Raw genomic sequence first — 125,862 nt, forward strand, 5'->3', positions numbered from 1 at the left:
GATACTCCTGTGTTGCACCTCTGTGCTGATCAGGAGTGGGAAGGGAACTAGGGGTCTTTGGTTTTTTGTTTTGTTTTGGGTTTTGTTTGTTTGTTTGGTTGGTTGGTTGTTGTTGTTTTGGGGGGGGTGTGCGATGTTACTACTCTCCTCTCTATGTTTGGACTTCTGCTTAGAGCAGGGGAAAAAGTGTGATGCCAAGTCTGTGGGCTGTCTTCTTGAAGCTTGGGGGGGTGTTGACCATGCTGATGCTGATGCTGTGAAGAGGAGTTGGGTGTGGGAAGGAAGGCTGGGGTTTGTGTTGAGGTGAGCTGACTGCCATTTCTTAGGGCGAGCAAGCAAGAAAACTACTGAACTACTGCCAGGAGAGAGGAAGTTTTAGCCTGGGCATAAATGAGAAGGAAGAGGGAACATTTACCAAGAGAGGAGACTGGCACAGGGAGCCCTTGGCATAGAAACAATATTTGTGATCACTGATCAATCATAGCACCTTGGAGTAAGGGAGCAAAAAGTTCTCTGTTGACAAAGAGCTGGATTGGAAAAATGTGTGCAGGCTCCACAGTCAGGTGGTTTGTGCTTACAGGCATGGTGGGGCTCAGGGGAAAGCCAGACTATTTCTCTGCTGCTATCTTACCATTGGCCAAACTACATATTTAGAACAAATAATTTTTAAGTCAGCAGCAAGTTTTATAGCCTAGATTTATGCAAGGGTCAAGTACTACCCTATCTCCCAGATTCCGAATTTCTGCATCGAGTGTTATTTCTGTTCCTGTTTCAAAACAACGATCAATACTTTAAGAGTCTGTGCAATTGTTTTTCAGATGTGTTCAAACTTTTCTGACCTTACTGTAGCACACAGGTGTCTTTTGCTTCTTTGTTCGTCCTTTCTTGATGGTACTGGAAGCTTTCTCCCTTCCTCCCTCACTCATGTAAATTAGCTGGGCTTATCAGAGTGCTTGAAGCATAGGCTGGGTGGTTTGGGCTCAGGATTGCAGTAGCACCACTTAATCCAGTCACTCTGATTCCCCACACCTTGCACCACAAGAGCTCTCTGAAGCAAAAGCAGTTCCTCCTTAAAGGCAGCTGCAGTATTAGGATAGCCTTGTGTCAACAGAGGACAGCTCAGGACTTCTTGTTTCTTTAGCACATCCTTGGACAAATATGCCAGTGCATGTATAAACCTGGATAAACACTATTTTTCTTAGGCTTTCATAGGGAGCATGGATGAATGTGTGGCTCAATCACTCTCACTGTATCAGACTGTTCTGTCATAAAGTGCTTCCCAGCAGCATGGCCATAAAGCAGCAAAGCTATAAAACATCACTGCAGTGAGAGGTGATGAGTTCATAACTCAGCTGCTCCATCCTTTCTGAAGAAGTGTCAGTGCTATAACTGAACCTTCCAGTGCTAAATTCCTCTCTCCAGGAAAAGCAGGGAATAGCCCACCTGGAAACAAATTAACCCTAAGGACTTTTCCCTTCCTGTTTCTTTTTCTTCTGGGGTGCCAGAAATTTCTGCGCACTCAGGGACGCCATTTGTCGGGGGCTCCTTTTTAGGAGCTTAAATTCTTCGGCATTCCGGTGGTCTTAGAGTTCTGGCCCTCTGCAAAGCTCTGTGCCAAACGCAGGAAAAGACGGAGTCTTCAAGGTTACATGCTTCGTTTATTAGTTCTTATCTTACAATTTTCTCAGTGTCCAAAAGATGTTTGCCGCGGCTCGGACATCTGGTGACTCCCCCCGTCTCTGGGCTGTCCTTATCTTTTATACTAATTGCTACGTATTCTTTATTTACTATTTATTACCAATGTCTATCACTATTACTAAAAAGGTCATCTTTACTCTGACCCAATCCTCACTAACTACTTTGTGCCAACGTCACTGCAGAAATGGAGTGAGGGAACAAGAAGGAAGAAGAAGGTGACAACACCCCAAATTCTCCATCTTGCCCCATTCACTTCAATGCCAAGAATCCCAAACCCACTGTTTTTTCACCCTGTAATATACTAAACTGCTATTTTTCACACTCTTGTGGCCTGCAATGCTTCCTGCAGTGCAAGAAGCCTCTCCCATGGACTGAAATCAAATCCAGTGTCTCTCTGAGCCCTGGGCTCTGGGCTGGGGTCCCAGACCCCCCTGTCCAGGTCCCTCACCCTCCAGGGCAACAAAAGGAATGCCCTGGACTCCAACACCTTCCCAACTAATTAACATATGAAATCCTTGAACTGACTCTAGGATAGATTTTAACTCAGAAGTGAGGGCAGGTACCAGGGGGTTAATGGACTTTTACCACTATTGTTGGATTAATGTGGAAATGATCCGGTTTTGATGGCAGTGATGTATAGTACAGAAATGGGAGAGAGCTGTCTTTGCATACAGTGGTGTGGAGTCGTGGGCTGGTGGAGCTCCTACTACCATGTGCACCTGTGTTGAGGAGAAAGGAAGCAAGAAGTATGTACTTATCAGAGAGTTTGCAGTTAGAAAAGGAAAACAATTTCCAGCCCATCCATCATCTTTAAATTATTTTGCAAGCTTCCCAAGTTCCCAATTCTGCTGTCTGTAGACACTGCACCTGTGCAGTGTGGATGTGAGTGGGTAATCATACTAATGGAGAATAAGAAATCCACACTGAATAAGAGGATAAAGTTAATCCAGGGGAGCAGGAGCTATTTGAATACCTTCTTTCAAGATATTACTGTAGCTAACATTTTGTTTTGGTAGTCAAGGAGTATTTGCTCCTAGCTGAGCTAGTTAGAAGGTAAGAGACAGACTACTATGTACTATATGAGAAGGTAAGTCAGAGTTGTGCTACTGCCTGTGGGGACCAATGGTTTGTTTAGACATGTAGTTACGACTGTCTTCACTGCTGTGCTCCTCTCAGTTATAGCCAGCTGTGTGTGGTGGGCTATGTCACAGACCTTAAAACATTTCCTTCCATCTCTTTGTGGGTATTCTCTCTGTTTTTATGTGTTTGCAGTGCTGTGTCCCCCAAGGGGTAATGATCAAGCACTCTGCCACTGTTGAAGTGCCACAACTGGCTGGAAAATCAGTCTTGCTTTTTATTTTATCCATCTCACCCAAGCCTCAAGTGCCCTTCTTCCTGTGCACTGGAGATTTTTGGCTTGTTTTGTTTAAAGTGATAAAGCCTTCATAACAAAATCCAGGGTTCCATTTTGACCTACTATGGAAAGGAGGTTCTAAATAACTGTTAAGATTGTTAATGGTTTGCTTAAATATAACACTACCAGATCAGCCCTTCTTATCGGTCACAAGTTCCTGGGACCATCTGTGTTCAGGTCCAGCCTAGCACTGTATTGCTCACTCCTGTCTTGTTGAGGGCTTATTACTGATGCTTGTAAATAGCTCTGATGGTAAAGGACCATAGATGTTTGAGATATGCATATCAATCTTGTACTCAGAATTCATCAATCAACCTATCTGTAGATGCTTTGTACTAGTTATCTCCTAATGAAAATGGAAGAGCAACTCTTGGAAAATGATAGGGGACTTTAAAAGAAGTAAAGAATCTTGCCAGCAATCCTCCTAAGTCCGGGGTTGTTAAGCCTTGCACTGTGTAATAGAAGTTGATGCTGGTTTTGGATGTGCCAATGAACATGACGTTTCACTGGAGATGTGAGGAACACAAGGCAGCAAAATAAAAATATTCAGGTAAATTACTATTACAGCACTTCCACCAAAAGAACACTCAGATGCTTGGTCTTTTAACAGGTGAAGAGTGCAAGCAGCACAGTGCACTTGTGCATGTATGAGGTTTCAAAATTCCTGTGTAAGTGAAGCTTGGTAGGGGGCTGGAGAAGAGTAGCCTGTTACAGCAAAGGCTCAGTGTGATTTCATATGTCTTTGGAAGCCTGGAGGTGATTAAGCTTTGCTTTGGGCTCAGCTCATTACACAGAAGAGAGGATTGCTAGAAAGAACAATTATTTATCTTAATTTCTTCTAGAATTTAAAGGTTAAAGGAGAAGTTTAGTCTGTCATCACAAAAATGAAGGTTGCAAGCTTTTTAAGGAGAAAACAGTGTGTGTTCTTGAATGAATTGTGGAGGAGTCAAATGCATTGATACACAGTATCTGACATTTGACTACTCCAGAACTCACGGCAGTGTGGGATGCTGCAGGGGGCAGGCAGAATTGGAAAAAATCCCTGGAATTAGAAACGCTTCTGCTTTTCCCTTCCTGCAGGGCAGTGGGGTAACCAACTTCTCATCTTCTAATGGCTGTGAAAGATAATGAACAGCCCTCTTATGGCTGTGCAGTGACACTGGCTTGAAACTCAAAGAGTTCCTTTTGTTGCTGCCATTGTTCCCTTGAAAATGTTCCCCACGAGTTTAGTGCAGCCTGCTATGAGGAATCTTGGATCTTCTGTAATGGAAGAAAGTTAAAGCACAGACTGGGGCACAGGGACTGTATGAAGGGCTGCACTGCACTGTTTTCTGCTGTAACAATGAGATGAATGTCCACTGAAGGCTGAGCCTCTCTTAACTCCTAGTGACTGCAGAGAGGGAGCTGCATTTGTTACGCTTCTCAGGTGCTGTTTGCTCTATGCAACCATGATGGCTAATGAGCTATTCAAAGCCATTTGGACCCATTTGTCTAAGTAGAGTGTCAGCTCCAGGCTAATCCTGTGAATTATTTAATCATCTTGTACCCCTGAGAGCACAAGTGTGGAGATGTCTCTTAATCATTTGGGTGGTGTTTATTCAGTTTACACCTATGCTTTCATTATTTTGCCGTACTGTATGAAGATGCATATGAGCTGCCTGCAGGGCCTGGGTGAACTGGAGGGAAACGTTTGGAAAGCCTTCACTGCACTGGGGTTTTGCACCCAAGGCATAGGTTGGAGGCTTCATCATGAGAATGATAATTTTCCTTAGCTTGAGGAAAGGTTCTTGGTTTACTTTCCTTGTAACTATGTTTTTAACCCATCAGCTGCTTATGAAGGTTTTAATTCCTGATTTATCTGTCTCACAGTTGTGCTCCTAAAAGCCAAACTGGGGCTGATTCCCAGTCCAGATGTGATAGTAGCTTTCTGCAGAGAGAGAAGCAGAGTGTATGGATGGTTGTAAGTAACCCAGTGATGTTGGTTTCACAAGTTCTTGCTGGCTTGCTCTTTTTGTGTAGCCTGGGATTTTGATTACCTAACAGAGTATGTGTCAGCTCAACCCTGTTACTCGTTACATACCAGGGTCCCGACAGGAACCTCAGATAAAAGTTGCTTTAAACACTGCATATTTCAACTTGGTCCGCAATCTACCAATGTGATACACAGCCTTTGTAAAACTGTTCATTTCTAATCCTTTAAAATAATTTTTGATGCCTAGAGTGACCTGGTCCTGGTGTGGGAACTGTGCTGGAGTGGCAGTGTAGTGGAGGAAAGGAAAAATGAGATCATGGTGTGACAACAGCATGCAGACTGTCAATCCAGAGATTTGCAACGGAACAAAACAGGAAATAATGATTAAGGTATTAAAACAAACTTTCATCAAGTAACAGGCTTATTCTGATGATTTCTTCTTTCTAACCACAGTCCAAAGATTTTGCTGTTGCTGTTGATTTTACCTGGAAAGCACTGTCAGTATTATGAGGACAATTAGCCTCCTGAAATTTAAGATGCATATACCATTCTATGCCTGGTGCTTTAGTTAGTGGATACTTACTACATCCTGTACTTATTTGCAAGCCCATTCACTCAAGGTAAGATGCCAATTGCATGCTTCTCTATTGGGCAGAGGTCTTTTAATTAGTCATCTCCCCATAATCTTTTTGAACTTCATTCGCACTAGGTATTTTCAGATGCTGTACATATAAATGAGAATACTTTCCACTTTGTTGGTCCCTTGACAAATGTAAATATTGGCTGAAGAATTCTTTTTCTTTCCAATTAACCCAAGTATTCTCGTAGCTTGTGAAATCTGTAGCAAGTCTAATATCACTATATACATCTAGTTTTCTGAATAAGTCTACTTCAACTGTATGCACACAAACTGTGTATGAATAAAACAGATAAAGGAAACTGAAAGTCTACAAGATCACATCATGTTGAAAATGAATATTTCATAACCATCCTGAAACAAAGTGTATGAATTCTGGACTTTTCGTGATATTTGCAAACAGGAAAGAGAATAACTTATCCTGATTAATGTCCCCAGGCAAGTGCTTTTCTGTGACCTAAAGGACTGATTTTTTTTTTTTTTTCTTCTTTTTTTTTTCTTGCTTGTTTTGGAAAAGAATCAGTTTTTCTGCACGGAAGAAAGCAGGACAGAAATCATGCTCCTGGGGGAGAAAGGGGAATTTATCAGAGGTGAGATCCCTTTGGTTCTTCCCACTGATCACATATTCTCACTCTTGATCCTCTTCCTGCTTAGCAAGCAAAAAAACCCCACCAGGTCCTAATACAAGTTGTTTTTTTAAAAGAACCCTCACATTTTTCCTAACTGAGAAGCTGAAACGCTTTCACGCCAGAAGGTTAATGAAAAAGCAAGTGTACACTGAGCTGAGCAAGAACAAACTCTTTTTACGCTTCTTTTATTAGGGATTTAGGTCTGAATTTGGAGTTGCTGATTTAAAGAGGAAACATTAGGCAAATTGATGATGACCTTATTTTTACCAGACCATACCATGTGAAAAGCCAGGGGAATCTTGTCCTAGATTTCAGTGGAAGTAAGGCTGAGAGAGTCCTTCAGCATCAATGGTAACTTGTTTCTGTTGGACTGGGAGAAATTTGCAAGAATTTTGATGCACAAATATAATCACATAAATCTTGAAACTGGAGGATTATCTGAAAGACACTAGTAGCTTCTTATTAATGAAAACAGTATTTTTGACCTTCCACTTTGAATTTGTTTAATTTTTTTATTTCTTAAGGATAATGAATGAATTACTTTTACAGTTGGTGCCTCAAAAGACTAAAAAACAAAAAAGACATTGCCTCCAAAAAAAGATAACTTGAGTTCTGCTTCTGCAAATTTAGACTGCTCTTTTTCAAACCAGAATCTGTGGTTGTGCATCTACACAACTGCAGTTTGGTGAGGAGGCCCATCCATATTTTCATGTCCTGCAGAAAAGGCCCTGCTTAGTGGGAGGGTGCTGCTGCTCTGTCAACATGCCACATGTCCTATCAATGGAAAAGCTCAGTAAAGGTTCTTTCTTCAGAAATACTTTTGATACCATGAAGAGTTTATATACTTAAAGTTTTTAAATTTTCAGAGACACTTTGGTCAAAGCCATTTGCATTCCCATCAACTCTTTGGGAATCCTTTGTGGATGCTCAAGGGAATTTTCTACTTGCTGGAGAACTTGCACTGAAAGACATACAAATTCTTAAATTATATGTGCATTTAAAATCTGACTGTACCAAGGGTAAGTAAAACTGTGGAAAACCAGTGCCAGTTTACTATAGATAAAAGCTTGCTAAGCAGCAATAGATCTTCTAGGCAGTACACCGTGTATAATTAATATCCTAATCTAGATTCCGCTGAAGCTAGAGGAAAGATTTTCATTAACTCCAGAAGAAGTTAAATAAGCTTATTAGCTGACCACAGTGTTCATGTGTGCATGAAATCATGCTAAAGAACTTTAAAAAATTCAGTGCTGCCTTATTAGTTACTATAGTGATAAGGAAGAGCCCATTACTGTATGTGGCCTATTTGGACTGGTTGAAAAAAGGTTGAAGATGATCTCTGCATTCCTTCTGCTCCCTTTGTATTTCTGTTTCACAATTCTTACTGAATTAACCTGTCCCTGTGATTCGCCACCCTATTAGGTGATAACAGATGTCAGGAAACATCTGTGGATGTGCTTCAGTTGGGTAGCTTTTCCTGAAGTTTAGAATTATGTAGCTTTCACTCTGCATTCTGAAGGATTGCACCACCCAGCTGGATGCTGACATGCCATCATGGCATTCCAGGCAAGCTCAGACCTCCTTCTCATGGGAAGAATAACTCCTGCATGGGGCAAAGCCATGCCCTCCACTGCTTTCTTGGAATATGATGGAGGTCCTTTCATCCCTGTAAAAGCAAGATCTCTGATAACTCAGCATAGTTTGGGACAGTGGCTGCTCTAGGGTTTACAGCGTGAGCTTTGAAAGTTTTTTTCCTGTGCTTAGTGGGGTAGATAACAATTGAGAGGAAGTTGCATTCAACAAGGGTTTGAAGGCAAAAAGAGAATATTGAGTGCATTGAAGGAAACTGAACGAACCTGTATTTTTACAAAGCTAAAAGCTATTTTCAGCTTCATCTCTTACTGGCAACAATCCAAGATTAGTCTGTGCTTGCTAAGAAGGACACTCTACTGGACACAACTGGTGTAATGTTGCTTTCTTTGCTTTCTTTCCAAAGGGGGTACAGACTACGGGGATCATGCACCCTGCAGCCTTGCCTGAGGAGGCCACAGGCCAGCTGCAGGCAGAGCAGTGCCATTATGGATGATGAAGCACTTGCCATGGAGGTGAAAATATTATCCCACTTTCTGGAAAGTTTATTAGCTATTGGAATTTTTTTTTTTTTTTTTTTTTTTTTTTTTTTTTTTTTTTGTTAGCAGTTAATTTTAAAACTCTGTTTTCTCTAATTTGTGAGTAGCTAATTTATAAATTCTTATTGAAAAGTTGCCTCTGCTTTATATTGCCAGTTCAGGTGTGTTGATCAAAGAGAGCAGAGGAAAGTTTGCATTTGCCCTCTTGGAATGAGAAAGAGCCTATGCAAGCTGCACATTTGCAATTCTTTTAATGTAAAGACCTGAACGGGAATTATGGGACATGGAACTTTTTACCACTTTTGAGATTTGCTAAGGAACTCTGGAGTTTGTGGTTTTTACTCTAGGATACCCTGGGCTGTATCTTACCTTGTAGGCATGCAGTTAACAACCTAAGAACAAAAACAAGTAAGCAAAGGCTTCCTCATATGGGGTTGTGAAATAATTTTCAGCTTGTCATTAACTCTGTCAAGCCAAACTGATATCTGTTGCAATCTTCGATGATTTGTGCCAAACCATATGTTTCAACCCTTAGTAATTTTTAGGAGTGTGTTTTAATCTTACTTTGGGTTTTGTTGTTTTCTTTGGTGTTTTTGTTTGGGTTTTTTTGTTTGTTTGTTTTTAAATGTACTCTGTGCTTGAAACTAATATCCCTGGGTCATCATTCTCCATAGTCACATCAGGAAATTAAAAAATAAGAACTGCCCCAAATGTGTGGAGTTTTTAAAGTTCTGTCAGCGACTGCTTATGTAATGGAAACTGCGTGTGTAACTCCAGCAGTACCTGCTGCCATGCAGGTGAACTGCAAATGTGAAGGCAGTTTTCCTTCCTGGGCAGCTGGAAGGCACAGGCTTCTCCATGACCTTAGGATGAGCCTTGCCACCTGTTGCCCTTTTTATCCAAAAGTAGCCTGTGCCAGCCAGCAAGAGCAGGCTGACCTCTCTGGGGAGAAGCAAGCAGAGCTCAGGAGGGCAGTGAAGCAGCTTGGCAGAACAGTCTGGTTTGGAGCACGTGAAATGCTTGTGAGTGGGACAAGAGCCCCATGCCTCACACACTGCCAGCACTGCTCCTGCCTGCTGGCACTGCCAGCATCTGCACCTGGTACTGCCATTACCATGGCTGGACACACCAGGCACTGCTGGCTCCTGCTGCAGGGAGCCTGGGTTAAAATTGCTCTTTCAAAATAATTGAGTGTATGATTTCTCTTTAAGCATCTTTGTCATATTAATTAACTTCATAAAACAAATAATGAATGAAGGATCAAATAGGAAAATAAACTGTAAAATGTTTATATAACTTGAAGTAAAATAATTGTCTTTAATTTAGCTAATCTAAAGTTTGGCTAGATCAACGTAAATAATTTTAATTTAAAATTAATCTTGACGTTTGAACTTAAAATCTTTGCTCTCTTCAGCCATCATATTCATCTATTAATTTCTTAGCTTCTAACTCTATTTACAGCTCTCCTGCATATATATATGCTGTCTTTGCTTTGTTGAGAAAAAGAGTCATTACCTAAATAGTGACCCAGCTGCTGGATTTTCTGCTTATATATCAGCATTCAGGCTGGTAGTGACTCAAGACTCGGAGATACCTAGTCAGATAAAATTTGCATTATCACACAGAGGTTGAACAACCTTGCAGTAGGATCTGTCACTGTTTCATAGAAGACAATACAAGGAAGAAACTTGATGTATTAATTTGTGAGGCAGATAAAGTTTGTGGATTTTCTCTCTAGTAGATTTTTGTTGCTGCTGGATATTTCTAGACAGAGATTTTGAAAACTCAGGTTTCTAAAATACCAATATGTAGGTGTCCACAAATGTTAAATAAAAATAAAGTGAAGCACTTCAAATAATAATTTTTAGTACCATTAGGTGGTTTGTTACAAGAAGTAGTAATGAAATATTCCTACAGGCCCATCTCTGTATAAAGAAATGAGAATTTCTTTACCAGGATGCATAATGAAAGATATATTTCCAAAGATAAATAAATGCCTTCTCATCACTCTAGGAGTTTGGCATCTTAAAATATAAAAAAAAACCAAAATAGAGAACAAACTCTGCTCCAGATGGGTTTTACATGAGGCAGTGGAGGGTACCATGGGTGGCAGGCCATGGCTTGAACAAGGAAAGATCAGGGCTATGATAAAGTGGGATCTCTCCAATAGGTAATTGGAGTGGTAGGTGTTGTAAGTGGGATGTGCTGGGGAAGCAGAAGTGATGGCCTGGGCAGCTCATGCTGTTCAGGAATGGGATAGGGAAGTTTAATTTCCAAGAACTACTTGGTGTCCCAGCTCTAAAACTTTCTTGGGTCTATGCATGAACCTAAAAGTTTCTCAGCGTCCCAGCTCTGAAAGTCTCTTGGGTTCATGCTAGCCAGCACTCACCTGCAGGGAAACAGCGCCGGTACCTGGTTCCCATTTTGTGCAGACAACTGGATACATGCACTACAGATCACTTGATTAATGATGGTTCCTTATAACATAGACATGGCCAAAAAATGCTTATTTTCCTCTTCTAATCAATGTTTTACCAAGGAGAAGCATACTTAACCTGTTTTTCATGTCTATTCCCCATAAAAACAAGTTTGCATAGGCAGGTTTGCTATTCACAAGCCAGACCTTTTTTTTCCTATGCAGCAACTCTGTAAATCACCCCATTGCAGTGGAGGAAGGAGGGTGGAATTGTTTCCACACATTTTCGGAGACAATGCAGGTGATTGATGATGAAGGGCCCTGACAGGTTGTTCAGTTAATCCCTGGATTGGCTTTTATCCCAAATGAAAATGTAGTTTGCTGACGTGCCTTGCTGTGGAATACTTTCATGGGCTGTATGATGATCTTATCCATATCCCTGAAGCCTTTTATTAAAAGTATTCCCAGGACTCTTCTTCACCACAACATTAACTTGTGAGTTGGCTCTATCTCTCTTCCTGTCTAAACACTGCTCTGCACTGGAGCAGGAAGGAAGTGTGCAGCCTCAGTTTTGTAGGTAAGAAGGAGCATTAAGTAATACCTGAGCGACTCCAGATGCCAGCCTGAGCTCCCTGCACGTAGTCCCTTGTTCTCACAGAAGCTAAGCACTGGAACGGGGCTGGCCACACATGGGAACTGTAAGTTTTCTCCAGAAGCCTGTGCTTTGGTATCTGTTTGTGCTTACAGGGGTGGCTCCTGTAGATCGTCTCCATTTGTTTAAGGCAGGTAGCTGATAATGTCCAATGCCTGCTTGTCCATTGTTTTGGTCTGGCATCTGCAAACTTGATTTGTTTGGCATTTGATGGCCTGGGGCAGATGAGATGTGGGGCCAACCTTTCAAAAGCACAGCTCTGTTTACACACATGGTTCAGGTGTTGTGACATAAGTGTTACATGAAAATGCAAGTGACAGGATTAATGTACTTGTTCCAGTCGGCAGATGTGTTTCGTAAGAAATAAAAGGCTTTTTTGAATGCTAGGCACTAATTTAAAATCAGAGCCTCAAAATCACTACGTACAAGCTCTTTGGCTTTGGGAGAAAGCTTGGTGCTCATTAATCCTCTCTCTTTTCCCTTTCTGACTCCTAAGGCAGTAGCATTGAATTGGAGGAGCCCAAATGAACCCTTGCAATGGTGGAACATGCTTTTTAGCTGACAGCTTTGGGAAGGTGAGCACACTCAGACTGAGATATCCTTGAAAAGGAGATATTCCTTGCCATGACATCTGGCCTGCTTCTGGGGCTGAACTTGGCTTGTGCATCAATTCTCATTAGAAATAGTTGCAAGGAGGTGTGGGTATGTGAAGAATGTGAGAACATGCTGTGCATTTAGAAATCATTGCTGGTGAGGGATGTTCAATATACTGTGGTCTTGCTCTATCTGTGGTTCTCCTGTTTGGTTTTGTGTTAAACACGTGCCAGTGAACTGTAAATGGTACTGAATACAACAACTTACTCATTAGTCAGCTAGAAAAGACTGAACAGGATATGTTTCAGCAGAAGAGATGGTATTTTAGTTTTCCATATACTTTGTTTCTTAGTTATAGTCTAAACATAATAAATATTTAACTTCTGAGCTTTCTTGCTCTGATTATTTCTGTGTAATATCTTACTTGAGATTCAGTTAAGCAGATGGAACGTTATTGTTGGTTCATATATTTCAGCAATATAGCTTTATATATTTCAGCGTCTGTTCTCAAGTAGTTGTTAGAAGTAAAGAACATAAACTTTATCTCGTTTTTGTGATGCCTTTAACCCTCAAAAAGATTGATATACAGAGCAATAGTGACTGGGGAAAATTTTTACAACAGAAAAAGTGAACAAGTTGTCTTGTTCATTTTACATTGGCATAAACAATCAGCAGAACGTTCTTGTTATGTTTGTCTTTTCACTTAAATAATTTTAAAACTGGAAAAGCTTTATGTTGATCATTTTGATGAAGTAAGTAGTAAACTTGCACACATGAACAGCTTAGAGGAGGAAAGCGGTGTAAATGTAGCTTGTGAACCAAAATTCAGAGAAAGAAGAAGGAGTGGTAAATGAATTGGCACAATTTAGTCTGTTGCTGTTTTAGGCTGACTTTTCCAGTCCTGTGTCATTACATAGGCACCTTGTCATTTGAGGAAATAACATTTTTGTTAGCCTGACAAAAGCAAGCTGAATCAGCTATGACCAGATTGTCTTGTTTTTACTGGACAGAATACTGTTTCCATAGGACTCCTCTGTCTCCTTTGTATCTTCTGGGATTCAAAAGGACACCTTAATGCTATGCGAAGGGCAGTTCGTGTGTGCTGAGTGTGAACTAAACAAAGACATTTTCCAGATCATTCAGAAGTTCCTCAGAAGATCCCAAACCATAAGATACACATTTATCTTATAGGGGGTAGGGAGCAAGAGAAGGAGAAATATTTGATAAAATTTATCTTATAGGGGGTAGGGAGCAAGAGAAGGAGAAATATTTGATAAACAGAGACTGTAATAGAAAGCAGAAGGAGTAGTAAATGTAGCTGAAAAATCCTTCCTGTGTTTAAAAAAAAACCCACAAAATCCTCAAAACCAAATAAAGTCATTACATGCTTAAAAACATGGAATTGCTGTTTAAATTTGCTTTCTAGGTTTTTTTTTTCCTTTTTTTTTTTCTGAAAAATCTCTCTAGTTACCTTTTTGTATGTGTGTGTTTGTGTGTGTATATATATATCATGTCTGCTTTCTGGTGTGTCATAGAAATGTCACTTTTTTTTTTTTTTTTTTTTTTTTTTTTTTTTAATCTGTGCCTTTATGCAGAGGATTTTGTAAACATTTTATTTTCCTGGTTAGGTATCTCAATCAATTTTCAGAAGACCTGTATTTCATGGAACTCAGTACTCCTATGACTTCCTTACTTCTGTCTTTGTAAGGTGAAGAACTGTTAAAGGCAACATACTGAGGGTGACTGAAGCAAGCTTTAGGCTCCTCTGCACAGACCTTTATCCAGAGCCCTGCCAGTACCGCTCGTTCATTAACTCAGTTTGTCTGATTTTGTTTTCATCCATGTGAAAGGAAGGCAGATGACTGTAGTCTGCAGGAACTTCCCTACAAATATTTTTTATCTCTAACCTAGGACAGAGTTTCTTACTTCTGGGCTTCTCTTACCTTTGGGATGTTTGCTGCAGTGCCCAATATGATGTGTTGTTTCTTAGATGAAAATGCACTTGTATGATGATGACATAGATCAGGGGGGAAAAAAGGCATAGAGATAACTAAATTCATTTGTCCTCAACAGTTCATCTGTTGCAAGCCTACAATATCTTATTCTAGTATCTTCTTCACGCACTACTTTTTTATCCCAGCTCTACTTGTCATAGAATCATGGAATCATTTAGTTTGGAAAAGACCTCTGAGGTTAAATCCAACCATTATGTAGCTGTCACATAACCTCAAACTTAGGTCCCCATGTCACCATTGTCTTTCAATTTGTGGCAGGAATATGTGCACTTGCAGCCCCGAAAGCTGACCATATCCCGGGCTGCACCAAAAGAAGAGTGGCTGGCAGGTCAAGGGAGGTGATGTATGTCCTAGCCTTGTCCTCGTTCCTAGTGCTGGCTCCTGCTGTTCCCCACTGGGCCTCCACATGGACCCCAGATTGACTTCACACCTCAAATTGCCCAAGCCTGTTGGTTAAACCACTTGGAATCACCTATCTGGGTGCCCTGGGGGGCAGCAGAGCTCCTGGGGAAAAGCATTGCTTCTGCTGGACTTGTCCTCAGGTCCTGCTGGTTCCCAACTATGGAGGGATTCCACCCCCCCTTCTGTCTCCCTGGCGTTTCCTGTCAGTACTGACATTCCATTTCTCAAGTGTATCAAATTTACAAATGCAAAATGAACATTATTCCATTTCTCACTGGGAAGAGGGTTGTCAAGACAAAAGTAACTAGTCCTGTTCCATGGACCCAGTAGCTCATGGATTTTAATTGCTCTATGTTACACATTTTGAAGTGCTTATTTACATAATATTTCTCTCTTTTTCTTCTCTTGAGATTGCACACAAGTGTTAGCAGATGCAGATACAGTATGGTAGAAGGCTAAACAGTCTGATTTGTGTAAAAATGATACACTTGGGATAGTTCTGAGTTGATACACTTAGGATTACCCAATTCAGTACAGCGATGTACATACCAGGTAAAGAAAAAAAAAAAAAAAAAAAGGCAATGACAACCAGTACATATATATAAGAACAGTACTCTGATATCAATATTACCAAGAAAATATCAAGAAAAGAAAGTACCAAGCTGAAAATTCTATAATGTTCATATGCTGAGTTGGAAATCCTTTGTTTTCCAACAATCTCTTTATGGGATAATTGCCCTGTTAACATTGTGGTGCTGGAGAGAGGAGAGGTCCAAGAAAAAGGATTGATTTTTTTAAGGATTACCTTGTACAAGCTCAAGAGTGGTCCATCCCCACATGCAGTCAAGCAGAGATGATCATCCCCGTCTACTCATCACTGGGGAGGCACAACTGGAGCACTGTTTCTGCTCTGCTCTCCCTACAAAAGAGACACGGACATACTGGAAAGAGTCCAGTGAAGGGCCACGGATATGGTAAAGGGACTGGAGTTTTTGTCATATGAGGTGAGGCTAAGCCTCAAGAAGGGAAAACTTGGGGAGGATCTTGTTGGTGTGTAAATACCTATTTTGCAGAGAAAGATGGAGGCAGACCCTTCTTGATGAGAGGATGGGTGGCTGTGGACACAGACTGGGATATAGGGAATTCCTATAAACAAGAAAGCCAGAATCTCATTTTGGGTGTCTTTATTTAGTTATTTGGTTCATCTGATGTACTTAATGAGCAGATTTCCTTAATGAAATAGGTTTAGAACCTGTGTGCACTGTACACCAATAAAAAGAGTTGGTGAAACCTCAAATATAGTTAAAATGTGTATGTAGTTGTTAAAGGATCCTAGACCCATCCTCATACAAAGGAACACTGGATTCCTTTGTTCCCCTGTGTAAAACAGTCCAATATTTTCACTGTAGATTTTGTTTATGCTCCTCCTTCTGTTTCCCTGCATAGTTTGGTTGAGACTGGGTTCCTATCTTCTCTGATCAGCTGACAAAAAGCTGATTTCAGAGAGTAATGTAGTCCCTGGATGTATAATGTGGTGAGCATCAAGGAGCGTCAGAGGAGTGATACGTGGCACCACTGAGATACCCTTTTAAATATTGTGCAGCTGAAACTTTTGCAATTTCATGTTGCTGACAGAAATCATGAAAAAGTATGAGACACAGAGAGAGAGATATTCTTTAGAGACTCTCCTTCCAGTCAAAGACAAGAGAAAACCAGTTCATTGAAGTTTCTTGGAGAAATCACCAAAATGTGGTTTATGGCCTTTAGAAAACCAGATGTGGAGAAACATGTGCTAATAAAGCATTAATTAGCATAGTAGATAAAATATTAATAAGCTTTGGTGTTTGGCAGATGGAACATAAATGCATCCAGGACAAAGCGTGAAATCACCAGTGCCTGAGATGGTATATGCAATTCTACCTCACTTGTTTCTTTCATCCAAAATCCTGGACAAAATGCAAAAATCATTTGGTAGAGTCTGGCTGTGTCTACATGAGCACAAAGTGTGGTGCAATAGGAGTGAAGCAGGACAGCCCACCCATGGCAGAGCAGCTGATGTCCATGCTGCTTGTACTCTGGGACTTTACTCAAGAAGCTTTACTGTGGTGCTAGAACCTCCGTGCCCATCAACAGCAGCAGTCAGTGAGATGCACTCCTGGATTATGTGCTTCCACATCCTTTACTGAGAGAGGAATTTATTTTTGCATTTCTGAGCCACTCCATAGTGTGAACCTGAGTGCAGTTACGTGGGGACTATCAGCAGTGTCACAACTGTCCTCATCCTTTGAGCTAAAAAGTGAATATAGACTCCTTCCTTTCTTAAAACACTGTTCTGCAGGAACTCCTTTGCCTGATATACTCTGCTATAAACTGAAGCATTAGGAGACAGTAGTTGCCTTTATATAAAATAAAAGTACCTCCAGTAATTTATAGAATACTATCTATATACGTGTGTGTGTGTGTGTGTGTGTATATATATATATATGAGAAAGTGTACAGCCTTAACACCCCTACACACACTTAAAATAAATAATACCCAGGAAGCATAGGGAAGTTATGGCAATGCAGAATGTGCAACATAGTGGGACTTTGACATGTGACGTGATGATTTATAGGTCTAATGGACTCATGCAGCATACAGACAAACCAAAACCAGTTGAGGTAACTCAACTGCCGTCAACTGAGAGGGGCCTGGAGGGACTTGAGAGGTGGAGCCATGAACCTCATAGAGCTCAACAAAGCCAAGTGCAAGAGGAGAAGGACTTGGGTATGTTGGTGGATGAGAGGCTGGACATGAGCGAGCAAATGTGCACTTGCAGCCCAGAAAGCCAAAGGTGTCCTGGGCTGCATCTGAAGGAGTGTGACCAGCGGGGCGTGGGACAGGATTCTGCTCCTGCACTGCTCTCATGAGACACCATTGAGAATACTACATCCAGCTCTGGTGTCCCCAGCACAAGAAGGACATGGACCTCCTCAGGGAGATCCAGGGGAGGGCTATGGAGATGATCGGGAGCACCTCTCCTGTGAAGACAGGCTGAAGGAGCTGGAGTTGCTTAGCCTAGAGAAGGCTCTGGAGAAACAATACAGCAGCTTTCCAGTATCTGAAGGGAAGGTATGGGCCTGCAGGACAGCTGGAGAGGGACTTTTTACAGGGGTATTTAGTGACAGGAAAAGAGGTTATGCCTTTTAAAATGAAGGAGTGTGGGTTTAGATTAGATCTGAACAAGAAATTCTTTGCTGTGAGAGTTGTGAGACACCAGAACAAGTTGCCTGGTGAAGCCGTGGGTTCCATGTCCCTGGAAATGTTCAAGGCCGGGTTGGATGAGGCTTTGAGCAACCTGGTGTAGTGAAAGGCATCCCTGCCCGTGGCAGAAGCATTGGAACTAAATGATCATTAAGGTTTCTTCTGACTCAAACCATTCTGTGATTCTGTGATAACTGTCAGGGGTCCTGGTAAAAACCCAGCCACCTCAGTAAGCCCTTCAAATTCACAGCATCTCATGAAACAAAGTTTGGCAGAGGTAAGCAACAAATTGCAACAAGGTCGATGTCTTCTTCCAACACTTTCATACTCAACATATGTCCTTTTAGTATATTTATACCGGCTGCAGATGTCCTTTCGGAAGCCGTAAGAAAGCCCTTCCTTTGCAAGCTGTCACCTCAGACCTGTAAGGTGTTAGGTGTCAGTACTGCCAGTGCTTTGCTCAGCTCCCTCTGCATCTGTCATTTGTGCCCGCACAGTACAAAATTTCCACCGCCCTCCCCGCGTGTTTGTGTGAGTTACTGTGGGGAGGGGCAGGGACAAGGAAGAGGGCAGGGACACGGGCAAGGAAAGCGGGAGGGACGGGAGGCAGCGCGCAGAAAGCCGAATCCCAACGCCCGCCGGGCGGCGCGGACGGGCGGAGGCGGAGGCGGAGGCGGAGGAGGGGGCGGAGGCGGGCTCGGCACACGCACACGCCGCTCCCGCCGTGCTCGGCTTAAATAGGGCGGCGCCGGGGAGGCGCGTACAGCCGTACAGCCGTGGTCGCTGCTGCTGCCGGGAGGTGAGCGGGGTTCGGGGGCACTGCTGCCGTCGGGGCCGGGGGCCGTCGGGGCCGCGCCGCCGAGGGAGGTGGCCGGGCCTGCCGGAGCGGCCGCCGCGGGGCTGGGGTGATCTGCGCGGCCGCTGTCACCGCGAGGCCGGGCGGTTCCGTCCCATCTTGCCGCCGATCCCTCCAGAGTGTCTTTGCGGGGCCGCGGGGCTTTCCTTCCCGCTCCGCAGTGGGATCGGCGTCCCCTGGAGCCGGCTCGACTTCCCCTCGCGCAGAAGCCTTCAGGAAAGCGTAGTTGTCTGTGTCCGGCCTCCCCCCGGCGCTGCGGCAGCTCGGGCTGGCCGGGCATTGTTCGGCGCCGGCGCTGCTCTCCAGCCCGGCTCGGCTCGGCCTGGCGCGGGGTGAGCGGCTCGGTCGGGCCGAGCGGCAGGTAGCGGGCTGGGCAGCGCCGTGCTGCCTGCTGATCCCGGGGCTTCACGTTCGTTTGGCTGCCCGGCTTTGCCTTCAAGTCGGTTGTTTTTTCGGGAATGAATGCAGCGTGTACTTGATGCAGCTTTTTTTTTTTTTTTTTTTTTTTTTTTTTTTTTTTCCTAAAGCAGTGTAGAGAGTGTATCGAAATGCAGCGTGAGCCAAACTGGCCTAAAATGGAAGGCGGAGTGGCTTTGACTTTGCAGGCCTCCTCTACTGCTAGGTAGGACATGCAGTGGTTCAGCACAGAGATTTAGCCTGGTTACACGACGCTTTTGTTCTAGGATGCATACATTTCTTGTTCCTGTTGAACAGGAATTGCAACACTTGAGCCCTTCTAAATTTCTAAAGGGCATGTCTGTGAGCTGTCTGGAGTATTACGGACACCCTCTTGGACTATGTAATCTAAACATATGCCTCACTTGGGTTAGCGTCTGAGATATGATGGTCAGGTTCTGTGATAGGAAAGAACAGACCTCATCCATGTGGTGTTAATAGATTTCCTTTTTCATCTGCGTTGCTCTACAAGAATCATGCACTCTCCTGAGCCTGACTGGGAGAGTTTATTATTGCCTTTTTGCTTTGGAACGTGCTCTCTAACTCACAAGCTGAGATTTCTCAGCCCCAGGATTTGGATCAGATTTCTTGGATCAAGAAATTGAGTATAAGAGGGCATTGAGTTTACTGAAAAATACCTTTCTCTTCCTCTTGCAACAATAGCAGTACTAGCAATGCAAAAACTGATACATAGAGTTCCTCATGGACCCTTTCTCTTACTGCCTTTTTAAAGTTTAAGGATATGTAGCTTGCTTGTATTGAGATGGGGAAATGTTTGAAAGATTGCTGATGGGGAAAATCTAAGCTTGTCATTACAAGTAGCTGTTGTGTGTAGTGTTATCAATTCAAGGTCTTGAGCAAACAGCCTTAACCTAGTCTGAGGAGTGAATGATTACAATGAATTTACAAAGGTAGCTTCTAAATTTGGTAGATGTTGTTTTACAACAACTTGACCAACGTGAGGTTGCAAATAAGCCTTAATTTTTGAGAAGGATACCCCCAAGTAGCCTTTTGCTTGAAGGGACAAGTACAAGGTTGATATTGGTAGAAAAACAAAACCAGCAATTTAAAATGGAAGGAAAGAGAACTTTGAAATACTTTTGTGGGTAAGTGACTTACCACAAAGACTTTTTGAGCAAAGTCTTTGCAGCTGATTTCCCTGTCTCATTGCTTCACTAGAAATAGATACTTCATGGGATTTTTTGGGAGGTGGCAGAGGTGGGTTGTACCTTCCCTGTTTTGTGTGTGTTGCTCTCCAGTGAGGCAGAGTAAAAGGTTTCTTTTCTCTTTCTTATCCCTCCAAGAAAGTACACTTTTACTAATGTGATCAATAGAAGACAATAATAGGTTTTTGTGTTTTGTTTTTCTTGATAATATGGTTGATGGAATTGGGTAGACTGAGGAAAACTAATGGCATGAAATTTCTGAATGTACGGCAGAGACAAGAGAGATGTTCTGGCCCAAGGGATACATTACTTAATAAGTAGGGCTTCTGGTGGTCTTGTGATCAGTCTGCCATCTGTATCCTACTTCCCTGCTCTGCTGAATTACAAGCTCAGATATGTTAAATATTTCACTATGGTAAATATAACCAGTGGTAACTCCCTAGAAATCCTCACAAGCTGATGGTTTATTCATTGGTGAATGGTCTTGTGGGGGAGTTTACAATGCTGTGTGGCTCAGGGAAGCTCTGCTATACAGTGCTGACCTTTTACAGGCTGTAGGCTGAACCCTGTCTGTGGATGTGGGGCTGGCATTTCTGTAGATCCCACCTGACTCCTGAAACAAGGACACTCGATAGCATAAGGCTTCTGTTCTCTTGCGTTTCATGTTGAGAGTTACTCTACACAGGGTAAAATATGATTCCCTGCCCCTGGCAGGGAGCTTGGAACTAGATAATCTTTAAGATCTTTTTCAACCCAAACCATTCTATGATAGTAAAATACTTCACTTTTTATTAGGATTTGAATCTTGGTAGTACTGGTAATTTGCTCAAAATTGATTTAAAACAGCTTGCATGATTTTATAGAGAAGTAGAAGAAAAACAGATTTTGCTTTTGTAGTTGAACCATTGAAGTGCTGTAGCAGAAGTGCATTGTGTCCTATTTCCAGAAGAGGATTTTTTTTTTTTTTTTTTTTTTTTTAATGAATTACTGTTCTTGAACCCAGCTTTTTAGTTTGATTGGTTTGATAACTGCATGTGCCATGTTTTGGAAATTTGGCTTTTGCAGTTGGACTGCAATAATAGCCTGGTAAGGTCAAATTAGTTTTCTAGGAAAGCAAGAAGAAAATACTTACTATCGCTGACTTGGAGTAGATGCAGGCATACTTTAATACCTGAGGTCAAAAAGTTGCTCTGTTTGTCATACTATTTTTTTGGGCTTCTGGTGTTGGGAGGTCACTCAGTGAACCAATTGATTCTCATAAGTACTTATTGATCTTCCAATAAGTACTTATTGATCTTCCAGTCTCAGAGTGTTAAGGGTTATGTTTTTTGTAACAACCTGCTGGATGTAAACACTATCTAGTGCGATGCAATGGGGCTTAGTGTGCCTGACCCATATTGCCTTCTGCGAGAGTTCAGGTATCAGAAGTGTGAGTGAGTCCTCATGGAGTCTCAAGTGAGCACTTAAACTGTGTGTTAGCTTGATATTGCGTACTGGCCTTGATCTTCTCAAGCTGAGTAGATCATATCACAAGAAAGCTGTTGGATTTTGTAGGGTGGTTTTCAATTAACTGGTGTTTAGAATAACACGAGATTGACAGAGTAGTGCCATGATGTATTTGCAAATCAGAGTTTCAGGGTTGCAATTCTAATGGATACCAGCGTAGGCTGAAAAATAAATATTTGTAGGCATCTTATCTGGTTTTCGGAGATGAGAAACCGGTAAGACTGCTTAATGCCATGTTGTGTATGCATAGGCATGGATTAAAGGTAACTGAAATCCATCATTCTCAGAAAGGTTGTAATGCTAAGTGTTGGTTTTCCTTTATACATGGGGTTACCAAATGTTGGAGGACTGTAGTTGCACAAAAGGCATTGAGCGGGTTCTTGTCACGTGTTTCAACTCCTGAACTTGAATAAACTCCAGTGACCTCACCAGCATGCACTCAAATTACTTACTGAACATCACTGAGAGGCAAGAATCCAGGTGGAGTTCCACTTGATTGCAAGGGGACTGAGGCCAAATGTGTGAGGACAAGCCTGTGACTTTCCTTGTTGATGTGAGCAGAACCTTGACACAACAGTTTCAGATTTTGTGCTCCTTAAAGGTTGCAGCAAAAGTGTTAACTTTGATTGCATTTTATGAAGTAAGTCACTGTGGCCTAACTGATGGATCTGAATCCAGCTTGTAGGTTGTTTCCCTCCAGTTCTGCCTTGTCACAAATGTAGGAACAGAAACTGAACCAGTACAGGCAACCTACACCCCAGTGCATGATGCCTCATGCTTGCTGAGAGCCTGACTGAGGGAGCTGAAGAGGATGGATGGATGTGAGGTGTGAATATTAGGAACCTGGTGGTTCATGCTGCCTGGGATGTGTTCCTTATTAACAGTTCTCTGGTTCTTTCCTCTTTTCTTTTTCCTCTTGCAGGAAGGTAAATATGTCAGTTACTGCTTTAAAAGCAGGGTTTATAGCTCTCATGCTTGGCTGGGTGAATTAGGTGATTTCTGGTTGTTTTTTTTTTTTTAAGTTGGGGTGAGTTCGAGGTGGTGGAGGAGGAGGAGGTCATAGTAGTGGATTAGACAGTTCAATGTATTTGTGTTGTTCAGACAAATCTTCTCTGACTGAGGAGTCATATATGACTCCTCATATATGATATGACAGGCTGCACCACAGTAGGCATCTTGCTGTTCTGTTTGTTATACAGGGCTTAAACTGGTATTTGAGACTGGAAGGAGAAATCACAACGCTCCTTTGCTGTATCTTGAAGCTGGTTGTACTTACTGATTAGTTTGGCTATGTCTCAGGTGTTTGCAAGACCTCAGTCAGATTCCCCTCTGACTGCAGGACAGGCAGAAAATCCTGGGAGGACCTGCATGCAGTGTTTACAGTTTTGTGCTCAATGTGTAGTATTACAGTAATCCACCCTCTTCCCCAGTTGTGCTGTTGTAGCTAATTGGCTATCTGGTCATTGAGACAAGAGTTGATCTAGCTGAGAACTAGCAGCACAAGTAATAAAGGAAGATGAGTTTGCCAGATCCCCTCCCTTGTGACTGCCTGGCCAGTGTGGAGAGGGTTGTGGGAGCAGATTGGACTGACTCAAATTTAAGGTGATTGTAAATGCACTCAGATTAGGATTATGTATTCTATTCAGATGAAAGGATTTCTCAGGTTAATAGCCAAAGCTATTTGTTCTACCTGTTTTTTATACAGAATAAAGGGGCTAGAACATAATTCTGCACTTCTTTCAAAGGCTGAGTGGAGAAAGGCGTAAGGAAAAAATGAGATCCATGGGAGCAGTGTAATCTGTAAGAGTAAGAAAAAAACAGACTGCAGTGGCAGGTAGCTGTCAGAACAACTCAAAGGTATGTGGGTGGCTGGTTCCCTGTTTCAGCATATCAAAATGAAAACATCTCAGTGCTATATTGCCTATAATAAGAGATAGGCAACTTGTCTTGTGGATTTCTCCTCCCTGCAAGAGGCTGTAGAAATAATACAGCCTGTTCTTATACACCATGTGATGGACCTGCCTTTATGGCAGTGCTAGTGTGTTGTTTATCTAAATATTAGAATAGAGAGAAAGAAAGGCCATTGGCTCTTGGGTTTGTTTTCTTTGCAATACAGAAGCTGACGGCTGCTCTCCTGTTCTCTTCCGTTGCACTCGAACGATGTCTGGCTATGGGTGGACAATAGGCAGGCTGCTGCCCGCTGTAAATAGGCCATTGTATGCCGAGAGTAGGAGCAGCAAAGAACGGCAGAGCCCTGCCAACTTGGGTCTTTGCCTTGAGATACTGGCTGTGCTGTAAAGAATGAGTCTTGGGTGCTGCAGAGGGGATGTGTGTGTGTGAACAGAGAGAGCTGGCTTTGTCTGAAACTTACAGAGCTCCTTAGCCAAACTGATCCGGTGAATTCCTAGGGATGCCTTTTTGGGCTGCACTGGGGGAACTGTTACTCTGGAGGTGGTCAAGACGTATAGTTGTCTCTGAAGCAGTTTTGCCTCACTACCCAAACTGCTTTCCCTCAGGTCTTTTAGAAAAAAGACCAAGGTCTACTGATTGCATTGAGAAAAATGCTTTTGACCTCAAATGTCAATTTTGCTCTTTCCCCCGCTACATGTAGCAATCTGAGTATTAGTCTGGTACTTTTCATTTGGCATTCCTTGCTTTTGGTCTTCAGCTGTGTCTTACCCTGGGGCTTAGTTTGAGTCTGATCTTGTGTTCCCAATCCTGCTTGTCAGAAGGAATTGCAGGACTAGAATTTGTGAAGAGGGCATAGCTTTTTTTCCTTGTCTTGAGTGAGCAATCTTAGCTGGGTCCTTCCTTGAGGAAAATGACTGAAAGCCAGATGTGAGCTCCACCGTGAAAATCTTTGTATCTCAGTGTGAAAGCTCTAAACCATTCTCCTTGGTCATGATATAAACCCAGTATGTCTGATGTTGGAGCATGAGCCAAGTAAGTACTGTGATGACTTGAAGGCTGAAAGGTATTGAAGCCTCTTTTCTTGATGGGGTATATTTGGATGCATATGTTAAGAAGGCAAATTTATTGTCTTGGTTACACCTGCCTTTGCTCTGAATGCAGAAGACGAGAGCTCATATGATTTAACAGATAGTGTTAAAGCTTGGAATGACTTCGTCTTGCAGAAAACTGTCCTCACCTTGTTTTTTGTGTGGATGAGGCAGAAGGCATGATAAGAAGATATTATCTCAATATAAACATAAATGGCAAAATGTATCATTGTATACCTGATAACTTGTGGTATAACTGTTCAAGCAAAGTTTTATGCTGCAGGTTTCCCTAGAAACAAGAGATTTTCATCTTTTCTCTTCACCCAGGCTGAAAATCATTGCCAGTCCTTGACTATAATGGGACTGTTGTGTGAATGAATTAAATGACGATGTTTACTTCAGTTCTTGTTACCTGTAAAGGCATCACAGCCTTTTGAGTAATTCAAATTGCATTGCATTCCTAAATCATAGTGTGTGTGCAGGACGCTTCATGACTAATGCAGACAGGAAAGCAGTTTTAAAAGTCCAAGGTGGTCATTGTAGAGCTTGAGGAAAGAGCTAAGCTTGCCCTTTGCCATTACACACATCAGACCCCCTTATCTAGTTTCGTAACATGGTGTCTATGATAAATGTGAAATTAACTTTTAAGTCCCGACTTCCTTGTTGGTGTATGAGGGTTTTTTATTCTTACTGTTCCAACTGTGTGTAGTAAAACTTAAGAAGTAGTTTTCACACCTGCAATGCTAATTATCATGATTAGGTGCCTAAAAAGCAAACACATGGTGATCTTAACTATTAAGTCAATAACTGATTCCTTTTTAAAAAAATGAGAGATGAAAAGCTTGTTTATATATTCAGTTCACCTCTACCTTCTATTAATACAGCCTGATGTGTTGTGGATTTTGATTATAGTCTGCTGTCTATCACTGTGCAAATAACAAAAAGGCATTTCTGTAGTGGCCCTGCCCTGCCTGTCGAGGTGATGCAGCCCTGATCCCTAAGGTATGCCAGAAAAGAAAAGTGTGGGGGAGAGAGCCGCGCCTGCTGGCTGAGGATTACTCCGTGGGTCCAGGACTGTTCCAGAGATGGAACTTGATTCCCTCCTGACACTGCCTCCGTCCATGACCTTGCTTCAGCCTGTCCTGTTAACATTGTGAAAGCATGGCCCTTTGAACTAATTTTATTACTATTTTGCTGTCTCTAGCAAATCTTGTTCAAATACTGGTTAGACTTTTTGTGAACTAGACCACGGTTCTGTTTTCTGGCTGAATAACTGATTGCAGCAGTAAAGATTTCAAGGTCAGCCTGTAAGCTAGAGATTTTTCTGTAGATATATGAAATATTAACCGGGTATGGTTGGTCTTAAAACTTAACAAATGTAATTCTGCCCGTTTGGGTTTTAGAGTCTCATATGCCACCATCCTGCAGGGGGCGTTCCTTACACAGTATGTTTTAGCTGTTAGCTACCTCCTTTGACATTCTCTAGGACCTTTGCTGAATTCCGCTATCCATAGGAAATGGCTAGGACATAAATTACCGAGTAAATACATTTCTTTGTTCTTGAAGCAAGCGGGACAGCGTTGCCAGCCGTCGCTGGGTGTCGGGCGGCCGTGCCGGTGTCAGGGCCCTTGAGCGGGTGCCCTTGAGCGCGGTGGGGTGAGCGCTGCGGGCCGAGCGCTGCCGGCTGCCATTGGCTCCGCGCGGGCCGGCTGCTCCCGCTCACCTCTCACCTAGTGGGCATCGGCCGGGGGCTTTGGCATGTGACAGACGTCCCGGGAGACCTTGGCTCTAGAGGAGAGCACCAGTTGAGCTGACTGCAATCCCTTTTTTTTTTTTTTTTTCCTTCTCCTGCAGCTGGTTCTTGCTGTGGAATATCCGTGTCAGTGAGTGCTGGCAGGGAGCAGCCTCTTCCAGCTCTTCCTTCTGTGTGAACGTGACAAATCAAATGTGCTTCCTGTGCTTGATTATATTGCTGCACGCTGCTGCCTTGGGCCTCATTTGCCACTGCTTTAGTCTGCCTCATGACTAGAGATAAATCACTGGCATGGTGCTGGGAGAAATAGGAAACTTGCTAACTACCATGGAGGAGCTATGGGAGGATACAGACTTTGAAAGCAGTTTGCTGTACTGACCTTTCTGTGCATGTCTGAAGGGAGAGTAGAAAAGAGTTTATTTTACTGGACTTAGCAGGAGCACAGTTTTTCCGTTCCTATAGGATTGGGATGCTCTCGGTTACATGCAAGTGAGATAACTATGTCCCTGCCCTTCATTTCCCAGACTTCCCTGCTTGATGATTAATCGTTTAAACAATCTTACGGTACATCTACTCTACAAATAACTGTTTCACATTTGTGAAATTCTCTCCTTTAACAAAAGGTCTCCTTTTTTTTAAATTTGAGTGCAGTCTCTGTTGAAAGCAATACTAAAAGCCTGAAGAAATTCCCTCTTCTCAGCCCTACCTATTTTTCTAGAGTATGAACTGATAATGGCTTGCTTACTTATTTGCAGCACGGATATCTAAAGATATTGCTTGCCTAGTGGCAGATCAAGTTATTTTCATAGTGGGAAGCCTGTAGGACAAAGCATACATTGCTGCCCGACAGCAACAGTGAATCAAAAGCAGATTTCAGATTTTTTTGTGCAACTTTTTTTTCATACCAACAGATTCCAGCATTGGAACAACTGCACTGAACTGCAATGCAAGCACATGAGTTGTTTAGATACCTACGAATGCCAGAACTTGGGGATGTCAGACAGTATGTGCGCACCCTTCCGACAAATACTCTGATGGGCTTCGGTGCTTTTGCAGCCCTCACGACCTACTGGTATGCAACAAGACCAAAAGCACTAAAACCACCATGTGATTTAGCAATGCAGTCTGTGGAAGTAGAGGTAAGTGCCACTTCGATGGATGCTGTAGTTCAATGAAATTTGAACCCTAAATGAAGTATTGAGAGAGACTGAACACTTGACTTACATTAGGGTATTTCTAAACTTATAGTGTGGGGAGAATATACTTCTGAAATGTGGCTTGAACTCATTATTTTGGCTTTCTGAATTTGAAAACCAGTTTGAGGGCTGAGGAAATAACTGTCACAGTAGTAAAAGACTCTGCTGAGACAACTGAGCTTCTGATCTCACTAGTGACAAAACTTCTTCATGTTAAAATTGGCACAGTGTAGTTTTCAATTCCTGGCCACATGATGACCTGTTAAATTAGGTCTTGGGGTCAGAGTGTGTATGCTGGTATATACTGATTAGGCTAATACTCTTCTGTTATTTAGTGTATAATAGCTGACACATGAGACTTTATATTGTGTTACAAGCATGAAGAGAGTACTAATTGTCCTCAGATGATCCGTGGAAAGAAATATTAGTCTGCCAAGAAAGCCCAGCCACAGAGCAAGTTGAAATTAAACCAGCCACCTGCTAAACTCTGAATATGTTAGCTTAGCTTTTGTCTTGCGCTTTTTAGAAGCAGAGTTACTTTTAGGTGGTGGCTTTTTAAAAATTAAGTGAAATAGAGAGTCTGACTGGGAGAAGCTGTTGCTTTGTGAGCAAATATAGACAACTGATTGCAAGGCTGGTTTTTTTGGGAGTTGTGGTTGTATTGATTCTCCTGCTCACTACAGAGTCAAATACTTACTCTTTCAAGGGTGTTCTTTCTTCAGGATAGACAAGGTGTTTTCTCCTTTTGAAGGAAGGAGAGTTTTGGAAGGCTGTGATCTTTAAGGGAAATACTTAGAAAATGTAGAATTGGAAAGCTAACAGCTTCTTGCCTTACTCATGATAGTTAGAAACTACCACTATAGGTTTTTATATTTATATACATATATACACACTTGGAACTGAAGTTTCCCTTTTACACTACATTCTTCTTCATGGATAGACTGCATCTAGTCCTGTATCAAATGAATCAACATGATTCTTGGGCTTAAGAGCAGATGTGACTACAAACTGATGTAAACAAATGTGGCAGCATTTGAAATTTACAGTAGGTCAACCCCATGAACTTTAGCAAACTCCTGTAATTAATTCAAATTGGACACTTTTTTCAATGTTAATACTGTTGAGATTGAAGAATGACACATTAGTTGGCCTCTCCATTCACAGTTTATTCCTAATCTTCTCAGTAGAGCATACAGCAAGTTTACTGACACATTATGTTACTGTAGCAAATAGTGGTCTGCTACTAGAAGTACACAAAAGGGAAAAAAAGAGATGCCCTTGCAATGTGATAATTGCAAAAAAACCCCTATGTTCAAGCAACGTGTGTAGAGTAAGGATCTAGAAGTTAGATATCACTTCTGTTGGTGAGCTTTTCCAATTCTGACAGCAGACATGTAGATGATAAGTAGAATAGTCTTGTAAACCAGCACATCTTAAATGCTGGAATGAGCTAGCAGTGCAAGTTTTCCAGCTGTGGAGTGCCTCATTAGACAGTGTAGACTTCAGCAGATTTTTGGGGGGCCACTGCATTTGAAGATGGTAGGACAGTAGCTTTTAGCTGCCCGTAAATCCCACGATGGATGCTTATTTGCTTGAGACTCTTGACAGCAGTCTCAGTTCACCGCCTTTACTTCAAGTTAAATTACTTGTCACTGCTGGATTCTGAGATTGAAATCATTGTTTGGTAGTATGAGACTTCACTAAGCGACTTAAAGTATTGTTGATCCAATTACACTAATTGGCTTTCTGATCAGAGCAAGATAGGTATAACAGCATTATTTTTCAATGCCTTTTTAGCAAATATGTTTTAGTGGGAAGTCTGAATAGCAGTAAGACTTACTTTTCACAGTAAGTGAAAAACACTTGTGCGTGTTAGCATGTTGCAGTGATAAGAGCTCAGATTTAGAGAACGTCTTAACGTTTTTTTCTGCCTAAACAATACGTTATTAAAAGGCCTGAGCAGTTGCTCCAAAAAAGGCATGGCAGAAGGCAGTGCTTTTTTGCTACCATTTTATTATCTAATCTACCTGTTCATTTACAGTAAGAAATTTAAACTAGAAATATGCCTCTACCTAATTCTTACTTGTGGCTTAACTTTGTTAGACATCAAGGAAATGAGAGGTCATTGACTGGAGTAGGGTTTCTACATGTTCTGATGGCATATCTTCATAACTCCATATGGGAGAAAGAAGTCCCATCTCTCAAAAGTTTTGATTTGGTAGGCCAGCACCCAGTGGCCCATTTTAACCATCCTTGGATGACCACAGAGATTGCACATGTAGTTGAAAATGAGTACAAAGAGTTACATAAAGTGGCAGGGATACATTGCACTAGACCAGGTTGCCCAGAGCCCCTATCAGCCTGGCCTTGAGCACTTCTAGAGATGTCATCCCCATCTGGATCTGTCTGCCTGTAGATTGTTCTTTCATTCCACTGGTGGCTAACACCTGAATAACTTTGGCTATTGATTTTGTGTGCAGGTGTATGGTTGTCAAATATATTAAATCTTGCTTTAAAAATTTACTTGTCCCAACTTATGCTATGTAGAAGAACAGGACAGAAATAAATATTAAGATGTCAGGATTTTCTAGGAGTAAGACTGGATTTAACTGTTTTTTTTTGTTGTTTCCTTAAGAAAAAATATTCAAATATGGAAAGAAGTATTCAACTCATGAAAACTTTTAGTCTTCTTACATTCTTATGATACATTACCAGAATTCTAGCATGCCTTGTCTTTCAAGAATCACCTGATTACATATGTGCTTATCGCTCTATGAATGAGCAGTTTGAGGTGCTGTATGCTTATTTAGGGAATAGCATGCTTAAAATTAAATGGCTGGTTTGAAAACTTCAGTTTACACTACTTGCTGCTCAGAGCAAGTATGTTGGTGACCTAAGCACCATTTACTAGTATACTTTCCCTCTCAGGTAAAGGGAAATTTCTCTTGTCTCTGAGGCATGGTGAAGCCTACAGTGTGTTCTGACATTACTGCTAATCCTGAGAAGCTTGTGTCAGCAAGAAGCAGACCCATGGCTTGAACAAAAGCAGTTACTTTATATGACCTGAATAGGCCTTGATAGAGTAATACATGCTCTGTTGTAGAATAAATCTGTTTCCTTCAGCTGCTGCTATTTTTAACCAATGCTGAGGTTTTACTTAATGACTAGCACTTGATGTGCAGTAGGTTAATTTCCTTCAAGTCCCTGAGCTCCTGCAAGGGCTGCTTTACACAAGTAACTAGAATCTGTTCTGAAATGAATCAGTTTTTATTGCCTGGCTACTTTAAGAACACTTATTAAAAGTGACAACCTTTTTAACTGCTTATCCTTTTACTGGACAAATCTATTAGATGCCATTCAACCAACCTGTGTGAAGTCAGGCAAACATGCCAGTCCTGGGATTCAGATACCTGGTGGTAATGACCAGTGATTTTTAAACAAGTCTGCTGCAGACAGAACTTTCCCTGATACTGCATAAACATTCTAAATAAGGACTGTTTGGACTAGGTCTTAAAACAGTAGTTCTTGCTGCTTTCAAGCAAAATGTAGATGAATTCTATTGCTTAGTAGATGAGTTAGTTTAGACCTTGCATTATGCTTCTGTTTTGACCTTCAGCATATCTAGGAGTATTTCACTGCATCAATAACACTGAACTCCTTATGGCCTTCACACAAGGAGCTGGGTGTTTTTCAGAAAAACTTATTCTAAGTCTGTTGAAAATCCAGTTAATTCTACTCTGCTATGGGGAAAAAAAAGAGGAAAGTAAGCAAAACTCTTGTTTGTTTCCCCTGACTGAACATCCATAGGAACTGATGGGAACTTTTCAACAGTAGTCTGTAACAGAGTTTCTCTTTTTTCAGAAGGACAGTGCTATCAGTCTTGTATCTAAGCAGTGTACTGTCTGATAACTCATCTTCAAACTTGGTTAGTGCCTCAGGCCCTGAAAACATTGCTCTTGTGGTGCTGTGTAATAGGGCATGTAAACAAAACAGTAGTGGCCCACATGAGGAGAAACAAATACTTCTTAACTCTTGCTGAGGAAAGGCATAGGCTATTGTATTTCACCTGATGGAGGAATTATAGCACATCAGACATGGTACATGTGATACATTGCACTTGTTGAGGTTACCAGTGGCTATGGTAACAAATTATATTGTGTGATCTTTTAGATTAGCTCCAGAGTGGGAACACTGGGAAAATCTATAAGATGACCTTGATTATCCAAGATCTGAGAAACCAGTGAAATAAAGCAAGCAGTCTTGCTTTTCTTTCCAGGCAGAGACATGTACTAGTGATCTCTTAATTTCCTGTAGAGTAGATGTTGGTCTGAGAGCAAGCATACTCTTGAATTTCTAATGCTACGAATTTTTAGAGGTAAGCCACTCATTAACTTGTTCTGGGTCATGTTCACAGTGTACATTTCTGCTTACTGTCAAAGGAGTGGCAAGCACTGCATTACTCATACTGTTTTGCTAAAACAAGTTAGGCTTGTTTTAGTGTAAAAATATTTTTATCCTCTCTATGCCTTTAATGTGCTAGCTGATTTCTATAGATGTGGGTAATATGACATCTTCTGTACATAAACACATATTTGTGTAGCTTATACATGGAAGAGGTGATGTCTGATCTTCCAGGATACTTTGAAAACAGGAGAAGAATCTATGACTACATATGAACAGATTTTAGTTGAGGATAATTAAATCTGTGACTGAATTGTCTAGGGTTAGATTTTCTGAAAGAGCCAGAAATTGATTATGCTGATAGAGAATCTTATGCAGTGTTTACCCAAGACCCTCTGTTTAACCAGCTGGGATGTTCCTGATAAGAACTTGCTTGTAGGTGTCTGTCATCATAACAGGACTAATTAACAACTGTGGCCTAATAGTAATTGCATAACTGTAGTTTGTGAAACTTGATTGCTCTCTGTAACATGAGACTATTTAATCAGTCACTCTAAAAAGGGCAGTGTTAAAACCGAACTATTAAATTCTTGTGTTGATTTCCAATTGTATCTTACCTAAGTGCTCAACAGCTGAAAAATGGTAATTGTAATTTTCAAGATAGTATTGTCTTGACTTCATTTAAATAAATCAGGAGGAAACCCTTTTTCTGTAAGATGTAGCTTTTAATTGCTCTAAAGGACTCTGTCTTGAACAGAATATTTTGCTTAGGAGAACACTTGTTTAGGGTGTTGGTGACCATGCTTAAAATCATTTAGGGTTTGAATCCACTTACTTAAGTGTGATCATGTTCTGTAATCTTAATTAGACAAATAGATTTGGATTGCACCATTATTATTTTGTCTAGACAGCTCTGAGTCTGGATTTAGAAAGCCTGATGAAATTAAATCTATACTGCACTAATGGAGTAAAATATTTCTTAAGAAAAAGTGTTTTTGACAAAATGCCCTTTGTTAGTCTTTACTATTTTCATTTGTTCTGTGCTATCATAGGTAGCTGAGGAATAAGATTTTGCCTGGCAGGTTTTTGGTAATGTAGGGAGCGGTTTGACTCTTGAAACAATGTCCTGGAAAACCCTGCATAGCTCCCCAGAAGAATATTCCTTCAAGCAATTCCTATTCATGGATAGCCAACAAGGGTGTCTAACCTTTCCATTGCTTTTCTTAGGGTGGTGAGCATGCTCGAAGGTCCTCTCTTCTCAACAGTGATGAACTGTTGTTGTACTACTATGATGATGTGAGAACAGTTTATGATATCTTCCAAAGGGGTTTACAAGTATCAAGTAAGTCCAAAATTAAAGATAATATTTAAAATAAGTCAAGAATTGCATATTTGAACTCTTTTGAAATGCAGCTGGACATAGGGGATCTCTGTCTAGCAATATGATTAATGTATTGGATGTGAATTTTCTTGAGGACAAATTAAACTGATATTTTGTGAAACAGAATTCTGAGAATAAAGTCAATGCTGTATTCCTTGGCCTAAGCCAACTTTGTTGCCTCCGTCCTTTCTCATCTGACTCCCCTGCATTCTTGAAAAAACCCCATTTGTCATGTGAAAGCGTTCCCCTGAGAATCTAGGGGCTTAACACCAAAAGTGATGTCAGGACACAGGAGTTTGGATTAAATTTTGAATAACTTTTATCTTTTTTTAGATAATGGTCCATGTCTAGGTGTTAGAAAACCAAACCAGCCATATGAATGGATCTCCTATAAAGAGGTATGTAATCTCTCTTAGTGCTAGACTTGCTTTTGCTTGCTGAGACCACTGATACGGCATCCAGTAATGTGATATAACAAATTTGAATTATTTATATGTTTTAAAGTAGTAGCAGAATATTGCACAAAGGTTCTAGTTCCTATGAATGTCTTAAAGGAACAGCCTCAAATATGCACAAGGGAGAGAAAAAAGTGCATCTCCTGCGCTTGGTACGTGAACCCCAAAAAAATTTTGAAATAAGACTGTTATCTTGGCATCTCAACGCTGATTTGTTTAAAACTTGGGCACAGTAGCTTTGAAGTAGCATTCAGGGGCTCAGACTGTGCTTGCTTCCAAGAGGCTCACTTTACACTAGGAGAAGTTCCATCTACAGGTGTTGTTTGGGCTTCCTGACACCTTGTCTCTATAGTGCTGAATGATGGTTGTATAGGGTGCTAGCAGATCTGCTTCTAACTAGCAGCATGCTGCTTCTTGATCCCTGAAAATATCTGTATGCAAATCTTCATTAACAGCTGTGCACACTTAGGTTGTTCCTGATTTAATCAGTTGGTCTTCAAATTTGCATAAACCTGGCCCATTGCATACTGTTAAGGTCATTAAACACCTTCTGTGTGTAATAGACCTCACTTTTTCCCCAAGGTGACTTTGTTAGGAATTTGTTAGGTGCAACCTCTTTTATTAAAGCTTTGCTTTTGGGGTCATGTGAGTAACATGTTTTCAAGTCATGTGCTATATAGAAAGAATTTAGAAAATAGCCTTCCCAAGCTTTGTTAATAGAACTAAGTGGGTTTTGCCTCCTTGTTCCCCTACTTTTTGAAGGGAGAAATGCTATTCCCATAGGCACTGAATGATGTAAAAGGATGGTGTATGTAATGCTTGTGATTAAACAGAAATACTATGTTTAATCATTCCAGGGTCACTTCTTGGGTTTAACACAGATCCAACAAACAGCCTTTTCTGTGTATGTGTGCTGAACTTCTAAACTTATATGTAATGCTTTCAAGTCTGACTGGATCAAGTGTTTCTTCTGCTGCATATTGAGTGCGATTATGAACTTGCTCTTTTTTGTTGTTGTTGTTCTCCCTCTTTTTTGCCCCTCCAGGTTTCAGACAGAGCTGAGTGTGTGGGCTCTGCATTACTCCACCGAGGCTTCAAACCCTCTCATGTTCAGTATATAGGAATCTTTTCACAAAACAGGCCTGAGGTAATTTAACTAACACTTTGTGTATTTGTGGTCTGGCCATTACTAAAATGACCTACTCCTTTGTCTCTTGGCAGTGTACTTCCTTACTGAGAGGCCATCTGGTGTCAGGAAAAGCCTACTTTGACATTGTAGACCTGTGAGCCATAAACATGGTACCTTTCAGCTAAGAACCAAAACTGGTCATTGACACAATAGTTAATGTCTTAAATTGTTGTGGGTTTTTTGGTTTTGTTTTTTGTTTGTTTGGTTGTTTTTTGTTTGGTTGATTTTTTTTTTTGTTTTGGTTTGGTTTTGTTTTGTTTTTTGGGGTTTTTTTTGTGTGTGTGTTTTGTTTGGTTGGTTTTTTTGTTGTTGTTTGGTTTGGTTTTTTTGCCTCCAGACCTAAATGTAGAAGGCTGGAGAGCAGAAAAAAAAAATCGGGTAATTCAGAAGAACTGAACTAATTATTTTCTGTTTCCAAGTTACAGTGGTGCCTTTTTAATAGGAAGTGAATTTAGTTCTTAGTGAATATAAAGACTACTTGATTTCTCTTAAAAACCAGCATTGGAGAACCTAGATAGTTGATAGTGACAAGAAGTCACAAGAAGGCATTTAAACTTTTAAAAGACAAAGGAACAGTTAGTGATTTAAATATTTGGACAAAAATGTGTTAAATAATTCTATTTCTGCCAGAGGCCCTGGGCACAAATATTCTGGGAGGGGCATTATTGCTGAAGGTAAAAATGGAAATTAATTTAATAAAAATGGGTAGAAAGACTGAAAGTGACATAATTAAAAATCACCTGAAACAACTATGGGGATATTCAGGTTGATAGTGCCTATCCAGTTTAACCCAGAAGTGGTTCTAGATTGCCCTTTCTAAAAACGTTATGAAATATTCACTAAGTATATGTTCTCTAGACTTGTTTATTAGATGCTTAATAGGACTGAATTTCTCTAACCTAGGTTTGTGTTTAGTAGTTTGAGCTAGTACTTGCTGCATTAAGCTAGTTCAGTGTAAACCTTTATTAAGACAGAGGACTGCTTCTTACCCTTTATCAAAAGAATGCTGTCCCTCTTGATTAAATGCTCCCATTTGTTTGCCATTATCAAAGGACATCCACAGTTCTGACAGGGTTAGAAGTTTTATCAGTGTCTTGGTCTCTTGTCATTAAAAAGCAAGCTGTATGACAAGTGACTTTGGCTTCCTTCTTTCTCTCTCATCCTACAACCTAAGAAACTCCTGAGCTCTAGGGTTTTCCTGATGGAATTCTATTTCTAAGAGCTGTAGATTTATTTCTGTAATAAAGAAGGCTGGAATATATTCAGTTAGGAAGCTGTTACATAACTTGGAGCTACAGACTCTACATTTCAGTTTACTGTGCATATGGCATGATGAACCAGAAGTAAAAAAGGGAGACAGATGTTTTTGTTGTGCCAATTTGCATTGTTTCTCTATAGGTCTTTGCATGCAGGGTCTCTGCTGGGTTAGTGAATTTCTGGAGGAGAGCATGGAATTTTGTTCTTGGATCACAGAGATAAAATGCTTAAATTGCATTGCTTTGAATTGGGTCAGGAATGAGCTGAAAAGATTTGTTTAAACTAGTAATTTTAAATCTGGGGTTTTCCCTGCTCAAAGCTACTTGGATGATGGGTGTTGTGACATCCCAATCATAATCACTAATCCAGACAGGAGAATATGTGAAGGGGTTTTTTGTGTGTGTGAAATCATTCACATTTGTTATTTCAGGGAAAAACTGCTGGGGAAATCCCCTAATGGGGAAAATCCTAGCAAACCCAAAACTTGGATTTGTAAATAAAAGTATTACTTTTCTCTTTGAGTTCCTGGAAAACAGTCACCTCTTCTGGAAGTGGGGAGGTTTTATTTTAGATTGAGAAAAAACACAACAATGAAGTATGAGTTCCCCTAACAGAAGATCAGAGCCATGTAAGAAAAGAAACTGAAAGTCTGACTGTCTATATTTAGTACTAGCTGCTTGCTTAGGCTTTGAGAGAACTCAAGTGTCAGGGTTTGATATTTATATTTACTTGTAATTTTAGAAGCAAAATGGAAACAAGTGTCTTGGTAGCCTAGAAATAAATATCCTGGTTGTACCATGGAGAATGATGATGTGCAAGAGTTGTTGGAGGCTGCAACAGGAAGCTTTTAGCGCTGCGTGCAGCTTCTGAAGCCTTTTTGTGGTAGACCCCCACCCTATTAAAATAACTTCTAAACTTCTGGCTGCTGAACACAGCAGCACAGCTGCCCCCTTGTTACATGTCCTGGAGGAGGCTGTTTAGCAACAACTATTCAGTGGACCTGTTCATGGCTATTATAAATGTGCCTGCTTAGACTTAGCAGCACATGTAATGTCTTCATGAAAGTCTAGTTACCTGTTAGCTGGCCTTGTACTAGTTTTATAAGTCTTTTTGGACAAGAGGTGTACAACTTGCCCATGGCATGAATGCTGTCAGAAAAATTTTCTATGTTTAAGGCTGTCTGAATCTATTAAAAGAATACTTTGGGGAACTGGCCCCTAATAAACAGTTTGTAAAACTGAGATTTGGCAACTTTAACATAGTCTCTATTAGATATTTTATGGAATAATCTGCTGAATCATGTTTAAACTTGTCATGTGGGGGTGAGGTAGCTGGCTAGTCCTGCAAAAACACTGGAAAATATAACAGTTTTGGGGGAGGGGAAAGGAAACTCCCCTGTTAGTGCAAGTCTTGTTGAATTTTAAGTTCTGGTAAGTTTTAAAGAAGCATGCTGTTTTGTTCCTGTCATTGGGACTGACTAAATGTACTGAGAATTTCTGTCAGTCTTTGATGGGAAAACCAGAAATGTTCTAGTGCCACTGGTCTCCTTACACATCTGGAGGCTCCTCTTTGAGCAGTTGCATGCTGTTCTGTATTTTGGTCGAGCTCGTTGGTTACAAACTACACCCAAGAGTTACTATCACAAAAAAGAATTGCATTACTATCTCACCTTGAGGAAAACAGGCTGGCTGTAAAGCATAACTCACATCATACAGCTGCAATGTTCATTATGTTTATTGAGTACTATTGTTGTTAGCAGGTAAATCTTTCTTACTGCAGCTTGCAGGGATGTAATTCGATTTTTTATAGAAGTCTTCGTATTAGATTCCTATAAAGAAGAATGGTTAGTGTTGAGAAGTGCCAAGAGGCTGTCTGGGGCTGACTTTCCAAAGGACTTTTACTTTAATTACAGTGTTACATGTCTGACCATCAAATGAGATTCACATAATGTAGGGGTAAGAATATTATGTGTATATAAATAACATGTGGTCAAGACATAAGTGAGTCCTTCACTGATACATGATAATACGGAACATTGAGAGCTTTGCCTACCTCAATAACATAAAACCAATAAAAAATACTGTACTCTTGCAAACTAAGGAGACAGTTAATGTTAACTGCTTTTTTTTCCAAAGTACTTAATATTACTTTTAGGGATAGGGCTGAATTTTATTGGATTGGATTCTTTCCTATAGCTCCTTATTTGGGGATTTTTTTCTTCCTTCCACAGATAAAAATTGAGTAGGCCTTCAAAGTGAAAAAACAATACAAACTGCTGCCTACTTTTCAGAAAAACTTGGCCACATGAACTGTGTCCTGTTAGCTTCCTTGTTAGTTTTTAAATATGAATCATTCTTGGAGGTCTGTTACAAGAAGCAAAACATAGTGGCTTTCATCTCTTCTCTTTGTGCAGTGGGTCATCATTGAACAGGCCTGCTATGCGTTCTCCATGGTGGTGGTGCCACTCTATGATACCCTGGGAGCTGAAGCTATTACCTACATTGTGAACAAAGGTAGGACACTTTCAGTAGCTCAGCAACTGAATAAATGAGGACAGAGCTGAGTGAGAGCAGAACTGTAGCCTTCTTCAGAAAAGCTTTCCATTGTGACATACTGAAGTATGTATGGATTTAGTTTAAACTGAACTTGTCATGTTGATAATATAGTTCTTTTTCATCAGCTGACTTGTCGTTGGTTTTCTGTGACAAACCTGACAAGGCCAAACTTCTGCTAGCCAGTGTGGAAAAGGGGGAAACTCCAATACTCAACACCATTGTTATCATGGATTCTTTTGGTGCGGATCTTGTGGAACGTGGCAAAAAGTGTGGTGTGGAAGTCTTCAGCATGAGAGAAATAGAGGTAAGAATGCTTAGCCTGCTTAACTGCTTTCATCCCATTTACTTGCCATGAATTAGCTTCAAGTTGAAGTTCACACAAAAATATGAAAAATAATAGGAGGAAAACAACTTGCTAATGGTATTTCACAATGCTCAAAGTATAAAAGTGGATATGCCAAGATGACAGAATGAAAGCTTATTAACATAGCCCAAGACTGAACACTAGATCTGAATGTTAAGGCTTGCCCGTGTGAAGCATAATGTGATAACTATGTACTGTGGCTAGTATTTCAGAAATTCTTATTTCAATAAGAGCCTAGGTAGGTTTTGGTGTTGCAAAAAATGGCACTTTCCCCTGTACACTGAATCTACAAGGAAAATGTCAGTCATCTTCTTACAGGATAAGGTTATGGTGATACAGGCGAATGAGCTTCTGGGTTTTGGAAGTAGAAATCATTTTAATTAAACACCTGATGTCCAGTCTTGGTTTTGCTTGAAGCTTCTGTCTGCATAGATCTCTTATGCAAGTTTATTTCATTGGAGAACCCTCTCTCAGGATCGAATTGCATGAAGTCCATCTTTACTGTGAGATAATGAAACCGGATTTAGCCTGGTTTCAGCTGGAGTTCTGATGAAGGCTTGGCTCACTAGACTTTGAGTATCTCCAGATAAATGTGCTTGGCTTGTGCAGGTGTCAGAAACTGCCGTGAAAGGCCTCATTTTCCTGAGCTAGTTTTCAAAGCAGTTAAGACAGCTATGTTAATAGGGCCACCTTCTGGTAAAGACACAAAAATGTCAGCATGCCTTCTTTTAGAAGGAAGATTGACAAACCGGCCTCAGTAAGAGTGCCAGGTTAAAATGGGGCTAAAAACATGAAATAGGGCTGGAATTAAGTGACTTATAGTTCACTGGCCAAAGGGTGGGGTTAAACTTAGGAAAAGAGTGGCCCAACTGTAAGTTGTTAGACAAAAATTAGCTTCTTTCCTTGAGTTGAACTGCAGTTTTTGACACAGGAAGATTCTTTCCACTGAATCTTCTAGCTGTGGAAGAGCAAAACTGAGGGTAAATGTTGTCTTTACATAAGGTGTTTGGATGCTTAAGTAGTGACATTCAGTAGTACTTTATAGCTCTTATTTGATTAATTCAAATATCAAGTGTTAAGTAATAGGTGTTCCAAGAACCTTTTGTTTAAATCTCTGAAGAGAAGTTAAAAGCAAACTTAAATAATTCTAATAGTCCTTCAGGGAACAGGAAAGTTTTGTCTCTTGTTTTTTTTAAGGGGATAGAGGCTTACAGTGTCTCCTAAAAGGTAACTATGAGCTGTTTAGGAGCTTAGATTAGACTAGAATTAGACTATTTCTATCTTTGAGTAGTTGTTTTCTGAGTTTCTGGCTTGAGCTTATTGATCAGCTCTGCATGGGTTATGTGAACCATTCCTCCGTGTATCCCCTAGAAGCCATCAGTTTAGTTTTTGATGCCCAATATCCACGTGTATCATGTGGTTACTTGTAGCTGAGTAACTGTGAATAAATGGCTCTTGAACAGAAAGAGATGGTGGAGTTTTGTTCTAAGAGATCAAAAGAAGTGTCTGGAGATCTTAGCTGTATATTCAGTAAATCCCAGATATTACTCAAAGCAGGTTGTACAGAGATACTGAGCTTGTGGTTGTACTTGAAAAGGAGGTACTGTTTTGAGCAGACAGCTCTGTTGCCGTAGTGGTAAATCTTTGCATAATGCACACTTTCAAAAAGGCAAGCCTACAGGTATGGGAATGTTAACTCTGTTTCCAGACACTCCCTTTGTCTTAAACCTCCTTGGGTAAATCTAAGAGGTACATGATGCTGAAGAAGTCTAGGGCTCAAAGGAATGCATACACTATTATTGTGTACTTGGAATGTAAAGGCAGTGGTGAAGTTGATGTCTGTCCTCAAAGGGTGCTTCCAAAGCTATGCTTAACAGAAGGTCTCCTTTAACTTGTATAAGCCCTTAAGACAGTATTGTTTCTAGCTTTAAATAGGCATGACAATAGTAAGTCTTGGTTGGAAACTATAAAGCTTGTAGATACTGAACATCAGCTTGCAATTATTTCCTTTTACTCACTATATCCTTGGTGGTAAAAGAATTGTTTTGGTATCCTTTCCCTTCTGCCTAAAAACCCCTAACATTAGTGGTCAGGTCTGAGTAACTAAGGAGGAAGAAGGGTTCTGGATGAGAGTTTCTCCTGTGTAAAAGGAGTTCAAACCAGCAGTGAAATTCAGTCTTCCTTGGAGGTGATTGCTCAGATGACTCTTCCTTCATTTATTCAATAATTTTTGGTGGCACATCTTCTGCACCAGTGAGATTGATTGTCTGTTGTCCTGTCATAACCTTGAGTTTCTCTAGTGAGTGACTTCTAGTTTATTAGCTGGAGAAAAGCCCTGTGAGTTTTAGGTAAGTTATCACTTTTGTATTTGTAGAACATGGTAGTTACTCTGTGTATTTTTGAAATGTGCTTTAAAGCTTTTGTTACTCTTGCATTAGCCAGAGAAGCACAGAATAGTCTGAGTTGAGAGGAACCTTAAAGATCATCTAGCTCCCATCCACTCTCCAGCCTTGGGCAGGGATTGCTGCACTGGGTTTCTAAACAAGTTAAAATGCCTTAACAGAGAGTCTAAATAATGAAGTAATATGTTGTATAGAAATGTTTGATAAATTTAAAGCAAGAAAGCTACATGCTTATGTCTACACTTTCTCCCTTCTCTTTTCTGTAGGACCTAGGAAGAGCACACAGGCAGAAACCTATGGTAAGTATGAAATTGGTTCAAGTGACAATGTGAAGCTGGTTAGCATTCTTTAGTTCAAACTAGCAAATCTCCCCATCTCCCATAGCTCAGAAATAACATTAGGATCCTGATTTTTCATCAAGGGAAAAATTTTTCCTTGCTATCTTAACCATACTAATACTTTCTTCACTCTCATAGCCTCCAAAGCCAGAAGATCTAGCAGTCATCTGTTTCACCAGTGGAACAACAGGTACTCCTCATTACATTATGTAGAATTTATTATTCTGTATGTGCAAAATTAATTCAGAAGCCCTCCTGCTTTTCTTTTCTCCCCAAATTACACCCTGTTGCTGCCCCTTTTTGGCAAGTAGTAGCTGGGGTAGTGTTACGATAGAGTTCCCTTGGACTTTTAATTATTTTTTTCCCATTTATTAATACAGAGTTGCAGTGCTGAGGGGTGGAGGTGTTATGTTTTTCAGCTTGGAAATAATGAATTTGTGTTTACATGATAATAAAGGCTCTGCCTCTGACTTAGACTATCAATTCTTCCATAGTTTTGTTTTTGTGTTTGTTTTTTACTTTATCAGCAAAATTGTATGAGCAACCTTGCTGTAAGACTAAAACAGACTGTCTAGATGTCACTCACTTGATATTTGTGAAGTTCATACCCACTGGCATGGAGCATAAGGAAAGAATACAGCAGCAAGCTACATTTTAAAAATAGATATGAGAACAGAAATTAATCTGGATTTGGTAGCTGCATCTTCATGGACGAGTTGAATTTTGAATGAGAAACATATCTAAAAACATTGAGATTTCTCAAGGCTTTGGGCTCCTTAAAAAGTTCGAAGACTTCATCGCAAACTGATTACTTAACTGTTGCAAGCTGTTCTTGTCAGTGTTCTGTTTAATTGATACACAAAGAAATGTATTAATATCAAATAATGCTATCACATTAATTTTCCACTGCTACCTTAAGGATCTAAATTTCACTGTTGAATCCTGATGTCTTTCTTCCTTAGGAAACCCTAAAGGAGCTATGATCACGCATCAAAATATAGTCAGCAATGCTTCAGCTTTTTTGAAAACTACAGAGGTAAACTGAAAAGATAAACATTGTGGATTTGCTTGAAGGGAAATAATCTCATGAGTAAAACAGACATTGAAATCTCTTAACTTTGGTCTTAAGCTTTAGTAAGATCTAAGTGAAAATGTGCCCACTTGTCAGAGGTCAGTGTTTACTGGTTATTCTGTCAGGGTCAAGAACCCAACAGATTTCCAATCTGTTCTGATGTAAGCAAAGTGATATAATGGTCCTGATGTGAATGTACATTACATTCTGCCATGGGCTTATAGTGTTTCTCATTAGTGCAAGGAGTACTGTTTTTAAATCAAGCAACTGGTCTCACAATTAGCTCATGTAGGGTAGTTTTGATATTAGCCTTAGGGTAAATTGGATAAACAAACTTCCTAATTTAAGATGAAATTGTATTTTTTCAAACCAATAGTATTTTAACCTTTATTGCCCCCCTTACCCTCCCAGTATATGTAATGTAACTCTGTGGTTTCTATCAGAATTTATTTCTCTTCAGAATCCTATGAATGATAAGTTGTAATAATCTGGTCTCTGTACTCAAGTCTAAAAGATTTTCTGCCATGTGTCTTTACTCATGCTAGAAAGTCATTGCTGTAAACTTTTTAATGAAAGAAAGACAATGCAGCTTCATTATACACAAAACTAAAGCAGGGGTGGTACTTTAGAGTTTAGATGCTAGATTTTACTGTGTTTAACTTAGGCAAAATAGAGACGCAATGAGAATTAAACTTCTGCTAACACTTTCAGAAATCATTTATGCCTTCCACTGAGGATGTTCTGATATCATTCCTGCCCCTGGCTCATATGTTTGAGAGAGTTGTTGAGGTAAGCATCTGTTTGTTGTACTAAATTATTGAGAAGCTTGCTTTTCTTACAGAATGCATCCAGGTGAAAAATGCTTTTCCTTCTTGACTCTTGTAAATGTGTATGAAAGCTTGAAATAAGGTTCAGGAAAGCAGGTCCTATAAACAGTACATAGTGAGCACTAGACAATTGATTTTCATACCAAAATACAAACAATAACCTTGGAGCTAGGGTTAATAAGAAACCGGTTTACTAGAACACTAGGCAATCCCTTAGCACATGTACACTATGTAGAAATTCCCTCCAATATAATTAGTGCATTATTAAAAACCCATGCCATTCTTTAGTCTGCAAACTTTAAAAATTTATTTTATAAGGAGGCATCCTGTTTGTTTACACCAAACTAATTTTAAGTTAAACTTACCGTTTCTCTCAAGAAATTTCTACAGAGGAAGAGATTTTGTTTCAGTGGAATTTTCTGCCAGGAAATGGAAGTGGCTTTTAAAGCCATTTCAATAACAAACTTTAAAGTTCTTTTGGATCACTTGTTTTACCATATAGCAAAATCTGAGGCCTAATTTTTGAGAATGAAAGGGGTGCAGTGGTCTTAATGCTGGCAGTCTTGAAGTCCTCTGGGCCCATTTTGGGTGCTATGCATTATTGAATGGATGCAATTCCCTTGTGCCTCTGCAGTATGTAAGATGTTCACGTATTAAGTACTGCACTTCTTGAAGTTGAATTAGCACCTCTTCCTCAGGTGAGATTGCAAATACATACGTTGAAGCTTTACAGAGGGAGTATCCTTGCAAGCATGGAAAGGCATATGCAGCCAGGAATTGTGTGACTTCCACTAGGAATCCTAAGTTTTCTACTGAAAGTCTGTGTGCATATATATACAAAAACATATATATTAATTTGTGTGTGTGTTTGTGTGTATATATCTCTAAAAGATTTGGAATAGTACACAGCTGAGGTCTACAGGTGCCTCTGGGCATTCAGCACTTTTTCTTCCTGGTCACCTTGATATCAGTTATACCTCAGTGTTTGTTTGACTCCCTTGTCTTGCACCAGAAGACCCAAGCTCTGTAGCTAACAGCTCTGCTCTTGATTATGCAGTACAAGCAGGACAGGAACTTGCATTTTAAAAGAAAAAATGGAAGGAGAGTTTGGATTGCAGTATTCCTGTGCTGGTTGAGGCTGTACAAAATAGGTGGTGTAGCTCCATAAGGAAATTATCCAAGACATTACTGGTAGAAAGGAGAAAAGATTTCTTGCTGTTTGGGGTAGATATGACCAGAGTCTCTATGAGAACGAGTCTTTACAGTTCTGTTTTAAAGTTGATGTTTTCTTGGTTTTGGCATCACATGAAAATTAAGAGGGTCAATGAATTAGACTTGACAAATATGTTCCCACCTAGTAAAGGCAGTTGCTGCTCAGTCCATATAGACTGATATAATTGCTGCTTTTAGCAAATGGTGGCAAAATATAGCTGGAGGGGGAAGTGACACTTTAGCATGTCTCATGCAGCAAATAGAGGATAGTAGGGAATGAAGGAGTAGGTGTAACAGAGAAAGTGGAAGAAAAGCAGGTAGGTATAAACACAAGGGGAGGAGAGATGTTAAAAAGTTAAAAAAAAAAAAGGAAAATAAAGGTAGGGGTGTAAGGTAGTGGTAAAGCTTCTAGACAGAAAATATAGAACACAAAAAGATTAAGTCTGCCTACCATTGTTTAGGTCTGAAATGATGCAAAAATAGGCTCTGGCTCTGCTTGAATCTTCTGAAGAGCATTTTGATCACCTAAGAACAAGTCCTCTGCTCACATCAGTCCTGTGAAATGAGAAGGAAAACCAGACTGCAAGGAGTGGAAATGAAGTAGCATAAGGCAGAAATCCTCACTGGCCTAGTAAATACAGACTTTGAGTATAAAGCAGGGGACAAACAAGTCTTAATATTTTAAATAAGCTTGCTAAATATTTCAAATGGAGATGTTCTCCATTTCAGTCTTTTGCTACCTCTTGAGTCACTGGCATTGCCTTATTTGACCAACTGCCCTTCTTGGATAGAAGCTTTTGTGCTTAGCTTGAAAGTCTGGTTTGTGTACACCTGGTGTGTCTTGCTACTTGGTCTTTCTATTGCCATCTTAGAGTGTGAGAATGCTGCAAAACTAATCCAGAAGCTGAGAAGATTTAAGGTTGATCTACACTGCACAGGACTGTCATACATATAGAGCTGGAACACATGGTACTGGCTCATTTTCAGTGTTTACTTTTTTCTCAGTGTGTGGTTCTGTGCCATGGAGCCCGGATAGGATTCTTTCAAGGGGATATCAGACTACTCATGGATGACCTAAAAACACTGCAGCCAACTGTATTTCCTGTAGTACCAAGGCTGTTGAACAGAATGTTTGACAAGGTAAGTCTACAGGCATGAGTGCAGGCTTTTAAGAGACTCCATAAAATTTGTGCTGCCAGAGTAGGAGTAACTGCTGTGCCCTGGGATATTAAAATGACATGCTAACAAATGTGTGTATCTCTTTCTAAAAGAGCTGAAAGTGCAGGGAATAGTACTGGTTGCATTAAAACACTTTAAGGCAGTAAATAGTAGTGTTGAAAAGTCTGACTAGGGGACTTGATTCTCTCTATCTTGATTAATGACTTAGTGTTTTGCTCTGAGCAAGCTATTTAAGTGTAGTCTACAACACAAAAATGAGGCTTGGCATCTGCATGGCACGCTTTTAGCATCTGACTCATGGAGTGGAATTTGCAAAGCAAGGTCAGGTGTTTGCCTGTGTTTGCATGGACACATACAAATTTCCTACATGGCAGCCAGTGTGTCTTAGCTGGGAGAACTAAATCAGCCAGTTGGGAGTGCTGGGAAGAAAGTGTGTCTGTAACCCCACTGTCCTGTGTGTGCTGCTTGCCTGGTCAGGGTCATCTGAGACAGGAATTTGAAAGCAGATTCTTAATTGGCCTTTTGCTTATGAGTGACTGACTCCTTTTAGGATACAGCCAGGGGAGCTAAAGGGTATAATAAACCCTGTGACTGCTAAAGAAATGGCAGAGCTGCCTATGCTGTCTTAGCCAGGACATTTCTCTGATCATGAGGCTAGAGGAACACCAAGTAACACAAAGTCCTGTTTGGCTCAGGAACAAATAGTGCAACTGGAATCCATTTGGAGGGGAAGAAAACCTGAGACCAGCTTTTAGCACTTAAAATGTAGCTCCTTATTCTGTTCACACATTCTCTACTGGAATTTGAGAAGCAAAGTCAAAGCTTGGGACTTTGTTCTCATGATTTCCTCTTGCTTGTTTAGTCTAGTGCCCTGAAGCTTCCACCGCTTCAACCTCACCCACCCTTGCAGTAACCTAGCATGTGAAGCCAGCAAGTTTGGGAATTGGTGTGGCAGGGGGGCGTGCTGCAGTCTGCATGCTTTCAGTCACAATGCTGAGTCTTCCTCTTTCCAAATGAATATGCTAATTTGTGGGTTGCTGTTGAGTCTGCTCTCTGTCTTCCTGAGAACAACTAGAAGGAGCCTTTGAAAAGTGATCGAAAGTGCAAATTTGTATATGCAAGATGGATTCCCTTTGGTGATTCTGAAGTGACCTGCATCTCCTCACAACACCCTGTGTTACATTATGATGGGGTTATTTTCAGAAAATGCTGAGGATTATGTTCAATTTGAATTTTGATGATACTAGAATAGAGAAGAAAACCATCCATTTTCATTCATACATTTTAATGAAGAAATTATGCATTGAAACCACATCACACAGTTTGGATATCAAAAATTAGTTAAGTGCTGAGTTCAGCTCTTGAACTGAGGTCAAAGTAAAAATGCACAAGTATTTCTTACTAGAATTAAGATTCCTATCAATAAAAGTTGGTTTAATTTATTTGGTTTTCACTGTTATCAGTTTCTATGCATGTGTATGTATGAAAAAGGGAATGGTAGTCGATGAGAATTCTAACCATAGTTCATCTTTCTTAACAGATTTTTGGGCAGGCAGATACTTCATTAAAGAGGTGGCTGCTGGATTTTGCTTCCAAGAGGAAAGAAGCAGAACTCAGAAGTGGTATAGTTAGAAATAACAGTTTCTGGGATAAAGTCATCTTCCGTAAAATACAGGTAGGCTTGAAAGCCTCTAAGTTGAACTTTGCAATTGTTGAATTTCACATGAATAGTTATAATCTGGTATGGCTTTTTCACTGAGTTAACATTACTTGGCAGCTCAGAGCAAAAATCAGAGCTATCCTATTTTCAACTCCCTTAGTTCTTGTGGTATCAGCTAACTGTATTAAGGAAGTCACTCTGAAACAGTCTGGTGCTTCTCTCTTACCACTTTGAAAGCAAACATTGTCCTTCTGAAGGAAGAATGCTAAGTATGACACAGTGTCACCTGTAGTCCCCACTGTCTTCTCCCTGTTGCTCACTAGTAAGTCAAGCCTACTATTATATCTGATACTCACTTGCTATGGCCTTAACCTTGGCTGTACAACATGCCCATGTGACTGCTTTTTATAGCATTCAGGATGTATGAGAAACTGATCCAAGGCAGTTTAAAGTAAAGCCATCACTGTAAGGCCATGGCTTAAGCTCTTTTTTGCAGAGCCTGCACTGTGGTTGACACCATGTACAGATACTGTATGTTTGAGCTTCCATATCTACCAGCCATTAGTGAGACTAAAAACACTGCAATAAAGACAGCTTGCAATAGCAGACTAAACTTCTGCTCTCTAACATTTGTGGGTGGCACTGTAGGTGAACACTGGCTAAGGCTGTCATAGAAGATGACTCTGGAAATATTTCTGAAATGCTTTTGGTGTCCACAGTATCTTGTGTCTGTTGTAGGCAAGTTTGGGAGGACGAGTAAAGCTGATGATTACAGGAGCAGCACCTGTGTCTGCAAGTGTACTGACCTTCCTGAGAACAGCACTTGGCTGTCAGGTGAGTTGCCTGGCTTTAGTCCTAAACCCTAAATATTTAACACATGGCTCCAGCTTTGTTAGAGCTTTTCTAGCAGTCTGATTATACGGATAACTCTTTCTAGTATTCTTGGGGACTATACAAATGCACACTCTTTTCCTGAGTTTCTCTCAGTCCCCTGAAATTTCTGTATTCATCCCAAAGTCTCTTAACTGAAATATCCAGCTGACCTGTCTCAGAGGAAAGATTTTATTTGTGGGCTGCAGTAAGCAAACAATTACCCGGTTTAAGTTTCTGGAGTTTGCCTTGCTTACAGTACTTGTATTTGTAACTACTGTAGAAAGTCTGATAAGCAGTGTGGTAATATTGTAGTGTTGCTGTTTTCAAGATGAGGCTGGGGTCAAATTGCACACATTGCATTTATCTTCAAAGCCTCTTCAAAGTATGTTTTTGGAGGTAAAATTTGAAAAACAGTGGCATAGAATAGAATAAATGCATTGCAATTAAAGAAATTTCAAGGATAGAAAACAAAAATACTCTAAAATATCAGGCTTCTGTAATTTCTTGAAGTTTTTCTGTGGTGTGCTGGTGTAACAATGCATTTTGCACAGAAAAGGGAAGCTTTCCTTGTGTATAGCAATCACAGAGCTGTGATGGGGCATAGGGATTCCATTTCTGGCTGTCTCAGACAAGCCTATTCTTAAATTATGTGAAAGAAGTCACTGCTCATGCTATGGTTCGCCATTTCTTTCTTGCTTCCTCCGGTGTTTTCTGTTTTAATCTAAACATGTGTCACATACCATGTGAAACTTTTGAGTAACTATTGGAACTGAAGGTGGAATATTAGCACTTAAAATTGTGTATTGTGATAAAACTAATATTTCGGGGTTTTTTTAGAAGGTGCTGGGGGGTTTGGTACACTCAAATTTAAACGATTAGAAGAAAAATAAAATATTAATTGCATTTCAATGAAGAAATTTTGTTGAAAAGTAATGGTCTTAGATTATATTTTGATTTCACCTTCTAGTTCTATGAAGGTTATGGACAGACTGAATGCACAGCTGGATGTTCCCTATCATTGCCTGGTGACTGGACAGCAGGTATGATGTTCAGCTGTCTACCTGTCAGTTAAATTTTAGGATTACTGAAATCTTTTAGAGGTCCCTGATCACTTTATTTAATCTTCAGTAACGCCTATCATGAAGAATAAGATTGGTTTTCTTCAAGTGAAATAAAAAATAGTTTTGAAGGGATCCCTTGATGTTTCTACCCTTAAATAGCTACGAATGTTCAGTAATTCAAACTTCTAACAGGATTTGTTCTTGTAAGTTGAAGTAGCTTTAGAAGGGAGGTCATAGTATTATTAACCCTTGTAGTTTCTATCAAACATGAATCTTCTGTGTATACAGGCAGTGCTGGAAATACAAATGGCATTTTTTCTTGTTGGAATCAAGAGCCTGCACTTCCCTCAGCTGTTACATCTCTAGCTCCCTAACTGAAATAATATTGCGAATGGAAATTATAGTGGGACTTCTGCTACTTCAATATGTCTGTAGAGTGAGGATTCTGATTTTAAGAAAAAGCAAGCCTGGGAACATGGTTCAGCTTATAACATTCTTAGGGATATCTGAGAATTTAATGTTTCAGTCCTGGCAAATTTAAGCTACCAGAAATCAATTTTCCATCTTTCCAGTGTGTAAGCAGCTTATTTTTTTTTTCAGAATCTGACTAAAAAGCATCAGGCTATTGAAGTGTTACTCTGTTTAATAGGTCATGTTGGAGCACCGATGCCATGCAATGTCATCAAGCTTGTTGATGTACAAGAAATGAATTACTTGGCTGCCAAAGGAGAGGGTGAGGTAAGTAATTTCAATAAGTCAATATGAGGCTCTTGGGAAATCTTGGAAGATATTTTTTTTTGTTCCTGAAATAAATGAATTTAGTAAAAGTGCTAAACATGGCCTGCTACCTAAAATCTAAGATGCCTGGAAGCAATACCAGTTAATGATTCACAAAAGCAAATCAGGAAATCGTATATGGGAGGGGAGAAGAAAGAGCTTACATAGTAATCTGTTATCCCACAGGTTAACAGATGGTTATATGACCATACATTAAGTTGTATGACCAAGGCAACATCTTCCAGCTGTGGAACAGCTGGGAAGTGTGGCCGACTCATACTGCAGCTACCCTTCAGCAGAATGCTGGCAGAGGGCTTCCCTCCCACTCCACTGCCAAGGGCCAGAGAGCAGCCGATGCCTATAGCCAGCTACCCAGCTTGTGATGTGTGAGATGAGGTAATTTAAAGTGGCTGGAAACTTCTAAGAGAAATTGAGATCAAGTGCCATGAAGGTTGCTGATGATTTGTGGTGCCTGCCTGCACATTTTTCTGAACTTTTGTTATGCAGTCTGCACAAACTGAACGCATTATGTTTTACAAATTGCATTTTGAGGACTCAACTTTATATGTGATGCTATATGCTGTCTTGTAAAATACTATTTTGAAGTGAAGTATATACAGATTTAACTTTGTATATACTTTGAACAGATGTTCATGTAGTAATTTATTTTCCCCAAGCCTCGAAAGCAGATTAACTGTGATGTCTTTCGTATGCTTTCAAGAGGCTGTGGGGGCAGCTGGGAGAGTGAGAAATTAAAAGTAGCTTAAACAAGTAACTAATTTGTGGCTACGAAGGATTTATAATCCTTGTTTTGTTGTAATTTGTCTGAGACTAGAGACAAATCACAGGGCTTTAACTCCCAGAAATACTCAAGGATTTAGTTGGTCTTGGTGGTGGGAAACGGCTTGCAAGCGAAGAACAATGTCAAAATTCTTCTGTCTTGCATATGACTCCATATTTAGTCTTCATCAGCAATTTTTTCTTCACTTTTAGTATGTTCTTAAAGCTTGGTCTGCTGGAGGAACTGAGTATAAATTCTTATAATAAGAAATTATAAGTGTTTTGCTTGTACTTAGGGTGAAAATTTGCTGCATTAGGATGGCCTTGAATAAAAATGGTAGCCCCTTAATATATCAGGTGCCATCTTAGTCTTTCAGGCCTAACTTCCTATTTTCTAAATAAAACACAAAAAATTGTAACTAGCTTCACAGAACTGAAAGCCCATGGTTATGTAGTTGAGTCTCCTTATCCATTTGCGTAAAATAAATATTCTTATTTTCTGCTTTCATCTGGGTTTTCGTCATTGTAGCATATATTAACAAATGGCTCTTTCCAGGTGTGTATTAAAGGGGTAAATGTGTTTCGTGGCTATTTGAAAGATCCAGAAAAAACGGCAGAGGCTCTGGACAAAGATGGCTGGCTTCACACAGGAGATATTGGCAAATGGCTACCAGTAAGTTAACTTACATAGCTGGAATGACACTTTTATAGTTATTAGAAGAAATTTAATAAATATATTAGAAAACATTTGGTATTGAACAGAATTAGTTAGGTGAAAGACAAGAATTTGTGGATAATCACTGTTGTAGCTGAATCTGTGTGCCTGAGCCTTAAAGTATTGACAGTGCCAGTCCTGAGGCTTTCGCCATTTAGATTAGATGGATATATAGCCTGTTTTCTTCTAACATTAGTTTGACAGTTCTCTGGCTCTAGCAGAGTTTTACTGTGCCAATGTGGCATGCCTAAGGTGTGTAGATTGGTTTTTCATTTGAAGTGCCTCCTCTGAGTGAAAGTTATTTCTGCCAACAGAATGGTACATTGAAGATCATTGACCGGAAAAAACACATATTTAAACTAGCCCAGGGAGAGTACATAGCACCAGAGAAAATAGAGAATGCGTATCTGAGATGTGAAGCTGTTGCACAGGTGTTTGTCCATGGAGAGAGTTTGCAGGTAAGCATTTTTCAGGTAATTTTAAAAATTAATGCAAAAGAAGACTGCAGGAAAGTCTTCCTTTCTTCCTTCCCCCCACCCCAAACTTTGAGACTGAAATTTAAATTTTTATTGTAAACCTTTATCATTATGCATTTTGGTTCTGATAGGATTCCAGCAGTTACGTAGCATGTTGCTGGATTTAGTTTTACACCAGGTAGTGGAGTTGAACTAATTTGCATATTAATGACTGTATATATATTGCTGATATAGTGTGTGGTGGGAAAAACCCAAAAAACAAAAACCAAAACAGAAAAACCCATGCACACCAAGAAAGAACCTGGATATCTTGGGGGATTTCAAGTGTTAAGAGAAATGTGGGTCTTAATTCTTTCAGTTCACCTTCTGAAATGTGTTCAGGTAGCAGAAAGCTGCTGACTTTACAGCAGTATCAGAAATGCTCCCCAGAGAAATGTGTAGGAACTAAAGTGCTGACTTAGGATTTTTTGTCAAGCTTTTTTTCTTTTTTTTTAGGCCTTCTTAGTAGGTGTTGTAGTACCTGATCCTGATACTCTGCACAACTGGGCCAAGAAAAAGGGATTTGAAGGCTCCTATCAAGAGCTATGCAGAAACAAGGTAAGGCATATCTAACTGAACAGTTAGCTGTTCTGCATCAACTCTTTCAAGTTGCTGCTTATGCAAGCATGAAACTATACAATGTATTTCTGTATCTACAGGATATAAAAAAATACATTCTGGAGGACATGTTGAGAATTGGGAAAGAATCTGGTTTGAAGTCATTTGAACAGGTATGATGCTTATGAGAATCAAATACCTAATTCTTTAAACTTCTCAACACCAATATGATCTGATTCTCCAGAAACTGCTTTTAATTTGTGTCTGGAAAACTTCTCAAGTGATGGGCTTTGTTATGATGTCTGGGCAAGTTTTTAATAGCCTTGTCTATTTCAAGGAATACAGCTTGGTTAGTAACTTTTTCTTTTCCAGGTGAAAGACATTGTCCTGCACACTGAAATGTTTTCTATTGAAAACGGCCTGTTGACACCAACACTGAAGGCAAAGAGACCAGAACTGCGAAAATACTTCCAGTCACAGATAGACGAACTCTATGCTAATGCCAAAATGTAACTGTGAATGGAATGAGGAAAGTGGCACACGTCTGTCTACTGTTGGCCTTCATATCTGTATTTTGACTACAGCAAAAATAGGGAAGGAAACTGTGCAATCATTAACTTGTACAAAAATGGGTACTTGCCATAGGAACATTGAAGAAATGGAACACTGCCTTACTGTCGAGTCGTGTTGCATACTGTTTTTATGGTGACCTACAATTTCCAAAAAGAGCCTTAACTATAAATGGTAACTATATGTAAGTTATTTAATATTTCCTTGGTCAAAAATGGGACTCACCTTCACCAAGGAGCTAAGGTTTTATTGCCAGCATGTTTGCTGTCTGCAGTGTGTTTCGCAGTTGTCAATTCCACTAAGGATTTGGCATCTTTGAAAATGCCTCTAAGTATCTTGCATCCTCAGAAAAATTACTTAATCTGTTTAAAAAAAACCCACCACCCAACCACCAAAAACCCCAAACCCTTACAGTTTGCATAGCTGGTATCATATCTTTAGTTAGTCCCAGTATTAACTGGGGCAGGGCATCTGAGCTGTACCTCCCTTCTACATCTGCAGGCAGTTATGGGATGTATAAGGTAGGAGTCAGCACTCCACACAGAGATGAGTGATGAATACAAGTTCCTCAGAGTAGGTGTGCATATGGCAGTTCTGCGCTGTGTGGATGCACTTCATTCAGCAAGTGTAGCCTCTGCTACATGTGCATGATTCTGGAGTGGTGCCAGCCCTGCAAATGAGCAGATCCCAACTCTGGCTAGAACACTAGAGACCTAAAATCCAAATCAGGGGGCTGGGCTATGCTAACAATCCGGGTAAAGATTGCACCTGTACCAGACACTTGTTTCCCTGTAATGAACTTGTGTTTCAAATGCATTTTATAAAAATGTGCCAGGCCCTCTGTAAGAGGAAGAGCTTCTGACATAACCTCTTTTCTGTGCTTTATGTATGAGCCACTGAATACTCTTCACTGAATAGCAAAATAGATCAGGTAGAATGTTTTTGCCTGATGCTTTGAAGCAATTGGAATTATTTATACATGCCAATGGAACTGTGCGTTGGCCCAGGATAGGTGTTTGTTCAGGGATAACAACCTAATTCCCAGATAAATTGCAAAATAATAACTAGTTATCTTTTGTTTGAAAAATCAGCAGAAATAAGCCTTATTACAGCATAAGTCTTTTGCTATCCTTAACAGAGTTGGTTTTGCATTAACATTCATTGCTGTTTTTTGAAAACATGGATATATGTAAAATACAAGCACAATGAGGTTTGCACTAAGATTTGTGTGATTGTAATGCACTACTCTGTAGCATAATTTCATATGTGTATGCAATTCAGATACACAAATCCAAGTCAACTGTTAGAGCAGTAGTTTGTTACATTGAAATTCAAATGTTTGCTTAGTGTTGGCTATTTCTATGTTTTATAAAACCAAAACAATTTTCAAAACCAATGAAGGAAACCAAAATAAATATTTCTGCATTTCAATGCTGTGATGTGTTTGTTTATCAAGGAAAAATGCAGCTAACAAGCCCAGCTGTAATATTTGAACTGACAAGCTGTAAAACTCCATTGCTACAGACATACTAAATACAGTATAAAGGCTGGTTGTTTACACTTTTACTTTTTGGAAGTGACTTTTTGTGTTTAAGGTGTTGGCCAATATTTGTAAGAAAACAATGCATGTTGTATGTAACTTGCTCTTTCAGTACATTACTAAACAAGAAAATCTTTAATTTTTTTTTTTTTTGTCTTTTTCCTGATAGTTGTATTCTTACCGTCACCTCAAATGACTGAAGTGAAAGGTGGAGTTTTCTAAAACTCTGCCCGGGGAGTAGTGGGTTTCCTTATTCCTGCCCTCAGACCATGCATTTGGCTTAAATCAGGGGTATGGTTTGAGAGATTTCAGGGTCAGAGTTAGACCAGGGTAGAGGAAGCACCACCACCCAGACATCATTTAAAGCTCCATGTGAATACAGATGTTCAGTGCAAGACACTAAGCAAACTTCTGTTCCTACTCACTGTAGAGGTTTTCCTCTTTTATTTTTTATGTTCCTTTTTACATTGTTTCCATACTGAAGGAAACCTTTTCACTTATTGGATAACATACTGAAACTTGTGTGTATGCTGCTTGGAAAGGCAGGGAAGTGTCTCCTACTGAAGATAGCTGGGAGGTGGATGAGAACTGGATCTCAGGTTTCTGCTCTTAATATTCTATTGAAGAAACCTTTCTGGAAAAACCTATTGCTACAGAAACAAATTTGTACTGTCTTATTTTTGGCTGGTGGGGCTGGGTGCTATAGCCAGCAAAAGCGAAGTCTAAAGAGAACCTGCCACCTCTTAAGCCTTAAGTGATTATTTCACTGTTTTAGCTTGTTTGTCTGGCTGAAGCCAAAGGGCTGTGTGTGCGTCTCACCACCGCCAGTGGATAAAGAGGTGTGGCATCAAAAGGGCCCCTTCAACTGACGGGACTTAACAAATTGCTAGATCGTCTCTTAACGATTTAATTGCCAGAGATGGAATTTAAAGTTTTCAAGCTAGAGTATTTTGTTTTGTTTAGCACGTTCTTAAAACAAATTCTGTTTTTGTGCTGTTTAAATTAATTCCTTAACTGTTTCTGACGGTAGCTTTCACTTTAGAAGCGATCTCTTTCGCTTGCTTTTCCAGATGCAGAGTGCCAGCTCAGGGACAGGGAGGGGAGGGAAACGGGCAGTTCTCGTGGCTTGTTTTTCGTATTTAATCTTGTATTTACAGGAAAAAATTCGGAGCAGAGCGGGGATTAGGCGAATTATTGCGGCCCTGAATTGACGGCGGCGGGGCTGTGGCGGCGCTGTGGCGCTTCCCCTTCCGGCCGGCGCCTCCTCGCGCGCCTCCCCTTCCTGCCCGCCCGCGGCGCCCGCTCCAAAGGCGGCGGGAGGCGGGAAGCGGGAGCCTGCAGCCCGCCTGAGGGGCCGCGGCCCTGCGGCACCTGCGGGAGAGGAGCGCGGCAGCCGCCACAAGGTACAGCCCTCAGCCGCAGCTGCGCGGTTTGTCTTTTCCGTGTGCCCTGCTCCCTGATACGTGCCGTGTACATCCCTCCGTACATAAATATATAACCTCTACGTCGGTCTGCGCTGAGGAGGTGGGCTTTACCGCTTTTGAAGTGAGATGAGCATAATAGCTTGAAGTAACAAAGGATAGTGTGAACTAACAAAGATTTCGCGTTCTCTCCCTAGTACAGACAGAAAGCTGGTTTGTATCGGGGACAATTTTTCACTTACTTCATCCTCGGTTTTATATTCAGTGGCGTATACTGAACAGCGAAATGTCCTCAAAGAAGAAAATAAAGAGGAGTCATACCAGCTATAAGCCAGAGGTAAGTTTCGCTAGGTTGAGCGGAATTCAAACAGCCAATGTTTTGGTTTTGTAGAGAGCGTTCAAAGGAGGGCAGGGTCAAGGGCCGTGAGGGGAAGGCGTGTGAGGGGTGGCTGAGGTCGCTTGGTCTGTTCAGCTGGAGACCGAGGGGAGACCTCGTCGTGGACACAGCTTCCTCACCAAGGGCATCGCAGGGGCAGACACCGATCTCTTCTCTCTAGTGGCCAGTGAGGGGACCGAGGGGAGTGGCCTGAAAGGTTGAGGTTGGCTAGTAGAAGTTTTTCACCCAGGGGGTGGCTGGGCACTGGACCAGGCTCCCCAAGGCAGTGCTCACAGCACCAGCCTGACAAGAGTTCAAGGACTATTTGGACAGTACTCTTAGGCACATATGTGACTCTTGAGGTATCCTGTGCAGGGCCTTGTGGGTCCCTTCTAGCACAGGATATTCTGTGATTCTGTGTCGTGTTAGTGTGCAGTCGGGGCATTGTCTCTGGAGATGGATGCAGGGCTTGCTTTGCACTGGGAACTGCTGTGCAGTCCCTGCTGGGATGGGCTTAGAGTGCTGGTGTAGGGTTTTCTTTTTTCCTTTTAGGAGTAGCACAAAATACGGACCCTTGACTTTCAAACAGGCAAAAGTTTAAAAACAATCTCATAAAAGAACTTATAGAGAAAATAGTTAATGTGTAAATTTGGTACTATAATAGAAATGCTGGGGCATTGCTAAGCACTGGTAAAATTAAAAAGCTCCAGAGGTCAGTCTTTTCTGGTTATAATTCACCCTACAGGTAGACACAGAAATTAGTGAGGAAAGTCACTCATGCATTTTGTAAATAGCACACAATTGTTTCATAAACTTGTGTCATTCTCCCTTACCCTTCTGCTTTACAGAAGTGTCTCTGTAATCCTTGATTTATAAATTCCACTTTTTTTAAAATAAGAAGCTACTCTATAGTTTTTCAGTTTCTTAAGATGAAAGTAATTCAATTGGACAAGGGTAGAAATTTATGTGTTATAGAGATGAAAGGAGAAATGTTTTAATGCCTGAAAAGAGAAAGACTACAGATCATAGAGACCAGGTATGAGAGTGTTATAAGATTTCTAAGCTTGTACACTGTTCCAAAATAAGATAAAGCTTGCAGTAGAACACAGCATCACATGGCAGAACACACACATTTTATGCCATCATTTCTCTTAGGGGAAAAACTCTATAGCCTGAGAAAAAAATATGCTTCAAACCCTTATGCCATAGCTTAGGAGTTAATATGGTTCTAGTTAAGTGTATTTCTATCCAAATGTTCTTGAAATTCATTGTCACATTTAACCTGTTGTACACTCAAAAAACTGGATAAACTGGCTGTTAATTTTGTACCCATCCAGGAGCAAAAAGCCAGTTCCAATCCTCGTTGGAAATCACTTCTGCTTGAGGAGCCAGATGTCTCAAGGATATTGAAGGTAGCAGAAACAAATCAACTTGAGGAGCTTGATGATTCCTTTGGTTAGTATTATCTTGAATATCATTTGATGTATAATTTTCACAAACCGAACATGCGGGGCAAAACACTTCAAGTGCTTACTTAGGAAAAGATTTTCGTTCTTTGCAAGGGAAAGTAATGGAGAGGAGAGACAGATGGGACTTTGTGTTATTTTCTCTAATTTAGGAAGTAACAGGAATAACGCTGTAGCATGTGCAAATAAAAGTCAGTGGAAAAATACTGGCTATTCCACCTTTATGGTCAGAATGGTAGAATTTCACACATCATAATATTGCAGTTGTGTAAGAATTTAAAATTAAAAACCAAAGTTCAATATCTTAACTTATTCTCTATTAAATTACACAAATTATGAAATGAAATCTTTGCCATTGTAAGACTATTCATAGCAGCAAACTTGGATGTTTGCAAGGGTGTTGTTCTGCCACTTTCAGATGTTACGTAAAAAATAACATAAAGCCATACAATTTTTGGTGAAGGATTAAAACCGCTTCTATGCTTTATATTGGACTTGTGTAATGAGGCCTCAATACACAGGAAGAGAATCAATTTAGGTGGCATAGATGCTCCTCTGTTTGGAGTCCTCTGTTACCTGTATACATATTTATTTTTGAAAACCAGTGTGATTAGAAGCTGTGGAGAAAATGCTACGAGCTGTTTCTCAACTATAATAGTTACTACTCTGAGAAGATTACGGACATATAAATGTGACTTAGGAACAGCATTGACAACAAGCTATAAAAAACAATTTAGCAAAAGGGTTGTTTGTAGGGCAGGGCTGCATAATGAAAAGCTGGTTTCCTTATTTCTGTGGTATTCATTTAGACTGTGAAAAGGATGCCCACTGATGCTATTGTAAAGTAACACAAAAGTTTTGTGGCAGTGTGCTTGAAAAATGAATTTTATACTGTGGAAGGCGTGCTAAAATCTTACATTTCTCGGAGTTCTAGTCTATTTTGGTAGCTACCTTCTAGAGTTCTACATTTACAAATACTCTGTAGCAGCTGTAATTGCCTTCTCACAGCATCCACTAAAGCAGCTTAAAATCTATATTGAAAAAAAAAGAAAGTGGTTGTTTAAAGGTGCAGAATGTTTACGTATGCCATAGCAAAGAGAGACGTGAAACAAACTGTACCGAGTATTTTGCTTGCCCTTTGCCATGTGTACATGCTGAGCTACCTTTGGTCTGGGTTCATAAAGAAATAGCAGGTGGATAGGTACAGAAACTATGAAACCTTTCATTACATATTTTTTCATAATCCTCAAATAATACTTGCAGTGAGAACTTCCTTTTTATTAGTTAGCAAACCACAAATATTCTCACTAAATGCTTAATGGCTGGCAGTGCTCTCTGTCTTAAAAGATGGGAGCAGCGTTCATCCAGTTTCTTTTTTCTTTGTAGATCACCCTTTGCACAGTACTGCAGTGGATGCTTATGGAGAGGAACATTCACAAAACGAGGCACTCAGTCGTGTTTCGGCACTGCGGCGGCAAAATACAGACAGACGGTCTGGTGGAAAAAAAATAAAATTGTCAGCATTTCATTTAATCTTCAGATTTTTAGATTTAAAGAGAAAAGTGTTCTAGTTCAAGTATATGTTACAGAGAAAATTATTTTCAAAATATTTTCATTCAATTTTTAGTATATTTCTCATATGTTAAATCAAATTTGGTTTAAATCTGAGATTGTCTTGCTGTTTGATTCAAGCAAGAACTTTAATAGTACTCATGTGAGACACAGCTGCACAAAATGTTTCGCAAAACACAAGGTTTTGTGTACATGGTTGAAATCATCTTTCCTCAGAAGGTAGTATTGTATGTTTTTCTTTTCCCAGTAAAAAACCGTGTCACTCAAAGCCCTCCGATGGTGATGTTCAGCAATTCAACACAGCTGGTGCTGGAGAGGAGCCCCTTAAGGAGACTGTGGTACTGAAGAAGTTTCATGAGTATTATCAGTCAATTTAATTTTAGTTTACTTCATGCCATTCTTGCATTTAGAGGGTGGAGGGAGAGGAAGATCTTCCATTTGTTTCTTAGTACTGTTTTAGTATGTAATTGTATCCAAAATATTCATTCCTCCGAGTATTTCTGTGAGGTGGTCAAGTGAAATGCTTAAAAGCTACAAGTCATCACATCAACAAAGAATATAACAGCCAGGTGTTCCTGTATCCTGTAGGCTGCTCTCTTGCTCATTTGGGAGTATTTTTTCCCCTTTTTTCAATTATCTTCTTCATATCTAGAATATATTTTCTCTAGGAATGCCATACTAGATGGAATATGACTCCTTTGTACTTATTTGGTATTGAAGCAAAACAGATTTATGGGAAAAAGAATATTGATAAAATTAATTTTGAATATGTGTTAGAATTAAAAGCCATTCAGTTCTGAATGAGTGTTTTTGAACACTCACTCCCACAATTAGTGTAAAATGCTTTTGGCCAGCTTAGCTGCCAGACGTACAGCAAAAGTCAACTGTCTGCAGGCTCAAGAAAGTAACCTGTGATAAAAGAGGCTGTGCAGTAGTTGGAACAAGATTTTTTTATGTATTGAAATTTGTTGGAATTGTACTCTCAGTACAGAGTGTTAGTCTTTCATCAGTAGGCTGGATGCATGCAGCACTCTTGTACAAGTGCTGTTGTAGTTGTCACAAAGTCGTTAAAGTAGGGAAAGGATTGGGAGAGAATGTGGGTGAAAAGGAAGGTGGACAAGCACTGTTGATCAGAGAAATGTTAATTCTGGGCAATGACTGTGCTGAACCAGGGGTCCTTAAGTTCCTTAGGATGTCTCCAGCCTTGCTGCATGGCCAGTGGCTGATGGATCAGTGGCCAGTGCAGTCAGGCAGCCACCGTCCCACAGCAGAGTGACCGCTGGGCTGGGACTGGTGAAACAGGCCAAAGGAAATGTTACTGATGCTGCAGTCAGGAAATGCTTTCTGTATTCTGCCTAATTGCCATCTCCCAGGAGTTTAGAGGAGTAAACCTAGGGTTTACTCTGGAAGTTAATCAGCTTTTCGTGTCACAGAAGACTGAATACTTCTCAATTCCAGGCAAAAAAGAAGCAGCCTTCAGAGGGGAACACATCAGATCCTTCTGGTAAAGTACACTTTTCAGAACTCCCATATAGCTTTTATTCATTCAAGATCAAAGTTTTTCAATGGTTTTCATTTCTGGAATGCAGCAACACAGTGCTTCTAAAAATGGGAAGTCTTAGTTTCAGTTTTGGTATACACCCCCATTTGATCCCCAAGGTTTGCATCCCTGGATTTGCCTATTCCTCCCTTGAAGGGATAAAGCATAGGTGTGCATTATACCTCTAAGTCAGCCTGGTTTCCTTTGGAGGGAAGCCTGGAGCCTGGAGCCATGGCTGTGGAGCTCTAGGAGGTGGTCTTCCTTGGTCTGGAAGCCTGGAGCAGCAGCTGTGGGGCAGAACTTGGAGTGTCCCTGACTGCAGTGCAGGCACAGCTGTCGGTGTAAAGAGCCTTGAGACAGGGAGCTTCAGGGCAGTGGCATTTTGCAGGAGGAAGAAACTGCCCCTTGTGTCATCTTGCTTCCTTTGAACAGAACCCCATCACATTTTAGTACTACATTTACGTTGGGGAGCGCGTGAAGAAACACGGTTTAATTTTTTGTGGAATTGGTTTATAACACTATTGCAAAGTTTAAAGGAATGTATTTGTGTGTAGTGGGTTTTTGAAGCATATATGGTTTTAATAAAAGCATCTATACAAATATAAAAGCTCATGTTTCTTTGAGTAATGCAAGTTGCAAATTCAGGCTAATAGTTTTTTAATACAAAAAATCATGTCTACAGTATGCTATGTAGTTTGTTACTTAGTTTACTGATGTGTTCCTGGGTTTGCTTGAATCAATAAAGAGTAAGAATTAAGTTACATATCATTGATCATCCCAGTTCTCAGGTGTTCCAAGGTAAATCTATCACAGTTGCTCAGGCAACAGATGAAATAATTTGAATATTCCTCTTCTCAAATTTCATGTTTAAATACTCCGAACTTTTAGATGGTTGTTTTGATGGTGGGCACAAAAGTTCTTCTATTGTTTTACAACGTGTACCTGAATTGTGCAATGCTTATGTTTGTTCATTCTGTTGTTTCAGTGGATAGCCCACATTCTGTACAAATTTGGTGTCCCAAAAAGCTGAAGAGATCTCCTAGAGATATTACAGAACTGGATGTTGTTCTGGCCGAAGTTGAGAAGATAGCAGCAAATTACAGGTAAATATTCTGCTTTCCCATGATTGGATGTTCAAAGTATTAAAAATAAATATCTGTGCTTTTGCTAATGGGCTCTCCTTTAGGGAGGCAGTATTGCATGGTTACATTCTGATGTTAATGATTATTAAGTATCTATGATACAAGTGTTTCTTGATCGTGACCTTGATGCGGTCTCCAGGGATTTGATATTTTTCCAAACATGAACAGCACGTCTCAGCTGATGTTTTTCAAGTTAGAAATGAAGCCATTGCTAGATATGAAAGATCTGCAGCTGTCCAGCTGTTTAACTTTGGGTTTTGTTTGTTACTCAAAGGAAAGGTTTTGGATGAGATTTCCCCTTTACTAAACCAAATGTGTTTTGTCCCTCTGACTTCTCCAGACAAAGTATAGAATTAAACATTTGCAGAAAGGCTATCAATGACTTCTCTTCTGCTTTCAAGGACCAAATCACTGATCTTGTAAGTACACCAGAAATAAAATCAAATTTGTTGTCAAAATACCTATAGTTGGAAATTGCCCTTTACATATTCATTTTACAAGCTGTAAAGTTTCCAATCTCTTGTCAGTATAAGTAATATGAAAACACAATTTGTTGTGTGCAGGTTATGATTGGCTGCCTCTGTGCAGGCTTTCACAAAAATTGCCTCTAGACACAACACTGCTGTTATGCAAGTACTTGGTTAAATTGTCACCTTTTGAGAATAGGGAAGCATCCAATAATCCCGAAGTGTTTGTCATATCTAAATCATTATGTAGTGAAACTGGTGAACTGCATAATTTAAATGAGCATACAACTGCGTCGAGCACTTTTAAAAGCTCATTGACTAGGGTTTTAAAAGGTTGATTTAATTTTTGTGCTCAGTGACTTCTGAGTAAGGCCTCTAACATATTCCTGAGAAAATCATCCTTTTTTAATTAATATTTTGAACATAACTGTAAGTGTAAGATATTCAAGAATCATCTGGACACAATCCTGTGCCAAGTGCTCTAGGATGACTTGAGCAGGGAGGTTGGACCAGAAGACCCACTTCCAACCTGAGCCGTTCCGTGATTTATTGGCTGGAAAGATTAAGGTGATTGTGATGAGTAAAATGAACTCGGAACTTTGCAGGAGTTGTGCCAAGTACAATGGCTAAGTACTAAAGCTATACTTCTGAGTGGTTCATTAGAAGTGACAAGTGTTGGAATTGCCAGATTTATACATCTATTAAAGATATAGAAAAATTAAGGCAGGTAGAATTACAGGAATTGGTACAAGGAGTATTGCTTGCACTAACTCCTTTTGTGCAACAGATTTCCTCTGGCATGAGGAGGGAGGAAGGAATCAATACACAACCGGTGATGTCCCTTTGAACCAGAGTTGGTTTGTTTTAAATAAAAACCCAGCTTTTTATGTTATTTCAAAGTAATTCTTGCAACCAGGTTCTTAGGAGGATAGGGAACTCAGCCTGTTAACCTGTAATTCTTCTTCTCTGTAGATAGCAGGAGTCCAGGAATTAAAGAATATGAAGAAAAAAAATGCTAAGGTAAATACATATACATCACTAGAGTGTACAGCATACAGTTGTGGACATTGGAATGTTGAGAACTTGACTGGAAGAGCTAAAATAATTGACAAAAAAGTGTACTGTACTCAGAATCAACTGTACAAACAGAGGGTAGGGAACCACCAGAGATTTTTGGGAAAAGATCTGAGTAAATGTGGTGGATTGCAAACTCTAGATGTATACTGCTGTATGGTGTAAAAAGGAATGAATCCACAATAGGATGGATATGATCTGTGCATATCAATTACTCCTTTGGCTTTTTGGTTTCTTTTTTTTTTAATGAGTAATGGTGAGGCCTCTGGAGAGCCAATTAAATAATGAGAGCTAACCTTAAAGAATCACTAATATAAAATCTAGGAGAGTGGCAAGGATAGCAACCTGTGAGGATAGAGTTGGATTGCTTAATCTAAAGAAAGGAAGTCTCAGGCAGCTGCATTCCCTAAATAGAATTTTTGTTCAGAGGAAGACAATTCCTCTCTTCATTTATAACAAATAGTAATTTGCTGAAAATACAATGGGAATGTTGACAGAAGAAGGCACTAATGTAGGGGCAGAAAAACATTGCAGTGGTTTCATCAGGGAGTGGTGAATGTCCTACAGAATAGAGATTTAAGGCAGCTTAGGCACTGTCTGGATTTCTGCCCAAATGAACACTGCAAAATTTTCAGTGGCAAAATAACTTTAATAAATAAAGTCAACATAAAGCTTGTCCTGGGAAGTAGCAATTAATGTGCTTGAAGTCTCGTTGACATAAGGTGATATGGTAGACTGCTCTGCATGTAAAATGAAAATTTTAATACACACCTAGCATTCACAGCCACTCAGATTTATCCTTAGGTTGCGTCTTAGACATTTGTTTAAAATTAAACTTTGAGTTGCTAAATTTTATTTTATGATGAGTTCTGGGTGTTACTTTTTTTAATTGTATGTTATATAAAGAAAGTTTTCTTAGTTACGGCAATCATCCTGAACATACATTCGTATTGATTTGCATTTTTAAACCTAAACCCTCCTAGAGTTCATGTTTGAAATCAAAATTTGACAAACTCCTTTTATGTGCTTGTAAATCCAATGGTTCTTAAGAAAAATTGTGGCTGGAGATTAGAGTTTGACATTTTAAACAGCTTTAAATTGTACATATGTAAAATATGGCAGTTTTTCAGGTTTGGTATCTTAGCATCTTCCACAATGACGATCAGCATTAAACCTCAGAGAAGAAAAGGAAATGAAATTTGAGTTGTTTGCCTTTGAAGTTTTAGAAACTGTTTCACAGACTTTACTCACTGTTTGTTTCAGGCAATAACAAACATCAAAAAGAAAAGGCAGCAACTGGTGCAAGTCAGAGACGAGCTAATTAGGTGTGTTTCTAAGGATGTACAATAATAGCCTGAAGAACCTAAGGAATCTGGTATTTTGTAACTTGGAAGGGAAAGTAACTTTTTTTGTTCTCTCATTTTACTTTGATGAAATTACCACTGTCTTGCTTTTTGTTTTCACAAAAGCTCATGATAGCCTCTCCTTTACATATTTCAGTTGCCTAGACGGTCATTCTTGCAAGTTCTCTTAGCTAACTAGTTACTGGGAGGGTGTTTTACACCATGTTCATAGGAGGAAAACCAGTGTTACGATTTGAATTGCAGAAGTGCTCATTCATAATTACAAAGGTGATGCAGAGAACTTTGGGTTTGAGGTGGGAGATTGTATTACACCTCTAAAGGTCAGCAGGAATTGCTCTCCGTACGTGGTTTGTTTCCTCCTCATGTGGCTGCACAATTCCCCTTGGCATTAATTTTAAGTGTAATTTAGATACACAACACAGGAATTATGTGGTTGGAAGAGCCATTACACTTCCCCAAGTCCCTTGGGGTGCTAGTGACAAGCTTTAAACTGAAGCTGCATTTAACATACACCCTATAATGTAGCTCTGTAGGGAACCATGGGCTTGGATCCACAAAAACAGGGTAAAATCCTTTTCTCTATGGCCACGAGAGGTGTTTTTCTTTGTTAGTACTGTGGACAAAGTTTGATCGGAGAAATATTTGAAGCCCCTGAAAGCTGTCTTCACATTTTTATATGTTGTGTTTTAATCCTTTGATCATTTTAAGAAAGCCTTTTTCCTGCAACCCTGTTGGATGAAAATCACTGTTAGTGCTCAGTTTTTGGAGTGCTACTTTAATGGATTGAGCACTCCAGTTTATTTAGCAGAGGTGTAGGTAGTTTGTAGATCCTGAATATGCTTCAGCATAAGCTGAACACTGAGCTTGCAGGCAGGCGTGTGCGGAAGCAGAACACCTTGAATTTAAGAAACTACACTATAAAAACTTAAGTGCTTAAGAAAGAATGGCTGCTCTGTCACACTCAAAAGGGGATGGGTCTTTTTGGTGGGTTTGGACTCATGCCCTGTTTAAGTAATATGCTTGTTCTCCCTAAGCACTATTCCATAGCAACCTATGTTTTGTATTTCTGACCAACCTTTTAAGAATTCCTTCAGAGGAAATAGGGTCATCGTTATTCATGCAATAAATATGCAGATGTAAGCATCAAAGTCTTGATCGTTTTGCAGAGCTGAACCACAACTGACACAACTGCAAAGAGAATATGCTGAGGTACAGGAAAGGAAATCTTCCTTGAGGCAAGCAATTGAATTAATTACTGACTTAAAGGAGCTACAGCAAGACTGTTTGGATTATAGAGAGGAAAACCCAAAAGAAAAAGTGGTAGTAAGTACATATTCTGCATGCATTTCAGTTTTCTAACTGTTTTTATGAGATTTATTTATTAACATCTCTTAAGCAGCAGTATTTTGTTAATTGTCTTTGTGGAAGCGACTTGAGAATCACTGCTGAACTTTACTGTAGTATCTCACTCATGTTTTTGGTCTCATGTTAGAAGCCGAAGTATTTCAGAGAAGATCCTGCTGTCTTGCTCTCAGTATCCAGGAAATCAAAGGACACGGAAATGAAACAGTTGTCCTTGGTTGTAACTTTTTTATAGAAACTGAAGATTACAGTGGGACAGAAGTAATTAATTTTTTGTGTTGTTACTGTTCCAAAGTAGGGAAGGCTCTGGCACTTCCATGTAAGATATTTATTGCTGAGAACAGTGCTGGTATTTCATGACCAGCAGGAGTTCTCATGTAGCCTTAGAACCCGCTCCTGTTGTACCCAGGAAGGTGGTACAAGGCTTCTGTGGACAAGATTTACACACCTGCCACGTGTAAGGAAAATCCTCACTTTCCAGAAGATGCTCTGATTTTGGCTGTTTTATAGGTCATGTTGCACCATTTTAGACAGAGGAAAAAGAAATGCTGTTATGTAAGCAATCTTTGCAAGAGTTAAAAATGTTGCCTTTTAATTTTATTTTCTTATCAACAGTATGGAACTTCCAGCCTCCCTGCTCTTCTGGTGGAGTCTCGGAGAATTCTGGGAGCAGAAAGGCACTTTGAGAGTATCAATATGAAACTGGAAGAGGCTCTGGCTGTACAAAAAGAGCAGAGATCAAGGAAAAATTAAGTGTCTTTTTAAGACTTGCAGACGTTCAGCAGGAACAGTTATTAGAACTGTCAGTGCTTAAAGCTTGTTTAATCATTGTTACTCTATTTTGTTTCAGTGTTTAAAAGAAGTCAACAACTTAGAGATTATCTTTTTATTGTCAAATAGTCTTAGAATATCAATGAAAGGAAATAGCGATCACAGTTAACAACTTTTGTGTACTCTGAACAATGGTGGGTGTTAATCTTGTGCTATTAAAGTAATCTTGAGAGGAATAAAGAACACAGACTCTATTTGAACAAAGATGAATAAACAAATATTTTTATTAAATTTGCATTTGAAATAAATTATTTAATCTCATTTATGGAAATAAGAAGTCTGTTTTGTTGGCCTCTCAATAAAACTTGGACATACAACTAACAAAACAGAAACTGTACAGCAAAGAGCATTAAAGTGCTAAGCTTGGAGCAGCATTCATGATGCAGCATTTTCAGTCCTGTTCACTTCCGCCCCCACACGATCTTCCATGATCTCCTCGTGCCTGTTGAAGTTCACCCAGGCACTCCATTCTTTGTCTTACGGCCCTGGTGTGGTGCTTGTGAACTACCCCACTGGACCTTTCACACCGGCATGTGACACACAACATTGCTGGCCAGGCCTGTGCTCAGCTGCTGCCTTTAGTGCAGAGGTCTTCTTTCCTTAAAGCTTCCAGAAGAACTTCATCTGGGATTTCTTCCATGGCGTAATTCAGACTATCATCTGCAGCTTCAGCTAGTTCCACATCTTCAGCAGCTTCTAGGAAACAGGCATCATCACTTGTGTTTTCCCACTCACTGTCTGACAAGAGGAAGTCTGTAGACCAGCTGTTCTCTGGAGATACTGAGCTTTTTGACAAGTCTGACGCATTAGAATATGGATTTACTGCTCCTTCTGTGTGCCCCCTGTCATCCATTAGCGTGGACTCTTCTTCCTTTGAGAAACGAGAACATGACTTACTCCATATGCAGGCATTTTTCATACCTTTAACTGCTTTGGAAGTTTGTGCTGACACATGGAATGGATACTGCAGAAAGCTGGCCCATATGACAAGATTTTCCAGCATGTTCATGTATAGCCACGTTAACCTGTGGAAGCCTATTTTATTAGGAGTAGAAATTTGCTGGTTTTTTAGCACCCTGCAAGTAGCCCGTTGAATACAGCGTTGTAAAATAATACGAGGTTAAGACAAACTTAAGTGTCTGTTCAAAGATACTGTCAGGACCTGAAAACACAGTTAAATGACATTTTCTGTGAAATAACACTAATAGCTGTTGATGAGCTGCTTGAGTAGAGCTTAACGTGCCATTCTGCCGTATGACATTTAGAGCTGTACAGTTAAATTTAAAAGTTAAAAAATGCCAATTCTTATTGCCTATGCAATGGAAAAGCTTGTATCTTTGGGGTGGAGAGTCTAGGTGCAGTATCAGGTCAGTTTAAATATTCTGCCTCTTTGGGGAAAGGTGCTGCTTTACTCACTAAAATGGAGGTAAACACTAAAATGGAGATAAATGAATTTCAGAAATGAGGGTCGCTGACTTACATTTGACTCTGCTGACTCAGTTGTTCCAGAACCAGTTCTGTTTTACCTTACATGAAGTCAGACATGCACAGCAGAGCTAAACTTGGGTAGTTTTTCTGTTCTGCACCTGGAGTGGCCTTGTGGCTTAAGACATTGGGAACCACTGCTCACATCAGAACACAGAAAGTCTTTAGTCCCAGGTGCAGCTAGACAATCCCAGTAACTGTAGCATTGCTGGAGAACTTAATGTATGGAGCTACCACAGCAGCACTGCTGCTCTGGAGACCTCTTCTGTACCACTGTAACAGTGTGTGGTGCTCTCCCAGCAGACTGGGATGTTAGTGGGAACATCCAAGGACTTCAGAGCCTCACAAGAACTTAGCAACTCAACAGGACAGAAACGTACCTCTTGGAAAAGAGATGGAAGGCATATCCCAGGCGGCAATGGAAAACCTAAATCAAATATAGGACATTAATTAAAGTTAACATTCCAAAAAGTATTAAGTATAACTGAGATCACAGGCTACATACTTGGTGATTTGAAGTTTTGTTCTCTGCAGACAGGATCGTGACACTTTTGATACCAGACTTCATTCTTTAGATCTACCAGAATCCTAAGAATGAAATTATTTAGTTTTTTAGTAACAGTACATAAATGAAGTGAATTCATACAGTAGGAAATTCTAGCACTAAATGTGTTAGGAACACCTGGCTTTGTTTGTCCTCAGCTATGGCCATTGCTTTCATACTCATGGCATATTTACTACATACTTGTTTTGTGCCATTTTTAGTAAACTTCAGGTTTCTTAAATAATTTTTTAAGACTAACATCGGAAAATGAAATTTAGTCAACTTCATTACATTAAGCTTGAAAGAAAAAGTCATCAAAGTAAGATCAGCATATGGGACTTAATTGTAAGATAAGATTTTGTTGCTGCTGTTTTTACAGGTAATTTCATTATAAAAGCCACATAAAATCACTACTTTCTCTCAACTGATTAGGCCACCCAGCTTTTTCAACTGTGCTTTAGAAACACCAAACTTCAAGCAACTCGCTTGAGAAGCAGCAAGTTCATCCAGCTGTGGGGTTTTTTGAATATCCTTGTTTCTCAGAAACACATCTCAGAAACACATTATGAAGATTACTTCATAAAATTATTAGAAATAAAAATCCAGTTATCACAAAGTAAACTTGGGGGGTGATAAATAGTTTCTTTGGGTTTGTGGGTGGGTTTTTTTGTAATTAAAATGTTGTATCCCCACAGGGCAAGACAGCAGAAATTGTATGGATTCAATGTGTAAGAGGTTTTTCACCATTTCTAGAGAATAACAGTTGAACAGGAAAATAAATAAAGCTGTTTTAAACTGAATAGTTAAAGAACATACATTATATTGTTACTTTTGTGAGCTCTTCCGATATTTTCACACCAACGGTAACCAGAAATATCATAAATAAGTAGTTCTTTGAGAGAGAAGTAACTCCATTGTCGTATCCCTGAAAAAAAAAAAAACAAACAACTTTTAAGTTCTTTAGAAACAGTGCTGCAGAAGACTCATTTGTAAATAGTAAGGTGGTCTCTTTACCTCCTTGTAGCCCGTCTTTATTAACCAAAGAACGAACAAAATGATCAATTTCTGGATATGGTGAACCCTGGTGGCCTTCCATGGGATCTGTTAAACCAAAGGTCACACTGTTAGAGGGTTTGCCACTGTAATGTGCCATTGTAACACACTTTATATAGACCATAGGCAGAAAATGTACATGAATCACATCACACCCTCAAACAAAACGAGGGATAAAGCCACTGTTGCTTGCCCATCTTTAAAGTGCCACCCCCAAGGTGCAGAGGGAGCTGGGACAAAGCAGGACAGCTGTGGGTACAGGAGGGGAGGGTCAGTGGCATTCAGGTGTTGCAGAGCATCCTTCAGAGCAGATGTACTCTGCCTCCTGCAGAAAGGCAGCTGAAGAAGGGCCCTCCTAGAAATTACCAGGTGTACAAGTCACAGAACATCTAAGTTAAGAGTTTGGGGTTTTCTTCTATGCAGTAGAAAAGGCTTGAGGTACCTCTGCTGCTTCTGGTAGTTTTGCTGTTTAAGAAAGCAGACATTTTTCTCTCCTCCTCTGAAAAGCCAGATGACAGAACTTTTATGTCATCACTCACTCTGAAGAAAGGAGAGAATACAAAGAAAAGAGTTATGATTCTTACAGCATAACACAGTACAATATAATCCCTGTAACCTCCCACAGGGTGGCACATGACACAGCCTGGCGCCGGGCCAGGAGACCTCCGGAGATCCCTGCCAACCTTGACCAGCCTGTGATTTGCTGTGCACCTTTCTCTGTCCCTGGAGCACTTTCCCTTCTGGTGTTGGCTGTTCCCCGGACTCCACCACAGGACACGGGTTCCTCCTCTCCAACAGCAATGTCTGGTTCCTGGCCAAAGTCCCAGGATCCACCCATTTAGCGACCGCTAGTCTGCACTCCTACAGCAGGATGTGCTCTAGTTGTAGTATTTATGCAAATATACTCTTTGAAAGGTTTCAATCTGTTTGTTTGTTTTTCTCTCTAAAATGAACTGATTTTCCTTGCCTTATTGCTAACTGGAAGCCAGAAGATCACAGAAGTCTAAATTCAACACAGCAGAACTTCTCATCCATGTTTATGGTGGATTCAGCTGATGCCTATGATCTGAATAGACTGTGCGGTTCATTGGCATCATGAATATTTAACAATTATCATTATGGATAATAAACACTTCAGGATATAAAACCTGAAGTCAGAACAAATATACATTTTCAATAACAATACTATTTTAACCTTTCTTCTACAGCAATGATTAGGATGTTCTTAAGATAAGGTATGACATCAGAGGTTTAGATTAGATATAGAAAACTTGATTATTGTACAAGTACCCAACCTACGGAGGGGTCTGTACCAAATGGGAAATCTGGTGTGCAAAAAAACACAGACAGAAACCCTTTCTATTCCTTATCCTACTTTGAAAAATATTCAGACTTCTTGCATTTAACTGAGTAGAAACCTGTAAGTTTTGCTTTCAGAACTACACAGAATCTGACCAAACTTAATAATGGTTACATTTTGGCATTTTGAGTGTGTATAGAGAAATGAGGCACAATTCAGAAGCTGTACCACATTTGAAGGCAGGTTTAACGAAAGAACAAGACTCCCAAGAAATTTTTTTCTTCAAAACCAAGAAATTCTACTGGGAACTCCTAAATTACACTGTAACAATGTTAATTGAATAATTGCTTATTCATAGTAGTTATTTGTAACTGGTACAGGAGAATTATCATTAGAATACATATTTTAAAATACTGCACATTTGACTGGAATAAAGTAATTACCGAACGTTGCAGATTAACGAGGAAAGAAAATATGCTTCTTCCAAGGAAACATCCTTTTCACAGTTGGGGATAAACTTATTATCCTCTGCTATCTTCAGAATCACATTTTTTCCTGCTTTTGATGATTTATACATCCGGAAATTTCTATTCTTTGTATAAACTCCTACAGGAAAACAGATATTTCTTAACACAGCATTGCTGGTTAAGACTTAAGATACTGAGCACTTGTAAATTAAACAATTTTCCTTAGGCCCAGCTAAGAGTCTAATGAATGGACAAAACCTGTTACTGACTGGCTCACACCCCATAGAAGAAATGCAACAAAGCAAGATCATGCACGCATGTACACTTTCATGTTACAGAATAATTAAGACAAATGCTCAACACCTCCACAAAGGCATTTTACTCATTCTGACATTATAATGTCAGAGTGTTAAAAGTTTCCCTTCAAGAAAGGGGAAGAAATTGCTTCTTTCACAATGAATTTGTGAAATACAAAGCTGTACAATTATTTTAACCAGAAAGAACTTAATCAAGCTTTCTATTTTCTGTGGACTGCTTCACAACTTTTCTGAGGTGTGTATCAGGAAAGCTTAATTCCAATCTCAACAAAACAATGATCAGGCCTCTTAACATTGAATAACCTATCTAATAATTGATTGAGAAGGTAAGTTTTTTTCGCAGGTTGCATTTGATTTTCATGAAGAGAAAAGCACTTAAAGAGCTCATACAAGAACATCACAAAGCTTTCTGTCACTGCAGCCTCATAATATAATTCAGTATTTCAGCAATTTTGACTTTAGTTTTCCAATTTTGAGGTGATGTGTATAACATAAATATTGAGGATGGTTTATTTTGGGAAACTAACATCAAATTCTTAAAAAGTGAGACAGGAAACAAATTGTTTTTATTTAAATTCCATTCACTAATATGCATGAAAGAATTTTGAACAGTAAGTGGAAGTAACCCTTCTGACTCAGTAACAGAGAAGCCTACTGTAGCCAGCTTTGGGATTACACTTCAATAGATCAGGCACACTGAAGAGGCCCACAATAAATGTGATCCTGAATTCCATGGGAAGAATTTGAAGGAATGGGGGCTCTTCAGAAGAGTCTGAGGTAAAAAACCAAGATAAAGTCCTGAAATGTGTAACGCAATGCTGTGCGAAAGCCTGCAAAGCTATTTTCATTTCCCAGAGATAAGGCAAAAGGCTAAAAACCCCACCAGATACGGAGTTAAAGAAGGGTGGAACTTTCAAACTCTAGTTTGACGAAGGGTGATGTGCTTCTGGAGATTTGTAACATTTTAATACCAGGAACAGGCTATGCCCAGCTGGGCCATGAAGTGCCCAGCCCAGAATTTCTGTTATTCCATCACTGAAAACTAACAGCTGACATTCCAAACAGCAAAGAAGGCTCAATTCATACATGTAGAAGAATACAGAAAGCCATCCTGTAAGACTTGTTCCTTTATTAAGCAGCTTCTAATTCAACTGAAATAAAAAAAATGCAATATTCGCTATCTTCTTTTAATCCAAATGGGAGCACTAAACTCTAATGAGGAAAAAAATCCCTGGTCCTGTATGGAAAGAATTACTTTAAACTTCAGAACAAAATAATTAAATGCAGTAATATAAGAAGTTCCATAGAGCATGAACCTGAGGTTCCTTTAAAGAAGAGCACTTATGATCACAGTCTGACCATAGGGAAAACAGTAAGAACCCCACTGTTCTTACTGTTTTTAATCAAAGATTAAGGAACATTTCATTCTTAACCTTTGTTGCATCTCAAAAAAGTTTAAAAATACTTATACTTACCTAGATCCACAAAAAGCTGCTTGTTGCCTTCTTTATCATTTACTATTAGGAAGGAAAAATCAACATTTTCTTCCTGGTGTGGCATTTCTATATCCTTTGTTTTGTGAGCGATGGCTGGCCAGTCTTTAGATGCATCTTCAACAGCCGTGAAGTTTGTAAGAGAACCATCTAATCCAGCTCCTGCAGAACACTGGAAAACATGTCCTGCTTCTTCTGCTGGGATCCCAGCAGCCCTACTCTGCATTAATCTTATGGCAGGCTGCAAAATGGTTCTCACAAAGTTACCTTAAAAACAACCAAAAAGGGCCAGAAGCAGGTAATGTCATTTATGAGTCAAGAAAGAACACAGAGAGTTTCTGTGCACACATTTTTCAAAACAGCCAAGGTGGAAGTGGTTGAAGTTTAGGGTCTTTTCAGCCCTTCTGGATTTTTAAAAAGAAATCTTTTGACCAGCCCACTGTATAAAATGGTTCTGGCCAGTGACTGAGAAACCAATGCCTCGCAAGAATTTGTACTAAACAAAACAAAACAAAACACAAAAAAACAAAACAAAACAAAACAAAACAAAACAAAAAAAAAAACACAAAAAAAAAACAAACAAACAAACAAAAAAAACCCCAACAAAACACCAAACCTGAATATTAACAAGCTCAGATTTAGGATTCTGAAAACACTGTGATTGTCCCCTTCACTACTGCTTTCCCTAATCTCACTTTCAGAATGATTGAAATGTTTACTTGCAGCTGCTACTGATGTAAGAGCTTGACCAAAGCTTACTCAAACAACAAATTACTTCGACAAAAGTATTTTGTAATAACTTTTCAAACTCCCAGTATCAGTATTGTAATTCAACTCCCATTGTACCTCCAGGCTCTGCTCGATGATAACCAAAGACAGACAAATTAAAACTATGGCCAAATTAGTTCCGGGGAGAAAGCAAGAGAACAGAATAAATACAAATGTGGGGGAAGAAACTGAAGTGGGAGGAATACTGGCAAGGATGATTCTGCACTTCTTGGGTGAAGCTTCTATGGGGAACATGAATGAGTATGAAATATTGTTCCTCCCATGCTACATATCAGCAGAATGACTCAGCATATCAAGCATCAAAGTCGTCATCATCATCATCTTCATAATTCATTACAGGACTACTGGGGCACACAAATGAGCCAAGGCAACCCTAAACTGGCAATTCCCTGTGTTGGAGTTGCCGTATCTGAGAAATCCCAACTTACATAAACAATTAAAATTGCTTTCAGCTTTCTCTTAACCATGTCTATGCACAGGTGGCTTGAAATCATCTCTGTCCTGCCTTTTTGACAATGTGCTGAGCAGAAATTAACTGTATTTAGAGCAAAAAAAAGCAGCTTTAATTGTTAAGACTGACATTAATCTGAAAATTAAGGAGTTGTAGACTTGCCAGTTTCATAGAAATCAGTATTTTTGTAAATAAAACATACAGACACAAAAAAGTTACATTTTTGCAAACATATGCTAATTATAGGAAAAGAAAATAGAAGATGAGAAAAAATGAAGCTTAATGAAATAGAGAGTAATTATGTGCATGTTGGGAATATGAATTTGTTTCCACATATAATCCCATTAAAATAAATACTCATATGGGAGATGGCACTGTATAAAGTCAAAACCTCACTTTTTATTTCTAGGTGTGTGAGAAAAGAACACACTTACCAATATGAGTATTATCCTTAAATACAGTCTTTTGGGGTAGAAATATTAAGTGCCGACTAAATTTTTCATCAGTACTGGAATCCAAGTTCAAGACATCTTTTGATGAACAATTTACATCATAAAGTTCTTTTAATTTTTGGCTGACAAGCTGAAATTATAAACATTAATTATGTTGTTTTACTCTAGTAGTTGTATCTATAAAACCTAACACAAATTCAGATTCTACATTTTCCCCAAGGTCTATTATTTTCCCCTCATTTTGAGCACACAATTAATTTAATTCAAAGTAGCCCGTATCAAGTTTTAACCAAGTTTGACATAGACCGGACTTCCTTAAAATATGCAAGTCACTTAACACTTAACTAACAGTGATAAGTTGAGAAGCCTTCCAGTTTCTCAGGTCAAAGTCTGGTCAGGAGGCTTTACCCTGCAGGCTGCTTTCCACCACGAAGCAGTTCACACCCACAGTGACAATGTTTGTAATGCAGCTCACCAGGAGTGGAATGTGGAGGCTGCCACCATACCGAGGAGTGGTGAGCTAATTCACCGATAGGATTTTTGCTGATTCATTGGTATGACCCAATGAACAATAACTAAGCAGAAAACACATCTCACTCTAAATCAGCTCTTAATAAAAACCTTTTATAAACCAAGCTGGTGATTACTCGTGTTTAGGACTGGGACTCAGAACCTAAAGATCTGCAAGCCTTGGGTTTTAGCAGCTTAGATCCCCCAAATCCAAAATCGAGGAATCTCCACATTTCAGAGCTGATCCACAAATGGATAAAGCCCTCCTGATTCTGTATCAATGAAGGGTTCTTTATGAAGGAATTACCTCAATAATCTTTTACTTTTGTTCACTTCTAGCTAGAGACATGTAGGTGACAGAAGTCTCACAAACAGACATCCACTCACAATGAGATTTTATTAAAGCAGAAGATACTCTTCTAAAAATATATTAATGCCACATTGAATTTGCGGAGAGCTCATTCACAGAAAAACTGCAATAAAATGGAAACTGCACTACTTAATAAAATTGATAATTAGCAAAGGTGTTTAATTTTAGGTACCAAATTGGTAAATGCAGTCACATGATGCTTTCTACATCATCATTTAACTAAATTATAATGAATTGCCATCTAAAGAAAGTGTCAGGAGAGATTTACCTAAGCCTTGATACACAGCTGCATGATTAGCAAAGGGAACGAACTGAGGAATATATGAATGAAACTTTTATTGATGCTACTTTAAGGAGTACCTAAACATTCTTTCAGTTTCAAGCTTTGAAGTGGCAGAGCACCTAAAACAGTCTACAAAAGTAAACTTACCATGTCAGTAAACCTACTGTGAATACAAACAGTCCAACAGCCATCATTCTTTATCTTTGTCTCTCAGCTAAATTTTTTGTCTCTCACTATGATGAAACCCCTGCTTTAAGGGGGGTTTAAACAGTATTTTTATTTAATTAAAAATAATCACTGCATCTGCAATTCTTTTAATTTTACTATAGCATAATCAAGATAAAGTGGTCAATACTTTGGTTTCATCTTAAATTAACAACGAATTGATATTCATCCACAGCATGACTTTGCTCCAGTTTACCTCAATTAGCTTCATGACCATACTCTTGCCATCTGCATCAGGATTCGCTGGCTTGTAAAACTCCAAATCAAAATAAAGTTTGCAAGCATCTTTTTCAGGAATTACTTCATAGCAATGCATAAGACTTGTTTTGTAACCTTTGCTAAGGAAAAACAAAAACAAATCACAACTTCTCATGATAAACATTACAAGCATGATAAACACGTTTATCAGTTGCAAACAAGGATCTCACAGATTTTATTCTGCAATCAACCACTCATATTAAAAAAATATAGTAGCCGTATAATGCTTTGAAAAATTTGTAACTAACATCAGCATCATATATCAACAAAGATTATTTGTGTAGCCTTGAATTTAATTTTGCAAAGTATTCCCCTCTCCATGCCCCCCCAGTCTTCCAATACATACAGAAATGTTGAGAATTCAAGGAACTATGGAAAGTACAGTAAAAAAACTTAAGTTATCACTCATTTGTCTTTAGCACAAACAAAAAGATTATATAGAGTTTTCTTCTAACTAAATAAAAAAAAAAATCTCATCGTCAGTTTGAGAAAAAAAAAAATCAAGCTTTACTCATAAAAATTGACTCAGATTTCTTTCACTTCATAACCAAAAGTTTTATTGTAGAAGAAACAAATGGGGGAGGAAGTTCAGCACGTGATCAAATTGTCCATATTTGGAACACCATCATGTAAATGCAAACCCATAAATCAGTTCCCAGACATCTGCACAAATGCCCACTGAAACAGCTGAATGACTAGTCAGAGAAGTATGTTTTTGTCAAGTGTTGGTATGATCCCCTGAGGAAAGCTGACAGCAAAAGCCAATCTACTGTTAATAAATTTCAGTTCAACATACTGAGTACTTAATTCACAGGAAATAATGGCAACCTGCTACTCAAAAGAAAGTTGAAACCCACTATAGAATATATTGTTTTGTCCTCATGAAGATTTTTCCGATTGCCAAGATGAAAGCTCAGGTAACCCATTACAGCTCTGTGCTACTCAGAGCAGCGGATGGCTCCTGGGAGGGGCAGCTCTCACTAGGCAGGACATCCAGTATACCACTAACTTCTAGTAACATACAGGGTACCTTGCAAATACTCACGTGTAATAAAACCAAAGCTCTTTATATGTTGTCACAAGGTAAAACCTCTGGCCACTCCGTGTGTTCTTCTCCAAAGCAAACACATGAACATCCTTTTTAAATAAAAAACATTGAATTTTTTTTTGTTAGTTTCATTCAAAAAACCAGTTTAAATCTCTGTAAGTTCCTACTTGGCATCAGTTAAAGGCTAGTAAATACCAGAGAACTATAAACAGATCACTTATCCTTTTCCACGCTCAGTAGCATCTAGTTTTAATTTAGAACATCTTTCTGATTTCAGTTACATGGGTAAAACTTTGAAGCTTTTCTTTGCTGTGGAGTAATATAAACTGTTTTCTCTGCAAACTGTTTTTTTTCTGATCAGTATCAAGTGCATCTAAAGGGAGGAGGAAAAATGCCCTGAAAGGAGCAGCCTCATGGATATGATGGCAATATTTATGGACAAATATTCTTCAGACATTATGTTGTTTAGATCCAAAAATTGAAATCTGAGAAGAAAATAGAAAAAAAACCTACTTCAAGCCAATGAGAACCCATTTTGGAAAACAGGCTGTCAGGATTACTCAAATACCTGAAACAGCATGGAGAAAAACATAGTACTCTCTTTAAAAACAGCAATCAATTTGAAAAGTATTAAACTGAAAAGAGAGGTTATTTATATTATACACACATTTATATACACAATATTTATTTGGCTAATCACTTCTAATCATCTGAACTTGCTCCTCAGATGCCACAGGAGAGTTGTACTGTTTCTATTTAGTCTCTGCCTCTTCCTTATCTCTTTTTCTTTCTCATTTTTTCCTCCTCTTTCTTCCTACTCAATTCTCACTGCCTTCCCATTCTCCTGCCCATCCTGATAGCTTGTTCATCTTGAGAAGGAACAAATTTATCACTACAATGTTCCCAAAAAGCACTTTTACTGTTTGAAGTTAACACCACATATCAACTTGTATGTTAGAACTAGTACTTCTGAGAGATACCTCCGGCGCAACATGACCTACAAAGACCAAAAAACCCCAAACTTTCTGTTTCGTGATTGGGAAGAAAACGATCTTGCAAACTGAAAAAGACTTCACTGCCAACAGCAATTTTAAAGATGTTCAATCTTGAAAGTATATAAAGAGTAGAGACATTCGCCTAACACATAATATACCTCTTGGCAGGTTTTTGCATAATTAAAAGCTTCAGCCTGTCGAGAAAATATTTTCCAAACAGAGGATGGCATAGAGGGTTTGGACAGTCTTGGTCTATAAACTGTAGGAAGAGGATTTCTTTCATAGTGAGATGCTAGTTCTTCCACTTTCTTCATTCTTTCTTGCCATTTTCTGTTCATTTCTCCTGAAACAATTATAAATAATCAAACCTGTATCAATCCATTCGCAAGGCAATTTTAATTTGAATATATCCTGTGCTACTCAATGCTTTTTATTTTGGTTTTGTTGAATGTAATTCATTAATTAACTGGGACTAGCCAATATTCCAAATCTATGGAATCTTGCTATGATAGTCATTTTAATATTAATTGTCTCTACACTGTTTTGGAAGTACAAGAGCTTCATAATAACACTATCAAAGATAAACACAACAGAATAAGGACAGCAAAAGGAGGCCTAGGAATTTTTGGTTTTGTCTACAGAATGGTATTCTGGTACTCCTCAGAAAGTATACTAACTTTGACTAGGCACACAATGTTAGTAAGGAGTAAAAAATACTAAGAGTAAAAAAATATTTTTGCTTTATGGTTGGGGAGACAAATGAGTTAATTAATTTGTATGGGAGTACAGTACTTGAGTTCATAGGAGGAGATAGGACTTCAGTGACTTTAGCTCTAAACTCTGTATCTCGAAGTATAAACAGAAATCCAAAGTGAGGGCTCTGTTCTCCACTGCCAACCTTTGCTATTGATCACTTATACTTTCACATGCTTTAAAAGCTCATGTACTTTTCACAACCTTGAAATAGCCGTCTTATCTCTTTTCAAGAAATAGAACCATGCAGTAACTCTTGCTATCTTGCAACCTTTAAGCTTCTAGTTCCATAAAGTAATCCAGTAAAGCACAAACACACATACATACAATTATTTTTAAGTGGAACACCTGCAAATCAGTAATAAGCACTGCCAGGAAACTGTGAAACAGAGGAAGAGAGGCAAGAAATAAACAAACATGAAGGGGAATCCTCTTGTTCTGCCCAGCATAACCCACTCGTTTCTCCTAACAGCCCCTGGGTTGCAGTGAAAGATAAAAATGAAACTGAGTGTGCTCAAAAGTATTCAAACCTTTAACAAGCTGGATCCACAAGGCGAATTTAAGTTTTTAAATATTCTTGTGGGGCCCCAAAGCCCAAATTTTAGATCCTCTCATTTCCCCCTCCAAGTTTTCCACAGCAAAAGTTTCTGGACACTTACATTTCTGCCCACTGATCTAAACCTGCCTATGTCTTGATAGCCAGTGCCTGTGTAAAGTCTAAGTAACAGGATATTTTTCCTCTAATGGGATCAACCATATTATCTCTATGCCCCTTGTCCATCTTCTGACCTGTGCATTTTCTTCACTCCCTTTTTATGCTCCTAGTTTATTCTCCGGGAATGAAAGGTTAGATTATAGACAGCAATCAGCATTTCTCAGAAGTCCTAAAGAAACTTTCAGTTTCACTTTGGTGCTGCTGCCTGTGAATTAACTGGGTGCAAAAGACACCCCTACATCAGCACTTTCCCACAAGGCGACCATTAAAAAAGGAAAGCAAAGGAGAAGCCCATAATTCTCTATTAATTTTAAAGTTTCTAATTTTATCAGGCTGTATTTTGCAGAAACACAGATGGGAGGATATCTGAACCTGGGAGAAGGTTGGTGACCCTTACTCTAAACTGAAACCTATCATGGTTCTTGCAGTCCAAACACTTGGTCTCTCAGGAGCCAAACACGTCAAGTCTTTTCAAGGCAACTTCAATTCCTGTGTGAACTATAACACATCTATTTAGAGCACATACAACCAACACTCACGGACCAGCCTCCTGAGTTCACTGGGAAATTCTCAATTCATCTTCCTCCCTTATGTCCCATCAAAAGTAAGGGCAATACTTATTTTTGTTTGACTTAACTGAAAGAAATTGTGTCACCATCATGTTTGGACTTCAGCGTTATTGACTCAGCGGAATAACTGCATGGAGAGCCTGGAAAAATGTCTCCTGAGCGATGACTTAAAGAACTTGCTATTTTGTTCTCTTTATTTTATGGAAGACTACTTCTCATGATAACGACAAAACATATTACCCACACCTGCTGACAACTGAAGTTGAGGCATGCAAATCAACTGCTACTCAAAATAGCATTACACTTGTTTCCTGGCCAGTGTGCATCATGCAACATAGTTCCATGGCAGAATTCATGGTCCTTGACACAAATAAATCTGTGAGATTTTCTCCCAGCTATTGATTCAGCCTTAGAAGAACACATTAAATTCCTAAACATTAGTGAAAATTAGCTTAGCTATCCTTAAGTGGAGCTGATGAGTGGCATATTAACACTATTCATCTTGCCCTCCTAATAGAGGAAGTGGCCTCTACAGTTACAGAATCACAGAATGGCTCAGGTTGGAAGGGACCACAGTGGGTCACCTGGTCCAGCCTCCTTGCTCAAGCAGGGTCATCCTAGAGCGTTTGGCATAGGATTATCTCCAGTGGGGGAGACTCCACAACCTCTCCGGACAACCTGTTCCAAGATGCAATCTGTTCCTCAAATTAAGATTGCAAGTGCAAAACTCAGTACGTCAGACCTGGTGATAAGACCTCAAAAAGTAGGTTAGTTATGCGAAACTGGAGTACATAGTTTCCAATGTCATCTGACTTCTGCTACTGAAGGTCCATGTACAAACATGAAAGTAAAACCTGAAACTATGACCTGAAAATTGACGATGAATCAAAATCAGCCCTCAGCATTAGAGCGCTGTTGCGCAAGGCAGGTCTTTGGGCAGCCAGGGACAGTCACCATGCAGGGGGGTGAAAACCCTGCCCAAGAGAAGGTCCTGCCACAGTACAGGCCAGCTCACCCACGGGGAACTCACCCACTGAGGTCAGGAGGGGGGCTGCTCATTTAGTAATTGACCCCATAGATTACTCTAGCTTGCCATTTCCTTTACAAACCACCATTCTGTCAGAATGGCAGAATATTCTAAGCTGGAAGGATCATCTAATCCATCTCCTGGCCCTGCACATGACCATCTCCAAGAGCCACACCATGTACCTGAGAACACTGTCCAAAATTCTTGAGTTCTGTCAGGCTGGTGCTGCGACCTCCTCCCTGGGGAGCCCTGTTCCAGTGCCCAACCACCCTCTAGGTGAAGAACATTTTCCTAATATCCAACCTCAACCTCCCCTGACGCAGCATCAGGCCATTCCTTCTGGTGCCTGTGCCTCCTCTTCCTTTCATCTGGAAATTGGAGACTGTGATGAGGTCTCTCCTCAGCCTCCTCTTTTCTAGGCTGAACAGACCAAGTGTCCTCGGTGGCTCCTCATGTGGCTGCCCCTCAAAGCCCTTCACCATCCTCATGGCCCTCCTTTGGACGCTCCGTAATAGCTTTATAACCTTCTTATATTGTGGCGCCCAAAACTGCACACGGCATTCAATATGAGGCCATACCAACATAGTGTAAATGTACCAGGATGGCCCATTTGTTTCAGAAGGCAGAGGAACTCAAGCAACAGCGCAAACCTGACAAGGTTGGGGTTACACCATTCACACCCAAGAGCAGCAAGGAGAGCCGTACCCAGTCGAGGGCGCAGGGCGCGGTGGCTCAGTGTCCAGCCATAGGGCCGGGCCGGGCGAGCTCCGACGGGAGAGCAGAGCAGAGCAGAGCAGAGCAGAGCAGAGCACCCACCCCGTGCCTCCTCAGCCTGGCCTCGCACGCTCCCTCCGCGCCGGGCGCGGCCCTCTCGGCCAGGCCCGCCTTCCCGCGCCGCTCCCGCCGGCACCGACTCACCGACTCACCGCCCGCCGCCGCCGCCGCTCCCCGCCGCCATTGGGGCGGGCCGCCCGCCCTGCGCGGGGCGGGGCCGGGCAGTGCCGGGCCTCTCTGCGCGCCCAGCAGCGCTTAGCGGAGCCACGCTCGGGAAAACGCGGCTCGGAGCGCGGCGCTGGCGGAGCGAGCGGGCGGCGAAGCCGGTGGGTGGCGGCGGTACCAGGTTGCGGCGGTGCCGGGATGCGGGCGCGGCGGCGGCGGGACCGAACAAAGCGAGGAGGGGTGGACGAGGCTGTGGCTCCCCAGGTCCGCGTGGCCGCTCGCATCTCTCCCGAGGGAAGTCGGCTGCGGGAGCAGGAGGGGAGCCGCGTTTCGCCCGGGGCGGGCCCGGCTGAGGGCGCCGCCGCCCCGGCTGCCCGCGGGGCTCCCGGCCCGCAGGCCCGGCGGTCGGTCGGTCGGTCGGTCGGTGGTGGGGGCGGAGGAGCCCCCGGCCTGGCCCGCGGTGCCAGCCCGGCGCCCGCCGCTTCCCCGTGCCCGGGGGCAGAGCGCGGGGCCTCGGGTATTAGCTTTCCAGCAGCTTAGGGTAGCTAGTTTGTTCCCTTTCAGCCTGTCTTTGAGGAGAAGCTGCCCAAAGAGAGAGCAGAAGGAAGAGAAAAAAAATTAAAAAGGCTCTTTAATTCTGAGCTGCTCTCTGGTGACCCCTCGGTAGACCATTAACGAACCGGAAACGCGGGGTCAGAATCTGTATTTGGTTCTTCCAAAACAAAGCGTGTTAAACCTCGTCTGTACTGACGAAACGCATGCTTGGCACTGTGACTGACTTTTGATAGCATGTAAAAGGCCCTGCCTGAGCTGTGTTGCGTCCTGTTCCCTGCTGGGCTGAAGGATAGGGCTGGCCATCTATAGTCTTTTACCCTGTAACTTACAGTTCTCTCCTTCAGGTACCTGCTTGCCAGGTGGTCCGTTTCAAACTAACGCACCGTGCTCTTAATGTTAAGGAACGTGGTATGGCTGTTGCTTATAGCACTGGTGATGTGATTAATAGGTGCAGGTGAATGAATAACTCAAGGGTCCCATCTACACCCGGAGTAATTTCAGCTGATTTTACAGATTCGTGCTGAGACCTAAAAGTCTTTGCTTTTGGAAGATCAGAATGCTGGCCCAATGTCGGGGCTTTCCAGCAGCTACATCCAGACCAGAAGTAACGGGAAGAGCTGTCTCAGTATGGGCCTGCTCTCATCTGTGGTAGCAGTATTTAGTAGGGCAATAGTGTCACAACAGAAAATGTAATGGTATATTTCAAATGTTTTTCGTTTTTTCGTATAGTCAGCTTCTATATTTTCCTTATTATATTATTAGTCAGATAATTATCCTTTAGCATTATACATGGCAGAGTGTAAAATTTTTCATTTGCATGTCTGCGTTAGTATCATGATATCTCATGTATATATTCATGTATGAAAAATAACTTCTTTGAATGCTTGACATTTTCTCTTGCGGTCATGTGAGGTGGAAAAGTGCCCTTTTCTAATCTTTAAGGGGAGTTTTACAGTACCACTGTCTGTTTTGAACATGTGTTTTAGCAATGCTACACTCACTGCTTTGTAGCAGCAGATACATACTAAGCATGTGTTGTCTCCTGTGGTTTGCGTATTTCAGGATCCAGTTAGTTACTAAAGACAGTTTAGTTATTTGCTTTCCCCTGTCTGAGCAGCTTTGTGTTATTTTTATCACTATACTATTCATTTCTCTTGTTGGTTTTCATTTCAAATACTGCTTTTAAAAGAAACCTGGTGGCTCTTATGGCAGTGGTGACACATGATGTCAATTTATTTTCATTAGGTCCAGGTAGAATAAGTAAATCCAGGCTGGAATGGAGTAAAAAGTTGGTTTGTTTATTTTTTCTTCCTATCAAAAGAAAAGCATTGGAACAACTGCATTTATGTAGGGGAAATATATTTTTACTCTTATTGCTGTACAGAGACACATTGGTCATTTTTAGTAGCTTGCAGAGCATAGCTTTGGGTATTTTTGAGCCTCTTTATTTCTGACTACTTAGTATATGTAAAGATTATTGTTGCATCATCTTTTTATTTTATGTCTCTGTCTCTCTTTTTTTTTTTTTAATTGTATTTTTTCAGCTACAATATTGTAAAATAAGCTTCCTAAAATCTACAGAATATATTTTGCTAGGTCATAAAAATGCCGTTGCTGTTTTCAAGAACGTTTCTTTTTTTATATTTCCTTACAGCTGAAACCTCGTTTTACCTAAGCTTTCAGTGAAAATAATACCAAAGAGCAGAATAAAAATTTGTAATACATTTTCAAGGCACTGCTGTGATTCCTTCCCCCCGCACCTCCCCCACCAGGATGAGATCATCCTCCACAGGGAGATGCATGGCATCACTGCATTACCTAAAGCAAGATGAGGCAATCCTTAGTGGCCTGTTAGGCTCAGCAGCATCCTCCGGAGAGCATTGCTGTTACCCTGACCGGTGCTTTGGAGCACAAAACACCCTGCTGGTTCAAAGGCGCGTTCCAGTGCCTAGCAACAAAAGAGCTATGTCTTTGTGGGTGTGTTTTGTTCTTTAAAGAAGTGCAGGTGACTGGGTGCTCAGGAATTGATGGATATTAAAAGTGAGTTACAGATTCTGTTCTGAAGATAAACCACGCGAATTTCAAATACTTAACGTGTTATAACCAGTTTCGCTAGACAATCCCTATAGCTTCTGTGAAGTCTCTCAGACAAGCTCCAATTGTTATGAAGTAGAGTGCAGGAAGCTCTGACACTTCATTAAACAATTGAAACTGGAGGATGTGAACTAGGCTTGCGGAGGCCTTAGTGAGAAATACTTTTATGATACGGTATTACAAGTTGTGTTTTACATTTTTCAGAAAGAAATTAATATAGCTTGTTGTAATTGTAGGTTCTGCTAGCTACTTCTTCTAATTTCATTGTTTATTTGGTGCTGGATCAACGACAGTGGTTTTAGAGCTTTAAGTTTTAAGGTCGCAAAAGGGTTAAGGAGATAAGTCTTACTGTAAAGTCACTTAAATGTTGAAGATCTCTCTTAGTGTTTGCATCCTGCCTTAACATTTGTGCTGTAAGAAGCATTCAGTGCTCGAAGCCAGCTGGGTCTGCAGTTTGCTCAGTTAAGCCTGCTGCTGTTGAGCAGTTTGGTTGGAGCACTCCTGATGGGAACCCAGGGCAACCTAATGAGCCACTTTCCCTCCCTTGTGATTCCAAGGGTTCATCTGTTGGCCAGAGAGTGTTAGCTTTCCCTGTACTTTGGCTGAGTCCTTCTCCAGGTGGCTGTTGGTAGGTGGCTCATCTGATAGACAGAAGCTGGCCACAGCTGATGTAAGTACATATTTATTAGTTTACACTCTCTCCTTCATGTACTTGCAGCACTGGCACTGCAGAGCTTCCCAGTGCCAAACAGCTGGGGTAAACACCTGGGATTTAGCAGAAGTTGATTTCTGTGCTCACATGGCTACACTGCTATCAGTACATCTGCTAGCTGGCTTTGATAATAGAATTGGCACATGATGCTGTGCTTTTTTTAATATGGTGTGGCTGTTTATTACTGTTGTCAGACAAAGAACAGATGGAGGAAGTTAACCATTTCCCTGTCTCTCTTATTAATCCCAGCAACACTGAAGGATTTGGGTTGTGCTGTTGCACATAGTTCTTCTCCAGGAGAATGAGCAGTATGAGTTGCATCAGAATGGTGGGTAGGTCTGCTTGGATGTTTCCCAATAAATTTTGCTCCACCTGAGAGCTCAGGAAAGCTGAGAACCAAAGCCAAGGATGATTGTAGTAGGGACAGTTGAAAAAGTCATAGGAACTCCTGAAGCTGGGCTGTGCTGGAGTAGGAGAACTTACAGCATCCTTGTCAATGAAAGCTGTTCTTTCCAATTGCTGGGGATCAGAAGCTCTGCTCCTCAGTTAGAGCTGGGTGCACATACCCGTTGTCACTGTAGAATAGACTTCGCTGGCAGTGCTAATGTTCCCTGCCGTAGGGTGTAGGGTTGGATCACTGTCATGCTATTTGGGTGCCCTTTGGAGTTGCTTGCCTTTCTTTTTCCACAGGGTACTTCTAATAAATTAGACTTTGAAGTTAGGATAAATGAATCCAGATCAAGGTGCTAAGCAGTCAAGTTCTGCATTGTAGATTTAGTTTGTACCCCATGATACTGTCTTTAAAGTAAATTTCTAAAACGTAATGATAAAAATGTATTTTAGACGTTTTATTTCTGAAATACCAAGCTTATTTTATACTTTGGTAATTTGATTATCAGGAAATTTTCTATTTTGCTGCATTGCATAATACAGTTGTCAAGTCTGGAATAATTTGCTGAAGAATAAGATTTAATTACATCAGTGCTCTGAAATAATAAAATAGCATTGAAGATCTTTTGAAGCCACTAAAAATGTAAGTAAATGTCTTCCTAGAAAGAAGTTAATAAAGAAGGTTATATGTAACCAAATTTGTGCTTCTGATGCATCAGTAATTGTTGTCACAAAAATGTGTGTTTGTGTCATACTAACAAGAGTATAGATACAAAGTTGAGACTTAATATAATAGTAATATCATTATGTAAGATGGCAAATGTAGTTTGCCCCAAAGAACTTAAGCCTTAAATAAGAGTCTTCATCGTATCTGACTAGCAAATCTTGCTACTCAGTCTGGTTATTTACACCTTCTTATTTACCATAAATATATCTGCTAAAGTAAGTTTTGTAAAATTCTTGCCATGCAGTGCTTTGTTTGGCCTTCTCGAGGTCTCGGAATGTCTAAGCATTTATTACTTTGTCCTGTCTGGTGGTTTAAATTTATGATGGATAATTGTTTTCTGAAACTTGAGTTTAAGGTAACTTTCGGTAGCGTGTTCCATGAGTACTCACAGAGTAACTGTGGAGGAGGTTTAATGCTTCTAAATTGATTTCTGATTTGGTAGCCATTATAATTTATTGGCCTGTGTTCTCATAAAAGTAAATAGCCCACAGCATAGGGTTCATTTCATCAACTGTTTTAAGTTATATTGTTGTGATTGTATTTTAGTACTATTGCAGTGGCCTTCACATACACCAGTTGAAATGGAATGCAGTGATGTTTCATTTGAAATGGAATGCAGAGAAATTACTCATTTGTCAAACTATTATGACCCAATTTCCAATCTACGTTAGTCTTTACACATATTTAATAACTTGTATTGCTTGATTTTGGTTCCTAATTTCTAATGCATGTGGGGACATTGCAATATTTCAAATGTTGTTTTTAATTTGTTTGTCTCTTACCTTGCTTTTGTAGGACTTTTCAATGATTTGGTCACAGGGATCTGCATACTTTTTCCCAGAGAAGGCAATAATTTAGAAAAATATTTCATATTCTTCTTTCAAATATAATACATGCAGTGATTAGTCAGAAATGCCTGCGCTTTTTTTTGCCTACTAATAGCCTAGGCTAAAGTTATTCTGTGAACTGTCATAATACCTCTATTTTCTTGTATTTTCAAGCTGATAATTGAAAGCAATAATGACAGACATAGGAGATGGACCACATTTGGGGAAGGATCTGGCAGATGCAAAATCTGTTCCAGGTTTTAAAGGGTAAGTGGTGTACCTTTGGTATAAGTCTTCCATTTGAGTCTGGTCAACAGTTTATGTCTAAAGGATTCTATTGGCACAATCAATCCTTTATATCAGTTAGCTAAGATTTTAAAGTTCAGCATGCTATCAATTACTTACCAGGAAGCTCTTGTGGTGGGGCATCTGTGCTTGAGGGGAGATCCTGGTGTGCAGCCTGCTGTATGTGCAGTGAGACAAGTGACTTACAGTCATACTTGCATATGAGCCATATTTTGGGATGGTGCATGCTCAGCCATCTCTTAGATGTCAAAGATGACTTAGGGCTCTTAGCTGTTGTGTTAGCCATCTCCCCAAAGTCCAGCTTCATCCAGGCATAGCCATCACACTGGTGACTATTGCTTATGCAGAAAAGGAGCATGTATCTGCCACATCTTTTTAGGCTTTGAATGTTTTCTTGTGAAAATTTAAAGATAATAGCTTTTGTTTAGTGTTCAGAACGGATTTGCTTTCTCAAAGCTAGCCTTTCCTCCAGGTACATAGATTTCGAAATATGATAGTAAAAAAGCCCAACTTGATTTCTTGTTGATACAGTAATTGACATTCTTAAGTTTTCACAGTTTTCATATTCCCCTGTGCAGCAGCATTGCAGTTTAAAACACTGTTCTTCCTTGGTTCTTTTAATTTCAAACTTGTTGCAAGTTCCACAGAAGGTTACTACAAATGCAACCTTACCAGTTTCATTGGGCTTGCTAAAATAGCCTATTACTGTCATTATTTTGAAAAGATATGAGAAATTAACTCCTAAGTTTTGTCTGGTTTCTATACAGAAAGAGCCTACCTGGTAGCAAGTCTATGGACTCTGGAATTCTGCCAGACTACAGCTACAGAATGGATTATCCAGAGATGGGGGAATGTGTAATAATAAACAATAAGAACTTCCACAGAGATACTGGTACCACTCACTTTTTTTTTTTTTTTTTTACTTTTTTTCCTTAATTTGGATAAATTAGTGTCATGTGTTACTTTTCAAAATTAAATATGCCGACCAGTTTTGATTGCACTCTAAAATTAAGTCATAGGTGTGATTAATTTCAGTCCATTCTTCCAAATATGCATGGAAGGAACACATTAGGGTATAGCAGTAAAGAGGAGGAAAAATGATCAGTGGTACAAGTCTGTCTTACCTTTTAGTCATGATTTCTATTTTGCAAATGAAATTCTTGTTATATCCTTAACTAGATAAGTAGATATAAAAATAAGATGCAGATAAATCTACAATACAGGTACAGAGGTTGGGAGGTGATATGCCAGTGTAGCAGTGCAATGTTTTCTCTGCTAGAATGGATCTGGAAAAATGGAAAATTTCAGGCTGATTCAGCTATAAACAAGAAAAGAATTTGGCTCAATCAGACCATGCCATCTATATAATATAAAAAATAACACATTTCTCTTATGTATAGGGATGTCGTCTCGTTCAGGTACAGATGCAGATGCCGCAAGTGTCAGAGAAGTTTTTATGAAGTTGGGATATAAAATAAAGATCAACAATGATCTTTCATGTAGAGACATTTTTAAACTATTGAAAAATGGTAAGTTGTTATACGTTTAGTGTGTGCATGAAGTCAACCACTGTTTCCAAATACAACTCTAGCCCTCACATCTCTTCTGTCTGGGTTCTTTTAGATGATATTTCACACCTTCTGGTGATTTATTGCTAAGGATGACATGTACATCATAGTTTCTATGTTTATTCATCTTAGCTGTCTCTCCATCTTTTGTGCCATGACTGTTGTCTCCGTGTCCTTTCTCATCTTCTAAAGAAGGATGGAAAAAAGGCTGAAACTTAAATGCAGACTGGTTTATATTCTGACCCTGGGATCACTGAAGCTCTGTGAGTTGGAAAGAAAACTGTTAGATTGGGTAGAGGGGTTCTGTGCTTAATGCTTAGTGGTGCGGCCCAAAGAGGGTTTCTGGTTGAGGGACCAGAACTCCAGGTGTGAGGCCTGAATTTTCTTTTGGATGATCAACTCACGCTTTCTTTAACTTGTGAAACAAAACCCCCTTCTCTCAAGTGAGAGCTTTATACTACTGTGTCCTGCTTTGTTTGGACTTGGCTACATCTAGAGGTGCCTGAAGATATCAGTAGCCCTGGAACACAGGCCATTCGAGTTAGCTGTTGGAAGGTTCCCTGCCATGACTGGGACTCATGCCCACCAGTGCTCTCCCAGACTGTCACAGGTCATACTGAAACAGTGAAAGTGTTCCAGTGATTATTCCTATCAGCAGTTAGCCTGCAGCAATCCTAGTCTTGGTTTTTGTTTTTGCTTGGTTTTTGTTGTTTTGGGGGTTTTTTGGAGGGTTTTTTTGGTGTTGTGTGGTTTGGGTTTTTTTTTTCTTATGATGAAAATGTTTGCTAACACAGATGTAGGTTCTTTAGTGCCAGTTAATGTTTATGCCAGAAAATGTTCCCAGGCATGCTTAATTCATTAGTATTGTTGCAGCTGTTGACAATAGCTGAAAATGTGACTCTTCTAAATGCAGTGCTTGTCCATAGATTGTAGAAATGCCTGAGTGTACATCACTTGAGTAAAGTTGAAACAATTCATTTCTTCCAGAACAGAAATTTAGTGTTTTGTTAAGCACTAAACAGTAAGACTTCAGATTTAGAGACTGTTTTCATTTTTTCATTTATGAACTCTTGTATCTTTTTGAGTTACCACTCATAATTTCTTTTGGATCCTTTTTTTTAACCTTGTTTGTATATTTTCATAAATTTGAAAAAATCATCTTGGTTCTCAAGTACATTTCCCACAATGTCAGGCAACAAAAGACTTTGGAGAGTATAAATTCTATGCTTTTGGTATACTACAAGATGAAAAAAAAAAGTATAAAACTACAAACCCTTTATATCAAGTTTAAATAACTAAGTACAAAATTAAGAGGATTCAAAAATCTTTGTAGACCTCACTACAGGTAAAAAATGAGAGAGAGAAGTGTACTGCTAGTACTGCAGGAGCAGCAATAACTGTCATGCTATGCTTAGTTCCCATGTAATCCAGGCAGTTGAAGCATCCCCAATTGGAAGAGAGGTAGGACTGCTCCATTCTTTCCCAAAACTCAAGACATTCCATCAGTCCAATCCCAGATCACAAGGCTGACCGCTATAGCATCAATGACGTGTGTCGTTCAGGTTTTGAGACACTGTGGGAATACCCTTTTTGTCTCAGAGTATTCCTGGCCTAGTTCTGTGCCTGTATCCTGCAATGGGTAGGGTTGGCCCTTGATGTGGGGTTTGCTCTGCCCAACCTCCTGAAGTAAAGTAGGCAAGCTGCTTCTGTTCAGAAGTGAAAACTCTTCGGAGGTTTCTAAACGTGCAAATTAGTTCTTAAAGACTTCCATGACACAGGAAGGATCAAATGTTCCACATTTTTAGAGAGTACAAGAAGTTAAGGTAATTCTCTTTTCTCTTTCAAGTTTCTGAAGAAGATCACAGCAAGCGAAGCAGTTTTGTTTGCGTGTTGCTAAGCCATGGCGACGAGGGATTGATCTATGGTACCGATGGGCCTCTTGAACTGAAAATACTAACAAGCCTTTTCCGAGGGGACAGGTGCAGAAGTTTAGCAGGAAAACCCAAACTCTTTTTCATTCAGGTGATGTACAGCTGAACAACACTCATCAAATCAGCCAGATAGTTTAAAAAAACACTATTTCCCACTAATTGTTAGTGCAAAAAGTTAATCCTTTCTAATATAGATTTGAATGTAATTACTTTCAGAGTAAGATTCTCTTCAGGTCCAAAGTGCCACGATTTTCCCTGTTAGGTAGGCTGTATTTGTAACAGCTGACATTGCATTAATTCTAATTTAATAAAATCTTAGGTAATATTTTAATGAGTTTCTGAGTGCACTTTTTAATGAGTATCTATCTTACCCAAACTGTGTAGTTAACTTAAATAAGTGTTGCTACTTTTCTTCTGAGTCTGTCTAATGGAAATGTGATGCATAAATTCTTGTTATTTTTGCAATTTTTTAATCATTGTATTATAATTTTTAAAACACAAAATACCTGTGCTTTTTAAATGATAATATAATAAACTGCCCTTATTTTTCTATTTTAATATCATTTTCCATTCTTTCTACCAAATAGGCTTGTAGAGGGACAGAATTAGATTCTGGTATTGAGACAGACAGTGGATCTGAAGAAACAACGTGTCAGAAAATCCCTGTAGAGGCAGACTTCCTGTATGCCTATTCTACAGCTCCAGGTGAGGGACTGTGTCCATGTCAGCCTGTACTCGTGCTATAAATTCCAGCTTGGAGTTGGACCCAGTCCAAGCCTGGGTGACTTCGCTTGTATGGAATGTCCCTTCGGTCACTTTGGGTCAGCTGTCCTGGTTGTGTCCCCTCACAGGATCTTGCCAGTCCCAGCCCCTTGGTGGGGGGAATGTTGGGGAGGCAGCGCTGCTCAGCAGTAGCCAAAGCACCGGGGTGTTCCCAGCACATTTCCAGCTACCAAGGCCAAGCACAGCACTGTGAGGGCTGCTATAGGAAAATGAGCTCCTGCTCAGCCAGACCCAATACTCTTTTTCATGGAAATATATATTTACTATATATATTTACTTCCCTCAATCACTTTTTAAATTTGACTTGTTTTCTTTTTGAGGTAGTTGCTGTTCTCAGTTCCTACAAAACCCCTACCCAACCCTGAATATCCTTCTCACTAGCAAACCCTCAAATGTTCATCTGCTGGAAATTCCGTTAATTGGAGTTGTGCAAATAATTCACAACAAAAGAAAAAGATACTGTTCTGAGAGAGCAGAACAATCAGATGTGCAGAAGTGGATGATAAGTACCAGCATATTATTTGTCTAGTGACTGTATTGCATCCTTAAGCAAAATTGGTAGTTGCAGAGCCCTTTATATGTCCTTTATATTTCCCCTTAGCAGAAGTAGGTTCAGTCTTTAATTCTGTACATACTTGTGAAACTAGTGACACTGAAACCCATTTTCTATCTGTACTGTCACTTCTTCTTTGTATTTGTGTACCCCATGAAAAGTAGTAAGTGATTAATGACTAAGATTACTGCAGCAGAAGATAATTTTCCTGCCTTTTGATTTCCTTCCTGCTTAAGGTTTTCATAGATTGTTAAAGATTACAGGATTAGAAAAAAAATTTAAATTGGAATTTGTGGAGATTATAAAATCTAAATGTTGTTGGTTGGTGGTTTTGGGTTTTTATTTTAAAACATTGATTGCTATTGGAAACAATGCATTGTTCTCCTAATTGCTGACCTGTCCTGTATCAAAGGCTGCTCCATCTGATCACTTTGACATTGCTCTCTTCCACAGGCTATTACTCCTGGAGGAATTCAGCTAAAGGCTCATGGTTTATTCAGTCACTGTGTGAAATGCTGCAGGAACATGCAAGGAAACTTGAACTCATGCAGATTTTAACTCGTGTCAATCGCAGAGTGGCAGAGTATGAGTCCTGCTCAACTCTACAAGATTTTCATGCAAAGAAACAGATTCCATGTATTGTCTCTATGCTCACCAAAGAATTTTATTTCCCTTCCTAAAATAATTTTTCTGTTCCTGTTTTTATCTGCATTTTATATGCAATATTAGTACAAAATACCACTTTTAAATCTGAATAACTGTTCACTACTGTGTGTGGCACAATGAAGTGTCTCAAAGTTAGATATATGTTGTTAGAAGTAAAACAGTATGGCTGTGTAGAAATGCAAAGCTGAGTAGCTGAAGCAGATTTGAAATTAGTGCTCTGAGTATCTCAAAAAATTAGGAAGGGGAGACTGAAGAAAGATCAAATCATTTATTGGAGCTTTTTGGTGCTACATTATTTCACTTTGCTGAAGGAGCAGAGGAAAGAAACCGTTCTTGTAACTAGTTTGATTTCATATCTTACAAAGACGTTTCAGAACATCATTGATGGTAATATGGATAGTAATGTCATCACACATTTCTTAACTCAAGTTCTTAAACTAACCTAAACAATTTTTACACTCCTGGGCATAAACTGTAGAAAACAGCCATTTCATATTTTTACATACAATTGTGAAGCATGTTTTGAATACAGTCAGTTTTTCCTGATAACTCCTGATAATTTAATAACTTTGTGTATGGAATATTAGATAAAACAATTATATCAACATGGCAGCTGTTTCAAAATAAATTTTGTATTCTGACCTTGAAGCTGAGTACCCAAGGGACCAGTCTTCCGAAATGTCTTTTCTGCAGCTCCCTAAGGGTGGAGCGGTTGGAACATATTTGGGGCTATAAGAAACAGTGCAAAAGGGAAGTCTGCATTCTGAACAGTCTGCTTTCCTCTTTTTAGCCTTAAATAAGAATGGGTTGGCTCTGTGTGTACCACGTGTAATCTGTGAGGAAACCTAGATTTGTGGTACTGGAGAAATTTCACTTCATAACGCTAATTCCACTGAACTAATTACAAACTTTAGCTAAAATATATTAACAAATAGTAAATTTATGTCTTGACTCTGAATTTTGTGACACAGAATTACAAAATTGCAAAAAATTTTTGCTGATGTTTCAACTTGTAACAGTCTTTTTAAGATCAGTGGAAGACAGAATATGAGATTTCTATACGTGCTTGCCAAACAAGACTTGAAACTCTTTTAAAATTGTGTAGCAAAAACAGTGTTGGAAAATTGATGTTCACTTCCAGAGGCATTTTGTACTTTTTTTTTTTTTTTTTTTTTTAAATTAAATGCTGTTTCCTAGATTGTATCATACTTTTCTATGTGTGTTATTTGTTTGGGATCTGATAGCTTTCACAGATTAATTTTAACTTATAATTATATCCTTTTTTCCTCAAATTAATGTTGTCCTTTTTTCTCCCTTACCGGCCTTACCACCTGCAATTGAAAAGAATCCACTTTGAAGCACTGTATGCCATTATATAGCCAGGAAGAGTAGTGACTGAGGCCTGGGAAATGCAGGTTCAAAAGGGATGCAGAGGAGGCAGTTTGAGACATTGTAGATGAGTTTCCTGATGACTGCCTGCTGGATAGGAGCAATCCTGTCTCTCTCTTACAGAAATGTTCTGTGAGGGAGGGTTGGTCTATTTTAACTCATTGAAATTTCAGTTCTGTGCAGATTCCTGTCCATGCTTCTGTTGAAAAATTAAATAGGCCTCCTTTTCTTGTAGGTTGTGAATTACAGCAAGCATTTTCAAGGTTATATGTTGTAAATGACTGACAGGACTTCTCTTAATCTGCTTCAGAGTAATGGGGCATAGGGATTTTCCTTGTTCTTCATTTGCTGTGAAAAACTCCTGTCACAGTTTGCTCTTCCCTTAGATTTAATAAGTTCTGATCTTAATTTGTCTTCCTTTAAAGGAAAATTATTGTACTGCTTTCCCAAAGGTCCTTAAAATAGAGCAAAACAAAACCAAAGGTAGGCTACAAGGAGTAGGCAGTTGGAGGAATGAGGCCTGCAGTACACTGTGGCCTTTGTGGGAAAGGAATTTCCTGAGGTATGCCATGAGATATGTGCTGGAGGGGTTACAGTGGGCATGATGGCCTGGTGATGGGGGTGAGGGCTTACCGTTCACCTTACCTTAGCTCTGCAGCTGGCCAGATGGAAGAGGGAGTGACAGTACATGTTCTATCCTGGGCATGACTCACAGCCTTTGTAGTCTCTTTCTGTAACTCTCTCCATCATATCCCTCTTTTATATATAAAGTGTCTTCACCTCCCCACTTTGTAACAGGATACTTGACTACAGTGTCACCTTCACTTCTCCCAAAAGTATTTGAAATCATCCGTGGCATAGGATGAGAATGCAACCACCATACAGAAAAGTTGATGGGCTTGTTCCTCTCTCCTCCCTAAAGCAGGGACATCTGTGGTATGATTTCCACTTGCACCAGAGCATACCTGGAAACACTTACACGAGGTGCTGTACTCTCTCACAATGTATGTCTTTATCACTGGCAATCTAACAAGGATCTGGAGCCTGTTGCTCCAATTAACTGCACTATTTGTTAACGTGTGCTCATGAATGAGACAGAGTGTAGCCCACATTGTGCATGAGATCTTACTGAACACAGCCAGACTCCCAGTGCTGAATTGGTTATAATCAAAATTAAACCTAGCCCCACCTAGCCCCTCTGATCTCTTGAGGACTAGTTGGAAAGCAAGGGAGTTTATTTTCTGTTGAATTTCTATACTCTAAGCACCAAATATTTACTAGGGGTAGGGCTTAGGAAATGAGGTATTCCCATCAAGTCCTTCTAGGACAAAAGCCACATTTTACTCCAAGTCAGTAGATTCCTTCACAATGCCAAGGAGGCATCTAGATATTTCTAACTGAGGGAGGGAGTTCCAGTCTGTAGGTCTTACTTGTAGAGACAAAGCCTGTTGGAGAAGGCAGAGGGAGAGGTGATAATATCCTTTTTTCTCATGTCTTACTAGCCTCTCCTGTTTTTCTCATTTCTTTCCTAAATGCTCTGTTTGTAATAATCTTTCATCCCACTGCCTCTTACCCAAATTCGGCCTTTTACTGGTCATATTTTCCTAATTATCCGTGAGCTCACTAGCTCACCAGACCTTGCCAAATGAAGTCAGGTGAAAGGCTGGGTGAAAGCACTTTCATGAAAGTGAATATTCTGCCTCGATAGGAACAGTTCATCACTTCCACGAGGGAGACCTTTCATGCCAAGTGTGGCTGCAGTTTCCAAGCTGAGCTGAAAAGCAAACACCTGTTTTCACCTGAAGATCTGTGGCTACCTGTCAGTTAAATCGTGTGCAGAAGGCTTTTAAGAAGTCTGACATTAGTATCTTGCTGACTGGAAAAGCCAACAGAACCACAAACTTTTCAAAAATCAATTAGGAAGTTAAAAAATGATGGCATATGAGATACCTAACAATTTTTACTGTTTTCTAGTAAAACAAAAAACAAAAACCAAACAATCAACCAAAAAACCCCAAAAACAAACCACCACCAAACCAATAGAACCAATGCCAATTTCTTTTTTGAATAAACACATTTAATGTTAAGAAATGGAAGGAGGAAGAAAATAAAAGACACAGGCTGAAACTGGGGAGGCAATTCATGCTGTCTGGTTTACAGCAGGTCAAATACTCCCATCTGGCTAAGCAAATCCGTATTTTGAATGCAGTCTGTCTGCCTTCTTCCTATAACAACCTCTGAGAGTACCCATTTCAAATATGAGTTTGTTAAAAGAAAAAAAGGCAAGTCAGACACCAATGCTTGTAAGCCCCATGGGAACAGTCTTTCCTTGAGAACAAAATCCATGCTTTTAGTACTCTGTTCCAAGAAAACCCTTGGAACTTACTCAAAATAAAAATTTGGGGTTGCTTATTCTGGGGAAGAGATGGCTCCACGGAGGCCTTAGAGCAGCATGTCAGTATCTTAAAGGGACTGGGGACAGAGTTTAGCAGGGCCTGTTGCAATAGGACAAGGGATTATGGTTTTAAACTCAAAGAGGGTAGATTCAAACTACATGTGCGGGAGAAGTTCTTTTATGATGAGGGTGGTGAAACACAGGAACAGGTTGCCCAGGGAGGTGATAAATGCCCCATCCCTGGAAATACTGAAGGTCAGGTTGGACAGGATCTGAGCAACTTCGCCTAGTGGAAGGTTTCCCTGCTTGCAGCAGGAGGAGTGGACTAGATGGCCTTTAAGGGTCCCTTCCAACACAAATCATTCTTTGTTTCTATGATGATGTGGTTGTTAACAAGTACTAGGTCTCCTTTTATACATGATGCATTGCTCTTGGAATCTTGGAAATTTATATGGTCTCTCCATAAATTTTAAACTGCATTGCTGTGTGTTCACTGGATCACTATACAATCACATGCAATTCGTATTTTTAAGTACAAAATCAGTTATTTTTTGCTAAAACCAGGCAGTATGCATATGAAATCACATCTAGCTATTAGAAATATTAGTAGTACAAGTAATAGCAGCTAGGTTAAGACTTGCCACCTCATATTCTATAAAGAATGGTACTCATTACCAGGAAAAACAATCTTTCAGCTGTGTTTCATCCTGCTCTTGATTGCAGACAGCAGAACCGTCACAGCAGAACTCAGTCTTCCTGAGGGACCAGGATCAGAGGTAAACTACTGCTTCATCACCACCGGGTGTCACTGCAGATAACACAATAATCTCCAAAGCTCACATTAACGAGTCGTGCAAAATGAAATCCAGAGCCCTGCTGAATGGAGCAACGCTTTCACAGCTGTCAGTGGTTGTTCGCTGTCAGCTCGTGTGTTTATCACATCCTGGGACTTGCTTCCTGAAGTGTGCGAGAGCATCGTATTGCTGCTTTCCAAGACAGCCATACTGTCATATTGCCTATCAGAATAAACAACAATCAGCTGATTTTGAGGCAAAGAGGGTTGTCTTTGCTGCCCTAGACCTACACAGAGAATACTTCCAACTATGGAGCATGTCCCCCTGCAGATCTCTGTCATACCACTGATAGTCCTGTTATGTTTTTAAAAAATCCACAGTACCTCCCCAAAACAGGGTCCTGCCATATCTGTGGTGATGGTCTTCAAACAAAAGACTGGTGCCATAGCTTGTTTTGCCTGCATCATGACACTAAATCAGTGGAAACAGAGAGAAGAAAGCCTTGTAAGTTCCTAATTCTAGTTTCATGTCTTCAAATCAAATTCCAAACTTCAGATTTTCCTGCATAATCACAAACCAGAAAATTTGGATCTGTCTTCTCCTAACAAATGAAACAATGTTCTTTTCTTCCTAAAGATCAAGATGTTCTGTCATGAAGACAGTTGCATAATGATACCATCTCAAAAGAAAATGAGATGCACAGTAGTCCTTTTCCAATAGTGATTTTGCTTAGTGTTTGCAGGCAAGATTTAATTTTAGGTTAAATAGCTCACCAGCGCTGCCCCCAAAGTTAAGGGACTGGCAATGGTGCTCTGCCTTTGCCTGCTGAGCACAAGACCAAAATATTTCTGTCTAGTTGAACATGGTGAGCTTTACAGGGACTAGCCTAATGAATTCCATAGGATGGGGTGTGTAGACGACCGACCTAGATGATCTAATAACTCCTCCTGGTTTCAAATTGTATACAGAAAGGTACCTTGCAACTCTGTCTCATTACCTCTGAAAGATGACCAGGTTTTCCAGAATATGCATAAAGCAGTAGTAATGTTGTCTGAGGGGTCTGAGAGTATCTGATGCAGAGATGTACCAAGCACAGTACTCCATGACCATTAAAAAGTGTTGGTTCTATTTACTTAACCACAAGACCTTTACAAAGAGCAGTGGAAAGAGCCATCACTGTGTAATTTACCACCATCTCCATAAAAAGCATGATCAATAGTAAACACTAACAGGGTGATTTATATTTGTGAGGGCCTTCTTAACAGACGCAAGCATTTCCTCTTTCTGCCTATTTCCGATACTGAACACAGAACATTTTGTGTTCCCTTTTATTCCATTCAGCTAAAACCCACTTCCTCAAATGCACAGCCCATGCCTCTCCTGCATGATGCAATGCAAAAAGGCTGGTTGAAGGCAGGAGTAACCTTCTCTGCATGGACTGCTTCTCCTGCTGATCCCCTTCACTCCTCTTTGCCTGCTCACGCTCAGCTGGCTCCCCGTGCTCAGCACACTCCCACCTCGCCTCGGATGAGGCTATGAGCTTTCAGGATGAGGAATGACCTTGAGGTGATGGGGATGCTTGTGGCTGCAGGAGGTGCTGAGCCTGGACATGTACTCGGGATACTGTGGCCACCTGAGAAGTGGTCCCATTGCCCAGACTGTTGGTGAGACTGGTGACCCCACAGGTGTTGCTCTCTTCATTCAGCTTGTCTGTTATTAAGACCTCAGGAAGCCAATAAAAAACCTCAAGTGGGCCTTCATCTCTCTGCTCTTCAGGTTTGACATTTAAAGCTGAGAGTCCCTAATTCTTGGTTAACCTTTTCTTTCCCAGGATGGGATCTATACAAGAATGCATGCATTATTATGATAAAATTGTCTCCTGTAATCTATGGAAGACTGGAGAAGTACCAGAAGAAGGATCCAGCTTTACTGAGTCTCCAGCAGCACAACAGGAGCCCAGCCTTATGTTTAGGTAGCTTCTGCTTGCTGAAATGCTGCTGGGTGAAAGCACAGACTCACAGAATGTTTTGGGTTGGAAGGGACCTTAGAGCCTGCCTACTTTCAACACCCCCTGCCACAGGCCTGGACAGCTTCCACCAGACTACATTGCTCAAAGCCCCATCCAACCTGGCCTTGAACACTTCCAGGGATGACATTTCCACAACTTCTCTGGGCAGTAGGAAATTTCTTCCTATAATCCAAATTTATACTCTTTCAGTTTGAAGCCATTTTCCCTTGTCCTATCACTACATGCCCTTGTAAAAAGTCCTTCTTCATCTTCTTTTAGAACCCCTCAGGTATTAGATGGCTGCAGTAAGGTCATTCCTGAGCCTTCCCTCCACCAGGGTGACCAAGCCACAACCAAAAGCAAAATGAAAACCAGATTCTTCCACCCCTTTCACTAGTTCCCATATTTTATGTTTGCATGTGACCTACAAGCCACCCTGGTCAGCACCCTGCTCTAGTGGGACTTCCCTGTAGACCACCTCTGAGGGCCAGGGCTGGGTGACCCACAGCGCTCCAGGTTTCTGTAGGGAAGCCCAAAGGGTGGCACTCACTTTTCTAAGTAAGTCACCAAAGAAGAGTGGGGGTTTGGGTCATACTGAAATCACTTAAAAAACAGATGCTTTAGATGCTCAAAGTGACCTGGCTCTGTGATGACAACAAGACAACAGCCTGAGCAGCAGGGAGGGACAGCAGCAGGGCAAGCAATGGAATCTGTGTCAGCAGCTGGGTGCTGCAAGGGTTGTGTCCCCTCAGGGCCAGACACAGGCTGGGTGAGCTGGAGAGACCCTGCTAAGGAATATGGAATGCAGGCTTTACCTGCTGGGTCGTGTCAACACAGGCACATTTTGATCAGCTTTTCCCAAAGATACCACTGTGGGAGGCAGGGGGGAGGGCAGGGGAAGCAAGCAGGGCAGCAGTGAGGTGGGAGACCTGAACAGGAGGTCAGAAGGTGGCACCTCTGTCTGCAGCTTTGAACTACTGATCAGCAGCTCTGGAAACCTCTGGGAGGGAGGAGGCTTTGCAGCAGTGTATCAGCTACAGTGAGTCTTTTGACTTGGATGTTGACCTCAGGAATGTAATCAGAGGGCTGATTATAAACAGTTTGTGTGCAGTTTTTGAGGAGATTAAAATGTTCTGCAGCAGGCAGTTGGAAGCAGTGTTACTCCAGTGTCTGCTCAAGATGCTGTACCTCTGTCATCTATGGCTGCACAGCAAGTCTGAAAGAGGGAAGTGCTAAAAAACCACATGGTCCCAGGGAGAGAGGGAAAGAGGAAGCAACCTGGCATACAAAACAGGGGGTGAGGGACAAGGGAAAACAGGCCAGGGAGCAGAGAAAATTAAGAAGCAGGGAGGACAGACACCGTGAGGGATCCCAGTCCAGGCATGGGCCAGGCTTACCTCAGAGTTAAAACATGACAATAACCTGCAATAAAAAAAGACTTAAACCAGAAAAACCCAAAAGTAAGGAATGTCCTAAATATTAGAAGTAAAAATCTCCAGGTAAACCATCAGTGCTAATTGTGTTCAGTTGGCAGCATTTAATGGAACTTGGCAGAAACAGAGGGGAAAAAGAGGTAGGCGAGGAGAAGTGCAAGCTGTGAGTGACCCAGCAGCTTGAGGCACCTGCTCTAGCAGAGAGTCGTGCCCAGCCCAGTGAGATGGGCACAAAACACACCCAGGAGCAGCTGATTCTATAAGCCAAGAGTTTGAGCAGTAGTTGCTGCCAGACTTGTGCTGTTTCAGAGGGTTGAGGAAAGCTCCAGGAAAGCTCCCGAGAAAGGCCCAAACTTTGCAGCCTCAAACTTTGGAGTCATCCAATTCAAACTCCTCAACTTTGGAGTCATCATCCCTGGAGATGTTCAAGAAAAGATTGAACATGGTGTTCAGTGCTATGATCAAGCTGACAAGATGGTAATCAGTCAAGAATTGGACTTGATGATCTTAAAAATCTGTTCCACCCTAAATGATTCTGTGACTTCACAAGCAAAGGAAACAGCAGGCAGGACCAGTAGGGCAGAAAAGGAGGCAAGGAAAGGATGCTGGGCAATGTAGAAAGAGACCTGCTGTGGGTTTTTTTTTTAATTAGTATAGAAGAATTTTATTTGGAGAGATGCCAGGAGCTCCAGGATTCTGGTCTAGAGCATTATCCATATGGGGGTGGCAGCTGGGAAGAAAGTGGAGGAACACTTGCTGGGCAGTGGGACAAGGATGGCTTTGGTGGGCATGGGGTCCAGGAAAAGCCTTGAAAGCAGACAAGCAAGCTGTGTCAAAAAAACCAAAATGTTTGGAAGAGAGCAATGAAGCAGCAGAGAGAAGCAAGCGGAATAGAGCAACGAGCAGTGGTGGGCAGGGAAAGCCACCAGTACAGCCACCCCCAGGAAGCTGTCCGTGGGAAAACCACCTGCGGGAGGCCCAGCAAAGCCCTGGCGGCAGCCAAGCTGTGGAGCTCTCGAGCGAGAGCTGGGGCTGCGAGGGTGCCTGCAAACACCGGGGCTCCCATCCTCTGAAGGCAAGTGTGTAGGGAAGGTGGGCTCTGCTGGTATCCATCACAGGCTGCTTCCACGTTTGGGAAGGTGCTGAGGCCTCCCCGTGCTGTTTCCCTGCCAGCTCACAGTGCAGGCACACCGAGAGAGGGACATTATTCGGGACGGACTGACCTGGGAGCTTCAGATTTCACTCTCTCCTGCTTCTGACCACAACCTGGTTTTCAGTTTGACAGGGATGGAATGGAGTTTGTGTCTGTGAATGAAGAAATCCCCGAGGATGGGTGGATCAGGACAAAAGGAGGAGAAAAGTGCGGAGTGTTCCTCATTCACTACTGAAAGTTGGAGTATTTGGGAGTAAAGCAGCTCATCTATGAAATTCATAGATTGGAGAATTTTGCTGAGAGAAGCAGAAGTGTTGTGAAGTATTAAAAAGAGTGCTCTGAGAGATTCTACAAAACAAATACCTTTTCCCCCCCTTACTTCAAAACAAAAAAGTATTTGTCAGCCTTGTCCTAGTGACTAAAACACATACTGCAACTGAAGGCTGTCTTATTACCGACACTGAGTGCATACACAAGTGATAGCAGCAACATTCACAGGTGCCAAGCTTGACAAACCCATTTAAATCAATACTATATTCCCATTGATACAGTCTTCCCACGTTCTGGCTGAAGCTGTGTCCCTGTGGCTGGGTTTCAACATCTCCAGGTGGGAATCTTTAGAGCTTGGTATTACCAGGTTGTAAGACTACAGGAGGCAGAACAAAAAGCAATCCATAACCTAAAGGGATAGTACCTTGGGTATGTTTCTTACCCAAGGTCTAAACAGAGTGAGAAAGCAAACATTCTTTACTGACATAAGACATAGTAATAGAACTAGAAAAAAAAACCCAAACCCTATGAACAGAGAAACTTCAGTTGTCAAATTTCCTGTGGCTTTATGCTTCCTGTTTATGTTCCTTTCATGCCACACATATGAAGGGGTGAGCTCTCATCAAGGTTTTTTTTTGGGCACCTGTGGCTATGGCAATTTACTCCTGTGCTTGTTTCTTCACTAGGGAGCGGGTGAGTGACGACTGCTGAGGGTGACTTGTTCTTGCACTGACCATCACAGGCATCTACAGAGGCTCAAAGACTAACAGGGTATTGAAACCTGTGTGCAGCTGAACAGAATGAGAGCAGTGCAAAAAAACTCTGACCTTCCACGATTCCTTCATTTTAATGATGGAGGTGATTTTAAAAGAATCTACCTTCCATAGGACTGCTAATAACCCCACTAAACTTGCCACTATATTTCATTTAGGTTGTAAGTATGAAGCTTTGGGGAGATTTGCTGGGAGACAGTTCACTCACTGGCCTTACTCGGGATTTGAGCTCTAAGCCATGCCCCTTGGAATCACACCTGCAGTTGAATCATGATACCAAGGGAAAAAAACAAAAACATGGTGGTATCAGGCAAGCTGGGAAACGAGATTCCAGCATGGATGTACGTGTAGATGTGGCACTGAGCAACAAGATATTTCTGGGCAAGGGCCCTGCAAAAGATTTGAACAAAATGCCATGAACCTCTGCAACCTAAAGATAAGAGCTGAAAAAGTGTAAAAATATAGAAGCAAGCTTCCTCTACCTCAGGCTTCTTTTTTTGACTGTGTCCTGATCACTCCATAACTGCAAGAGATAAGGTATCTGTAGTGGAGTTCACCATTTACCTCCTTTCTAAAACAGAGAAAGTTTGTTTTGCCATCTTGAAAAATATTGCAAAACACTCCAAACACTGATTGCAGGCATAAGTCAACAGCATTGCAGGTGCCACCCATTTCCAGGCTGATTTTGCTCCACGTCTCTGAGGCGTGTATGGGAGACAGCAGCACAGCCACAGCCAAACTCCTCAGCTCAGCTCACTGAGGTCTCATGGGGATTTTGGTTGGGAAATGGGAAAACTGAAACTTAGATCTAATGAAATAAAGTGAGATCCTGAGTGGGGGCTGGGGGGAGAAGGGGAGGGAGTGTGAGAAAAGACATTTTTAGGCACAGGCAGCCCTGCCAGCCTCATTGGCACAATGCTGGGCAGCAAGGAGAGGCCTTACTTGAGGTCTTGCCTGCCTGCCCCCATTGACTGCTGTGGTACTTGGCAGTGTATCAAGCCCTGCTGTCTTACAGAAGTTTAACTTTCAGCAGGGATTAGCTGGCTTTGGCCTGGTAAAATCCAGACAGCCATGTTGGGTCAGGTGGGATGGGGGCTGTGCGTCCACTACTCCCAACTTTCCACAATCATGGAAGAACAAAGGCAGATGGACAGCAGTCCAGTGATAGAGCCCTCCAAGCCCTGTGGGTTTTGCCCTTTGGGCATTTCCTTTAAGTTAACAGAATAACCAGCCTTAGTGTACAAGCAACAGCATTGAAGTTCTGGCACAAAGTGGGAGATGAGGATCTAAAGAGCTCAGGGCTTTTAGGGAGGGGTCATGTTTTCACCAGAACCACCAACAAAGGGGGACAAAGGGGCATTTTGAGCAACCTGTCTTTTTTTACCTTCCTCATGTCTTCAGCTCCTCAGGACTACCACAACTACTGCATCAAAAGCAGTGTCAGGGGAGGTCACTCTGCCCCTCTGTTCCACTCTGGTGAGACCCCACGTGGAGTATTGAGTCCAGCTCTGGGGTCCTCAGGACAGGAAGGACATGGACCTGTTGGAGTGAATCTATAGGAGAGCCACCAGGATGGATGGAGGGGTGGATTAGAGGGATTGAGCACTTCTTCTACGAGGAAAGGCTGAGAGAATTTGGGTTGTTCAACCTGGAGAAGAGAAGACTTTGGGGTGACCTAACTGAGGCCTTCCAGTACCTGAAGGGGACCTACAGGACAGAGGGAGAGAGACTTTTTATGAAGAGATGCAGTGACAGGACAAGAGGGAATGGTTTCAAACTGAAAGAGGGCAGGTTTAGATTAGGTGATAGGAAGAAACTCTTCACAGTGAGGGTGGTGAGGCACTGGAACAGGTTGCCCTGAGCAGCTATGGATGCTCCATCCCTGGAAGTGTTCAAGGCCAGATTGGATAGGGTTCCAAGCAATCTGGTCTAATGAAAGGTGTCCCTGCCCAGGGTACTGGAACTAGGTGAACTTTAAGGTCCCTTCCAACCCAAGCCATTCTATTGATTTTATGAATCCAGACCCTGTGACTTAGGGAAAAAAAACCCAAAAAACAATAGCGTGTCTTAATCAATTCTGGTTGGTATTATAGATTAGCTGTGCTGCCAAGTTGAGGGACAGGAAAGCAACAGTATAACTGAAGTTCTTGACTTGAGTAATCAGATGTGATGATAGGCTATGCAGTGAAACCCTTCTCAGAGCCATGTCTGCTCCCTTTTGCAAATTAAACTATTTAATGTACTGTTACTTGGCTCTGGCCAAGGCAGAGAAGTCATTGACTGGACAGGCTGTGACTTCTCAACTGGTGAAGTGAAATCTGCTGCTGAGAGTGCCAGGTGCTAAAAGTCACGCTGCTTTGGACAACAGGTCATGGACCAGCAGCAGCAGTACTTGCAGATAAGCTGAAATGTTCTTCTTTCAATAAGAAGATTCTCCAGGCTGGGAAGAAATGGGGGAAAATGTGACGAAAACCTTAAATACACTGTTCAGTTGGAAAAGAGTGGGGGAGCCTGCACTAACACTACCAGCAGATGTGCTAACAGCTTTTGTGTAAATGTTCCCTGCAACTATTCCACAAACTATTTACAGCAGGTTTATGTGCATTAAGATTTGGCTAGCCAAGCAGTGAAACACTACCCTTTTCTTTGAAGCAGATTGGGAACTATTAACTTCTGCTTATCAGACTTTTACGTATCTAGCCCAAGGTATAATTTTATGAGGCTTTCCCATACTGAGAACTCTTGACTCTTCAGCCAGATCCACTCCACAAGTGAAATGGCAGTGCAGGAGGAAAAGAAATGCAGTGAAATTACACATAATTGCTTTTTCTTCACCTCTATTATACAAGGAGCAGGTGAGTCAGCGTTCCCATGGAACTACTTTACTGTGAAAGAAGGAACTCTGCCTCAGCCTGGTAGCTGTTTACTCTTGCCTCTTCTTTTGGTATCTGCATACTAAAACTTTCCTGCTGGGTTGGTTACTGCTTATAAGCATCACAACATGCATACGTGTGGAGTACTCCTTTCATTAGAAGGAGGATTTGCCAACCCACATGTAATCACTGAAAGCAAGGTGAAATAGTGACCACAAGCACCTAACTTATGTTTTTCTAAATAGTCCCACTATCGTAACATACTGCTGAAATCCAAATGGGTGTCATGTTCAGGTGTCATGCCATGGCTTACAGAACTAAGGAAGCGAGCCTTCTCCTAGCTTTAAATTGACTAAATTCTTGATTCTGATTGTTGTTGATTTATTTGAAATACTAAAAACACAAGCACAAATTAATTGCACTACTAGAGAACACCATACAAAGCAATATTATTTCTTGTAGCTCTGTACAAGAGCAGGCCTCCTGAAACAGAGAGACACTTTTGTACCAGACACTGTAGCACTGAGTAAGAAGAGACATCTGTTATCTCTGGGAACTTATCGTCCATATAGTCTGAGAAATAAAAGTAATGAGGAAAACTCACAGCAGGCAGGAAAGACTGGGAAGGTAACTTAAATTTCCTGAGTCTGAGCTGTCACTGACTCCACTAGCCTACCTTAAGGGACTGTCCCTCTGAAGATCAAGGCTGATTGATCTCCGGGTTATTTTTTAATTTGGGCGTTTTAGCTCAACCTCTTCAAAACTCCCCTGCACAGCAATGTTTTTTCTCTGTCTGCCTCTCTCTGATCTGCGCTTGGGAAGTCAGCAGGCAGAGTGCATCACGCGCCTTGCTTCTGCATTGCATGTCACTAATTAAAGAAGCCATTCAAAATAAAGCTCCTACTCATGTTCTCTATTAATAGCCAGGAGTTTTCCTCCGCCCTGCACTCCCACAACTTCTTTCTGTTAAAGTGATAAAGCAACCCTGTCCATGGTTTTGAGATCCCTTGTGCTCAGATACCAATTCAGCATTTTTCCAGTTGCATTACAGCACTTCTCTGGAGAACTCAAGGCAGTTTCCTCAAAAATATGGCACAAAACATCCCTGTAACCCTATCAAAATGCCAGTAGCAACGGAATATTCTGGGAATAGATGACTTAAAATTGATTCCAGCTTTTACTATGCCATGAAAGGTTTCTTGTTCAGACCCTGACACTGATTATCCGCTCACTTCTGAAAGCCTCAGTTATGTGAGGCTTAGCAAACCTGAGAGCAGGGCAACGGCCAGAGTGGCAGAAATGACTTGTCAAAACAGAAGTGCAGTGAGATGGGCTGCAGGAGACATGAGTCATGGATGAGCAGCACTCCAGAAACAACTCAGCAGGGCCAGCTGCTGCCTTTCAGAAAATTAACTTGCTGGACTCCACAAGCTAGCACTGAAGGTGCAGCAGAGGAGCTCAGCTTCAGCTGGTCCAGTGCATCCAGAAGATGCTGCATCTGCTCTTGCTTTGAGAGGGCAGTCAGCTGGATGTGCAGAGGTTATGGAGAAGCGCTCTGGAGATCAGCGTTGCCTGGCCACATACATGAAGGCAGTCAGCAGACAGGGCTTGTAATCCAAAAACTACTCTTTTGTTAATAATTAAACACTGATAAGGAAAGGTGAAAGAGACAAAGCTTTAAAGAGAGTGGTGAGCCGGAAATGGATTTGTAACTTGTAGTGACCATTTTAACTTCAGATAGAAAAGCCTTAAATTAACTATTTATGATTAGGTCCCTCTTTTTTTTTCTCTCTTTTTTTTCCTCTTTTTATGGTCACATTGGGTGGCGTTGTAGTATGAACTGGAGAGTGTATCAAGGAGGAAAGGCTGGAGCTATATTTAATAGCTTCCCAAAGTTGTAGCATAAGAGGCTTCTGCAGAGTCAGACAAGCTGGGGGCACTCAGAGAATTTCCTGTTTTCACAGCAGGAAACCTCCTGAGGAGGACCCCCCTTATTGTCACCCCTGGGCCTCCTTCACCACTGAGAAGTCAGTGAGGAGGCCACGTCCCAGCACCTCTTGCCTCTCCTTCTGAGATGGGCAATGGTCCCTGACAGCCCCCACTGCCCAGCAAAGGGGTGCACTGGCACAGACCATGACAAGTGGGGATGGGAGCTGGGATGCTGGTTTGCCCGTGTGGGCACATCTGTCAGGGGATGCCCAGCCCAGCCTGGGCTAAGTCCAATGGGTGGGTTGACTCCCTCTGTCCTCCTGTTCTCCAGTTTTGGAGAGGAGGAAAACACCCCTACCGTGGGGTAGAACTTTACTCCCCACAAAGCCACGGAACCATGGCAAGATTTAAGGAAGAATATCATCTGCTTTGAAGAGTAATTGATGGGGAAATGTGCCTGGTGAACATTTCTGCAACAGATAGCCCTAGGAAGTCTCTTTTTTATGTGAAAAATCACTACAAATGGGAAGGTGGAAAGAGAAAAGTGTCTTTCCCCTCTACAAAAAAATTGAGCTGTTTTTAACAATAAATTTTGATTTAATAAATCAAAGGATGTGCTTATATATGATATGAGCAAAGCTCCTAATATCTGATTATTATCCTGAAGAAACATATTCGTTCTGCTTTGTCAAGCCAATAAGCAACATATCACTTATCATTATATTCTACCTCAGTTTCACTGGGAAAATTGCCATAAAATCTTCCACTTTGGTGAAATTCTCTATTGAAGCCTGGCTAAGCAGGATCACTCTCAGGTGTGATCTGCTGAAGCAGCCTGGCTCCCTTCCAGGCTTTCTCTGCCAAACTCCACTTCAGCCCTGAAATGTCAAGATGCTCTACGTGTTTTTAAAGGACATTTTTCTTCCCTACATTTTGCTGCAGGGGCCAGAAGATGTGAGTAACAAAAACCATTTCACAATGCTGTTAAGCAAATTCCTGTTTCCCTTTTTTCTCTCTTATTAAATAAAGTGAATTGTGTACAGCAGCTGAGCTGGCAGAGAGATGGGCTGAAGTACTGCAGCCAAATAAAAGCAGTGACAAATACCATGAGCAGGCACTATAGACCTCAATAGTGTTCTTCTATGACATGTATTTCGTTTGGGCTCAGGAGACAGGTTCTTCCCACTTACCTGTCCTCCTGCAGCACCTGGCTGCAGCCAGACCAATATGATTAGGAAGGTATAACAATTCCTTAGAATAATTCTGTCAGGGGTTATTGTTTTACCTGGGTGTCTCTGACCAAATTTGCTAAGGGCTGGATAAAACAACACCTTTGTGAAGACACTTGGCTTTCTTGAAAGTATAAGAGGCTTTGAATTGCAAAGGAAAAAGTCTTGTTTTGCCGTTTAGACAAGCTACTTTTTAGAGATCTGTCCTGAGCAAATAGATTTTTCCATCTGGAACAGCCTTCTGTGATTATTACCTTAATTATTACCAATAAAAACAAAGCCACACTCCCACCATCTCATTTCTTAGCAATCAGAAGAACAGCACAGCTTGGAATATGAGAGCTGAGAAGTACTCACTAATTCAGACACCCTGTTAAGCCTCTCATAGGTAGGTGTCCCTGCTGGCACAGCCCAACCATAACCAAAGGAAATATCCCACGGATGGGTTTGCTCCGAAGCGTGCTCAAGAAATTCCCTCTTTGTGCTGCGTGAATAGCACTGGGGTGGTGCTGCCGGCACTCAGCCGTGCTGCTGTCCGTGGCTCTCTGCTGCAGCTGGCCAGGAGGGCTCAGCCTGGGCTTCTGTGGCTGGAGATGGTGCAGCTGTGCCCTGCCAGGAACGGGCAGGGGCCTGCATCCCATAGGAGCAGCCAGCACAAACTACACACTCCTCTGAAGCCATTAGAGTGGAGAAAAAAGGGGGGAAGGACCACAAAAAGTTTGAGTTAAGGAACCTGGACTAAATGAAGGCCAAGAAGGAGGGGTGGGAGGCTCTCCCCATCCACACTCCTGTGTGTACATTGACTTCAGATGCATGAAGGCTGTCCCTGTACTCTAGAGGAATTGCTCCCGTCCTTTTATTTAAGGGCTCAGTTGGAACTTAAGTGAGTTAATTTTTTCCCTCCAGAGGCTGAGTAAGGAAGAAGAGACCCAGCTGTATGTCCAGGGTTCTAGCAACAAGCTTTAGTTTCTGTGAATTTTAACATGAGCATAAGTACTTTCAGAACATTGCAGAAACACCAAAGCCTAGACAGTCCTTTTATTTACAACAGTATAAACACAAAGTAAATGAAACAAAAAACTCCCAACCAACCCACTGTCACCCTGGTTTTTCTGAGTTTTTTAAAGCCTTTTGATTGTTCATAAAATGGAGACAGACTTTTTAGCTACTGGACAATATTAGGAGCAGTTTTCACTTTTTCTCACACATGTAACATAAACAAATCCTTTGTTTTTCATTCTCTGTCCTTTGTTTGCATATTTCTAACCTGAAAACAATTGTAACTGACGGTTGGTCTGGCCATTCGGCTGAGGGGTGAAAACTCCAGAAGCCAATCTTCAGCCAGACCCACAAATGTATAAAAAGTAAGAAATAAACAGGCAGAGGGGCTCTCCGCCTTGGCTCAGCCTTGAGCTGACTGGGAGGAACTCTCTGCCCTGAGAAAATCTCTTGACTCCATGTGATTGCTTTGCGTATCCCAGTCACAAATCCACCAACACTCCAACAACTGAAACTCATTTCAGAGGACAAATTAATTAGAACTTTATAAAAATCTAGCCAACATTTTCCATAATACTTTGGGTGAATATTTGTGTTACAGTAATATGAAAATATTTTAAATTCTTAGCCCTAAAAACCTAATGGGTTTTTTGTTTGTCTGTTTTTCACTTTTTTAATAAGAAAGGTGTCATTATTATCTAGCATCTAAAAATATAAGTGCAAAAGATTACCTCAGCATCAGAATGTTTTTCACAGAACAAATTAAAACTGAAAATAAATTTAAGTGTGCATCATGTGTAAAAATGGGTGTAGGTACTCAGGAAGATGTGGGTAATACTACTAAAGTAAGAATTCTAAGACTCTTGCAATTGGTTTATTTTCTTGATACTGGCTATCCTGGGTTACAATGTAAGATGTGCCCAAAGTATGTATTCTATCACCATCTACATGAGCTGTTGAAACTAAGTTGTGCAGTGTTTCCCTTGCCCCCTCTCTCCAGACTATCTTCTGTTAATGGCCCATCAATACCGTCCTGCATGACTCATAGATAACTCTCCCCAGGAGCTATCTCTGTTTAATGGGCAATCAAGGACCCATTGCAAGACTGATAAAATGGTATCAGCCCATTGTGAGATGCTCTGCCCAGGGGGAGGAGCCAAGCATTCCCACCTGGATATAATCTGGGCCTTGGGACAGCACAGGCAGCCTTACCCACTGGAGTCCCAGAGGACAAGAGCTACCAGACCTTTCTGCAAGAACACTGCTTCAACAAGACCACTTCATCTGGACTGCTACTACCACGGTTTCAGGTTGTATTCTGACTCTGTCAGTGATCTTTTGTACCATTGCATGTGTTTTATTTTATTTTACTTTTTTTTTTCTCTCTCCTATTAAATTGTTTTTTCTGACTTGGAGTCTCTCGCTGGTTTTGCCTTCAAGCCAGCACATATATTTTGGCACCCAATATGGGGCAGGAGATAAAGAGAAAAGTCAGAATTACAATTTCGTAGTGATAAAAAAACCAGCTGTCTGCTATGATGCTCAACATGTTTTCATATATCTTAAAGGGAAATCCTGAAATTGGGGAAGAAAATAAAATGAAGTGAAAGAAGAAGAAACTAAAGAAATGAAATTCTAATAATAAAAAAAAGAAAAATCCTGAAACCAAGTCAAAACAATAACATTGAATGGTCTGAGAAGGAATGTCTTCCTTTCAGGAAAGGGAATGGAATCTTGGAATCAGAGAACAAACTCTAATAAAAGCTCTGGAAAGAAGATATAATCCAAAAGAGCGTAATTGAAAAAAAACCTAGCAAATTTGAAAATGGAGTGATCACAACCATGTGGACTGAGATGAAATGAGAGGCAGTGAAAAGGACCAAACCTTGCCCAACCTAGTCCAATTCAAATACGGAAATTGGAAAAGAAAAGGAAATAAAGGGGAATGTCGGGGACTTACCCCAACATTGAGGTGGTTTCAGGGTCCTTCGCTCCCCTGCACAGCTCCGAGCCAAGCTGAAGGAAGAGATGGAGTTCTCAGGTTTAGATTTTTCAAGGTTGCATACTTCGTTTATTGTTTCTTATCTTACAATTTTCTCGGAGTCCGACAAGACGTTCGCAGCTGCATGGATTCCTCACGTCTCCCCCCGAGCTGGGTTGTCCTTATCTTTTATACTAATTACTACGTATTTCTTGTTTACTATTTCTTACCAATGTCTATCACTATTACTAAAAAGGTCATCTTTACTTTGACCCAATCCTCACTAACTACTTTGTGCCACGTCAATGCAGCAATGGAGTGAGGGAAGAAGAAGGAGAAGAAGAAGGAGACAACGCCCCAGATTCTCCATCTTGTCCCCATTCACTTCAATACTAGGAACCTAAAACTACTATTTTCTCACCCTGTGATAAGCTAAACTACTATTTCTCACATTCTTGTGGCCTGTAAACCTTCTCTCAGTGTAGGAAGTTTTTCCCATGGACTGAAATCAACGCCAGTGTCTCTCTGAGCCCTGGGCTGGGGTCCCAGACCCCCCTGCCCAGGTCCCTGACCCTCCAGGGCAACCAAAGGAATGCCCTGGACTCCAACAGGGGAAGAAGAAGAAATTAAAGAAATTAAATTCTAGTAATAAAAGAAAGAAAGAAAAATCTTGAAACCAAGTGAAAACAATAAAAGTGAATGGGTTGAGAAGACATGCAGGGAAATGGACCAAAGCTTGCCCAATTAATCCTTATTGAAATTGCAAGATTTCATTCCCTTTCCTGAAAGAAAGACTTTCCTTTCAGGAAAGGGAATGAAATCTTGGAATCAGAGAACAAAGTCTAACAAGCACTGTGGAAAGGAGATATGATCCAGAACAGTGCAATTGAAAAAAGCAAGAAAATTTGGAAATGGAGTGATCACAACCAAATGGACTGAGATTAAATGAGGGGCAGTGAAAAGGACCAAACCTTGCCCAAACTACTCCAATTCAAATCCTGAAATCAATGAAGAAAAGAAAAGAAAGAGGAAGAAGAAGAAACGAAAGAACTGAAATATAAAAAAATGAAAGCAAAAATTCTGAAACAAATTGAAAACAGTAAAAGTGAATGGGATGAGAAGTGCAGGGAAATGGACTGGAGGTTGCCCAATTAATCCTCATTGAAATCTTGAAACAGAGAAAGAAGTCTAACAAACGCCCTGGAAAGGAAATTTGATCAAATCCAGTGCAACTGGATAAAACCAAGAAAATTTGGAAATGGAGTGATTACAACCAAGTGGACTGAGAAGAAATGAGGTGCTGTGAAAAGGAGCAAACCTTGCCCAAAGTACTCCAATTCAAATCCTGAAATCAAGGAAGAAAAGAAAGAGGAAGAAGAAACTAACAAAATGAAATTCTGAAGATAAAAAAAAGAAAAAAGTTGTAATCCATTGAAAACAGTAAAAGTGAATGGGATGAGAAGAAGTGTAGGGAAATGGACTGAAGCTTGCCCAATTAATGTTCATTGAAATCACAAGATTTCATTCCCTTTCCTGAAAGGAAATCTTCCATGAAAAAAGACTACATTTTCCTGCATATGGGGCAGTATTTGCCGGTCTTAATGCGCATGTGTAGACCAGGGTATGGTACCAAAATTGCTTTATTGGTCTATTATGTTTATTGTATGATAACCTCTGAGGCAATGAGCATCATTCGGAATATATACTCTATTTTGTTTTCTTGTCCTGGTCCAGAATGCTACATCTGGGCTCTCAACAATCGCACCCACAAATGATTTTTTCCAGTCTTTTAGGCCTGGCACAGCAGTTTTCGAAAGTATTGAGTTCTCTCTAGGTGCCAAGGACAGCACAATATTGTTGTTAGTTCTGCTTTGTCTACTCTGCACGGCCTGCACCATGTTTAGAAATCAAACACTACATGGGGTGGTGCAGCGTCTCCTTGAGGAGGAGGGGAAAAGAAACAAATGCAAAACAATGGCATCCGTGTCTACACAAACTGTCACAGAGGAAACAGGAACCCCATCCATGCAGACTGTCACAGAGGAGAAAGGAACCAAAGGTGCCATCAGCATCTTCACACAAACTGTCACCGAAGCAGAACAACCTAAACCAGTGGCAGTTGCCCCTGTTCAGAAGAAGAAATCAAAGAGCAAATCAGTCCGCATAATGACTGATGAGGATGTGGCAGGACCTTCGCACCCAGCAGAAGAGACAGAGCCAGAGATCATCACCCGCTCTCTATCCCTGGGTGAACTGCGTGACCTGCGGAGGGAATTCACCCGCCAGACAAACGAGTCCATCCTAACCTGGCTGCTCCGCATCTGGGACGCTGCAGCCAATGACACCATTCTGGACGGAAGTGAGGCCAGGCAACTGGGATCGCTGTCTCGGGATGTGGTCATTGACCAGGGGATCGGGAGAACCCAACAAACTCTCAGCCTCTGGCGGTGACTGCTAACAAGTGTGAGGGACAGATACCTTTGTAAAGAAGACCTCCAGGTGCACCAAGGAAAATGGAGCACAATGGAACAAGGTACCCGATGCCTGAGGGAATTGGCTGTGCTGGAGATCATTTTCTCAGAAGACGAGAGATTTCCTAAAAGCCCAGATGATATCCAGTGCACATCGCAGATGTGGTTGAGATTTGCACGGCTTGGACCAGAGATGTACTCCCATTACCTGGCAACTCTGCAGTGGAGGGAAGGTGAGGACAAGGTGGGCGTCTTGGTCAATAAACTGAGAATTTACGAGGATACTGTCACCGCCCCATTTCGTGCCCATGTCTCATCTGTGGAAACAAGGCTGGCTGAGCAAGTCTGGAGTTTGATTGAAGAGGGCCATCAGAAATTGAAAAAGGAACTTAAGGAAGAAATTTACCACATCTCGCCGGAACCAACAAGAGTCTCTGCCATTAGGAGCAGGTACCCACCAGCCAGGGAGAGAGGATACACTCCACGGGGTAACCTCTGGTCTTTTCTTCGGGAGCATGGAGAAGACATGAGGAATTGGGATGGAAAACCCACCTCCTCCTTAGCAGCCCGGGTACGTGAACTGAAGAGAGAGACACCTACCACAAAGAGCTCATCTAGAGCCAACACTGCTCCAGTCTCTCAGGTATAGAACTCCAGACGGTATAGAAAGGATGACATGACTGATCCCCTTGAAGGGACCTCAGGAACATATTTACAGGAAGAGAGCAACATGTACCATGACCAGGAATAGGGAGGCCCTGCCTCTAGCCAGGTAGAGGAAAGGGACAATCGGATCTATTGGACTGTGTGGATCCGATGGCCTGGCACATCTGACCCACAAAAATATACGGCTTTGGTTGACACTGGTGCCCAATGTACCCTGATGCCATCAAGGTATGTAGGAACAGAATCCATTTCTATTTCTGGAGTGACAGGAGGGTCCCAGCACCTGACTGTATTGGAGGCCAAAGTGAGTTTAACCGGGAATGGGTGGCAAAAACGCCCCATCGTGACTGGCCCAGAGGCCCCATGCATCCTTGGCATAGACTGTCTCAAAAATGGATACTTCAAAGACCCAAAAGGATATCGCTGGGCTTTTGGGATAGCTGCTGTAGAGACAGAAGACATCAGACAACTGAATACCTTGCCTGGTCTCTCAGATGACTCCTCTGCTGTGGGACTGCTAAGAGTTGAAGAACAACAGGTACCAATCGCCACAACAACAGTACACCGATGGCAATACCGCACCGACAGAGACTCTGTGATTCCTATCCATGAGATGATTCGGAAACTGGAGAGCCAAGGGGTGGTCAGCAAGGCTCGTTCACCTTTCAACAGCCCTATATGGCCAGTGCGTAAGTCCAGTGGAGAATGGAGACTGACTGTGGATTACCGTGCTCTGAATGAAGTCACCCCACCACTAAGTGCTGCTGTGCCAGACACGTTAGAGCTTCAGTACGAGCTGGAGTCCAAGGCAGCAAAGTGGTATGCGACCATTGATATTGCCAATGCCTTCTTCTCCATTCCTTTGGCAGCAGAATGCAGGCCTCAGTTTGCTTTCACCTGGAAGGGCGTACAGTACACCTGGAACCGACTGCCCCAGGGGTGGAAACACAGCCCCACCATCTGCCATGGACTGATCCAGACTGCACTGGAAAAGGGTGAGGCTCCAGAACATCTACAGTACATCGATGACATCATTGTATGGGGAACTCAACAGGGGAAGTCTTTGAGAAAGGAGAGAAGATCATCCAGATTCTGCTGAAAGCTGGTTTTGCCATTAAGCAAAGTAAAGTGAAGGGACCGGCTCAAGAAATCCAGTTCCTGGGAGTAAAGTGGCAAGATGGACGGCGGCAGATCCCCACAGAAGTAATCAACAAGATCACCGTAATGTCTCCACCTACCAACAAGAAGGAGACACAAGCTTTCCTAGGTGCCATAGGTTTCTGGAGAATGCACATGCCCAAGTACAGCCAGATTGTGAGCCCTCTCTACCTGGTCACCCGCAAGAAGAATGATTTCCCCCGGGTCCCTGAACAGCAACAAGACTTTGCCCAGATCAAGCAGGAGATCGCTCTTGCGGTAGCCCTTGGCCCAGTGAGGACGGGACCAGATATGAAGAACGTGCTCTACTCAGCAGCCGGGAACAATGGCCTGTCCTGGAGCCTTTGGCAGAAGGTGCCTGGGGAGACTCGGGGCCGACCACTGGGATTCTGGAGCCGAAGCTACAGAGGATCTGAAGCCAACTACACTCCCACAGAGAAGGAAATCTTAGCCGCCTATGAAGGAGTTCAAGCTCCCTCGGAAGTAATTGGCACTGAAACACAGCTGCTTTTGGCACCCCGACTACCAGTGCTAGGATGGATGTTCAAGGGAAAGGTTCCTTCCACGCATCATGCCACTGACACCACATGGAGCAAATGGATTGCCCTCATCACACAGCGCGCCCGTACTGGAAACCCGAATCGCCCTGGGATTCTGGAAATTATAACTAACTGGCCTGAAGGTGAGACTTTTGGTTTATCTTCTGAAGAAGAGGAAGAACAAGTGACACATGCCAAGGAAGCCCCACCATATAATGAGCTACCGGAGACTGAAAGACAATATGCCCTTTTCACTGACGGTTCCTGTCGAATTGTAGGCGCTAACCGGAAATGGAAGGCTGCAGTATGGAGCCCCACACGATGAGTTGCACAAGCTGCTGAGGGACAAGGTGGATCAAGTCAGGTTGCAGAAATTAAAGCCATCCAGCTGGCTTTAGATATTGCCGAACGAGAGAAGTGGCCAAGACTCTATCTCTACACCGACTCGTGGATGGTAGCTAATGCTCTGTGGGGATGGCTGAACCGCTGGAAAAAGGCCAACTGGCAGCACAGAGGGAAACCCATCTGGGCTGCTGAGATTTGGCAAGACATCGCCGCCCGAGTAGAGAAGCTAACCATGAAGGTTTGACATGCGGATGCACATGTGTCCAAGAGTCAGGCTAATGAAGAGCATCACAACAATGAGCAGGTGGACAAAGCCGCCAAAGTGAAAGTATCACAGGTAGATCTAGACTGGCAGCACAAGGAAGAAGTATTCCTAGCCCGTTGGGCCCATGATGCATCTGGTCATCAGGGGAGAGATGCAACATACCGATGGGCCCGTGACCGAGGGGTGGACCTTACTATGGACAACATCTCACAGGTCATCCACAACTGTGAGACCTGCGCTGCAATCAAACAGGCCAAGCGGGTAAAGCCTCTGTGGTACGGTGGACGATGGTTGAAGTACAGGTATGGGGAGGCCTGGCAGATTGACTACATCACCCTTCCCCAAACCCGCCAAGGCAAGCGCTATGTGCTGATTATGGTGGAAGCCACCACTGGATGGTTGGAGACCTACCCTGTGCCCCATGCTGCTGCTCGGAATACTATCTTAGGCCTTGAAAAGCAGGTCTTGTGGAGACATGGCACTCCTGAGAGAATCGAGTCAGACAATGGGACCCATTTCAAGAATGGTCTTATAAACACCTGGGCTAGAGAACATGGCATTGAATGGATATATCACATCCCTTATCATGCACCAGCTGCCGGGAAAGTTGAACGGTGCAATGGGTTACTTAAGACTACCCTGAAGGTGCTTGGTGGAGGAACTTTCAAAAATTGGGAAGTGAACTTAGCAAAAGCCACCTGGATGGTCAACACTCGAGGGTCAATCAACTGAGCTGGTCCTGCCCAGTCTGAACCCTTGCACACAGTGGATGGAGATAAAGTCCCTGTGGTACACATGAAAGGCATTTTAGGAAAAACTGTTTGGATTAATCCCACCTCAGAAAAAGGCATACCCATCCGTGGGATTGTTTTTGCTCAAGGACCTGGTTCCACTTGTTGGGTACTGCAGAAAGATGGGGAAACCCGTTGTGTGCCACAGGGAGACCTAATTTTAAGTGAGAACTAGGTGTAAGGTTTCATTCTGTATATGTGTATGTATAAGCATGTGTATATTTATCTATCTAGCTGTAAGAATGTATTAATTTGGGTATGATGTAGATGGTCATAGAATAAGGGGTGGATTATGTCCTGGGTTACAATGTAAGATGTGCCCAAAGTATGTATTCTATCACCATCTACATGAGCTGTTGAAACTAGGTTGGGCAGTGTTTCTCTTGCCCCCTCCCTCCAGACTGTCTTCTGTTAATGGCCCATCAATGCCCTGCTGCATGACTCATAGATAACTCCCTCCAGGAGCTATCTCTGTTTAATGGGCAATCAAGGACCCATTGCAAGACTGATAAAATGATATCAGCCCATTGTGAGATGCTCTACCCAGGGGGAGGAGCCAAGCATTCCCACCTGGATATAATCTGGGATTTGGGACAGCACAGGCAGCCTTACCCACTGGATTCCCAGAGGACAAGAGCTACCAGACCTTTCTGCGGGAACACAGCTTCAACAAGACCACTTCATCTGGACTGCTACCACCATGGTGTCAGGTTGTATTCTGACTCTGTCAGTGATCTTTTGTACTATTGCATGTGCTTTATTTTATTTTACCTTTTTTTTCTCTCTCCTATTGAATTGTTTTTTTCTGACTTGGAGTCTCTCGCTGGTTTTGCCTTCAAGCCAGCATTCTGGCCTGTAACATAAATTAGCTTTCCTACCTTATTGTATGAGAAAAATAAACAGGTTGGCTGTAGGTGAGTAGGTAATCTTGAGTCCCTGCTCCATGAGAAAATTCAGCTTCTCCAATTCTACATATGAATAGTCCCAATGCCTGTGACAGTGATTTTAAGAACCAAAATGATGGTATAGTCAGCTCCACATAAAGATAGGGTAAAATCCACAACAAAAGCAGAAAAAAGGGAAAATGTCATAAATGTTATTTAACTTACCAAAAATATTTTTAAACTTAAAAAATAAACAAAAAAAACCCACCTCAAAACGAAAAACTAACAAAGAGGGCTGGCATATTGCATGTTTATTTACCTTCTGGAACTTAAGGAATTTCCAGTTTGCAGTTTTTCTTCTCACAGAAATTAACTCCAGGCTAGAAAAGAGACTCATTTGAGAAGGAAAGGTAGGATGCTAATGGAAACAACTGATACCAGTAGCCAGATCCCTAAAGAAGGTGGGTAAAAGAATAAGTTGCTGTTGAGGGTTAAGTTTCCTGTAGAATTTCCCCCCTCCCCCCAAGTTGCTAAAAGACTAAATGCTGGTAGTTACAGAGTGCTTAACCTGGACAAAAGAAGGTGATCACTTAGTTTGGGGGAGGGAGAAAGCTCCCGGACAGAGCTGAGGGTGGTAGTCTCACAGCTGGCAGTCTTCCGGGGAGCACAGATCGTGCGGCTGCTAGCTGCCTGGAGTCCACGGTTAACGGAGGAGTCTGGTCCTGGGAATTCTACCATCTCTTGGAGGACCCAGGAATCTGGAGTTTTCTTTGCTGTCCTGCTGGATTTTGGGTCAGCCCGGGTCCCACCGCTGCGGCTTCTCCGGCACTGCCACCTCTGCCTGCCGAGGACACCCCCTGCCTGCCGAGGACAATCCACCGCGCCCGGCTTCCAGCCATCAGCACCAGAGCTTCCACCGTGTGCCCTCGGGGTTCTTGGTTCTGTTCTACTATTGTTATAATTGCTGTTGCTTTTTGTCTGTCCTGTTATATTTACTAGTAAAGGACTGTTATTCCTTTTCCCCATAGCTCTGACTGAAAAGTTTTTTTTAATCTTCCAAATTATAATAACACAGAGGGAAGGATTTGAATTCCTCATTTCCTGGAGAGGCCTGCCTCTCCATAGCAGACACCTGTCTTTTCAAACCAAGACAGTTGCAAAATTTGGCAGTTCTGCAGGGGAAAATCTGTGGATACATGACACTTCTGGGTTAAAATCTGATTTTAACCTGCCACATCTTACTGAAACAGCAAAGTCACAAGAGGTTAAAGTCTCATTTTGGAGGGAATGACTTACTGCTGAAAGTTAAGTTTAGAAAATAAAAGCTGCCCATTCCCATTACCTTTCCACATTAAAAAAAGGAATCTCAACAGAAGATTTAACTTGTGGTATAACTTATGATTTTGGGGTGCTGGGAGATGTGGAGGGAAAGGCCTTTGCCAATGCACAGAACGCATCAAGATCCTTGACTGTGCTCCACTGAGATCAGGTGAAGGTGGTAGGAGAAAATGGCAAGGGTGAGCTGCAAATTCTGCCCAATGGCTTGGCTAGTGTTTCTCAGGGAAGCCAACTGTTTCCTTCGACCAAAACCAACAAATGTAATTCATAGCAACGCCAGTTTGTGAATAGTGTCCTTTGAGAGAGACATTAAATTATTAAAATGATGTTATTTTTTCTACACAATATTTACTGATACATAAACTACAGTATTTTTCACAGCTGGCTCATTCTGCAAGCAAACTAAAAGCACATGCTAGAAAAAATAACAGCTACTGAGTATTGTAAAAGCTAGCACAACTCGACTCTTTGCTTGGAGGGAGGTGTAGGAGTAGCATTCCTGACCTGAACCATTTGCAGGCATTTCTATTCAGGACTCTTTGAAGGGTACCAAAGGGCTTCTAGCCTCTAGAAATTTGTGGCTTTGGGGACTGCTTGAGGCAGAGTTGGTGTTTTTACATTTAATAGACCCTGTGGATTTTATTTTATTTTTTTTTTTCTTCTGTGAATGTGTACAGGTGCTTTTCTGGGATCCCCCGTGAACTACTGGCACCTCAAAGGAGGATGTCTTACTGTTTAATTACCTGCTGCAGGAAGATCCACCTCCTTCTGTTTGCTTTAAATTGGCCACCTGCTAGTTTCACTCAATGCTCTCTAGTTCTTATATTAGAAAAGAAAGCAAATAATCCACCTCTACTCCTCTCTACTCATTATTTTCTCTGGTCTGACTGTTTTCTGTTATTTATCACTTCTCCATCCTGTATAATCCTGGTCACTTAAATCCTTGAATCACTCTAACATCAGGGTGGCTCCATATTTTTCTTTATGTTTGTTGCTTTTCTCTGGATCTTTGCTGTTTCTGTTACACATGGGCCAGAGCGATCATCAGGACGCATGTTGCAGCCATTCTGGTTTTTTTCATTTCATTCTGCCATCTTCCACCAGCTTTGGGACAGTTTTTGAGTGCTGAACCAATTCTTCCATGAGTTATTGCAACTGTTAGATCTTATTTCTGAGTGGGAACAAGTTGGTTAGAAATTTCTCACTTCCAATGAGTTTACTCCTCTCTAATCCAGCCTGTTCTTAGTAACAGTCTCCAACCCGCTCAGAGGGCACTAATACCCTACTGTTATCCTAGTTAGACCTTAAGTCTGTGAAAATTTGGCTTTAGTTATTGGAGTTTGCTGGTTTTGCTGCTTCTTTTGTCATGGGGTTCATAGCCCTTTTCCCTATAGCCACAGCCTAGTCTGACACTCCTACATAAGCTGTGGTCTGTCACTACCATGCCTTGCTGATTATTTCCTTTCCCTACACATCTATTCAGTCAACATGCCAATTTGAAGCCAGGTGTCCCATATCCCTCATTCTTATTCCACTGTAGCTTCATGGATATCAATCTCTTCTGGAAGTATCTGGCAATATCAGCCATATGAGCAGGACCTTCCTTGCTTCTCTTGTGCAGCTGCTCTAGGAACCTGTGTCCCTCCACGTGAGTGTGACCTCTCCTTACTGCTGGGAATGTCTCTAGAAAAGTTTAGAACATGCTTGATTTTACTGATCCTTGATTTTACTTTGATCCTACCTGGTACCCTATGTCTTGCTTCCCAAACCTCTTCCTTGACCTTTCCTGCTTCGACGGTGCACATGTGGACCACAGCCACCTTCTAGGCCACAGTGGTTTTCTCGGAGGTCATAGGCTGCTGACATCCATGGCCTCTGCCAACCTAAATTGTTTTATGTTCTCAGTGCAAGCAAAGCCTTTTCACATCAGGAGATCTCGTCACCCACAAGGGTGGACTCCCTATCTCTTTGCTAGCTCGGTGTCCTCTACACTTCCAGGGATGCTGCCACAAAGGATCCTCCGAGCACAGAGAACCTGAAGAACAGCTCCCCTCCATTTGCTGTACAGCTGGAGAGCACACAGCTCCTTAACCGCTCCCTTGTGCCACTCCCTGCACAATCCCGGTGTCCCAGCACTTCTCCCACCTCTGCCGGCCGTGCATCACATATTTGCACGGGGAGCTGCACCGCTGGGCTACCTGAACACATTGTACGTGTGTGCATACAGCGCATGTACAGATATGTGTGCATGTGAGAGAGATGTGTACGCCTGCCTGTCTCCATGTACGGCCTTTTGAAATGACTACATTTCATATCTCCTCCAGCCTCCAAGTGTTCTTTTTCCTTTACCAGTTATGGCCAAGGCTAGGAATGATGCATTGCAACCTCAGTCAATTTTATTTACTGTAGTTTGAATCGGGATTATCAACATCCTGTAGAAAGCTCTGGTCACTACATTGACTCCATAACAAACGGCAGTTCTTAAGATCTGTTGAAATGCAAGAACTCTCTTTAAGCCAGCCGCTTAAGCCTCGCTGGGTTCAAAGGATCTGATCGGTAATAGTCCTCCTTGTGGAACTCTGACATTGTCCTTTTCCAAAGGCAATGACAGCCCTAGCATGCACGTGCACCAGACTAAAACGAAGACTCCCACCTCAACGGAGGGGCTAGAGACGCAAGAAGCGATTCAGTCGGTGCTGGCGCAGCTGAGCAGCAGGGATTCCTCTCTGGTCTCCGGGAAAACCTGCTTCGAGCCCTGGGTTTGCGCGTCCCAGAACAGTGCTCTCTCTCTCCTCGCTACCCGGGAAGGATACTCCTCGCCCCAGTTCTCGACGCAGCCCGGCGGGCCCAGCGCGCGTTGCGGGAGGCCCGGCCATCAGAGGAAGCCGGTGCCGGGCAGGGTCGGTGGCGGAGCCCCGTGCCGTGCCGTGCCGTGCCCCGGCGCTCTGCCGTGCCGTGCCGTGCCGTGCCCCGGCGCTCTGCCGTGCTGTGGGT

At 41.1% G+C, this 125,862-nt stretch overlaps 4 protein-coding genes across 23 annotated transcripts; 3 read left to right on the top strand and 1 right to left on the bottom strand.

Annotated features, from left to right (window-relative positions):
* Nucleotides 1–18,483: 18,483 nt before the first annotated feature.
* Nucleotides 18,484–55,306, top strand: ACSL1 (acyl-CoA synthetase long chain family member 1). 2 transcript variants are annotated; one of them, XM_040064255.2, is made up of 21 exons: nucleotides 18,484–18,601; nucleotides 27,450–27,677; nucleotides 33,363–33,477; nucleotides 33,850–33,914; nucleotides 35,017–35,118; nucleotides 38,831–38,930; nucleotides 39,098–39,276; nucleotides 42,005–42,037; nucleotides 42,215–42,266; nucleotides 43,039–43,112; nucleotides 43,860–43,937; nucleotides 46,193–46,327; nucleotides 47,907–48,041; nucleotides 48,765–48,860; nucleotides 49,867–49,939; nucleotides 50,610–50,698; nucleotides 52,074–52,190; nucleotides 52,547–52,690; nucleotides 53,204–53,305; nucleotides 53,407–53,478; nucleotides 53,678–55,306. In XM_040064255.2, the coding sequence occupies exons 2-21, from the start codon at nucleotides 27,483–27,485 to the stop codon at nucleotides 53,816–53,818; spliced, it is 2,097 nt and encodes a 698-aa protein (XP_039920189.1). In that variant the 5' UTR covers nucleotides 18,484–18,601; nucleotides 27,450–27,482; the 3' UTR covers nucleotides 53,819–55,306. The 2 variants fall into 2 exon arrangements, with proteins under 2 accessions (XP_039920189.1, XP_039920190.1); XM_040064256.1 differs by lacking the exon at nucleotides 18,484–18,601 and adding an exon at nucleotides 23,497–23,643.
* Nucleotides 55,307–56,714: 1,408 nt separating this feature from the next.
* CENPU (centromere protein U) lies at nucleotides 56,715–68,261 on the top strand. 6 transcript variants are annotated; one of them, XM_040065828.1, is made up of 12 exons: nucleotides 56,715–56,818; nucleotides 57,034–57,173; nucleotides 58,550–58,667; nucleotides 60,065–60,194; nucleotides 60,498–60,588; nucleotides 61,709–61,754; nucleotides 62,776–62,893; nucleotides 63,273–63,351; nucleotides 64,372–64,419; nucleotides 65,737–65,798; nucleotides 67,004–67,160; nucleotides 67,815–68,261. In XM_040065828.1, exons 2-12 carry the CDS (start codon nucleotides 57,123–57,125, stop codon nucleotides 67,950–67,952), a joined length of 1,038 nt encoding a protein of 345 aa, XP_039921762.1. In that variant the 5' UTR covers nucleotides 56,715–56,818; nucleotides 57,034–57,122; the 3' UTR covers nucleotides 67,953–68,261. The 6 variants fall into 6 exon arrangements, with proteins under 6 accessions (XP_039921762.1, XP_039921763.1, XP_039921764.1 ...); XM_040065829.1 differs by having other exon boundaries at nucleotides 56,735–56,818; nucleotides 57,039–57,173; XM_040065830.2 differs by having other exon boundaries at nucleotides 56,746–56,818; nucleotides 57,102–57,173.
* An 11-nt stretch (nucleotides 68,262–68,272) lies between these two features.
* On the bottom strand, nucleotides 68,273–84,108 carry PRIMPOL (primase and DNA directed polymerase). Of its 6 annotated transcripts, none has more exons than XM_040065823.2 (13): nucleotides 84,053–84,108; nucleotides 80,229–80,413; nucleotides 79,073–79,164; nucleotides 77,966–78,107; nucleotides 76,364–76,511; nucleotides 74,672–74,851; nucleotides 72,856–73,018; nucleotides 71,555–71,652; nucleotides 71,074–71,160; nucleotides 70,876–70,984; nucleotides 70,021–70,103; nucleotides 69,896–69,942; nucleotides 68,273–68,901 (listed from the first exon to the last, which is right to left on the bottom strand). In XM_040065823.2, the coding sequence occupies exons 2-13, from the start codon at nucleotides 80,406–80,408 to the stop codon at nucleotides 68,596–68,598; spliced, it is 1,635 nt and encodes a 544-aa protein (XP_039921757.1). In that variant the 5' UTR covers nucleotides 80,409–80,413; nucleotides 84,053–84,108; the 3' UTR covers nucleotides 68,273–68,595. The 6 variants fall into 6 exon arrangements, with proteins under 6 accessions (XP_039921757.1, XP_039921753.1, XP_039921755.1 ...); XM_040065819.2 differs by having other exon boundaries at nucleotides 74,672–74,956; XM_040065821.2 differs by lacking the exon at nucleotides 84,053–84,108 and adding an exon at nucleotides 83,951–83,969 and having other exon boundaries at nucleotides 74,672–74,956.
* Nucleotides 84,109–84,123: 15 nt separating this feature from the next.
* On the top strand, nucleotides 84,124–96,384 carry CASP3 (caspase 3). 9 transcript variants are annotated; one of them, XM_040065835.2, is made up of 9 exons: nucleotides 84,176–84,234; nucleotides 87,684–87,766; nucleotides 88,334–88,467; nucleotides 89,553–89,645; nucleotides 90,452–90,576; nucleotides 91,085–91,213; nucleotides 93,099–93,274; nucleotides 93,771–93,888; nucleotides 94,973–96,384. In XM_040065835.2, exons 4-9 carry the CDS (start codon nucleotides 89,572–89,574, stop codon nucleotides 95,197–95,199), a joined length of 849 nt encoding a protein of 282 aa, XP_039921769.1. In that variant the 5' UTR covers nucleotides 84,176–84,234; nucleotides 87,684–87,766; nucleotides 88,334–88,467; nucleotides 89,553–89,571; the 3' UTR covers nucleotides 95,200–96,384. The 9 variants fall into 9 exon arrangements, with proteins under 9 accessions (XP_039921771.1, XP_039921773.1, XP_039921769.1 ...); XM_058420833.1 differs by having other exon boundaries at nucleotides 88,368–88,467; XM_040065838.2 differs by having other exon boundaries at nucleotides 87,684–87,762.
* Nucleotides 96,385–125,862: the final 29,478 nt, after the last annotated feature.

This window comes from Hirundo rustica, chromosome 5 (genome assembly GCF_015227805.2).
Source record: "Hirundo rustica isolate bHirRus1 chromosome 5, bHirRus1.pri.v3, whole genome shotgun sequence".
NCBI classification, from domain to species: Eukaryota; Metazoa; Chordata; class Aves; order Passeriformes; family Hirundinidae; genus Hirundo; species Hirundo rustica.

Coding starts and splice junctions, on each gene's coding strand:
- ACSL1 (XM_040064255.2), top strand. CDS start 27,483: ATGCAAGCACATGAGTTGTTTAGATACCTACGAATGCCAGAACTTGGG. Junction 52,191..52,546: donor ATATTGGCAAATGGCTACCA/GTAAGTTAACTT, acceptor TTCTGCCAACAG/AATGGTACATTGAAGATCAT. Junction 53,479..53,677: donor GTTTGAAGTCATTTGAACAG/GTATGATGCTTA, acceptor TTTCTTTTCCAG/GTGAAAGACATTGTCCTGCA.
- CENPU (XM_040065828.1), top strand. CDS start 57,123: ATGTCCTCAAAGAAGAAAATAAAGAGGAGTCATACCAGCTATAAGCCA. Junction 63,352..64,371: donor AGGACCAAATCACTGATCTT/GTAAGTACACCA, acceptor TCTTCTCTGTAG/ATAGCAGGAGTCCAGGAATT. Junction 64,420..65,736: donor TGAAGAAAAAAAATGCTAAG/GTAAATACATAT, acceptor TGTTTGTTTCAG/GCAATAACAAACATCAAAAA.
- PRIMPOL (XM_040065819.2), bottom strand. CDS start 80,408: ATGAACAGAAAATGGCAAGAAAGAATGAAGAAAGTGGAAGAACTAGCA. Junction 76,512..77,965: donor TGGTCATGAAGCTAATTGAG/GTAAACTGGAGC, acceptor TTATAATTTCAG/CTTGTCAGCCAAAAATTAAA. Junction 69,943..70,020: donor ACAAAACTTCAAATCACCAA/GTATGTAGCCTG, acceptor TATTTGATTTAG/GTTTTCCATTGCCGCCTGGG.
- CASP3 (XM_040065837.2), top strand. CDS start 89,572: ATGACAGACATAGGAGATGGACCACATTTGGGGAAGGATCTGGCAGAT. Junction 91,214..93,098: donor TTTTAAACTATTGAAAAATG/GTAAGTTGTTAT, acceptor TTCTCTTTCAAG/TTTCTGAAGAAGATCACAGC. Junction 93,275..93,770: donor CCAAACTCTTTTTCATTCAG/GTGATGTACAGC, acceptor TCTACCAAATAG/GCTTGTAGAGGGACAGAATT.